This window comes from Cannabis sativa, chromosome 5 (genome assembly GCF_029168945.1).
Source record: "Cannabis sativa cultivar Pink pepper isolate KNU-18-1 chromosome 5, ASM2916894v1, whole genome shotgun sequence".
Lineage (NCBI taxonomy): Eukaryota > Viridiplantae > Streptophyta > Magnoliopsida > Rosales > Cannabaceae > Cannabis > Cannabis sativa.
In genome coordinates this window covers 76,320,196-76,464,374 of record NC_083605.1, presented here as the reverse complement: position 1 = coordinate 76,464,374, position 144,179 = coordinate 76,320,196, and the positions used below count along the sequence as shown (strand labels likewise).

At 29.1% G+C, this 144,179-nt stretch overlaps 12 protein-coding genes and 3 long non-coding RNA genes across 18 annotated transcripts; 7 read left to right on the top strand and 8 right to left on the bottom strand.

The window, feature by feature from the left end:
- Window positions 1-1,594: 1,594 nt before the first annotated feature.
- Window positions 1,595-2,935, bottom strand: LOC133037693 (uncharacterized). The gene is made up of 3 exons (XR_009687740.1): window positions 2,492-2,935; window positions 2,066-2,130; window positions 1,595-1,720 (listed from the first exon to the last, which is right to left on the bottom strand). It is a non-coding gene; the product is annotated as an uncharacterized LOC133037693 (long non-coding RNA).
- A 5,026-nt stretch (window positions 2,936-7,961) lies between these two features.
- On the bottom strand, window positions 7,962-9,466 carry LOC133037692 (uncharacterized). The gene is made up of 3 exons (XR_009687739.1): window positions 9,023-9,466; window positions 8,593-8,657; window positions 7,962-8,248 (listed from the first exon to the last, which is right to left on the bottom strand). It is a non-coding gene; the product is annotated as an uncharacterized LOC133037692 (long non-coding RNA).
- A 3,688-nt stretch (window positions 9,467-13,154) lies between these two features.
- On the top strand, window positions 13,155-14,041 carry LOC115715837 (uncharacterized). Its single transcript, XM_030644504.2, has one exon. The coding sequence runs from the start codon at window positions 13,255-13,257 to the stop codon at window positions 13,945-13,947; it is 693 nt and encodes a 230-aa protein (XP_030500364.1). The 5' UTR covers window positions 13,155-13,254; the 3' UTR covers window positions 13,948-14,041.
- Window positions 14,042-18,123: 4,082 nt separating this feature from the next.
- LOC133038033 (polyadenylate-binding protein 4-like) lies at window positions 18,124-18,581 on the top strand. The gene has a single exon (XM_061116004.1). It carries the CDS (start codon window positions 18,183-18,185, stop codon window positions 18,564-18,566), a length of 384 nt encoding a protein of 127 aa, XP_060971987.1. The 5' UTR covers window positions 18,124-18,182; the 3' UTR covers window positions 18,567-18,581.
- A 17,937-nt stretch (window positions 18,582-36,518) lies between these two features.
- Window positions 36,519-38,612, top strand: LOC115717256 (NAC domain-containing protein 12). Its single transcript, XM_030646226.2, has 3 exons — window positions 36,519-36,874; window positions 36,974-37,254; window positions 37,404-38,612. Exons 1-3 carry the CDS (start codon window positions 36,523-36,525, stop codon window positions 38,412-38,414), a joined length of 1,644 nt encoding a protein of 547 aa, XP_030502086.2. The 5' UTR covers window positions 36,519-36,522; the 3' UTR covers window positions 38,415-38,612.
- An 18,905-nt stretch (window positions 38,613-57,517) lies between these two features.
- On the top strand, window positions 57,518-58,996 carry LOC115717373 (uncharacterized protein At3g28850). Its single transcript, XM_030646341.2, has one exon. It carries the CDS (start codon window positions 57,713-57,715, stop codon window positions 58,709-58,711), a length of 999 nt encoding a protein of 332 aa, XP_030502201.2. The 5' UTR covers window positions 57,518-57,712; the 3' UTR covers window positions 58,712-58,996.
- A 9,105-nt stretch (window positions 58,997-68,101) lies between these two features.
- On the top strand, window positions 68,102-70,903 carry LOC115716002 (protein IQ-DOMAIN 17). The gene is made up of 5 exons (XM_030644690.2): window positions 68,102-68,418; window positions 68,502-68,768; window positions 68,934-69,206; window positions 69,300-69,479; window positions 70,008-70,903. Exons 1-5 carry the CDS (start codon window positions 68,281-68,283, stop codon window positions 70,743-70,745), a joined length of 1,596 nt encoding a protein of 531 aa, XP_030500550.2. The 5' UTR covers window positions 68,102-68,280; the 3' UTR covers window positions 70,746-70,903.
- Window positions 70,904-74,033: 3,130 nt separating this feature from the next.
- LOC115715744 (growth-regulating factor 7) lies at window positions 74,034-76,316 on the bottom strand. Of its 2 annotated transcripts, none has more exons than XM_030644411.2 (4): window positions 75,399-76,316; window positions 75,125-75,313; window positions 74,756-75,047; window positions 74,034-74,678 (listed from the first exon to the last, which is right to left on the bottom strand). In XM_030644411.2, the coding sequence occupies exons 1-4, from the start codon at window positions 75,913-75,915 to the stop codon at window positions 74,225-74,227; spliced, it is 1,452 nt and encodes a 483-aa protein (XP_030500271.2). In that variant the 5' UTR covers window positions 75,916-76,316; the 3' UTR covers window positions 74,034-74,224. The 2 variants fall into 2 exon arrangements, with proteins under 2 accessions (XP_030500271.2, XP_030500272.2); XM_030644412.2 differs by having other exon boundaries at window positions 74,756-75,038; window positions 75,399-76,283.
- An 11,595-nt stretch (window positions 76,317-87,911) lies between these two features.
- On the bottom strand, window positions 87,912-89,480 carry LOC115717378 (protein BRANCHLESS TRICHOME). Its single transcript, XM_030646350.2, has one exon. It carries the CDS (start codon window positions 89,208-89,210, stop codon window positions 88,200-88,202), a length of 1,011 nt encoding a protein of 336 aa, XP_030502210.2. The 5' UTR covers window positions 89,211-89,480; the 3' UTR covers window positions 87,912-88,199.
- A 1,200-nt stretch (window positions 89,481-90,680) lies between these two features.
- LOC133038525 (uncharacterized) lies at window positions 90,681-94,118 on the top strand. Its single transcript, XM_061116694.1, has 3 exons — window positions 90,681-91,036; window positions 91,879-91,920; window positions 93,645-94,118. Exons 1-3 carry the CDS (start codon window positions 90,857-90,859, stop codon window positions 94,116-94,118), a joined length of 696 nt encoding a protein of 231 aa, XP_060972677.1. The 5' UTR covers window positions 90,681-90,856.
- Window positions 94,119-96,685: 2,567 nt separating this feature from the next.
- On the top strand, window positions 96,686-100,188 carry LOC133038032 (uncharacterized). The gene is made up of 2 exons (XR_009688004.1): window positions 96,686-98,830; window positions 99,672-100,188. It is a non-coding gene; the product is annotated as an uncharacterized LOC133038032 (long non-coding RNA).
- Window positions 100,189-107,676: 7,488 nt separating this feature from the next.
- LOC115716200 (protein CANDIDATE G-PROTEIN COUPLED RECEPTOR 7) lies at window positions 107,677-109,810 on the bottom strand. The gene has a single exon (XM_030644939.2). The coding sequence runs from the start codon at window positions 109,298-109,300 to the stop codon at window positions 107,978-107,980; it is 1,323 nt and encodes a 440-aa protein (XP_030500799.1). The 5' UTR covers window positions 109,301-109,810; the 3' UTR covers window positions 107,677-107,977.
- A 549-nt stretch (window positions 109,811-110,359) lies between these two features.
- LOC115716199 (endoglucanase 1) lies at window positions 110,360-112,789 on the bottom strand. Its single transcript, XM_030644938.2, has 6 exons — window positions 112,472-112,789; window positions 112,179-112,388; window positions 111,809-112,102; window positions 111,566-111,727; window positions 111,202-111,313; window positions 110,360-111,115 (listed from the first exon to the last, which is right to left on the bottom strand). Exons 1-6 carry the CDS (start codon window positions 112,697-112,699, stop codon window positions 110,628-110,630), a joined length of 1,494 nt encoding a protein of 497 aa, XP_030500798.2. The 5' UTR covers window positions 112,700-112,789; the 3' UTR covers window positions 110,360-110,627.
- Window positions 112,790-115,561: 2,772 nt separating this feature from the next.
- LOC115715641 (beta-carotene isomerase D27, chloroplastic) lies at window positions 115,562-118,631 on the bottom strand. Its single transcript, XM_030644301.2, has 6 exons — window positions 118,215-118,631; window positions 116,719-116,811; window positions 116,558-116,619; window positions 116,149-116,255; window positions 115,962-116,057; window positions 115,562-115,852 (listed from the first exon to the last, which is right to left on the bottom strand). Exons 1-6 carry the CDS (start codon window positions 118,593-118,595, stop codon window positions 115,803-115,805), a joined length of 789 nt encoding a protein of 262 aa, XP_030500161.2. The 5' UTR covers window positions 118,596-118,631; the 3' UTR covers window positions 115,562-115,802.
- A 3,848-nt stretch (window positions 118,632-122,479) lies between these two features.
- Window positions 122,480-129,215, bottom strand: LOC115718139 (GDSL esterase/lipase At5g41890). 3 transcript variants are annotated; one of them, XM_061116006.1, is made up of 5 exons: window positions 128,950-129,214; window positions 126,778-126,908; window positions 126,399-126,650; window positions 126,053-126,311; window positions 122,480-122,648 (listed from the first exon to the last, which is right to left on the bottom strand). In XM_061116006.1, the coding sequence occupies exons 1-5, from the start codon at window positions 129,200-129,202 to the stop codon at window positions 122,557-122,559; spliced, it is 987 nt and encodes a 328-aa protein (XP_060971989.1). In that variant the 5' UTR covers window positions 129,203-129,214; the 3' UTR covers window positions 122,480-122,556. The 3 variants fall into 3 exon arrangements, with proteins under 3 accessions (XP_060971989.1, XP_030502959.2, XP_060971988.1); XM_030647099.2 differs by lacking the exon at window positions 122,480-122,648 and adding an exon at window positions 125,013-125,366 and having other exon boundaries at window positions 128,950-129,215; XM_061116005.1 differs by lacking the exon at window positions 122,480-122,648 and adding an exon at window positions 125,013-125,366 and having other exon boundaries at window positions 126,053-126,302.
- Between the last annotated feature and the right edge of the window lie 14,964 nt (window positions 129,216-144,179).

Genomic DNA, 144,179 nt, shown 5'->3' with positions numbered 1-144,179 from the left:
TATTTTTTAAAAACATGTTCTATAAAACTGTTTTTACTTTTCAATTTTATAATTAGAAATAAATTTTAAAAACAAAAAAAATCACTTTCAATATTTTTTTAAACAGTTTTTTTTTTCTTAATCAATCTTTTGGATTACGACCAGACTCGGACCTAAATCCCCTCCCAACGGCCCTGGCGTTGAACCCGACTTTTGACTTGAACCCGAATCCGACCCAGACCTAAACCCGACTTAAATAAAATCAAAAAATAAAAATAAAAATGAACTTTACAGAACACACTTTTGTTTTCTGTTTTTAAAATTAAAAAACAAAAGTGGTTACAGAACGCATTTTTGTTTTTTAAAAATAATTTTTTTAAAAACAAAAGTTTTACTTTCATTTTGTGATTAAAAAATTAAAAAACAAAAGTATTACCAAACGGCACCATAATTTTTAATTTATTTTTACTTATTTTGAACCATAAAAGAGCATTTTAATGCTATTATCACGTTGCAACACATTCTCTCTTCTTGCATTATTTATAGGGCTAGCTTGTTCCTTCCTCTTCAAGCATTTATAAAATATTAGTAGTTTAAACGTATCAAATATTGTCATTAAACAAAAACAAAGTGCTAAAAGAGACCAACAAATGGTAGTACAAGTATACTCATTTTTTCACACAACGATGTGGGAGTAAACTACACTACTACATACTTCTTTTAACTTGATGCTTTTAACTTTTACCTTATTTTTAAAATTTATTATGTTTATCTCGTTTTTAATCATTCTATCAATTTTATTCCTATCGATTCACGATAGTTTTCAATTTTCTCTAATCAAAATGTTGCTCCAACTTTTCCACAAACCTACACATCAATCTACAAAGAATACAGATCTATTATATTTGAAATTATGTCTTAATTCTACGAGTATGTGAGGATAATTTAGGTATAATACTCATACAAAGAGGTATATTTGAATTAAATTTTATTTGAATGTAAATTTAGTTATTGTATAAAAAAAGAGGGTATTCTTCAACTTCTCCCATAATTTGGTGTATGAAAGATCCTCGATTACTAAGGTCCAATAAACGCCTTTTTTTTTAAAAAAAAAGGTCCAATAAGGCCAATGTAGGACAGGTGTATGATGTGATTAGAGAAAGGGAATATAGAGGTAAAAAAATGTGGTCCAATTGCAAAAAGTTACTATTTAGACCATTTATTTTGTTAAATAACAAAATAGACCTTGTATTTTTTAAAATAGTACAAATAGGATCTTGAACTGATTTTTTGTCAAAATAAAGTTTAATAATAATCTAATATAAAAGTGTTATGACAAAACTATTTATATTTTCTGTATCCATTCGTGTTAGAAGTTGTATTCAAGTTGGTTATATTAAAAAAAAGTTGTCGAAAATTAAATTCAGGGTCTTATTTTTACAATTTTGAAAAATACATTGTAACGCCCGCATTTTATAATAATAAACTCGGAAATTTATTTTAATAATTTATATATTAATAAACATGCGGATCGGGATCCCGAGTATCAAAATACTAGTTTAAAATATTTTACTAATATGTACATATACATTTTTTTTTTTAAAAAGTTTAGCGGACATGCATTTCCAAAATACAGACTCAAAATAATATAAGATCGAAACCCTCCGGGTTGCACTGCCGCGATATGTACAATCATGCCGAGTTCCACCTCACTGTTCCTCCAGCTTTGCTTTTCCTTTACCTACACAAGGTAGCAAACTGATGAGTCAACAGACTCAGTAAGATATGCAAGAATTAAATAAAAGTAACACGTGACCAGCTTTATGGTTAAGCTGCCCTGAGCTTAACAATGAAGCTCACCAAATGATTAAGAACGTTCTTAAGGGTAGTACGACTACTATACTAAATGCACTAAAGTACCAACTCCGTACTTGTGTTGGTAGAGCCCTGATTGTACTCCCGAGAATTACTAAGTGTTGTACCACGAACACGACGTACCCTGGGTACTCGTGTTGGTAACACCGTACTTAAAATAACATCCAAAACAAGCATAAACATTCGTATATATATTCTTACGCTATCTTACCTCGTTCTTTGCTCAAGTGTGCCGGTCAGCCTGAGTGGAAGTGCAGCTCGACGTTTTACAGGGCCCTAAACCATAATATTCAAAATTCGATGAGAGACTCGCTAAAATACTTAAAAACGGGAAAAATTAGGGTTCGGGAAAAAGCCCCAACCTAAGGCGGTTCCCAACCGAAGTCGGTTCTCGGGACCAACCGGCCGACCAGGTTGACACAGCTCCCAGGAACCGGAATTCCGGTTCTGGTCTGGGAACCAAAATTCCAACCCCACAACCTCAATTCATCCCCAAATTTTCCAAAACTTTCCAGAATACCTGTAAACACTAAAATATACCATTTCAATTCACACAGCCACCTAGAACCTAAATTCACAAGTAAAAACCTAACCTAGACTAGAGAAAACTTAAGAGAGGAGAACAAGAGGAAAATACCTTGAATTGGAACTTCAAACTCAATTAGAATTCAAAGATTTCAGCAAGAAATAATCTCCTTCCTTGCTGGTTGATGGATCGAAAGAGAGAGGGAAAGTGAGATGAAGATAGAAACTTCACTACTAAGCTTCTTCTAACTTATCTTCCTTGATTTCTTTCTTTTCTTAATTAATTAATTTTAAAATCAAAGTCAACAAAATAAAAAGGCAGCCATTAAACACTAAAAGCCAAAACAAGGGTTTTAAAAAGAAAAGACCTAATTACCCTTCTAACTAATAAAGCTAGTCACCAACTCCCAAGGGCAAATTGGTCATTTACCACACCCCGAAAATACCAACTCCGCTAAAACTTAGCAATGATTTCCCGAATAAATTCTAAATTATAAAATGCGACTCTCTATGGCCCAACGTCGCTTTCCACAGCTTCCGAACACAATCACAGAAATTGAGAAATTACATAGACAGCATAATAATAAATATATATGCACTCAAATAAATTTCCATAATCATAATATTATTGATAATAATAAAATCTCATACATAAACCCTAATTATTTAATAATTCAAAATATTAATCATATGCGGTCTTTACAATTATCCCCCCGTTAAAAGGATTTCGCCCCCGAAATTTACCTGAATAACTCAGGATGCTGGGCCCTCATATCAGATTCTAATTCCCAAGTGGCTTCTTCCACTTTACTATTTCTCCAAAGTACCTTGACCAGTGATATGGTTTTGGTTCGGAGAACCTTTTCCTTTTTATCCAGAATTTGCACTGGTTGTTCGTCATATGATAAATCAGGTTGCAACTCCAATGTTTCATATCTCAGAACGTGCATTGGATCAGACACATACTTCCTCAGCATAGAAACATGAAATACATTATGTACTGCTGATAATGCTGGAGGTAAGGCTAACCTATAAGCCACTTGCCCAACTTTTTCCAGAATTTCAAAAGGTCCAACAAACCTAGGGCTCAGTTTACCTTTCTTTCCAAAACGTCTGACTCCCTTCATCGGGGATACACGCAAAAAGACATGATCACCAGATTGGAATGTAACATCCCGTCGCTTGGGATCTGCATAACTTTTCTGCCTGCTTTGAGAAGCAAGCATTCGAGCTTTGATCTTGTCTATTGCTTCATTCGTTTTTTGGACTAATTCAGGGCCCAAGTATTTCTGTTCTCCTGTTTCGTCCCAATGAATTGGGGAACGACATTTCCTTCCATAGAGCAGCTCATAGGGAGCCATTCCTATGGTACTTTGATAGCTATTATTATAGGAGAATTCAATCAGAGGCAAATACTTACTCCATGACCCTCCAAAGTCCATAACACAAGCTCGTAACAAGTCTTCAAGTATCTGGATGGTTCGTTCAGATTGACCATCTGTTTGAGGATGAAAGGCTGTGCTGAACTTTAAATTAGTTCCCATAGCCTTTTGCAAACTCATCCAAAACTTTGAGGTAAATTTAGGGTCCCTATCTGAAACGATTGACTTCGGTACCCCATGAAGACGAACAATTTCTTTTACATACAAATCAGCATACTGATCCACTGAATAAGTTACCTTAACAGGTAAGAAATGTGCTGACTTTGTAAAACGATCCACCACGACCCAAACTGAGTCGTACAATCCTGTGGTTTTAGGCAAGCCAACCACAAAGTCCATCGCAATGTCTTCCCACTTCCATTCCGGAAGTGTTAACGGTTGAAGTAACCCTGCCGGTCGCTGATGCTCGGCTTTGATTTGCTGACAGGTTAGGCATTTAGTGACATAGTCCACTACATCCCTCTTCATCCCGTACCACCAGAAATAGGGCTTCAAATCTTGATACATTTTGGTGGTTCCTGGATGTAATGAGTAAGGGGTAGCATGAGCTTCTTCTAAAATTTCTCTCTTAAGTTCATTAAAATCAGGGACACACACTCGTGTCTTAAACAACAGCATCCCATTGTCAGCAATGGAGAAGTCCTTAGCTTTGCCTGCTAAGACATCTTCTCGAATCTTAGTCAATTCTGAATCTTCTAACTGAGCCATTCTGATTCTTTCCAACAAATCTGACTGAAGTGTCAGATTAAATAATTCCTCAGTCACCAACTCAATGTTTGCTCTAGTCATTTCTGAGGCTAGCTGAGAGGAAATGATAACCATGTTGGATATCCGATCAGGTCCTTTTCTGCTTAAGGCATCAGCCACAACATTTGCCTTTCCAGGATGATACAGGATTTCACAGTCATAGTCTTTCACCAATTCTAACCACCTTCTCTGTCTCATATTCAAATCCTTCTGAGTGAAGAAATACTTGAGACTCTTGTGGTCAGTATAGATCTCACACCTTTCACCATACAAGTAATGTCGCCAAATTTTCAAGGCGAACACCACTGCTGCAAGTTCTAGGTCGTGAGTTGGGTAACGCTGCTCATAATCTTTCGATTCTTGCCGAGAAGCATAAGCTATGACTTTATCTGCTTGCATTAACACACAGCCTAAACCCTGCCTTGAAGCGTCACAATACACCACAAACTTTTCTTGATCAGAAGGCAAGGCTAGAACAGGAGCTGTGATCAATCGTTGCTTCAGCTCTTGAAAACTCTTTTCACACTTATCTGACCATATAAATCGCTGATTCTTCCTAGTTAACTCAGATAACGGCATGGCAATTTTGGAAAATCCTTCCACAAAACGCCGATAATAACCCGCTAAACCGAGAAAACTTCGAATTTCGGATCGTTTTAGGTCTAGGCCAATTCTTCACCGCTTCAATCTTTCCTGGATCAACCATAATTCCATCTTTTCCAACAATATGCCCCAGAAAAGACACTTGTGACAGCCAAAACTCACACTTTTTGAACTTTGCATAGAGTTTATGATCTCTAAGTCGCTGCAGAACCATTCGAAGATGTTGCTCATGCTCTGCCTCTGACCGAGAGTACACAAGAATATCATCGATAAATACAATTACAAAATTATCGAGGAAATCCTTGAATACCCTATTCATGAGATCCATAAAGGCTATAGGAGCATTTGTTAACCCAAAAGACATAACCAGGAATTCATAGTGACCATACCTGGTTCGAAAAGCTGTCTTCGGGATATCCTCTTCTCGAATTCTCAATTGATGATACCCAGACCTCAAGTCAATTTTTGAGAATACACTCTTACCCTGAAGTTGGTCAAACAAATCATCAATTCTGGGCAGAGGATACTTATTCTTAATGGTTAACTTATTCAGCTCCCGATAATCAATACACATACGAAGAGTTCCATCTTTCTTCTTCACGAATAGCACAGGGGCTCCCCAAGGTGACACACTAGGCCGAGTAAACCCTAGATCCAACATCCCTTGGAGTTGTATCTTTAGTTCTTTTAATTCAGCAGGTGCCATTCGGTAAGGTGCCTTTGAAACAGGTTCTGCCTCAGGGATTAAATCAATGATGAAATCTATCTCACGCTGAGGTGGTAATCCCGGCAATTCCTCGGGAAACACATCCAGGAATTCCTTAACCACATTAACTTCTTCTGGCCCAAGTAACACAGGTTTATTGGAATCCACTACCACTGCGAGAAATCCAACACATCCATCTCGTAATAAATCCCTAGTTTTCAGTGCTGAGATTCTAGGGACACGAGAACCTTGAACCGAACCAACAAAAACAAAAGGTTCCTCATTTTCCGGTTCAAAAGTCACCATTTTCCGTCTACAATCAATACTAGCAGAGTATTTAGACAAAAAGTCCATACCAAGTATAATGTCAAATTCGGTCAATGGCAACTCCACGAGATCAGCACTCAATTCTCTATCTTCAATTCTAATTATTACTGATCTAATCCACTTTCTTGAAATAATCAATTCCCCATTAGGCAACAGGGTTCCAAACCCCGTCTCGAGAATCTCACTGGGTCTAACAAACTGATCTAAAAGTCTTGATGATACATAAGACCGAGTAGCACCCGAATCAAATAAGACAGTATAAACAAAACCATTGATTAGAAGCTGACCTGCAACTACTGAAGGGCTGGCAACAGCATCTGCCTGAGTAATAGCAAAGACACGTGCAGGGGCAGGTACAGGTCTGACCTCAGGCTTTGGTTCCTCTTTCTTCAACTGAGGACAGTCTTTCCTGAGATGTCCCACCGAACCACACTGAAAACAGGATCTCCGGTTACAAACCCCGGGATGATGCTTCTTGCAACGCGGGCACTCAGGATAAGAATAAGTCTGACGTCCTCCTCTATTCTGGTTTCCTCGAAACCTTTTACCTTGCCCTGAACTTCCCGAAGATGGAAAAGTTCTTTTCTTCTGTTCAAAGGTAGAACCCCCACTTTCTTTCTCAGGACCCGACATAGGGAGAGTAGTAGCCCCACCAACACCAGAAGACTCTCGGGTTTCTTGTAAAAATCCAACTGCTCCTTCAGCTCGAAGAGCCTTATCAACCATTTCTGCATAGGTTGTAGTATCACTTGTTGTAATAACCAAGTCATGTCTGATTTTGGCATTCAGCCCAGCCAAATATTTTTCTTTCTTGCTGAAATCTGTTGGCACAATTCCGGAGGCCAACTTGGCCAAACGATCAAACTTGGTAGTATACTCGGTCACTGACATACTCTCACCTTGTACCAACTCAATAAATTCCTTCCGCTTTGCACTGCGGACCGCCTCATTGTAATATTTGGCGTTAAACAATTCCCGGAACTCTTCCCAGGTCATTCTAGTCACATCCCTAGTGAGGGATACCATTTCCCACCAAATCAGGGCATCCTCCTGAAATTGGAACGTGGCACATGCCACCCTATCATTTTCGGCTACTCCCATAAAGTTCAATATTTTCTCAATAACAGTCAACCACTGCTCCGCCTTTAAAACATCAGGGCCTCCCAGAAATACTGGAGGCGCTTGTTTTCTGAACCTCTCATACAAAGGCTCCATGCGGTTACCAGCAACATGTTGCTCACCGGCACCGCAGGATCGGCAGTGAACCGCAACGGCCGGTTGCGGAGGCTCAACGTGGGCATCCCGTTGTCCGAGTCGCCGGATCTCTTCTCCTTGTTGCTCAATTCTAGTTTGCATTTCGGCAAACCTTTGTTCCCAATCAACAGGGCCCGAGGTGGATTCTCCCGTCCACCTCTCGGACCCGACCGCGGCCTCTACCGCGTCCACGGGTTTTGGGATTTCTACCACCCCGACCACCTCCAAGCCTCAACCAATTCACCCCCGCCTTCTAACGTTTCGCTGGTCGTCCATTATTTAGGACTTAGCCTGCGAACCCACAAGGCACGTAGGTCAGACAGTGGTCAAATATTTCAGGACCGCAATTAATATTTATTTAATCATATACACAACACCACATATCTTAAAACAATTTGCAAAAAGAAATAAAGCTTACGGAACCGTGAGTTGAACTCGACACTGGCCTTGATTGTACATATCTTGACGGTCATCAGTGAACAACCCGGTGGCTCTGATACCAAACTGTAACGCCCGCATTTTATAATAATAAACTCGGAAATTTATTTTAATAATTTATATATTAATAAACATGCGGATCGGGATCCCGAGTATCAAAATACTAGTTTAAAATATTTTACTAATATGTACACATACATTTTTTTTTTTTTAAAAAGTTTAGCGGACATGCATTTCCAAAATACAGACTCAAAATAATATAAGATCGAAACCCTCCGGGTTGCACTGCCGCGATATGTACAATCATGCCGAGTTCCACCTCACTGTTCCTCCAGCTTTGCTTTTCCTTTACCTACACAAGGTAGCAAACTGATGAGTCAACGTACTCGCAAGATATGCAAGAATTAAATAAAAGTAACACGTGACCAGCTTTATGGTTAAGCTGCCCTGAGCTTAACAATGAAGCTCACCAAATGATTAAGAACGTTCTTAAGGGTAGTACGACTACTATACCAAATGCACTAAAGTACCAACTCCGTACTTGTGTTGGTAGAGCCCTGATTGTACTCCCGAGAATTACTAAGTGTTGTACCACGAACACGACGTACCCTGGGTACTCGTGTTGGTAACACCGTACTTAAAATAACATCCAAAACAAGCATAAACATTCGTATATATATTCTTACGCTATCTTACCTCGTTCTTTGCTCAAGTGTGCCGGTCAGCCTGAGTGGAAGTGCAGCTCGACGTTTTACAGGGCCCTAAACCATAATATTCAAAATTCGATGAGAGACTCGCTAAAATACTTAAAAACGGGAAAAATTAGGGTTCGGGAAAAAGCCCCAACCGGCAGGCCGGTTCCCAACCGGAAGTCCGGTTCCTGGGACCAACCGGTCGACCGGTTGACACAGGCTCCCAGGAACCGGAATTCCGGTTCTGGTCTGGGAACCAAAATTCCAACCCCACAACCTCAATTCATCCCCAAATTTTCCAAAACTTTCCAGAATACCTGTAAACACTAAAATATACCATTTCAATTCACACAGCCACCTAGAACCTAAATTCACAAGTAAAAACCTAACCTAGACTAGAGAAAACTTAAGAGAGGAGAACAAGAGGAAAATACCTTGAATTGGAACTTCAAACTCAATTAGAATTCAAAGATTTCAGCAAGAAATAATCTCCTTCCTTGCTGGTTGATGGATCGAAAGAGAGAGGGAAAGTGAGATGAAGATAGAAACTTCACTACTAAGCTTCTTCTAACTTATCTTCCTTGATTTCTTTCTTTTCTTAATTAATTAATTTTAAAATCAAAGTCAACAAAATAAAAAGGCAGCCATTAAACACTAAAAGCCAAAACAAGGGTTTTAAAAAGAAAAGACCTAATTACCCTTCTAACTAATAAAGCTAGTCACCAACTCCCAAGGGCAAATTGGTCATTTACCACACCCCGAAAATACCAACTCCGCTAAAACTTAGCAATGATTTCCCGAATAAATTCTAAATTATAAAATGCGACTCTCTATGGCCCAACGTCGCTTTCCACAGCTTCCGAACACAATCACAGAAATTGAGAAATTACATAGACAGCATAATAATAAATATATATGCACTCAAATAAATTTCCATAATCATAATATTATTGATAATAATAAAATCTCATACATAAACCCTAATTATTTAATAATTCAAAATATTAATCATATGCGGTCTTTACATACATGGTCTATTTTGTCATTTAACAAAAAGAGAGACCAATCGGTAACTTTTGTAAAATACAGAATACAAAATAGTATTTACCCAAAAAAAATTATAATTGGTTAAAAGTTTAAAAGTGTGTCACGTGAGGTTATTTGGACAACCATTTTTGTTGATCCCATTAAAGATGTCCTAATATCACTTGTTTTTGGTGACTAGTTTCTCGGATCCAACTTTAGTGACATGGTTCTATTCACCAACTTTAAGAAGCCCTAAATTACATCACTAAAGAAGACCTTATCATGCTAAATGTTACATCAAAGTTATTTCATCACTAATTTTATAATCAAGTCTAGTCACTCAAAATAAGGTCGCCACTTATTTAAGACGCAATTCGATACTATAAAGTGAACGTGGATGGTGCTTTAAATGCTAGAAGAAGTATCAGTGGTATTAGTACAATTATTCGAAATGTTCCTAGTTGTGTTGTGGTTGCTCTATAGAAAACTGATTATCGAAAACTTAGAATCGCATGAGATGGAGGCAAATTCCATCTATCATAGTCTAAATTGGATGCTTCAACTACATTTGTCTATTGGACAAATTAATATGGATGCATTGATAGTTTTAAATGCTTTGAATAAGTCACACACTTTAGTTTCATCTTTTCATGATTTAATTGTAGACATTTCAAGTTTTTTATTCTTTTTTCTTAGAGTTACCATTGCTCATATCAAACGTAGTGCCAATATAGATGCACACAGTTTGGCTCAGTATACTCTAGAGTTTGATGAAGAATAATACTCTTGGTTGGGGATTATACCTTCAATATATGCTCTGTTATTGTTATTGTAAATCACTTATAATTTTAATTTAGGATAAATAGCGGCATAAGTACCTAAAGTTTTAAGTTTGTAAGCAGCATAAACTCAATGTTTATTTTTAGCGACATACGCACCAAATGTTTATAAAACTGTAATTTTCTACCAGTTTTGTCAGTACAAATTCTGTTTTGAATTTATTTAAAAAACATTAGAAGTAATTAATACTACATGTTTCTATTTAGATCTAGTAATCTAGAATCTCGATCTTATTTATGTCATGTTTAAGACAATAATTAAGTCTGCAATGACGAGATTAGAGAAAAATTACAGCTTTACAAATATTAGATACTTATGCCGCTAAAAATAAATATTAAATTTATGTCACTTCTAAACTTAAAATTTCAAGTACTTATACCGCTCTTTACACTTTAATTTATGATAACAAAGTATTACCCTTAAAAAAATTAAAGAAAGGAGACGCAATCCGATAATATCACTTATTATTACTTGGGATAATTATACCACATACTGAAATTTTCAATTTTTTTACTTTTATACTGTGGGGCGAGTTTTTTTTCTTCAAAAATACTGAATACTGTGTTAAGTTTTCACTATTATTCTATAGTTGTTTTTTAGTTGTTCCACTGTTGTTTTTTAATTGTTCTGTTTTGTGTTCCACTGCTGTTTTATAAAACACAGTATTTTTGAAAAAAAATTGTGTAAGTATTTTTGTAAAAGTTAACCCAAATTACAATATTTTTGTAAATTTCCCTCTTACTTTGTACATTATTTTTGGGCTAAACCCGATAGTTTAGGCCCAAAATTCAAACGAACCCCTAATTTCACCGATTACTAGAAGTTTTACACTAATGCTACAATGTCACAAAGTGTATTTGTAATTAATGAAAGATTAAATCAATACATTATAATAAGTAACTATCTAGACATAGATATCATAAATGATCGATATCACTATAAAGTTTCTTGTTATTTATTATATATTCCTTTTACTAATTTTCAACATTATTAGATTTAACACTTGAGTGATCACTTCCATAAATTTACACATAATCATTCTTATATCCACTCATTCATATTACGATAAATAACTCTAAAAAAATGTAAATAAGCTTTATTTAGAAAATATTTTCGTTCATATATGTTGTAATAATTACAACGAAGGCATGCCAAGACTACAAATATGCATATATATATATATATGTATATTAATCTCTTCTCTTTTATTTTATTTTTAGAAAAAGGGTAACTGTTAAAGTATGTTATTAAATCAAGGAAATTAAGTGGGGTACACTACACAGCTAGATATAAATATTATAATTAGCACTTTATATTTATATATATTTGTTCTTTGCCAATTCACTTTACTTTGCCAATCTTTATCAAAACACATCTTATACATAAATTATACTTTTGTTATTTTTGAGGACTTACTCTAAAAATGGTCAAAAAGGACGGTTTTATTTTATCTAGCCTTTTATATATTTTATTTATTTCTAAAATAATAAAAGAGAGCAAAATGCTATAAATATAAATATATATACATAATGTTCACACTTGTATAGTTATGGTATTACATATTATTTTCTTTAGTGCTTTAGTCTTTTAATTAGAATAATTTTAAAAGGTGTTCATTAAAATTTTGTTTAGGATGGGGAATACTATATATTTATTTACATAATATATATACACACCGCCAAACCGACATTTTTTAAATTAATGGGGACAATTATTTATGATCATTTGAAGAGAATTTTTCAAAGATTTATATTATGGACTATAACATATATATATATATATATATGCATGCATGTGAAATTAATAATAGTACGTACGTACCCCCTCACTTTAGCCATGCATGCATGTTATTAAAGAGGTACGTATATATATATTTTCTATTTCTTCAAATTAATATAATTGTTTCCTTCAAAAATATAATTGTTAGAATTATATTGTAATTAATTAAAATGAATAACTAAAATTAATATTATGTATATAAATATTATTTTTTATTATAAATATATATAGTAAACTAATTAAAATACATATATATTTTTTTTCTTATTTTTTTTTTCAATAGACGATTAAGTCCCTCGTATATCTATATATGTAGGTCCGCTGATGATAATTTAATTACCCCATATAAATATGTATGGTTCATAACGAAGATCACACTATATACATTATATTTATATATATATATATATAAATCATCCCTATCTGTTGTATCAAAATTAGCAGTGCATGGGACCATTATATATAATTTATGAGATTTTGGTAAAGAGAAAAGGTGTCAAAGACAGAAGCTAAGGGGACCCCAAATAATTGTGGGTAATACTTCCTTTAGACCAATATATATAGATTCCAAAATCAGATATTGACTAAATCATCATGCATGTATTCCTATAATCACACCTATATCTCTTCATTAATTATAACTAATTAATAATGTTAAATTAAATTACATCAAATTTCTTATAAAACCCCACTAAGTAAATATTTATGATTGTTTTTCTCCTTATTATTAATTACATATATCACATAATAATTAATAATGTAGCTATATAACATTTAGTAGTACTAAGTAACGGTCTTTCTTGTTCACATTTTCTTTATATCCGATTAAGAAAGCTCTTAATTACTAATTAATAATAAATTAACATTGATAATCCCACCGACGATTATAAAATTTCCCTCCAAAAAGTGACCCCAACACACATATATATATAGATACAATACATACTCATATTTTTATTTCATTAACAAAAGTATATATTTATATATTTTTATTTACACTAAAAGAAATAAAAAAACCACTATGGGAAATTGCTTATTTGGAGGGTTAGGAGACTCAGACGGAGTAATCAAAGTCACCACCTCAAACGGCGGCGTTATGGAGTTTTTTGCCCCAATAACGGCCGGAAACATTGCCGGAGAGTTTCCCGGTCACGGCATATTCCGAAGCCATGATCTCTTCTGGAAGCCTCTTTCCCACGACGAAGACCTGATCGCCGGAGACTCCTACTACTTACTCCCACTCACCGGCGCCGGCGCCGGTGCCGGAGATATAGTCAGAGAAGGACACGTGAGATCGAACAGCATTCCGGCGACTTCTTCCACTGTGGTTCCGTACAGAATGTCGTTTGACTATCAAGGAATGCTTAAGAGGTCGTACACAGAAATTTTCTCGACGAGATCATGTCCGGCGACTTATTACGGCGGAGCCGGCGCCGGCACCGGCGCCGGGTGGTTTTGGAAAGTGAAGCTGGTCATCTCACCGGAGCAGCTCTTGGAGATTCTTTCACAGGAGGGAAAGACACAGGAGTTGATAGAGAGCGTTAGAACTGTCGCTAAATGTGGCGGCGGTGGTGGTGGGGAGGCGGCCGCCGTGTCGGCTGTTGGGTTTTCCGATGAGTATTGGAGCCTTTCTAGGAGTAGTAGTAGGAACGGTGGTTATTCTTCCTCTAAAGTAGATTCCCATGGTAGGTTAATTAGTTATAGATCATATTAATTAATAACTTAATTAATTAAGGTAATTAAGTGTGATTAGTGCTATGTAATAATTTTTGATATATAATTAATTATAATTATTATATAGTATTACACATATAATAGTTTCATATGATGAAAAAACAAGAAGCTAATAAGAATGAATTTTTGTAAACTGATAATATATAACTTGGTTTTATTAATTGCTAGCTTTTATATTATGATTAGAATATTATTTTTTTTTCCTTGGAAATTTAGGGATAGTAAATGGAAAATATTTAAAGAAAGAAAATGATATAATTAAGAGTGATTTTTGTTGTGTTTGGAATTTATGAAATTAAATTTTAATAATTGTATGAATATATTAGAGATTTAATTGATGAGTTTTCCACAAGTTTTTTGTAGTAATATTATAGCTCATAGTTTTAATATCTCATTTGATATTATTATTAATGTTTCTCACTCTTCTAATTTTGTTCATATAAATAAATCATAATAAAAAAATTTATAAATTTTATGATTATTAGTGAGGTAGCTTGAGTTTTGTTTCGTCTTAAATAAAATATATATTTTTTAAATTCTTATTAAAAAAAATAAATAATTTTTTAAAAATTATTATTAGAAAAATACATTTATTTTCAAATATTTCTTTTTTGAGTTCGTAAACCTAATCCGCCTTAACTGAAATTGAACTTGACACAAAACTTACTATAAAACAGATACCAATAACTAAAATTTATAATATTTTTCTTGATCTCCAAATAGTACTGTTAAATCTCTTTATGCTATTTAGCTCAAAATACTAATTCATCCGTAGTAGTATTTTTAATTTATTGTTACAAGAAATGATAATCCAAAACGTTTTTACATGAAATATGTTCATATATATGCGTTTAAATTATTTAAAATATAATATTTAGTTTTAGTAAATTTTTAAATAATTTATTATCTAAAAATTTAATTATAGTAAAATTAACTTATTTCGATCACATTCAAAATAATATATTTTTATATTTTCAGCACTGTATTTACTCAAAATTTCGGCAAAAATTTATGGGAGATTCAACATACATATATAATTACATATGTCATCATTTACAAAATTTAGAATTATAATTTTTCTACCTGCTAAAAAAATAGAAACACTTTTATTAGTAAAATGCTCAAACCAAATAACAAAAATCCTATATTTTTGTATTGCTATATTTTTAGTGAAGTACATTCTTAACTTTGTGAAGAAAAAAAATTCCATATATCTTTTGATATTATTACCAAAAACTTCTTTGTAGATCTGTCACAATCTAATATTGAGTTGGGTCAATGCAAACCCACATAAAGAAATTATCTGAAATATGTTTTTTTTTTAATTATTTTATAAGTTTGAAAAATATAAAATTGCTAACTAATTAGTACATTTTTTATGGTTCTCTTAGAAATTAATAATAGTAACTGGTTACTATCACATTTTTTTTTTATTATCCCATATATTTTTTTTTTTAAATTTATGGTTTGGGTTTCTAAAGTGGTTGTAGCGCTAGTTACAATAGGAGTTTCTATACGATTTTTTGTTACAATTTAAGTTACAGCGCTAGTTGCAATAAAAGTTTCTATATAGAATTCCATAAAAATGCGAAAAAAAATATTTAGAATTGTAAAAATGAAAAAAAAAAAACCTTTTTTTTTTTCTCTAGTAGTAATCAATTACCAAACCATCAGTTTATAAATAGTTATTTTGATACTATTAATCAATAATTGTAAAATAAAACACGCACACACATAAAAATATAAGAAGAACAGTAAAAATTATAAGGTGCTTCTATAATGCATCCTTTAAAAGCACTACAAAAAATTACTACTATTTTAGTAACAATTTTTTAGTTACAACATAATTTTTTTGTGACTAAATGTGACTTTTAGTTATAATAAAATGATACTTGTGACTAAAACATAGTATTTAGTTACAAGTTATCACTAATTTAATTTTAGTCACAACAAATATTGTGACTAAAAATACATTTAGTCACAACAAATTATAATTTTTGTAACTAATACCTTTAGTCACGGACTTTTTAGTCACAACATAGGAATGGTGATTTATAATTAGTCACAATTTTTTTTATTTTTAGTCCCAAGTTTTGTTGTGACTAAAAGTAAACAAATTTATAGTGAAGAATGTACCGATGCAATTTCTACTTATTTCGGCATACAAAATTTTTTAATTTAATTTTTTTAATATTTTTGTATGTTATAGTTATTTAAGATATCCTATAAAATTTTGAGAAATTTAGAATATTCAATATAAAAAGTAGTATTCAAATATCTTATTTTACACGTGTATAAAATAAAATAGTCACGTGTACAATACACAATTTGAACCCTATTTTCAACGTGTTAATTTTTTTAAAAAAATTTCAAAATTTTATAAAATATCTTAAATAACTGTAACTATGAGAAAAAAAAAATTGACTTTTGTATTCCAGATCCCAAAATAGATAGGGTTTTCCAAAACTGTATTTTGGTGGTATCATATATTTTGGTCTATATATTTATAAAAACTAAATTTAAATTTATGATGTTACTGTACAATGTAAATTACCACAATGAAATGGGCTAATAGTAATTCAGGTCCTTGAAATTTTGCCCATGGGCTATGTTGGGTTGGCCCATGTTACCAAACTGATCATCTTGAATACATAACAGTAAAATATAGAGAAATTTACAAAAATATTGACTGTTGGCTCAATCTCTACAAAAATATTGTCATACAGCAGAAGAAATTACTTGTATACTGTTTTGACCAATTTTTTTTTTCTTTTATACAGTAAACACCAAAAAAATGAGGTTTCTATCTTCTACACTCACTGACAGAACTACCATAGGAACACCAGAACAATTAGAAAATAACCATATATTCTTGTGACATTGAGAAGAAAAATGTGAAATCGACGTCAAATAAATAATCATGGCAAAACAATTGTAAAACAACACTAAAACAAATCAAACAAAAGAAAGTTAAACATGATTAAAAAAAACTAAAAAATGTTCTGTACAACCTCAATACCAATGCAATAGCAGTTATATTTGCAAGCCCAATCTTAAAAAATCAAAACAAAAAAACTATTAAATCAACACAAAAATAAATGTAAAACAATAAACAAATATAACCACTTAGAAAAATATAAAAGAACCACACACCTCAAATTTTTTTCTCGTGAGCTCGCCAAATGTATTTTTAGGAGAACTAAAATAAAAATATAACCACAAAATAACCATAGAGAAAGAAGAAGAAATGTTATAGCGTCCATTTTCTACACTCACGGATAGAACCACCACAGCACTACGAGAACACCTACGAAACAATCATTAATTCTAACAAGATGGAGTATGAACAGTAAAATCGACGTTAGAAAAATAACTGTAAAATAAATAAAAAAATTAATAAAATAAATACAAGATATCCAAAGAGACAGTATTTTTGTAAAAAAATGACAGTAAATAAAAAAATCAAACTGAACGATCGCGTATTTTGTAAATTACACTGAACACGTATTTATTATTATTATGCATAGGCACTTTAATAATTATAGAAAAGATTATTTTATATTTTATAAACAATTATGTATATAAATGTTTTATTCTTCATTTAACAAAGACATACACTTCCCTTATTTTCCTTTTAACTATTAATTAACTTGTCTTAATTATTAATTTACTGCTTTTTAATGGTTTGACAATATATAGTCTTTCTGGTTGGATAGTCTAATTTTATGTAATATTTTTCTATATAATAATAATAATAATAATAAGGGTTATTTGCGGCAAAACCTCCTAAAGTAGACATGTTTTTGCAATTAACCCCCTAATCTAAAATTTTGGTGGTAAAACTACCTAAACCACTAGTCCGTTAGCAATTAGCCCTTTCCATCCATTTTTGGCTGTTAAGTGCCAGGTTGGAATGTCCACGTGTACACAGTGTACACGTGGCACAATTTTATTGGTCCACCTACAAAATTAATTAAAAAAACATAAAAAAATAATTATTTAAAATTAAAAAAAATTATAATAAATAAAAAATTAAATAATTTTTTTTCTATTTTTTTTTTCCTTTCTTTCTTTTTCTTTTTCTTTCTTTCTTTCTTTTCTTTCTTGCAAAGAGTCTTTCTCGATCCCCCTCTCTCTCAGCACTCGATCCCAACAAATGAGGATGACTTGAATAGAATTTTTGGTGAGTTTGGAGAAATTACTAGCGTAGTGGTGATGAGGGATGCAGATGGGAAATCAAGGTGCTTTGGGTTTGTCAACTTTGAGAATGTAGAGGATGCTATGAGGGCTGTTGAGGCTTTGAATGGGAAGAAAATTGATGATAAGGAGTGGTATGTTGGTAAAGTCCAGAAAAAATCTGAAAGGGAAGTTGAATTGAAAGTCAAATTTGAACAGAGTATGAAAGAGGCATCTGACAAATATCAAGGTGCAAACCTGTATGTTAAAAATTTAGATGATACTGTCAGTGATGAAAAACTTAAGGAGCTATTCTCCCAATTCGGTACAATTACCTCATGCAAGGTTGGTCATTGCATCTGTTTTATGAAGCCTTCACATTCTGATTTGTTAAGTAGATTTCATAACACTTTTTCTTCTTGAGATGCAGATTAAAGAGAAATAAAATCGCAACCAACGGAGAAAGAAAATCGCAAGAGCGAGAGAGAGGGCTTACTGAACACGAGGCTCGTGAGGTGTGGGGTTCTGCGATGGGGCTCGTGAGATCGGAGATCTGTCGATCTCCTCCTTGGTGTCAGGCGAGGCTTGTGAGGGTGGAGGACTGTGGTGGCCGCCCAAGGGGGTTTTGAAAACCCTAGATTGAAAACGATAAAGAGAGAGGAGATCGAGAGAGAGTGATGTAGAGAGAGAGAGGGTTTGTGTTTGTTTCAAACGAAAGAAAAAGAAAAAAAATAGAAAAAAAAAACAGAGAGGAGATCGAGAGAGAGTGATGTAAAGAGAGAGGGTTTGTTTCAGACGAGAAAAAGAAAAAACCAGAAAAAAAAAGAAAGAAAAAGAAAAAGAAAGAAAGGAAAAAAAAGAAAAAAAAATTATTTAATTTTTTATTTATAATTTTTTTTTAATTTTAAATAATTATTTTTTTTTAATTTTTTTTTATTTTTTAATTAATTTTTTAGGTGGACCAATAAAATTGTGCCACGTGTACACTGTGTACACGTGGACATTCCAACCTGGCACTTAACAGCCAAAAATGGATGGAAAGGACTAATTGCTAACGGACTAGTGGTTTAGGTAGTTTTACCACCAAAATTTTAGATTAGGGGGTTAGTTGCAAAAACCTATCCACTTTAAGAGGTTTTGCCGCAAATAACCCTAATAATAATAATAATAATAATAATAATAATAGTTACACAAACACATTTCGTGAAAAATGTGCAACAAAATCATCTCAATATTCATGTCTTTATTGTCATTATTAAGTTTTTCGGAAAAAAAAAAAAACTATTTAATTACACTTCCCACAAATTTTGATTTTTTTTGTATTTTGTTTATTATATATTGTAAAGTATTTTTGAAAATATTGATGAAAAATAATCTGTCTTGATTTCTTATATCATTTGATTTTTATTTTTTTTACATTGTAAAAACTTTCCTTAATTATCTTTTTTTTTTCCTAATATATATAGATAAATTAATGCAATAATATTTAGAAGAAAATTCGTAATTAATTTCTTAAATTAAAAAGTTTGTATATTATTACGTGCAATTTTTCATAAACTTATCATTTTATTTTTGAATTCTAAAGGAGTGCTCTTATAAAAAAAATGAGACGATTGATTTAGAATATTGCTATTAAAAAAAGAGGAATTACTTCATGTATATTTTTTTAATTTTTATTTTAAAATTTATGGTTTGAGTTATTTCGGTGGTTTTTACGTGGGTTGCTATACGAATATTGGTTGTGATTTAGGTTGCTCCGTTAGTTGCTATAAGAGTTTCTGTGTGGAATTCTGTAAAAAAAAAAATAAAAAATTAAAGTGTAAAAATATAAAAAAAAAAAAAATTCTAAAAAAATTAGTATATGTTTTTAATATTTTTGATTTGTCAAAAGTTATTTATATAGTCACCAAACACTTTATCATTGCAAGAAAAATGAAAAGTGAAAAAACACTTTCATATTTTTCTCTTCCTAAATAATTGCTTAATTTTATTTACTCATAATACATTCTATCTCTCAACACGTTTTTAATAACAAAATAAATTAATTAATTAATAAACCTCGACCCAATTAGCTGAATATATAATAAAGTGGGTCCTTTTAATAATAGGGTAAGAAAATATATTTTATTTTTTAAAAGGATCTGAAAATATTATTTATTTATTATTACTGCATCACCATTTTTCATGTTAATGTCAACCATAATACAATAAATAAAACGTGCATATTCATGCATATGACCTAATAAATTACAGAGAATTAATCTTGAATTATATGTTTTCGTCTTAGCTATGGGCTTTCGATTGTTGATGTTGATTTTTCACTAGAATTTTTTAAGTAAATTTATATATATATATATATATCTATATATATATATATATATTATGTTCGAAGCTTCGTTGAATAATGAATAATTTTTAAACCCTAATTCAAGTGACTATATTTTTCATTAATTATTTATATATTTGACTAGCTATAATTAATATAATTAATATACATTACAAAAAATAACTGCTTTTAGTGACAACATTTTAGTCACAATTTAAATTTTTTGTGATTAAATGTAACTTTTAGTCACAACAAAAAATTACTTGTGACTAAAATATAGTATTTAGACACAAGTTGTTACTAATTTATTTTTAGTCACAACAAGCATTGTGACTAAAACTACATTTAGTCACAAAAAATTGTAATTTGTTGTGACTAATACATTTAGCTCCGAACCTTTTAATCACAACATAGGAATGATAATTAATAATTAGTCACAATTTTTTTATTTTTAGTCACAAATTTTGTTGTGAATATACACGTATGTATAAAATGCATATATAATCAGGTCTGTCTTGATTAGCTAATTGGAGTTTTTGGCTAAAAATTATGTTCTGTTAGTATATATAGAATATAGTGGTAGATCTAAAATATAGTATTTTGAAAATACAATAAATAATTTTTCATAATAAAATATGGCATTTTAAAAATTAAATTTAAGATCTTTTTGTTAAAAGATTTTTTGGGCCTAAATAGGGCACCCTCTTTGAGTTCAAATAGGCTTTAGAAAAAAAATTTAGACCCTTATTATAATAATAAATTATATTTTAAAAAATTATTAAAAAAGTATTTATATTTTTTAATATATATTTTTTATTAGGGCTTTTAAGATGGGTGGACTCTAATCACGAACCTAACTTACCTCAACCAAAAACCGGCCAATTGTCTTAATTCTTAAGTGTGATTGGTTTATGATTTAAAAACTGTTTTATGTTTCTGAAAATTAAAATGGTAGGGGTCTACATAAGAATTCTTGATTGGTTGATTGTTTTCAAAAACAAAATTTGAATATTATTTTGAGTTTTAGGTTAAAAAATGAAAACACAATTTTTATATTTTTTATGTTTTCAAATCATGGAATCTAAAAACTCTCCAATTATTCTTTTACTTTTTTATTTTGAGATTCTCAACTAATCACATGTTCAATTTTTTAAAACTCAAAAATATTAAATCACACACTATAATCAATCACATATTTAGAAACAATTTTTCACTTATAAAATTTAAATTTTTGTTTCCAAAACACATTTTTAAAAAATACAATTTTTAAATCACAAACCAATCAAATATCGATTTCTATAAATTATAAAAGAAGATTTCATCTTTTAATATATAAATTATATGAAAGAAAGGTGTAACTAATTTTCCCTATAATAGATTGATCATGTTTGAAATATATATGGTTATATTAATCGTGGTTTTTCAATCTATTGAATATTAAAATATGTAAATAATGGTATAATATAATATTAATAATAAAAAAGTGATTTTTGCCCACAAACATGGCCATCCTCTCTAAATAATCGTTGACTATTTAAGGAACCTAACTTAATTATTATACATATATACTATATAGCTCACTTTTTCAAACATATAAATATAAATATAGATATATATATAGCTCACTTTTTCAAACATATAAATATAAATATAGATATATATATATAGCTTGGGGTACGTTGGTAGTATTTAAGAATCAAGATCCTTTAATTATACTAATTATTTTTGTTGACAAGTTAAAAATTTTAATTATTTAATACAAAATTAATTGACGTGTTAAATTTAAATTGGTTTAACAAAATATGAAATACCACTTTTTAATAGAGAATTTTGATTTAAGATTTAAAGTGAGGGACTACGGTTATGCTTTCTATGTTTGGCAAAATTATAAGTGATTGTAAAACCTTGTTGCGTAATGTTTCCTTTCATTTTGTAAAACGATCAGCAAATGTAGTGACTCACTCCTTTGCGAGAGCCTCTATATCCTATCCTGATTGCCTCTTCAACTTAGACACTGTTTCAGTTGTTTTGTTACCTAGTTTGGTAACTGAGTTACTCATTTAATAAAATGATGACTTTCATTTCAAAAAAAGATTTAAAATGAGGGAATATAATTTTTATTGATAAGACATGAGCAAAAATAAACTTAAAAGAAAAAGGGATATATACGATAAAATTTTCTTAATATTTAATTTGTAATTGTTATACATATAGTTCTAATTAAAAAATGGCAGCAAAAATACCTTAATATTTTACGATTTTATTGTAGTACGTTGTGTACTTTTTTTAGCTGTTAAGTATCAATTAAGCTCATTAATTAAGTGTCAACTCAAAAATATTTGTTGACACATTTTTTTTAGCTTATTTAATACGTAGTCTAATAATATGTTGTAACATATTTTTGAGTTGACATTTGATAGCCAAAAAAGAGTACAACTATAACAAAATCGTAAAACAAATTATTTTTGGTACTAATTTTTTATTAAAATTATATATGTAATAATTGTGAGGTTAAAAAAATTTAGCCGTAAATATCTAAAAAAACTTTTGGTGAAATTTACACTTTTAACTTTTATACTATATATTATCTAACTTAAAAGCTAATATTATAATTTATGACAATAAAAATTATATTTTATTACAAATATATATATATCATATATAATTAATTAAAATACACATATAATTTTTTTTTTCAAGAGTCGCTCTATTTTACTTCTATGTGGGTGTGAATGTGCGTGTTAATATAAATATAATATAAATATATAATAGATTATTATATAGATAACCCTAGAGGCTAGAGGCTAATACCTATTGTGAAAAGAAGGTCGAAAGCATATTTAGTATATATATAGCTACTTATATAACTAAATTTAATTACATAAAGAAATTACTCTACACACAAGAACAAAAACCTTTTGGGATAATTTCTTTAGTCATGATGATTTGTCTATGAAAACTCAGATAAAAATCAAACTCTATATCTATCCATAAAAATTAATATATATATATATATATGTATATATTATGTCACCAGCTACTATAGCTAGAAATATATACTTTAATTTGGTGTTTTTTACGTACATGCATATTGTTTGGATATATGAAAACATAAATAAAAAACTACTATAGTTATTATTCCTTTAAGTTTTATAAATATTCCAACTTGAAAATGATTTTCTACAATTAAAAGTGCATATATGGTTCCACTTAAAAATTTAAATAATTAATATTTATCTATATCTACTATCTAGTATTACATACTTTTGTTAAAATTTATATCTTGCCAATATATGTAAATACCAAAATATAATCAAAAGAATAATGCAGAAATATAAATTAAAGTTATACATTTATATATATAAGGTTAATTATTATATATTATTACTTTTCACAAAAATTAACCATCCCTGGCCAAATTAAAAGTGGTCGTAAAATTTAATTGAAAAATAATTTGATTTAATATAATGGAATTGATGTGTTTGATAAAGATCATAACTGACTTGATGCAATGTGAGACCATTTAAAAGTTTTTTTTTTCTCTCTTTAACAACACACCTATATATATATATATGTTATAATAAACTAACTCCCAAATAATTAACATCAAGATAATATATAGAAAAGATTAAAGTAGCAATTATAGAAAGAAAAAGAAAAGGTGACATATAATTCAAAAGACAACAATAAATTTAGGGTTTTAGGAATTGAAAGACATAATGAAATTAATTAATTAATTTGACAAAATAATAAAAAAAAAATCCCAACCACTTGATAATTAATATATATATTTATATAGTGATGATCTTAATTAAAACCTAGAGCAAATACTAGCAAGAAGGGATTGTTGGAATGTTCTCAATTCCAGACAGTACCCTACTTCAAGGGCAAATTGTAATAATGAATTATTATTTAAAAAATATAATGAAATAAATATAGATGAATTAATTGAGTATGATGGAAATATATTTATATATATATATATGATTGAAAAAATAAATCATTCAGCAATAATTTCACTATCATAGCCGTGAACTTTATTAAAGTGGCTTTATAAAGCTAATAATCTGTTTAGATAAATTACTCATTAATTACTATATAGCTAATTCTTTTAGTTAACTTTAATTTTAGGTAAATAAATACTATATTTAAATTTGTTTAGTGGAAAATCAAAAGAAATTAAGTTAATTTTCCCTTTTATTTTTTGGTAAAAAAATGACTTATGTTTGAGAAAAATTAACTTTAAATTGATTTAAGTTTTTTTTAATCTATAGATATTGAAATAATTTTTTCAAACAATATTATATATATATTGTGTAACAATTAATCCTTATTTATTTGTTTTTAACAAAATTAATATCCATATTCTTAATTAATATAACAGTACTACTATATATAAAAGTAATTTATTTAATTTGCCAAAGATATACCATCTATCATTAAATTTTATACACTAATTTAATTAAAATGCATTACTACGACCGATTTCAAAATATAAATGATAGTTCAAACTAAAATTCCTTAATTTTAAAACTTGTTGATATTTGAATATATATATATATATTTATATCTTTTTTTTAAAAAACTTTTTATATTTGAATTGAATAAAATATCTATATGCTTTTAACATGTGATTATATATTTATTTACCTTTGTCTCTCAAAAGCTCAACCTTCTTTAATTTTACCTTTTTTGTTAAAGTATGCACGCTTTTTTTTTTTTTTTTGTATAATTTCTAATTATATATATATATATATATATATATATCTTTGTACACAAAAAATTAATAACATTAAATAAGGGTTAATATAATTTTTGATTCTGTGTTTTGTAAAATTTATACTGATTAGACAATTTATTTTATTATATGATAAATTGAATCCTTTATTTTTTAAAATAGTATAAAATAACTACTACCCTAAATTTAATTTTTTACAATTTATTTTTTAATATAACCAATTTAAAAATAATTTTTAACACGAACTTATGTAAAAAATATAACTAATCTTATCATAATTAACACTTTTAGATAGATTATTATTGTGTTTTATTTTTTTTAAAAAAATTAAATATATTATTTTAGTAAATAAAAAGTTTAATTTATTATTTACCAAAACAATAAGTCCAATAATAATTACCAATTAGCTAGACTAACTGTTTTGTTAAATGACAAAATAGATTTTGTATTTTCAAAAATTTTATAAATAGGACACTGAATTGATTTTTTTATTAAACTAAAACTTAATAATAATCCAATCTAAAGATGTTATGACAAAACTAGAAATATTCTGTGCGCGTTAGAAATTATCTTAAAATTAGTTATATTAATAAGTAAAATTGTTGAAAGTTGAGCTTAGTGTCCTATTTTTACCATTTTGAATAATATAAGGTTCATTTTGTCATTTAATAAAAAAAAATTTAATTGATAATTTTTACAAAATATAGGGTCCAAAATAGTATTTACCATTCTTTAAATAATAATTTCTTTAAGGAAACTTTTTATTATTTAACTTAATCATAATAATTAGCTGTATTGATATAATTATAATATATTAATTACACGAATACTTAATCATTCACCAATAATTAATTCCTTTCAAAAGTACACGATCGATCGAGCAATTTATATAAATATATATAAAATTAAATTAAAGTAGCTTTATGTATCCATAAACTCTGCTTTCGATCGAATTAAAAAAATTCATATATTTTTCTATATCAAAATAAGAAACATCAATAATTATTAATTATATATATAGAGGAGTGATACTTATAACATTCTTTTATAATTTTGTAGTCAATTATTTTTACATCCAAAATGTTAAAATATTTTTTTTCAATTTTTTTATGGTAATATTTTTTTTTTATGGTAATATTCATTATATAGTTATTATAGTTTCATTTTTTAAAAATTTTAGAAAAATTGTAAATAATTTACAATGCCAAAGACAAAAAAAAAAAAAAAAAAAAAGAGAAAAGCCCTAAGAAAATAACTGGGAATAAAAACTTTTCCAAACTTTCTTTCTTGTGAAAAACCTAGATTGTTTATAATGAGACTTAGTAAAACTTAATTATCTTTAACACATTTTTAAAGCCTAAAATGAATATAAAATTCTCCATGTCATTCACTTAATTAATCATTTAATTTCTTAACTTTTCGAATATTTAGTTTCCAAAAAATATACATATATTTTTCGTAAAGGATTACTTTAATTTGATGATAATTTCCAATAAAATAAAAGATTATTATATACATTCATGAATAGATAGCATTTTTTTTCCAAGATGAAGATGAATATCCTTAAAAAAAAAAAATGAAGACGATTTTATTATATAAAGAGTAGTAAAAATTATACAATTAGGTTTATTTTTTGGTCTGACAAAAAATTAAACTATACAATATATATCAAACATTTATAAAAACGAAATTCCATCAAACAGAAGGAATATACTTATGTGAATAATATATTACATCCGACAAAAATGGAAGCAAATTAAACAATATTGGTCTAAATATATATAAATATATTATACTAATAATGCTTAATTCATTTCTATACTAATTATTAAATAATATAACAAGAGAGGAACTAGCTAGCTAATAGCTAGATTCACTAAACCCTATAGTTCTTTGATATTAATAATAATTTTATATATAATGTAATTCTAGAAATAATATATAATATAGCACAACAATATTTATCATGTTGCATGCAAATCATATGTTTATTAAATTTAACAGTGTAATGAGATATATATATATATATATATATTCTTTTTTTTAAAAGTATTGGTAATGAGAGATTTACTCCACTACTTTATTACATGATTGTTTTGGAAGGAATCTTGGAATACTATATATAGTTAAATATATAATCTTGAATCATATGTAAATTAAAAAAAAAACACTTCCAACCCCACAAAAAGAAAAAGTAAAAAGACAAGGTAAGAAAGGTAGTACTACTACTAGTGCTAATTATCTCATCAAGTACTGTATATAATATTTTACTTTCTCCATAATAATTTTCTATGATTTTTTTATTTTTTTTTCAAATGATTATAGCAATATGGACTATGGAGTGTACAAAAATGTCGTCATTGTGACACATGATGCTCACAAAACCCTAAGAAATTAATGAGGTAATTAATGAATTAAAAAATAAATAAGAAAACATAATTTATCAAAAATACCACTTTTCTCTAAATATTGGCAATAATACCACTTTATTATAATACTTATTTAATTTGTAATACATTAAGTTTTTACTTGGTTTAGACATAGTTTACGAGTCACTGTTATTGATTTTGAGTGTTTAAATAATGGAGGTCTGTATATAAGAGTTAACCACGTAAAGCTTTAGAATCAAAATTTCAATATTATTCTTGTATTTTATATTACAATAAAGTTGTAATTTTTCTTCTATTGATAATCATATTATGAAATCTCTAAAAGATACTGGTCTTATTTATAGGCCCATAGAATCGGGTCGGACTAACCAGGCCCAATATAAGTAATCCTTTGATTAATAACTCCACTAATGGAAGAATTTCTACATGTGCTAAGACCAGACTAATTATCCTAATTTAGGCCCAAGGCCCAAGTTGGTGTGTGTAAACATTTGTTAATCTATCTTCTCTAAGATGTACAAATATATTTTTATGTTAAGTGCAATCTATAATAAGTTTTTTTAATTAGGTTTAATTAAGTAATGTTAGATGTAATATATGTATGTTTAATTTTTTTTAATTAAATAATATATTTTTTTAATTTTTAAAATAGAGATTAAAATTTTAATATTTGAAGATTTTTTTAGCTATTGCGACTATATTAATATGTCATTTAGATGTAATTATATATACACGTATTTTATATATATATACAATAAAACTCAAGTGATATCATGATGAATTCTTGTGTGTCCGATTAAGCAGAATTTTCTTTTATTTTAATTTAAAGTTAAATTAATAAAATTAAAAATGTAATAAAAATTATTTATAATATTTTAAATTTAAATTTTCATTATATAAGATATTTACATAATTTTTTTAGTGAATCAGAGAATGATTTACATAATTTTTATTTTTAAATAGATATAATAATATTATAAAATTAATAAAAAAAATATTATATTAAATAATAATATAACATATATTAAAGTTAGCATAAAAATTTCAAAAAATATAATTAAACTAAAAATTCTATTACATAATTATATTTTATATATTTTATATAGAATAAATATATATTTATAACATAAAAAGTATATGTATTGCTGTACTTTATAATAGATATTTGTTTGTGTTAATAACATTTTTCAACAACATCATCGGCTTCCTTAAATGGTTTTCTTCTATAGTTTTCATCAACATCATCATATGGCCCGGTGTGGGCCCACCTTTTATTCTAATCTTTGTTAAATATTTTTATAAAGAGAAATGTTAAAAGAATCATCATACTTATAATTAGTGTAAGAGAAAAAGGGCACTAGTAGTGCATAGCACCTTCCTATGTGTCAGTATCGTTATTAGTCCGACTAAGTATCGAGTCCTATATAATTTAATATAATAGTTTTTAAGAAGTATCGCTAACCAATCACAACGTAACATGTCGAGAAGGTACTAGGCACCGCTGGTAGCTTATAACAATGCTCATATTGTAATTACATTTTAATTAAATAATTATTAAGAACTATAATATTATGAGAAATGCTAAATGGTACCAGCGGTGTTTAGCACCATCCTATGTGTCAATATCGCTATTAGTCAAACTAAGTATCGAGTCCCATGTAATTTAATATAATAGCCTTTAGGAAGTATCGGTAGCCATGCAATCGCAACACGACATGTCAAAAAAGTATTAAGTACTACTGATACCTAATAACAATACTCTAATATTAATTATGTGTGATTATATAGCAATAATGTTTTATAAAAGTTCACACTGAAATTAATATAAATCATACATATCACATTTCAATAATAAGTCATATCAATCTTTCCACCTTTAATTTTCTCTCTCATTATAAATCCCTATAATGTGTTGTAATAAATCACGTCATTAATAAGTTATTAATTCATTATTAACACTAATAATGAACTCAGCTAACTAATAATATAATAATATAGTGAAACAAAATTTGGAATTATTATATACATAATAAATTAAAAGCAACAACACAAAGGTATATTCTCCATATCGACCGTTGGATAACAAAGAATTCTGTTGTTTTTTTTTTTTTGAATAAATAAACAAAACAATATTATTTTCAACTACTTAAAAACCCAACAAGAATTAAAATAAAAAATTAAAAAATAATTAATTAAATGAAAATATATAATAAGGTGATGGGGTTTAGATGAGATGTCTCCAGTGCAGGTTAGTAGAAGTGGTTGCTCCGTCAATTTGTCTCCCAAAAAAATCATGATTAGCCATAGAATTTTGAGTATTAACCATCATCATTAAAGTTCACACACACATATATATATATATATATATTATATAATATATATATTTATTAGATTGGAGATCTCATAACAGAACACACAATTTTTTTATATATGTTTATAATTTTCTTTTTCTTACATTATGTTAAATAATTTTAGTGGTACCGTTAAAATATATATATATGGGGCACTAAAATGAATGGCAAGTGGGCAAAGTAAATATATTTATATAAAATATTATATATATATATATGTATTGAAAACACAATCATAATAATTAATAAGAGATAACGTTGGCCACATGGATCCATGCTATGGAGTTGTAGTGACTAAGGTTGTTAAAACTAATTGGATTGACTTTTAATAATATTAACATTATGTTTTTCTAGACTCTTATATTATTATATACTATCTTAATATTATTTTTATATAATAAAATATGTATTAATTAGTTGTAGTGTTATTAATACGATTCTTAATTTACTATTTAATTACGCAAGTTTAAACTCCAATGATGTCATTATTATATAATCTATATATATATGCATTTTGTTGGTTTCACATTATACGTACGTACTATTATTTTTATTAATAAAAAGATTAATTAATTAATAACGAAAAAAAAAATTATATGGGAACGTTACGTACGTACGTACATGGAGATTTAGCGCCCATGTAAGCGTGCCACTCACACGTGTGTAGTTAGGGTTTTAAATTAATTAATTAATTAATTATTTAATTATTAAATAGTGTGGGGTCACACAAATCAACATCTAACGATCTTAATTCAAAGTTTGAAATAGTATTATTCATAAATGAGGTAGTTTAATTATGAGTACCAATTATCATGTTATTATGTTAATGAAAATAATTGAAAGAATTCAACAACAAAGTGTAAATAAAGTAAAGTTAGGGGGTACTTTTGCAAAATTCTATTGTATATAATATGTGGACAAGGCAAGTAGATGTTATGGATAAAACACTGTCGTTTTGTGATGATGTTTTGGATGACTTTAGTGTATTATATAATTACTTATGTTTTTGTAATAACTCAAGTTCTTTTAGCTATTTGTTATCAAAGTTCGTTTTCTAAGTGGGTTTGTATTAATGAAATTAATACGTACATATATAATATAAATATAAAATATAAAGAGAGATAGAGTCAAAGCTTGTAGTATATATATTCCACACACATTATTATGTCAAATTACTCATTCACATTTTTGGACAAAATTATCTAATTTATAAGGGTTTATTTGTCGAATAATTATTATGTGTGTGCATTTATTAGTTTGGAACAAAATATCTCACACAAATAATTGAAAATAATGTATTTAGAAATTTGTAATGTAATCAATGAAAATAATGCATTTATATAATTAAATAATTCGTGGTGCTGGTTTGTTTGAGTAAAATATTTTATTTTCAAATTACACGTTTCTTATCGCTCTGATAGGGATAGGATTTAAAAGCAATCTTATCGTTTTCTAAAACTTAAAATAGTGGAAACTTAAAATATATTTTTATTTAATTTTAAGCATACAAACTATAATCATAAATTTAATTTTTTAAACTCAAAATTTATAGATAACATTACAACATTAATTATATATACCATATAATAGTTACATTCTTTATAAAACTACAAATAACCAATGTATTAAACCTAACTATTACTCTCAATTTAAATTACAATATATAGCTTTCGAATACACTTTAAAGGTAATAAAAAAAATAATAAATGTGAATATTAAAAAATTAAGAGTAAATACTATTTTGAACTATGTGTTTTACAAAAGTTACTAATTGGACCATCTGTTTTGTTAAATGACAAAATGTACTTTTTATTTTTTAAAATAGTAAAATTAAAACCCTAAACTTATATAAATTTTGACAACTTTTTTTTTTAATATAACCAGTTTGAAAACAATTCCTAACACGAACAGATACAGAAAATATAAATAATTTTTTCATAACATCTTTAAATAGGATAATTATCAAATTTTATTCTGACAAAAAATCAGTTCAGAGTGATATTTGTACTATTTTAGAAAATAGAGGGTTTGTTTTGTCATTTAACAAAACAAAGAGTCTAATTGATAACTTTTACAAAATACAGGATTCAAATTGGTATTTAATTACCCAATAATTAAACTTGGGGTGCAGGAGAGTGTCGCCTTTGATATTTTTTAAGCTACAAGTAAAAAAATTAAATAAATTTTCATTAATTTTTTCTAATATGTATTAATTTGGCTCCTAATATAATTTTTTGGCAGATTCCACCAATGATGCGTCATTGATCAAAAGCTTAAATTTTAGTAAGGAAATTTTTTATGATAAGAATAAAAATAATAGAAAATATTTCAATTTTTAATGTGTATATATATTTGCCTGAATGTTTAAATTTTCATAAACTTTAATTCTTAATTTATATTACACTTAACTACGTTCCAAGCCATAAGTTAACCCTATAATATGTTTTGGTATAATGCTATATTTGGTATGATTTAAATATATTATATATATAGAATATTGATTCAATCAAAATATTAGAAAATAGAATAACTAGAAATTAATTTATTTATTTGATTTCCATCCTAAAATCCATTTAATTAAAGTCAAAACAGCAATACCTTAATAATCTTATAAATGTTTGATTTGTTTTCTTCTATTTACTACTCACAAAATGTAATCTTATTATATTGAGGAGGTTTTAATAATTGCATCAAATATATAATCACGACGGTTATATTTATTTTACTCGTTGGATTATTGTTAACTATTGTGATTAATTTAAAAATTAAATACAAATAATTAATAAATTACCTATAACATGCTACTAACCTGATTTAATTTATTTTCTTATAAATAAAAATAAAAAATATTTATAAACAATAGTTGTGAAAAATGTTTTATTAAATATTTTAATTAAAAAATTAATTTATTTTAAGTATATAACTAATTATAATTATTTTGAGTCTAATAATAAAAATTTTACCAGTTAGTAACCTGTTATAGAAGGTCATAAAAAGATATAAGCATCAAACCCGAGTATGGGCTAAGGTGAATTAGGCCATGCCTAGTTAGGGCCCACCCAACCTAAAGGACCAAAAAATATTTTTTCTTTAAAAATATACATATTTCAATGATTTTTTTAAAAAATAAAAGTCTCATAATTTTTATATTTTTAAGATCTATCCAATCTCAAAACCGGGTAACTATTGTATAATTACATTAAAAATGTAAATATTCAATAATATATAGATATGTATATATGTATGTTTTTTTTTATCAATAACCTTCATTGAATTTATATTGTGTTCCAAATATTATTAGGGTTTATCTAAATTAATTATTGGAGTGAAGTTAACAACAGTTTACTTCCTTTACGCAATTCTCTCTCTCTCTCATCAACCACTTGTTAATGAATTGATAAGTATATATATAAATATTATATATATAAATATTATATATATATATATATATAACTCTAATAAGTGTTCCCCTTTAGGCAATCATACTTTACGAATTTTGATATGATATCCTTGGGCCAAACCCTTTTAAAGGGGACGATATGTTCATCTCATGCAACAAAAAAATCAAACAACTAAATGGTAAACTATACTTTTCATTATATATATATAAATATATTTATAACAATTAGTAGATCTATAGAGGAATATTTATATATATATATATATTACATAAATATAAAATAGAAAAGACTTTGTTGATCTACGAATTTCTTTGTCTAATCTCTCATATCAAATATCAAAAGGTTCAGTAGTTATTGTATAAGAAAATCATTGGACAAAAGAAAAAGTTGAAAAATATAATAAAAAAAGTAAAAAATAAATTTTGAAAATCACTGTTTTATTAGTATATAAGAAAAAAAAAAACTTATTAAAATTTTATTATATTTTTATGCAATAATTAATTTAGCAGCCGCTAGAATATATAAATTGTATTAAACGTGTGCTTAATTAAGTGTACCTATCATTGATCATTTGTATAAATTAATAAAATATTCATCATTAAAGTAAGTAACATTTTTATATTCATTCAAAATTAAAATATATCAAATATTTAGGCCTTGTTTGGATCTTTGATTTTAATAAGAGGGAAAAAGAATGACATACAAAGGATTGAATCAATATGAATTAAGAATTCTATTTTTAGAAAAATTGAAACTTTAATAATTAAAATAGTATAGTTTTATTGAAAAAGGTCTTGTATCAAATTTTATAATATTTTTTTAGGAAACTTACAAAATAACTGAAATTTAAGTTGATTTTTACAAAAATACTGTCACACAGAAATCTTTTTAAAAATACTGTATTTTTATAAAATAATAGTGGAACACAAAACAGAACAATTAAAAACAATAGTAGAACAACTAAAAAACAATTGTAGAACAACAGTGAAAACTTAACACAGTACATTAATTGTATATAACTTACACAGTATTTTTGAAAAAATTCCATCCCCACAGTATAAAAGTAAAATATACTTAAAAATTTCAGTATGTGATGTAATTATCCATTTTTTTTTCCTACTATAAATTGACCAATTAAAATCCAAATTCAAATAAAGCCTTATAGTTTAAATGACCAATTAATTAATTGACTTATTATGACACCAACAATATACTAGGTTGGTGTAAGCTAAGGCGAGTTAGGTACGCGCTTAGGGCTTACACGGGCTCAAATTAATAGAAAAAATCTTTTGAAAATGCACATATTTCATCAATAATTTTTAAGATACCAATATGTATTCTTATAATAAGTAGGGTTGACCATGGGATGCGGTGAGTCAACTGTACGCTTTGGGGTCCCAAACGTTTAGGGCTCCAAAATTGCAAAAAAATAATTATAATTATGTAGATCGATAAAATATTAAATAAAAAAAATATAACGAAATAGTTTTTAGTTTAGTAGTAGAGATTGTTATTTTAGGTTAAGAAGTCATCACATCAATTTCCAACTTTCAACTTTTAAACTTTTTTTCAGAAATATTTAATGTGTAAACATATAAAGGATTGAATCTTAAAACTCGTAAGTTTTAAAAAAATTCACCACTACACAAAAGAAATATTGCAAAAAAAATTTTCTTTAAGCCTTATATATACTTTAAGACCGACCTCGATAATTTGGGCCCAAAAATTATTTTTGGACCCAATACAATTGGTTAGCTATCTAGTTGAATTGCAATTAGAAAAATGAGATGTATAGATGAGTTTCATAGTTATTTATAGACAAGAAGTTGAATTAGAAAATGAAGGTACATATCATGCTATTTAGGAATATATATATATATATATATTTATCATGATATCTTTCTTCGTCGATGGGACCATGAATGATAGCTCAGTATCTCCGACCCCATACAATATATACATATGTTAATGTTTTTGTTGTTGTTGTTGTTGTTGTTGTTGTCGTTGAGGTGGTTGCACAAGTAAAAGTAGTGACGTTCCACAGAGAATTAATTAAATAGATTAGAGGTATATATATATAGTGTCTATAGTGAGAGGTGTGCTTGTTTTGTGGGATAGTGGTGGTTTCACATGTTCTTTTCAAATAGATATTAAGCTCCAAAGTCATAGTTAAGATGTGTCCATCCCCTCTCTCTCCCACTCCATCCATCAAACCTTTTTCCTATTCACAATTCCCATATTATTATGTTTTATGAAACTACGTTAATTTGGTGGGAAGGAATGAAAATACAAAAATTAATAAGAATATATAATAAAATAAAATTTAAAATATATAAAAAAATTCTTATATCACCATATATAACGAACATTCAATGCAGATTACGTTCATTTTCATTACCTTGAATTTAAATGAAACCTAAAAGTATTTTGTGATAATTTTTAAATTAAAATATGTTTATTCTTTTTTTTTTTTTTTGGTAAATCAGAAAAAATTTGTTGATCACAAACAACATTTTTACAAGATAAAGTTACTTACAATACTCTTTATCTTTTCTATTCAAATTCTTAGTATTTAACTAGTTCAATCTAAAATAAATACTATAAGCAATACAATTAAAAGTGACCTTAACAGAATAACACTTTCAGATGCCTATACACAACTATTTTAGCAGTCTAAGAGACCGACGGAAAGCACTAAACCGAACTAAGAGACCATTAAGAAATTGTATCGAATGTTATTCTCCGATCACCCATCGGAGAGAGGAAGTGTCCTAATTGAACTTTATAACTCCTCAATTTAAGAAGAACGAGCTCCTTAATAGGAGAGGTTAGTAAGGTACAAACATTTTCCAAGGCTCACACTTTACCTTTTAGCTTTACTCATATATAATAGGGCTTAACTCTTTTACTACATATACTTACACACAATGGACCCTACTATGGAAAACCCTACATACTCTCTAGTTTTTTCTTTTTCCTTTTTTTTTTTTTTTTTTTGGTGGGGTCCTTTGTCCCTCCTAGCTAGCTATATATATAGTTTTAGGTGGTTGGCTCAACTAGTGGACCCCACCTCTAAGTACACTAATGGCCATGATACCTTAAGCTTTTCATGCAATTTTTTGGACCCTAGCTTCAATCCCATTATAAATTATCATGACCTTCCTTACCCCTTTATGCACATCTATCTTTTTATTATTTTCTCCTTCTTCATTCTCTCTCTCTCTCTCTCTCTACTTGATTATTATGTTCATTTCTTATATAGAAAACTAACTTTAATATTCACAATTGGTGGTGGTGATCATCATCATCATCATCAAAGTATATTAATTCTAATTTCTTTTATGTCTGAAGATATGAATCTATCTATTAATGGCCAGTCTCAAGTGCCTCCTGGCTTCAGATTTCATCCCACTGAGGAAGAGCTTCTTCACTATTATTTGAGAAAAAAAGTTGCTTTTGAAAAAATTGATCTTGATGTAATTCGCGAAGTTGATCTCAACAAACTCGAACCCTGGGATATCCAAGGTACGTACTTAGGTTAAAAGAAATTGAAAGATTTCGTTGAAATTGTTTGTTTTGAAATATTTTTTCTGAATTATTTTTTTGTGATGATAACTTTTTTAGAGAAGTGTAAGATTGGATCTACACCACAAAATGATTGGTATTTCTTTAGTCATAAAGACAAGAAATACCCAACTGGAACCCGAACCAACCGAGCAACTGCGGCCGGGTTCTGGAAGGCCACGGGCCGGGATAAGATCATTTATAGTGGTTTTAAGAGAATTGGACTGAGGAAAACACTTGTGTTCTACAAAGGAAGAGCTCCACATGGTCAAAAATCAGATTGGATCATGCATGAATATAGATTAGATGAGAGTAGTACTACTACTCATGACTCAACTGTTGTAAGTACATTCATATGCCCTAGCTAAGCCCATCTAACATGTTCTTCAATTATGATCATCATCTCAAATTATTGATTGATTCTCCTAACTTTAATTTAATTTATTATGTAAATCTAATTTTTTTTTTCTTTTTTATTTCGAAAAAATAGATTTCAAACAGTCAGTTAGCTGGTGATTCTGTTTCAGAGGATGGTTGGGTGGTATGCAGAGTATTCAAGAAAAAAAATTACCAAAAATCACTAGACAGTCCAAAAGGCACTACATCATCATCCATGTCAGGTGATTCGAATATTATTATGAATAATAATAATAATAATAATAATAACATTCATCACTCGATACATCAGCAACACCAGCACCACCACCACCACCAGATGTCATACCCTAAAAACGACGGCGTTTTGGATCAAATACTTCATTACATGGGAAGAACATGTAAGCTAGAAAATGATTCCTTAACCAACAACATCTCCACCACCGAGCGGTATCATCACATGAGCAAAAACACCGCCATGGGAGGTGGCGGCGGTGAAGCAGTTTTCGGCCACCATCATCAAAACTTCATGCATCTCCCAAGGCTTCAAGAGATAATAACACCAACCAATAATAATAACAACAATACTACTAATACTACTACTCTTCCTTCAATGCCTTTATTAAACGACAACGTTTCACCATACAAAGCTTACAATAATAACAACAACAATAGTACTACTACTACTACTACTAACTATGATGATGAGTCATACGACATGCTTATGGAAACCGAACCCGCCTCCACTTCAAACCACCCGAAACCCGGATCCAACAACAGAGTAAATGACTGGATTGCCCTTGACAGGCTTGTGGCATCTCAGCTAAATGGTCATCATCATAATCGTGAAGAAGAGACAACAACAGCTTCAAAGGCGCAATTGAGTAATTGTTTCGGTGACATTCAAAACGTCATGTCGTTTTGCACTGAACAAGATGAAAACGACGTCGTACAACTGTCTTCGTATCCGTACTTACGTTCTAGAACGACGTCGTCATCGAATATTATTGTTAATAATAATAACAACCAAAACTACAATGAGAACGATCTTATTTGGAGTAGTTTCGGAAGATCATCATCTTCACCTTCTTCTTCCTCAGATCCATTATGCCACTTGTCGGTATAATCCAAGCATTAATTACAAATATTTACATAATATTTTGATGAATTGAAGTTGTACTATATAGGGTTACGTACGCATGTATAAGTTACGTAGAAATATTATATATATATATATATATATATAATTCTATAACTAATAAGATCCTTTTGTTTTGGTGTTACATAAATAAATAAATTAAGAGAGAAATATTATTTTGATTTATATTAATAATATTGTTGTGTAGATAGATAATATCTTTCCTTTTGAATATTAAATATTTATTTAAAATTAGTGTAATTAAGTAAGAGGTAAATAATGAAGTGGTTTATTGATGTGGTCTTTCCATCTGTAATTATGTAGCTTTATGTTATGGTCTTGGCCTTTTTTGTTAACTATATTGAAAGGTCTCACAAAAGTTAATTATAACAGGACGTTGACTTCTTCATCCCATTTGATACCACACACTACACCTAAAATTAATTAATTATATATAATATTTCTAAATATGAAAAATATATTGAATTGAAAATATATATATAAAAATAAATATATTGTTATAATATTGGTGTCAACTAAAGAGAGTGAAATAATCAAACCCTAGCTCGATCTCTCCCACCTAACTTACATAAACCATTAATTAATAATAGATAACAATTAAAAGGCGATCACCTTTTACAATATTTATCTTTTTTCTTTTCTTTTTTGTTGATAAGACAATTTACTAAATTATTGGTGTATATATATATAGAGCACGAGAGAAAAACCATGAACCCTATAATATTATATATGTAAATATAGACTAAAAAATTACATTTTAATTCTAAATAATTTTTTGTTGTAATTTAAAGTCACAGTTACTCATAAAAAAAATATCATTAAAAATATTTTTTTTAATAATAGTATTTATTGTCATCTTCATCTTCATGATCATCATTATCATATAATATAATATCTCTTTGTCACTTTTTTTTTTTTTTTTTCTGTCTTGGCTATCTTGTCTGGGGTGCAAACTGCTTTTTCTTTTTCTTCAAGTTGATAATAAGAGAGAGAAGTTTGCAATAAATATATTTGAGATATAAAAGATATTTAATTTTGAAATTTATTTGTTTGTTAAAATCCGGGCAAGAATAAAGTTTATAATTTTTCTCTCTTTCATTTTGTTTTTTTCACATATATATGTAAAAATATTTTCTAGATATATACTAGATTGGTAGATCTAATGATGATGAACTTACTAAATATATATATACAATGCATTTAATCATGTTACATAGAAAAAAATATCAGTACTATACGTAACTAATCATGAAGGTAATTAAGTGTTTATTATTCGATACCACTACTACTTATAGTTATTATATTTTCACATTATTACTATACACATATACATATATAATATGTACGTGTTTGTACGTATATATATACTTAATTATATATATTCTCTATATATATATAGTGGGGGGACTTAATAATATCGTACTTGCTTGTGCATTTATGGACATGCGAAACTGCGTTGTGGGAAAGAATCTATTCTCTCAAATTGGTAAAAGTAATAATTAAAGATTAATATTCTTTTTTTTTTTTTGAAGGGAAATTAAAGATTAATATTCAATGAACATTAATTATGTAATAATTATTTACATTAGTATTAATTTATAAGGGTAAATATTAACTTGGTGTTTGTGTTTTTTTTTTTTGTAAAAATTATTAATTGAACTATCTGTTTTGTTTAATGATAAATTAGAATTTATTTTGTCTAAAATGATACAAATTTAAATAGAATATTTTTATCAAAATAAAAATTAATAATATAACATGATCTTGAATTGTTATGATAAAATTAGATAAAATATTATCCGTTTTTGTTAGAAAGTCAATTTATATTAAAAAAAAAGTTATTAAAAATTAAATTTAGAGTACTATTTTATAATACAAAGTCATCATTTTATAAATTAGAGAGTCTAATAGTATTTTGCAATATAAAAGTCTTAAATGGTATTAGCTAATTAATTAATTACTTTAGTTTAATTAATTAATTACGCATATAAATCGTCATCTAAACATGGATTTCAGTGTGGAAAGTTCATTGTTTATTTTCCTTTCTTTTTCCCTAATGGGATCAAAAAAGGGAGTCTAGCTAATTAATTTTACCTTTACGTTAATTAATTTTTCCCCATGTCAAAAATATTCACGTGTAACTTTCACGTTAAATCAAACTCGGAGACAAAAAACCAACTGATATGATAATATAATTTAATTATAAATATATAGTTCATGTCCAATTAATAATCCTATAAATAACTATAATAAAGATCAATTAACCCTATATGTTTTTTTCTTTTCATATATAATATATAAGATAACAACATTATTTGAAAAGTCTATAGCTAGCTAGACCTTCATGATATACATATGTCTATAATTCAATATATAGAAATCATATGAGATATATATATATATATACATATATATATATATTAAGGATTGGATTTGATCATTTTTAGTTGCATGGTCTCGATGGGATCTTGTAATAAATTGATGGGGTCATATGCGCTAATTATGGGGGGAAAGCTTATCTTATTATATTATGATTTTTTTTAATTTTTGGCTTATAATAATTTCTTACTTTCTCTTTAGTGATTTTATTTTATTATTATTTTAGTTTTCTCCATTGATGACATTGCAGTTTTACGTGTTTTAATTTTTCTTTTTTTTATTGTTTTTTTAATGTTTAAGTTCAATTCTCCGTTACAGATAAATGCTTAAGTTTAATCTTTAATAATAATAATATTTAAGTTACATTTCTAAAATTTTTATAGTTGAACGTTGTATCAAATTATTATCTTATTGATATAATTAAATTAATTTTTAAATAAAAAATAAATATTTCATAACCTAGATCGACCAATCAAAGACTGTCATGTGGCCTTAACTTAACAGTTATTATTATTGTCAAAATTTAAACTTAAATATTTATTTACAACTAAAAATTAAACTTAAATATATATGTCACATTTCTTTTTATATATTTAATTTTACATAAAGTAAAAATATTTAGGAACTAAATTTATCGGTATAATTTATAATTTCATCAATATTAATAAATTTTAAAAATATATATAAAGAAGAACTACTATTATATTCCTCAACTTATTCTATTAATATAATTATTTTGCGACACATTTCAAAACAATATTATTCACTACAAAAAACTGCTACTTTTAGTGACAATTGTTTAGTCACAACATAATTTTTTTGTGACTAAATGTGATTTTTAGTCACAACAAAATATTACTTGTGACTAAAACATAGTATTTAGTTACAAGTTGTCACTAATTTAATTTTAGTCACAACAAGTATTGTGACTAAAAATATGTTTAGTCACAACAAATTGTAATTTTTGTAACTAATGTATATTTAAAAAAAATTATATTTTAACTAAAAAATTATCACTAAAAAAAATTATTTTTTTTAGTGATTAATTTTATTTTACGCATTATTAGTAATAAACATTTGTGAATTAATAAACATATTATTTACACATTAGTAATAATAAACACGCCAAAATCTATGATATATATAGACATATATATCAAGTCAATTATTATTAATATTAATGTGTGTTTCGTCTGTCTCCCATTATGTATAAATATCTCATGACTATATATACACATATATATTTATATACTATAATTAATCCAAAATTAATTATAATTGAAATCCCAGGTGTCTTAGCAGGGTAAAAAGAAGAAGTTCGATCATGGCAAACAAAAATTGGGTCAAATTTGTCGGAGATCAATTCATGATCGAATATATATAATATGTATTAATATTAATTAGTAAATTAATTAATTAATTATATATATATCATATACATGGATTGTACTATATATATATAAATAAATAAATAGATTAAAAAAATAAAACAATAATACCAATATGAATGACGTAATAATATAGTTAGTCTGACATCTGAAATACATGGTGCTTCTTGGTAAAAAATTGTGACTACTTCACTCTTCACATAATAAGTATATATACTTATTTAGAAAGAAAAAAAAAATATTTGTATTTCTTAGGTGCTGCAGCCTACATTCACTACAAGAAAAATGAGCATTACTGAGGACAAATTTTATTGGTAAAAACCCCTGTTTTCGTCAGTATTGCGCATCAATGAGGACATTCCGTTGGTAAGAAGTCGTTGGGAATACTTCGTTGGGAAAAACCATTATCAACAACGACTTTTTAAGTCGTTGGGAATAAAAATTATCAACAACGACAAAGTCGTTGGGAATAATATTTATTTATTTATTTATTTTTTACATCTGAGTGCATCAACAACGACATTGTCGTTATTGATATTATTATCAATGACGACATTGGCGGCATTTGCGAGGTGGTCATCATCTGAGATTAATTATTTATTGATTCAAAAAAAAAAAGTTATCTATTAAATATTTAATTATTTATTATTATTTTTTAAACAAAATACAAATTTCATTTATGTCATTTTATGAAACCTTTTTTAACTTTTATTTTAAACTATACTTACATTAAATATTATAGTATTTATCAAATTATTTGTTAATTTTTTTTATTACAAGAATTTATTAATTATAAAATTTATCACTTATTCAATTATTAATTATTTATATTCAACTAATTAAAGTTATTTATAATTATTTAATTATTTATTATTATTTTTTTATAAATATACAAAAAATCTTTTAAATTCAATTACTTAATTTTAGGATTTATTTCACTAATTTTGTTAAATAAATATTAATTTAAATAATTGTCCATTTAAAAAATAACTTGTTAACTATTAACTTATTATAAATTATTAAAATAACAAAATTTTTATTATCTCAAAATTTTAACGAAATCCTTTTATTTAAATTATTTTTATTTAATAAAATATTATATTTTTTATTAATATAATTATTTCTTAATATTTTTTATTGTAAGAATTTATTTAATGTTAAATTCATTACTTATTTAATTATTAATTATCTGTTCTCAACTAATAAAAGTTATTTATTGATTCAAAAAATAAATAAAAGTTATTTATTAAATATTTAATTATTTATTATTATTTTTTTAAACAAAATACAAATTTCATTTACTTAAATTACTTAATTTTAACATTAATTTTATTAATTTTTATAAATAATTATTACCTTATAATTTTTCTTTTTAAATACCACTTTAATATTTTTTATAAAAAAAATTACTAATTTATTAAATTAACCTAATTTTTTTTACTATATGAAATTTTTAAAAAAATTGGACAGCATAACATTTATATTTTACACTATACCCAAAAAATTTTAAACCTGATTTATACAATCTTTACAACTTTAAAATACATTACACATTTTTAAATATTACAAAGTTTCAAAGTAAATCAAAAATTTATTACAATACAAAAAATAACAAAAAAACAAATACAAACACACATACTATTTTCAGATTATACACATCTATATTAAAAAGAAAAAAAAATTACAATCACTTAAAACAATACATACATTATTAAAAACACATACATATAACTCAAATACATATATATTTAAACATATATTTAAAATAAATATTACAAACATCTAAACAACAAAATTTATCTACATATTTATAAATACATATATAAATATAAAACAATATATATACATATTACAAATGAGGGTATACCTCAAAAATCGCCGCCGGTGGCGGTGGGCTGACGGAGGTTCAGGCGGAGGAGAGACCCGGTGCTGGGCTGAGCTGACGCGCGACTTCAGGTGGACGATGGTGGTGGCCGGACGTAGCTTCAAGAGGAGGGTTGAATGGGTTAGGGTTAGGGTTGAATGGGTTGAAGGTGGCTGAATAGAGAGGAAAAATGGGTTAGGGTTTTTAGTTTTGGCTGAGAAATGAGGAAGGCTCGCTGCAATTTTTTTTTATATACAAAGAAGTTCCCAACGACATAGACCAACGACATTGTCGTTGGTGACAGACTGATCACTGCAACGTGTCAGTCTGTCACCAACGACAATGTCGTTGGGAGCTGAAATAAGAGGGAGAATTACCGCCCTTTTACAACGGCCATTTTTCAAATTATACAAAACTTTTCCCAACGACAATGTCGTTATTGAAGTATTTTCAATAACGACATTGTCGTTATTGATGATAATTTTTTTTAAAAAAAAAAAATAATAATAGTTGTCCCAACGACAGGTAAGTGTCGTTATTGATAGTACCATTTTTAATGAGGACTTTTTGGCGTTGGTAATAGTGGCGTTGGTATAAACCATTATTGTTGTAGTGATTGTAGCAAAATTTGTTATATATTTAGTAGGACATTAAAATAAAATAAAATATATTAAAAAAGAATTATCAAATATATATTTTTATTTTTTTAAAATTTACAGTTTAAGTTGTTCTGGTAATTTTTACATGAATTGTTACGTAAATTTTAGTTGCGATTTAAGTTAGTCCGTTCGTTACTACATGAATTTGCATAAAAATATATATATATAAAAACAAAACTAAGTTTAAAAATAAAATATCTCTATTTTAAATAATAAATATATATTTTAAAGGAGCTTACTTTATTATTTTTGTTTGAGTAATTTGCGGCATAAATACTTAGTTAAGTTTAACTCTTAGTTACAAATAAATACCTAAATTTAATTTTTGGCGGTAATAATATCTAAGTTATAAGTTAATTATTTTTGTATGACAATATACTTGTTTGTTAATTTTCAAAATTTTTAAATAATTTATAATATATTAAAATACGATTAATTAATTATAAATTACGTGCGTATCTATTTAATTTAATTTATAATTTATACGTGTACAATTAACTATGTTAAAATTTATTTTTTTACCATAAATTATTTCAGTTTCTCAAAAATAAATCATATGCCTACTATAAGTTAATATATAACATCACATAAAAAAAAATTGAAATTTATAATTTCTTATAAATATGCAAACTTATTATCCCATTTTCTAATATCTAGTACATATATTAACATTTTTAAGTGATTTATATCTATATAAATATTGCAACAATATTATTGTAAAATTACTTATATTATATATTACATTCGAACAATATATAAATACACTCACCATTATATTTATATAACTTATTATAATCTTAAAACAATGAATTAGCTACGAATTATTGGAGTGATCACTCTGGTACACTTAATTAATTACGACAAGAAATTAAGTAGAATATAAAAGAAAGGCAATTAATTAATGAAAATGTTTAATTAATTATGTGATGATGGAAGTTTCATCAACGATCGATAATGATTGGACAATGTGGAGTGGATCCCATTCAAATTCTCTTTCTAGGTAAGACGTTGACTATTGTAAAAAAGGTGTCAATTCTATATGCTACTAAATTTTTTTATATGTTATTAATTTTAAACCTTAATTTTAATTTTTTATTATTACTTAGTTATATATATATATATTCTCTATTTTATTTAAAGTAATTTGCGGCATAAATACTTAAGTTTAATTCCCAGTTATAAATAATATACTTAAGTTTAATTTTTAGCAGTAATAATATTTAAGTTATAATTCTAAAACTTTTGTACGTACCTAATTGTTAAGTGTTAAGTAAATTGCCACGTGACCATTTCCTAATTGGTCCAAATCAGTAAAGTTTTATTTTTTTTAAAAAAATAATTTAAATATACCAATAAAAAAATGACACGTGAATAAAGACTTAATATTTAACGGTTTAGTACTTACAGAGTTCAAAAAATATAACTTAGCTATTATTACCGCAAAAAATTAAACTTAAGTATTTATTTGCAACTGGGAGTTAAACTTAAATATTTATACTGCAAATTACTCTTTTATTTATTTTTTATTAAAATTTAAAAATTAATTGCAAATCATAAGCAAATCAAGAATGTTTAATCATAATCTAATTATATTTTATTATATTTATAATTAATTATAATAATTATCCACAATTGTTTTTTCAATATTCAATACATATTTTATTTTCCAGTGATTATTATTAAAACAAAAGGAAAGATCAAATTTTAATTAATGAAAATTTCACGCCCATGCATAAAAGTAGTTCTCTATGTAATTTTCTATTACTTGTAAAAAAATTGATTTAATGATGTATTAAAAAATTGGTGTAAATTTGTCACATACTAAAAGTTAATTTAAATTTAAATTACAATATCATATGATACAAAATTTTCATTAGTAAATACTATTTTTATATTTATTATTATATCATATATAATATTTTATTATTAAATTTAGCTATCACATTAAATTATAAATATTTTTATATTTATTTTTATTATTTTACATATAATGAAATAATAATAAAATTAATGATATAATTATAATTAAATTTTACAATTGTATATTAATATTAATGCAAATATATTATAAAATTACTTTTTATGTTAAATATAACACAATTTTTATACCTTCTATTAAAAATGGTCTAAATAATTTGCTCTATAAATAAAAATTAACAAAGGATATAATTTAAAGTTAATTAATATTCAATTCAATTATATATTAGATTGATTTTTATTTTTTACTTCCAACGTAAATAAAACAAATGAAATGATTGCATGTGTACAATCACATGATAAAGAAAAATTACACAATTTACATGATATAATTAACAAAAAAATGTTTTTAATTCAATGATCAATATTACCTATGTGTCAACCTTGATTCTACAAGAGAAATTTCCAGGAAAGCATCAAAATCTATATCTAACTTTTGAAGAAATTTACCATGAACATGTAAATACATATTTATATATATATATTAATTAAATAACATGTGAATCCTAGAATTTTCCAGGAAAGATGGAGCTTATAATTACTAATCAAACACTAATATTTTATTACACACAAATCATCATTAGCATTGTGGAGATTTTAACTTCATTTCTTGTCAAATAATAAAAGTTATTAAAGTTGAGTTTATTCCAGTTTCATTTGAGTAGACACCAAAAGCTTATACTGAAATAATAAAATTAATTAATTATATTCTGTTATGACTTAATTAGATATCCCTTCTCTCTTGTAATCCAACCCTAAATGTAGTTTTAGGCTTGATTGCCCTAATAACGAATCTCATTATTTATGTTACCCAATTTCAAATGTGTTTGAGGTGAGAGAGTGCTGTAAAAATTAACGTGCAATTGTACATAGTCGTCAAATAAGTAATAAAGTGATAAGTAAATATCGTCTCTACATGAATTGATTAGGAATTAATTATGTAAAAATCAATACTAACTCAATTTAAATAAAACAACCAAAACATGAATTGAACTAGACTAAAAATTCAACAAGAGAATAAACAAAATAAGAAATAAAAATGAGCAAAATGAAGAGCTTTTCCTAAACACTTAGTTGTTTTCTCTAGCGCCTGATTCAATTTGTTTTGAGGAGTATCGTTTCCAATGAATAAAAAGTTTATATATGTTTTCTGAGTTTTTTTTACAAATCTCTCAATGAAAGTACCAAACTGTTAACACAAATTTTTATTAACTAATAAATAAGTCTTTTTTTATAATTAATATACTCAGAAATTAAATGAACAATGATAATAATAGTAGTAATAAATGACAAGAGAGTTTTTGACATATTTTTCAAGCTAACTATTCATAATTTACGAGTTCATCTTATTCTGAGATTAATTAATTTTTTTGAGATGACAATGAATAAATTGTGTACAAAATGAAAGATTAGTATCGTTCTCTTTCTTTCTCCAATTATAGTCGTCCTTTGTTCTCTAGGTTTTGTCTTCATTTATAAGAGTTTAAAGTGACAATTATTCCCTTAGAATCTTATACTTATAATCGTTCATGAAACGTGCACAATCCCTATTTCACATTTACATCACATGGGATAGTGACAAACAATTTCTCATAATCACTCCTTTAACTTTTCTATAAGTAGTTATGCCGACTATGCGTCATTCTTCTTGCAATGCAACTATTTTCCTTTAGATGCTTTATCATAAAAATCAGCATCTAAGTATAAGTCAGGAAGTACTTCTCACGTTCTTCCATTAGTGCTGAGTGAGGCATACACGAGACGCTTATCACAGTATGAAAATTGTGAGGTGAACCATGTTGGGGATGTTGGCTTTAGTCTTTCAACATACTCATGAGTACATGGGTCAATGAGCTGTGAGTTTTTTGAATAATTTATTTTATCTACCCTTTCCAAACATTCGTGTATTCTATGTATCTCGAGATGGACTTTCTCTGTTCTTCGTTCATTTCGCTAGTCTCATCAATTATTCACATCTCATTATTGTCTTTAAAATGATGAGTTTGAATAATTCTACCAACTGTACTTCTTAAGGCAAGTTGTCTGAACGTATTTATTATTTTTTTTTTTAATTCAGGCTGGTTCATAGTCTAATTTTATTACATGTATCAATATTATATTATTGCTCAAAATATAAGTATAATAATATATATCTCAAAGGAAAAGATTAGTGGAGGTATAATTTGTTGCCCAAGCTGGTGTTGGAGAAGATTGGTGAGCACAAAAAATAAGATCAAGCAAGTAGTAGATATGCAACAATTTTGCTCTTGCATGTACAAAATCAACCAAGGCTATTTGGCTCTTAATATTGGTAGAAGGTTTGGAATCATTTATCAGTTCCAAAGCATCGTTTTATACTTTTACTTGCAATTCTAAATAAAGTGAAAACTAAACAGGGACTATTGAAGTTTAAAATATGCCAAGAATCAAGTTGCACGGTATGTGAAATACATACAAAAACTGATTGTTCGCTTTGGGCTTAGTATGGAATGTTAGGCCCCGTTCTTCCATCTTATCAGGCCGCTACTTTACCTTAACTTCCACATTAGTATAATATTGTCCGCTTTGAGCCTAAGTCTTCACGATTTTATTTTTAGGTACCTTCTCCAGGCCTTATACTAATGGAGTAAATGAAACACTTATATCTACGATAACTCTTGCTTATTCTTATTCTAATATGAGACTTGGGTTAATACCACAACAATCCTCTCCTCAAACCAATGATCTGATTCATAAAAATAAAAAAATAAAAAATAAATTGATAGATGAATTCGTCCCATCCCATTGGTTGTTTTGCATAACGTTTTCAAATCATAATATGTATTTATATATATATATATATTCTTTTGTTATTTTACAATATATATTTAGTCAGAAATTAATTAATGTTAAACCTTTTACTAGAGCCAAATGATTATATACTTGAATTCATAATTATTATTATCCGAATATGAAACAAATATTTGATATGACTGAATCTGTCGAATGGCCATGTGTAATATCTATTATCATTGTTTTATTTGCAATATTAAAATTTTCAATAGCTGAGTTGTAAAGAATAATTCTGTCGTTGAATTAACAAAATTGCATTAATTATTATTTTTATGACAACGAATCAAAAGGCCACATTGCCCATCACTAGAAATGTTACATGGGTTTTCTAGAATGGGCCCACAATAAAAGGAAATGATCATTTCGCCCCTTCTAGTAGGCCCAAATAAGTATTCATTTCAGACCTACAAAGGGGCCCAAATGGGTATTTCAATTAGAGAAAATTACCTACAAATACGTATTTTCTAAAAAATTTATAAAAATAGACTTCAATGTTTTAATGTTGTATAAAGTACCGAATTTTTTTAATAAATTGCTTATGCGCGTATACCGAAAACAAATTTTCCTGACATTAACTTCACTCTCCACTTCACTAATTATTTTACTTATTTTTGTCTTTTTGTCAATGTATTACTTCACTCTTTTAGGTTTTTTTTTTTATAATGACATTCAGTTTTTTTTTTTTTTTTGAAATTCGATATAAATTTTTTAAACTTCACGAGCAAGAGCTAAAAATTATATCCTTGTAATTTATTTTTTTTAATTAAATATTGTGATATGCAAATAAAAAAAAATAGTTTTTCTTTTCTTTTTATTCAATTAACCAAATTTTAAAACCAACAAATCATTTGATATTAAGTGATTACTAAAAAGTATTTTATTATGTATATTTAAAAAATTCATTAGTAATTCTAAATAAATCAATTTTATCGAACCATTTAAATAGGTTTTATAAAAAAAAAATGTAACTTTTTAATTATTTTTTATGAACTCAAATAAAATTTAATATACAAATCAATTTTATGAGTTAATAAAAAAGATATTGTAAAATAAGTTACTACTGTTGTCAAAGTCATTTAGGTTTTTTTATAAAAACAAATATTTTGTTAACAAAACGTAACCTAAATTCATAATTAAAAGAAAAAAAAAATACAAACTAGTATCATAGACTAATTAATTTTTTTGTTATTTTATAATAAAGTTACCAAATGATTTACATAAAAAAAAAAGTTACTAAATGATATACTTAAAATAAATTTATTTAATATGAATATAAAAAATTATGAATAATCAAATAGTATCTTAAACATTATATTACATCTATTAATTTTATTAATAAGTTATACAGTAAGTACTTATATTTTGTTGTACCTTATCATTAAATTCGCAACTAAATTTTGGAGGTAATAAAAATGTTATTACTATAAGTAAATGTAACTTAAAATATTTTAAACAATAAGACAACATAATATTAACTAAAATAATATTTTTGTAAGTAACTAATTATGTGGTACTTAAGACACGATTTAGTTTCCTTATATATATTTTTAAAAAATAATTATCGAAATCACATAATAAAATAAACTTATTTAGATACTATCATGCTACATTTAAATATGAAAGAATAAGACACTTATAGTAACCTGTCATAACATTAATAAGAATTAATTATGTATACCAATTTCAATTGCAAATTATATATAAGATTATAAATTATTATAAAATCTTTTATTATATTATATTTAAAAGTTACGATATGATATATTAATAACAAATTTATATAATAAAGCATTTTGATATGTTAATATAAAAATTTAAAAAGTTACCAAAGGGTATCTTAAGTATAATAAAATTAGTTGCTATAAAAATTATTATACATACTAATTTTACTAATAAACTATATAATAAGTTATATATTTTATATATATATATACATATTTAACACTTAAACTTAAATGACTAAATACCAACTATTTTTATAAGTTACTAAAAGTAAATATTTTGTTATGTAATGATTGAAATTAATTAAATTATTGTTAACATTAATTTATTTTAATGAACAATTTTGATAATTTCAAAAATAACTTATAAAGAAACTAGATAGTATTTTAAATATTATAGAACAAATGATAAATTTGACTAAGAAACTATATAATAATTTATTACATTTTAATGTATTATTAATTTTAAATATATTTGAAAGTAACGTAAAAGTTATATATATTTATATATATACTAGATAAAAGTTACGTGCCGAGCCACGTAAAATTAGATTTTTTGATTTTTTTTTAGATTTCAATAACTAAAAATATTTGGTTAGTAATCTTTGTGTAACTAAAAGTATTTTATTTAATGAATAATTTATTTTATTAAAATAATTTTTGTGTCATTGTATTTAGTTAGTAAAATATAGTTATGTATATAAAATTATGTTATGTCAAGAGAATAAAGGTACAAATTTTTATAAGAAAGACAATAAATTAACATTCCATTAAACTTTCTGTTTTACATTGCTTAATACAAATAGTCTTTTGGAGCTTAAGATGTTTCTAAATTAAAAAACAAATATTAATTGGAAGAACTTGGTAAGTAAAAGAAGAACCATAAATTGTTACTCCAAAAATGACAACACACCAGAAAAGGCCAATATGAACGAAAGCTGCTTAATAGTTAAGGTGGCTTAATTTGATCAATATCCTATAAAAATAAACATTATCCAATTAATCTAAGCGAAATTGAATTTAGGAGTCTCTACAATGAAAGTATATGAAAAAGGTAAATAATTTCTCTTTGTATGAATCAATGAAAACTCTAAACGTAAACGACAAATAAAAGAGATATAAGGACAATAATAATAAAAAAAAAAATCAACACCCTCAATTGACTCCTTAGAGAAAAAAAAATGTACATTTATAAATTCTTAATGGATTCTTACATATAATCAACAATCTCCATCTTGTCTCTGAATCCCCAATCACCCACAACACGATGTAGCACCATCTCCTATTTGTGGACACATCTTAACCCCCATAATTATCAAAACAACAAATAGTTCAAATTTTTAACATAAATTAAAATATAGTTTGGAATACAGTACTTGTTAGAATCTGAAGAAAAAACTCCAATTGATTTTATCTCTCCGACCCTTAAATTGTTTGAATCGTACGCCATTTTCTTAAATAGAAGAAGAGTGATTATAGATTAAACAAGCATTTAAAGTAGAGAATGATATGAGATAATTCAGTGTCAAGATGCCTAACCATAGAGCAAAATTTATATGTACAGAGAATGTCAAAACCGTAAGGATCACAATCTACCAAACACAGAATTTGGCTGCTCGGTTCGGTGAATATTGATGCCGTCAAGTAATGCGTTATTGAAATCTCTGAAAGCTGACCCAAAGATATTCACACACAAAAATTAAAATGAAAGCAATGAAGAAAAATACACAAAAATAAAACTGTGCTTGAAACTCACCACCGCCACAATTAGGGTAGAAAAAGCCGCAAATATAACCTGGTCTTTAGAAACCAGCTCTCACATTCGTATAAGTGGCCGAGTCACAGTCATCGGCCTCAGCCAAAATCCTAATTTTGATACATCTTCATCATCCAACCTCCACCAGTTTCCACCAGATTCTGGAAGAGGCCATTATTGTTGCAGTCCGATTTTGATTCCTTCAAAAGAAGAGAGTATCGCTCGATTGGAAGAGGCCATTGTTTTTTTAGAGGCTTCATGGGCATCCACCAATCAATCGCTCGATTGGGATTGGGAGTGCGAATGAAGAGTCGGTTTTTTAAATTTTTTTTTACACAGCCACATTTTGTTGTTAGAGAGATATGTGGCTAAGATGATTTCTTTTAATTTTAAAAAAGATTGTTTGATTTTTTGGATTTAATTATTGGGTTTATTTATTAACGGGAGATCAAACCTATTAAGATCGTTAAACTTAACAGAATATTCTTTTATTTTTAAAGTATATTCTGTTAAACCAAGAAATGCCGTTAGATAGGCACTTTTAATATATAAAGAAATAATATAAATACATCTTGATCAACAGCATAATATAAAGAAAAGTATAGTCTTAAAATTAAAAGTAATTAATTGGTAGGTAAGATGAAACTATAATTTTAAAGTAATTAATTAGTAGATAACAAGGATGTATATAAGATAATATGATTTCGAAATAGAACTTATTAAATAAAAATCAATTAGTATACATCTTAGTGTCTTATTCTTTTTTTTTAATAACATTTAGTAACTCTTAAGTATAAAATTAATTTTATTTTTATAGATTAGTACAATCAAAAATACTTTTAATATATTGTCAAAAAAAAAATACTTTTAATATGTTTCTCAAAAAAAAAATATATATATAGAGATATATACTTTTAGTATGGTATATATATTCATGAATTTGTTTGAGTATAAAGTTTGGTTATTTTTTAAAAATTTATTAAATAAACTAAATAGCTACTTTTAGTTTCAAACATCTTATTTTGTGATGGTGTAAAATTATATGCTTCCCACGTGTTAAAATAATTCATTTAAAGAGTAGGTCATATTAGTACTATTTTTTAATCAAAATAATTAATAGTGTAGTTGTTATTCTAAAGCGAGTGCTAAGCGGATTGGAGTTTTGTTCCTTTGTATTCGTCGAACTCTTTGGTTTGATAAGCCATTTCCTTTATAATTATTTGAATTGAATGAATTCCATTAAAAAAAAAAAGTGAAAAGAAGAAAAAAATAATCAAAAATTAACAAAGGTTAATGGTCATGCATTAAAAAAAAAAAGATGCGCTATTGAATAGTGGCCCAGGCCCAAGGAAATTGCATGCATTTATTTTTATATAGGTATAGCATTAGCGCTTATAATATGATTTAAATTATTATCGTTATATTTGTTAATACTTATAATAATATAACGTATATAAATAAAAAATCCCCTTTCAATTAAGACCTTCAAATGGGCCCATTAGTATTCACTACTCACCACACACTAAATTTCATTACTCAAATTAATTCACACTCCCATCATAAAAAAGTAAGAAGTACATAATTTGACAGCTAAAATATGTATCACATTTTTTTCCCTTATGTAGTTTAATTAGTTCTAGCTATTATGGACTAATTTGTGATTGGTAAATAAAACAAATCTCATGATCTTTTTGCTAAAAGTTTGTCTTTTTCTTTTTATTCTTCTCAAAACATCTCTTTAATTTTATTCTTAGGATAATACTATTTTAATAATCTATTTTCACTAATACCAATTTAGTGAAAATAGATGGTTAAAGATAGTCATTTGAACATTATTTTTGTCAAATATTTTTTACATGGTCATTAAAGACTAATAGTTTGGGGGGGAAAGATGAAAAATACTACAAAATTAAATCATAGAAATACATTTTTTTTTTTGGGGAAAAATAGTTTTGAAAACTCTCATCCAACAAATTTAGATAATGAAATAACAGCATAGGATTATATTAGATTGAATTTGTGCATAAATGGATGTTTCTCTAAAAATGGTAAATAGCATAGCTATTTAGTTAGTTTGACAATTAAAGTTATGCATGTTAAAAAATGAAATGGATAATTATCAACATCACATATACATCTTAGCCTTTATTTAACAATTTAAATCAGTGAATGATTCCACATTTAGTAAACTTTGTAATAGTGATAAAATTAGTATTCATTTTCAAATATGGTGGGCTTACAAATTCCAAAGGGAACATACATCATTGGGCCCAATTACTTAATTGGACTTGAAGCAAAGAAACTACAAATAAGATGTGAAAACATTTTCTTTCATAGCCTTATACCACTATATATATTTGTTTCAATTAAATATCACTTTTTTTTTTTCTTTTAGTAACTAAGAAGAAATTCTACCAAAAAAAGAAAAAAAAAACATAAGAACTAGTGCTTGTAGAATTGAATTATTAACAACTTCACTCACCATTCAAAACCATGTACCCTTTACACTCAAGTTTCTAGTAACACGAATGGCTAAATATGAAATAAAATTTTGAAGGAAAGAAATAAAGATTAAAAATATTAGGAAATTTCTCTCATATATATGTTCGTTTTGGTGGATTTTTTATCTGTTTCGACATTTAGAAGAAATTTTTAATCTAATTTTTATTTTCACAATTGCATACGTTGTAGGTATTTAAGAGAATTTGTAAATTTTTTAGAAAATTTAGAATATTTTACTGTGTCGAAAATAACATTTAAATAATTACTTACTATATAAATTTTATTTTCAGCATGATAAGCTACTCTAAATTTTTTGAAAATTTATAAGTAGTCCTAAATAGCTACAACGCATGCAATCATAAAAAAAAAATCAATAAAATGTCTTAGATGTCGAAACAGATAGGGAGTTTAATAAAACTTAACTTTAGGAGCACATTGTAAAATTACCCAAAAGCTTAGAACATTGCTATGAGGCACTAAGATGCTTAGTATCTACGAGGTGACATCTTATAAGTAGTAATAATTTTTTATAATTTTTATTAAAATAAAATAAGCAGAATCTGATATTTAATTACACTCGTAATAATATTACACTTCCCAATAATCTTAATTCCATGGGTGTGTTTAACATTTCTTATAAAGAGCATTGCTATTAGGCACCAGTGGTGCCTAGCACCTTCGCGACATGTCGCGTTGCGATTGGCTAGCGATACTCCCTAAAAATTATTATATTAAATTATATGGGACCCGATACTTAGCTATACCAATAACGATATTAACACATAGGAAGGTGCTAGGCACCACTGGTGCCCTTTAGCATTTCTCTTCTTATAACTTATCTCAAATTCTTCTTATAAATTTTTGAAAGCAAATTGGAACTTTATAGCTAAAGTCATTATTGCATTAATTAACCTAAAGTAAAAAGAAGAAGATGTGAGTGAGAGTCTTAATTAATTTAAGAGAAGAGAATGTATATGGGAAATTCAAAATTGGGTCCCACAAATTAAATGTTCACTGAGGCTCTCTCAATTCATTTAATGCCACGTGTACTACCACTATAAATTTGAATTAAAACTTAAATTTTAGCGCTCAAAACCCGTTTTCCTTTTGACCCAATGGACCCCATATGTAAAAATATTTAACTTTTAAAAAATAGAATTTTAGGCTAAGTATGCTTCTTAAAAAATTATATCGGTAAATTTTTTATCTATTTTAAATTTTTTTTAATGTATTTATTCAAAAAAAAAAAAAAATTTAATGTATTTTTTTCATGATCTCCTATAATAATGTATATTATATTACTTGAAATAAAAAAAATATAGTTTAAATATTTTATTTACACTCATTTTTTTATAGTCTTAATTGGGTGCTACAATTGCAATTTTCGATTACACATATAAAAACCGATGCATTGCGTGTTTCTTCGGCCCTCAATTCTACATTTGGAAACTTCTCTAGTTTTAATGATTTGATTATTGATATTAGCTGTCTTTTATCCTTCTTCTCAAGAGTAATTATTTTTAATGTTAAGAGAAATGTTATTAAGCTGCACATGGTTGCTCTTGAGTTGGATGAAGATGTCTGTTGTATGGGTAAAATCCTAAATTCTATTTTCTCTTTTATTGTAAACGATTACCAGTTTTAACAACAGTTAAATTTCTCAAAAAAAAAAAATATTTTACACATAATTATTTTGTTCTATACACATGGTTAATAGCTATTTAAACATTATTTTTGTCACTGTTAATTATTTAAAATTTTTAAAAATTTTATCAGTGTCATTAATAACTACAACTTATACTATCATAAAAAAAAAAAAAATAGACTAAAATATCAAAACACTCATTTTAATAGGTGTACGTAGAAATTTCCAAAATTTTAAATTTTAATAAATTAATTATGACTTAATAATATCTTATCCAATTCTTCTTTCTTACACTTCCAAATAAATAAAATAATTAATTTTAATAAATCCAAGAATTAAAGTAATATTGAAATAATGTGTTTCAATTTTTTTTTTTTAAAAAAAAGTCTTCTCATTGTAATTAATAAACCCCTTTTTGTCCTTACTTTATTTGAATCTCACTCTCTCTCTCTTCTTTCTCTCTCTCTTTTTCAAACTCAAACTCAAAAACTGATTCATTTTCTGTGTTATTTTTTTTTTTCAGAGTTTCAAAAATCGAAAAAATGGGTTGTGTTTCTTCGAATCTGTTAAACCATGAAGACGAGTTCACTCAACTCGGAAGCTCTGCACTCAGTCACCACATCGTCTCACTCACTTCCTCAACTTACGGTCTTCTCACTCTGGACCCACCACAACAACCACCGCCACGTCATCATTCCTCTACTCCGACCACCCCACCACTCCGTTTCAAAATGGGTTCCACAACCCACCCCAGCCCACTTCCGCCAGAGCCCAAATCACTCTGGGCCGACCCGAGCCCAATGCGGACCGACCCGGAAGTAATCAACTCCTGGGAACTCATGGCTGGTCTCGACGCCGACAGTTTCCGATTCTCCAATAAGGAAAACTCAAACCCGAACCCGACCCGGTTAAACCGGGTAAACGGATCCGTTACTCTGAAAGCGCGATTCGAAGAAACTGCCGCGGCGGAGAAGAAGAGGAATCTTCTCGATCGGTACGGGAAGGTTTGTCCGCCGAACGGCGAGGGCAAAGTGGTCATTTACACGACAACGCTGCGTGGAGTTAGGAAAACCTTCGAGGCTTGTAATGCGGTGAGGGCTGCGATTGAGGCCACCGGAGTTATAATCTCGGAGCGAGATGTTTCGATGGATCGTGGGTTTAGAGATGAGCTTAGGGATTTGATGAAAGAAGAAGAAAGTAGGGTTGTTGTTCTTCCCCAAATTTTTGTGAAAGGGAGGTATGTGGGTGGAGTTGAAGAGATTTTGAGAATTGCTGAAGAGGGTTTGTTGTTGGAACTTTTTGAAGGGTTACCGAAGAGAAGAGGTGGGGAGGTTTGTGAAGGTTGTGGAAATGTGAGATTTTTGCCATGTTTTCACTGTAATGGGAGTTGTAAAGTGGTTATGGAGGTTAAAGAAGAAATGGGTGGTCAAAAACAGGGGTTTTCTTCTTCTTCTTCTTCTTCTTCTTCTTCTAGCTCTGTAGTTGTGAAATGCCCAGATTGTAATGAGAATGGTTTGGTGCTTTGTCCAATTTGTAGCTGAGAATACTCTCTGATCAATCGAAACGGTTCTGGTTTAATAAGCTAAGTATATTTCTTCTTCTTCTTCTTCTTTGTCTTTTTTTGTTTAGGTTAATGGTAGTAAGGTATATGATGAAATTCCTCAATGAGTTTTTTTTTTTTGTTGCTAAAATGGAAAATGGGAAATGGAAAAGATTCTCTCTTGCTTTTTTGTTTTTTGTTTTGTGTTTATATAATATGGGAATCTTGTAATTTTGTTCAATAATGTAATGGTTAAAAGGAAGTAGAGCATAGTTGTTGGTGATAATGATGATGATGATGATGATCTTTTTGTTGTTTACAACTTTGAATAATGAGTTAACATTTTCATTAAAAACAAATACTTGTTTAGTTTTGAAATTGCATGATTTGGGATTTAATCTTTAACTTATTAGCAGCTAGCAATTGATTTTGAAATACATCTAAGTTGACTACCAATTTGTTGAATTTTCTTTAGGAAATTTTCATTAAAAAAACTACTTGTCCCCTTATGAAAAATGCTTGATTTTGAATTGTCTTAGAGGCACTTTAAGAATCTTAAGTTGTGTTTGGTTAGAGGTAATGGAAAGGAAAATAATCAAATTTTGTTACTAGCAATTGATTTTGAATGCATCTAAGCTGACTACCAATGTGTTGAATTTCTTAAGGTAGTGTTTTATGAATTAGTGAGGGAAATTTTCATCAAAAAACTACATGCCTTTTTGAATTGTGTTGAACTTGTTTAGGAGTGTACTTGTTTTAGGACTCTTAACAATGGTGTTGGCATGATCAAAGATAAAATCTTCAGATAGATATTTATTATTGATTCCTTTATGTAAAGTCTATTGGTGTTATTGTAATGTAGTTATCAGTAAGTATATCATGATTTTTGTTCTTTTCTTTTTCATCTTTTGGTGAATACTGAATAGTGTGGTGTGGTGGGGTTAAAGCCTGTAGTGTAGTGTAGTGTAGAGTAGTACAAATTGAGATGGTGATAGCTGCTAACTGCAAAGCAAAGCATGCAAAGCTGGATCAGCAACATTTCAGGGCCTTTTTCTTTTCTTGTTTTTGACACTAAACGACAATTGAATGTGAAATTACTCACCATTGTTTATAATGTTGCAACTTATATGCAATCATTCACCCTCAATTGGGTTTGCATTTCTAGTGAAAGTGATGATAATTATGACATGACACGATTAAGGTAAGTATAAGTACACGCAGTTAAGTAATACGTACACATGATTATTAAACTTGTTAAGCGTGTTGTAAACCTAAATCAAAGCTCGACTCAATATGATTTTGGTAGGTTTAAGGTTTAACAACCATATGATTATACATTTCAGCATTATGTAACAAAATTCCATCACCCATCAAATTAGGTTTGCATTTTGTGTGAAAGTGGTGATAATTATGATATAGTACACACGGTTAAGTAAATATGTAAACGATTATTGAACTTGTTAAGCGTGTTGTAAACCTAAATCTAAGCTCAACTCAATATTATTTTGATAGGTTTAAAGCAAATTTAAGATTGTCGTACATAATTAAATAACAAATTATAGAATTACTTGGTTCAAGCAAATAACAGATTTAATATATGCAAGTTAACAAAACTGTCACAATGTGATTTTTCAATTGTATCATTGTGTTGTGTTGAAATTGCTGACATTATCTCCAACCAACCTTTCACTTTGTTTTACTTTTTTTAATTTTTAATTCCATTTTTATATTCTTTAAGATATATTCACTTTTATAAATTATGTCTCCATTAGACTCCTTAGGTTGATGTAAATTATATGCTACACTTAAGTAGAGAGTAATGGTATATTAAACAATCCACTCAAAAAAGTGAGTATATTTTAATAAAATATAATATTAGAGTATTTTTAATTAATAGATACAAAAATGGTATTTTTCAACTTGTCCCAATTTTGAGTTCATAATATACTTCAAATTCGAATCCAACCTAGCCTTAGGTTGGATTAGATTGGATTAGACATGACCAATGTGAGAAGCGTAACATGTTTTTCGAGTTGAGGGCCAAAGTGGTGGCTCAAATATAATTCTCACTAGAATATAATGAGAATGGTAAGGTTTTTTCTCCGATTTATTGGAAAGGATGTCGCCCTTGTTAGCAACCTTCTTGTCCAAGAGACAACCATCAATAAGCTAAAGCTAATGGCGGCCTCTTGGGCGCAAGTAAGTGAAGAAAACATGCACAAAGATTGACCTCGACAATGAGAGAATTTTTAGAAAAAATCCTACTTGATCCTTTTTTTAACCCTCAACTATCTTGACGTATTATTCAAGCATACCAAATACATTTATATATATTTATACGAGCATTGTTATTAGACACCAATAGTATCTAGTATCTCTAGACATGCCACCTTGTGATTGATTGACTAGTGATATTCTCCAAAAGTTATTACATTAAACTATATGGGACATGATACTTAATTAGAGCAATAGTGATATTGACACATAAAAATGCGTTGAGCACCACTAATGTCTTTTAGCATTTTTCAGCATTTAAAACACGTCCAAAACTCAAAGTTGAATCTTTATTGTATGTTAAATTGTTTAAAGGCATGGGATGCATGTGTTGGTACTAGACTAAGCCTTGGTAAATAAAACCTTTAAATACGGCCATGGTAGGGGCTTTGTCATTGTTTGGACACGTGTCAATCAAATGGTACATATATACCAGTAACTAAATGGTACAAGTTACAGCACAAAACATTTATTGAATAAAGAAATCTATAAAATGTGTATGATATTAATATATAGTTTTAAGTGTAATGATATGCACATCTAAAATATATAGTGTTTAGTTACATATCTTTTATACACACTTCATTTTTCATAATATTTTAGAAGTCTGAACATCAGTTTGGTGACGTTGATTATAAACAAATTAGAGGTCTAGAATATGATGTTAATATTACTCAAATTAAAGATCAGTTTGCCTCTATATATAAGAGTACACTATTTGGCTTGTCCTGAACAAGAAGGTACATAACTACAGTTGTTATCATAACTCTTATGATCATATTATTATATTAACTTTGTTTTGTAGTGCTATATATGCAGAATAAGCTTATTACTTCCTTCTATCTAATTCTAATTCTAAACCACATAATGTTGCTGTTGGGATGGTTGCCCCGGCCCCGGCCCCGGCCCCTCTGGATTCATTCAAGCTTAATTGCGATGCGGTGGCCGTCGGCAACAATTGCATGACGGCGGCCTGTGTTGTGGCAATGATCCACAATGAGAATGTTCTTTGTTCATCCTCTCTTAATTAAGAGAAACAGAAGCTTTTTTGGCCTTGAAAGTTGGAAGTTGTCGCTGAGAAGAACTAATATTTTATCATCATTGTGAGTGACTCTTAAGTTATTGTTAAAGCTCTAAAGGAGAAATTTTTAGATGGGAAATATCATGACAATATATTTACCTCTTAAGCAAATCTTTTATTCTTGTAATTTTTCTAGATAGAGATTTTATAATGCCACTCATAATTATATGACTAAATTCTATAATATTTTTAGTTTTGTTGAGTGAAGTTCGCTCTAAAATATTTGTATTTTTGGTAGAGATTGTTTAGTCTAACTTTTTAATGTATATACATTAACGTTTGTTTTTTTAAATAAAAATAATAATAAAATAAGAAATATTGTACTTATTTAGTGCATTTTAGTTGAATGTCACAATATATAGTTCTCCACAATATAAACTTGGTTGGATTGGATTAACCTATAATAGATTAGATTCACACTAGCAAATAACTATTTAATTGACTTCATTAGCTAAGTGAATATACTTGAATGAATTTGACTTTTTACAATAATAAATTGTTTGGTCCTAGCTAGTTTAGGGTAAACTAGGTCCACTCGAGTTTTCACGTGTACATAGTTATGCATAAGCATATATAATGGCTCCAATAAATCCAAAATACACAGCAAAAAACAATGCCTCTATTATATTAACTATAATATAATACAAGTACTATTATTGGTCCCCATGCACACAATAGGTTGTTTATTATTTAACCATTCTTATCTTTCAAATATCTACTATAATTAATTTTAATTTCGATCATTATTATACCTCAAACTATAGTCTATACCATTACATTACACATAGAAAACACTAATAATAACAACAACAACAACAATAATTAAGGGTTTTGAAACACTTTTATTTTTGAATTTTTTAAATTACAAAAACAAATTAAGTAGAATTAATATTTTTATAAAACAAAAAATGTATTTCATACTATTTTTCTTTTGAATAAAAAATATTTTTTTTTCCGTAAATTTCAATTCTATATTTGTTTTTTGTTTTATTTAAGTGAGGTTTAGGAAAGTGGGTTGTGGGTCAGGGTCAGGGTTCGGGTTGGGGGCCATGGTATATGTTCAGGTTAGGGTTGGGGACAAGGTTTGGGGTCCATGTTAGGATTTGAGTTACAGCTGGGGTCGGGGTCTGAGTTAGAGATGAGCTTGGGGGCTAGGGTCCAAGCCTGAGGTATGGGGACCAAGTTTGAGTGCCAAGGATAGAGGGTCGGGGTTGGGGGCTGAGTTCAGGCCAATGTTCCAGTTGGGTTCGAGGTTGAGATGAGATTTAGGCTGAGGCCTAGGGCTGTTCGGGTTTAGGGTTGGAATCGAGATCCAAATATTGATTGAAGAGAATACAAATGGATTATTGTGACAGTCAGTAGTCCCGTGATCCGTAAGGGGAAATACCGGGTAAGCTGTGCAATCCCACACCGCCTGGGGAAGGTCAAGTGGGATGATTCTGAGACTGTGTAGGTATGGGACTACATAGTTGAATAGAGCTTAAATGGATTGATTGGTACTACCTATATCAACAAGGTGCATCTTGTTTTTCGGTAGCCCATCTCGAAAGAACTCCACAGTTAAGCGTACTTGGCTTGGAGCAATTTCAAGGATGGGTGACCTCCTGAGAAGTTTTCGCAGGATGCGTGTGAGTGAGGAGAAAGCACGCTAGAAACACTTTTGTTGGTCTGTAGGGTCAGTCATCAATCCAGGAAGCAGCTAGAGTGGCGTACTCGTGTGTAAGAGCCATTCATTCCGTGGGTGTAAGGACCTAATGGAGGCTTGAAGCGGGGACGTTACAATTATAATTAAAAAAAACTTCAACTGAATATTTTTTTTTGAAATAATTTTTACTATTTTAATTATATTTACACCTATTTTTTGAGACTATTAATAAAAAAATAAAATTGTATGCTACATGACATAAATAATGATTCTCGTAAATACATTGCAGGATAGGTCGAATAAACTTATAACTCAACTGTGAGGTAACCTCATCTAAATAAGGATGATAAAGTTTATGAATAAAGGTATTTCGGCGTTGTTGGGATATCATTTCACTAAAACATTCAACATCGATCTCATAGTGCAAAGATCTTGTAGTTGATCGTAATACAATGATCATGAATCACCTCGTATTACATTATAGTGATGCATCATCTTGTAATACACAACCAGTGGGCATCACCTCGAATTACACAACAGTGATGTATCATCTCGTAATATATAGTCAGTGGGCATCACTTCGTATTAGACAACATCACCTCGTAATATACAATTAGTGATGAATCACTCTATATTACACACCAACAATGCATCTCCTCGTAGTACACATTCAGTGATAAATCACCTAGTATTAGATAGTAGTAATGAATTAATCACCTCGTAATACATAGTCAATGACTACACATCAACAATGCATCTCCTCGTAATACACACTCAGTGATGAATCACTTTATATTAGATAGCAGTGATGAATCACCTCGTAATACATAGTCAATGATGAATTACCTTGTATTACATAGCAAGAATGCCTCACAGTAATACACAGTCAATAATGTATTGCCTCGTATTACTCAGTAGCAATGCATCACCTCGTATTATGCACACAGTAATGCATCTACTCCCAAATAACATGGTCTTACCAAGTCAATGACCACTTGAAAGACCATTTTTTTGTATATCAAATATAAACAGTAATTTAATACTTATCAAAATATTCAGTTATATATAAAACATAGGCTTTAACCATCCATCAATTGTAATTTTTTACTAAAATAAAGTTGAGTAACCACCATCCTATTTCTATAAATAGGGGTTCACTCATAGAAAAAAACTAGAACTCAAAATTAAATAGACTCACAAAATATGTAGATTTAAATTACAAAACTATGTAAAAATATTAGGTGTTTATTATTTTTATTTTTTTAAAAAAATTTATTTTTACATTAATAATTTTTATAGATTAAATTGACAAAAAAATCGTAATTGATCAAAAAAACTAGTTACGAAACACACTATAAATAAGTTAAAAATAACAAAGTAAACTTGTTAGATAGATGTAGAGCAACACTTTAACTTAGCTATTCGCTATAGCTATTTTATAAAAAAATAGCTGAGATATTAGAGTTTTAACATAAGTGCTCTTAAATGCATATTTGAATTGGATGACTTTGAATAAGACTCTCCTGATCTTGATCTCATTTAATTAGTTTATCATCATGTCACATCATCACTATAATACTATATATAATTTAGTAATTTTAATAACTGTATTATCAAATTAAAATCAATAAGATCAAAATTGTATCCATTATAATATGACATTAAGGAGAGTACCTTTTAGTAATTCTCATTTAATTAATAAAACATATATAATTGTATAAGAACCAAAGTTAAAGCCTTCTTTTCTAATAGAAAGGATCCAATAAAAGATTTCACTTGTCACAACATATTACAAAATTTGTTGTGATTGAAAACACATTTTGTGACAATTTTGTTACCACATTACACACAAATAACATATTACACAAAAATTAAGATTCTCCAAAGTTTCTTTAGCCATGTTAAATTCTCACCCAATTATTATTTTCTTTTTTTAAAAAAGAAGGGGCCCCTCCATTAATTCTCAAATATGGGTTTGCTTTGAACTTTGAGCACACACGTACACTTGAACACACACCTCAGTACTATTCAATCAACACACTCCTCTTTCTGGTCCAGTCCAAGTCCAGGTGATAATATATATAAAAATATAAAAATATAATTATACATAAAAAAACACACAAACATTTGTTTCATTTAAGCTTTAATGTTTCATGTTGTAACAAGTATCGAAAAGTTAAAAAAAGTGAAAAGAGAATCTAAATAGGTACGTTTGACCAATCTACTAGGAAAATGAAGCCAACTCTCTTAATTAATTCACATACATACATATGTATATGTATGTATGTATAAAATCCCACACCCAAAAATGGGATTCCACTACACTATTCAAGTTTCAACTAGCTTTCCTCATTACTTAGTATAACAATTTGTAGTCTTCGAGGCTATACCCTCTCTTATAAACAAGTCTACATACATTTATACTAGCCTATTGGACACACTTTACCATTCAATTTTTTTTTTTTTTTTATATAAGATGCGATGTTTAATTATATTAATATCGGTATGATACTAAAAATAATACTAAACACCAATAATATCTTTTAACAATTCTATTTTTGTATAAATATAATGAAATGATGAAACACACACAACTAGTACTCAACACCACTTAAAGGTATTATATCGATTTTTGAGTGATTTAATATAAGATCTCGTAATTTAATTTAATAACTATTATAAAATATTGTAAACTATTTACACCACGCTACCTATAAATGTTAAGAATTATGGAGTTTCATCTCAAAACTAATTGGTGATGAGTGGAGTAGCCCATGTTATATGTGGCTCAATAGTACTCTACCACTTAGATGGTGATTATTTTTTGCTCACCAATCTTGAACCATATCAGAGTGGACATGGTCACTATTTGATATCATGTTGAGAATCATAGAGTTTCATCTCAAAACTAATTGATGATGAGTGAAGTAGATGTTATTATATATGAGTCAAATATTCTACCATTTATTCTATGTGGGACAATGTCCATAATAGGTACCAATATTAATGTTGATTTATATAAACATTTTTATATGATAGAGAAATGTTAAAGGGCACTTTAAAAATTCAAGCACCACAAGACGTATCATACTATTATTGGTAAAATTTAATATCGGGTCTCACACATTTTGATTTAATAAATAGAGAAATGTTAAAAGTCACCAGTGTACCTTGCACACTCCTATGTGTAAATATCAATATTGGTCCAATTAAGTATCAGATCTCATATACTTTAATATAATATTTTTTAAGAAGTATCGTTAGTCAATCGCAAAGTGACATGTCTAGAAGTGCTAGCCACAAGTACCCAATAACAATGCTTTAATAAATAATATAGAAAAACACTAAACACTCACAACACGTCACATTGGTGTAATGTTGGCACCTTAAAGTACCAAATAAATAGAGAAAATGCTAAAAAGTGCCTATCAACCTTCATAGTGTCATATCGTTATTAGTGCAATTAAGAATCGAGTCTCATATAATTAAATGTAATAATTTTTATAAAATATCGCTAACCAATCACAAGACACCATCTCTAATTGATGCTATACCTAATACCAATGCTTTAATAAATAATATAGAATTGAGAAAAGATAATACATATTTTAATTTAATAATTATTATAAAATATCATTAACCAATCATAAAACAACATCTCGAAACAGTACTAGCCACCGCTAATTAATAATTGAGAATTGCTAAAAAGCACCACTGGTGCCTAGCACCCTCCTTAATGTCATACCGCTATTGGTGTAATTATGTATCAGTTCCCATATAACGTAAGAAAATAACTTTTAGGCAATATCGCTAACTAATAATCATAAGACGCCACCTATAAAAAATACTAGGCGCCACTGATACCCAATAACAATGCCGTTAATAATTACTTATTACAATGATCTAAATAATATCTATATATATAAATGTTTGCTTAAACTTTAATCTTTTTCTCTCACACACAAAAACACATATAAGAAAGGCATGCATTTCTCAAACAATAAAGCTCTGTCTCTTTCCTCGTCCTTTGCAGTTTATATAACACGTGAAACCAGTAAAACTGGTCAGTAAGTAGTGATAATCAATAAAGAGAAACTATACATACATATATATATAAATATATATAACCCAGATTAATCCAAAAACCCCTCTCTCTCTCTGCCCTATTCAATTCACTGCTTTCCTTGGATTCTTGTGATATACATTAAGTCTCTCTATCTCTGTTCATGTTGTGTCCATTATTGCAACATTATTATTCACATAGTTTTTCACAATGGGATGGAACTGACACAATCCCATTACTTGTAATTTATTTTCATCCCACAAAAACACATCTTTCCTTCGCACTTATATTGGAGCTACTACTCTTCTCTCTTTCAATTCTCTCAATCAATTCCAAAGATCATTAATTACAAAAAGTTAAAAAAAAATACAGTCTTTTCTTTCTTTCTTTTTTCATTACTAGTCTTACACTAGTTAGTTATATATTATACCATAGTGAAAAAACACAACACTAACATAATAATAATAATAATAAGTAAGAAAAAAAAAGTTGTCTTTTTTCTCAATCATGGCAAAAAAGACCAGTTCTTCTACTTCTTGGTTGACTGTTGTTAAAAGGGTTTTCAGATCTCCAACTAAAGATGACAATGGTAAAAAGAGTTGCAGAAGAAGAGAAGAGAATCATCATAATGAAGAAGAAGAAAAGGTAACATTTTTATTCTTAATGTATATTTTACATATTTATTATAAAAAAACAAAGTTTGAATTTTTATTCTCTTTTTTTAACAGAAGAGAGATAAAAGAAGGTGGCTTTTTCGAAAACCAATTCTTCTTCCTCAAGTTGATGAAGTTTCAGAACAAAGTAATCATGCAATGGCTGTAGCTGCAGCCACTGCGGCTGAAGCCGTGGCTGCCACTGCTCAAGCCGCAGTAGAAATTGTTAAGCTCACTACTACAACTACTACTAGTAATAGTAGGTGTTGGAGTAGTTTCAATACTAGTAAAGAACATTATTACGCGGCTATAGTGATTCAAACCGCTTTCAGAGGCTACTTGGTAAGTATTAGAAAATCTCACATTGATAATGTGTAAAATTTTAATACTATATATAACACTTTGATTTGTATTTTTTATAAAGTGTAAAAATTTAACACTAAATATCATCTTATATGTAAATTCATTTTTGTTGATTTTGTTTTTGAATTATATAAATATGTAAAGGCAAGGAGAGCTTTATGTGCACTTAAAGGACTTGTAAAGCTTCAAGCATTAATAAGAGGGCAAAATGTGAGAAAACAAGCGAAATTGACACTGAAATGCATGCAAGCGCTCGTTAGGGTTCAAGATCAAGTGCGCCATCAACGAGCAAGGCTCTCACTCGAGGGACTTCCTACGAGTACTACTCGTAGGAAATCAATGTTCGATGAAATTAATAATAATAGTTTGTTGTGGAATTCAAACTACCTCGAACATATTCGAAATAGGGTTTCATTGGTAAGTAAATTAGTAATATATCATAATTGGATTGTTTATATTGCATTATATTATAATAATTTTATATACTAATTATGATTATGATTATAATAGTCAAGAGAAAGAAGTGGTGGTGTGGAAAATGATGATGATTGGGATGATTATTATTACTACCCTCAAACTCAAATTCAAATTCAAAGGAAGGATGATATTGAAGAAGCTAATAAGCTACAAAATCGAAAGGAAGCTTCTTTCAAACGTGAAAAGGCTCTTGCTTATGCTTTCTCTCATCAGGTTTATTCATTATTTATTTTTATTTTGAGTTAACTAACTTAATTTTAATTGTTTTAAAAATATAATATGAATATGTAAAAGAAAGAAATATTAAAATTTAAGACATTTTTATTTTATATTTAATATGAATTAAAGCTAACAAATAGGAATAGAGGGCATTGTGACTTTAATGATATATAATCTTATGATATCATGTCCAAAATTCTTAACAACTTCTTTGTTTTTATGATCTATTTTTAAGCTATGTTTTATAGGGATTATTTCAAAATTCACAAAGAGAACAAAAAACAAATTACAAAAATTCGATTATATAAAATTTTAATGTTTTATGTTTTTTTTTATATATAAAATATGATTTTTTGATATATTTGCCTTGTTGTATTGTTCTCCTATTACCTAAATATGCTTTCTCTCTCCATTTTCATGCATTTTGAAGTATAAGGTATTCGGAAAATTAGCCCACATTTTGATAATTTTGCAAAAATACCATTTCTTACAAAGTGAAATATCTTTTGTTGGCTAATTTAGATATGGAGAAATAGGAGAAACCCATCTTCAGGGAACGAAGAAGAGTTAGAAGAGAGAAGTAAATGGCTTGACCGTTGGATGGCCACAAAACAATGGGAAAACACAACTGAACAACAACAGAGAAGAGACACTAATATCATAAGAACAACACTTGAACTGGACACTTATGGCCCAAACATTAGAAAACAACAACAACTTCATAAAGCCCAACAACCAGGCCCACTTCTAAGCCCAAATATTCCTAGCCCAGCAGTCACTCCCTCTCCCTCCAAACTCAAACTACTACGTCCCTCAAGCCCAAGGTACTCGTCTTCAAAAGAAGAGAGATGTTACTCTGCGGCGCACACACCAAACTTCGGTGTGGTCGCCACGTGTCGTTACGGGAGTGTACCAAATTACATGGCGTCAACTGAGTCAGCAATTGCCAAGTCACGTGCTCGCACACTCAGCGCACCAAAACAAAGAGAACAAATAAGAGGAAGTAGTGGGTGTGGTACTAATGGTTCGGTAAGGAAAAGACTATATTACCCTTCAGTTATGGATCAACAAAACGACGTCGTTAGTGACCAGTTGAGGAGCCCTAGCTTCAAGAGTTTGCAGAATGGGTTTTGTTACTATAATGGAATGGATCAGAACAACTTGAATAATTCTTCTTCTTGTTATGCTGAGAGCCTTATTGGTAGGGAAAGGGATAATGTTTCTGCATGTTCTACTACTGACCTAAGGTGGTTAAAATGAAAGAAAAAATAAATATGAGGGGGTAAATTGTGAACTTTTTTTTTTATGTTTTGGTAAATTGTGTTTTAAGATTTTGTATTTTGCTAAGTAGGAAAAATTTGTATTTTTCTATTGATTTTAGTCATCATAATTTTAAATATAATTTTTTATTTTTCTTATTCTTGGCTACCTATAGTTTTTACTTTTATTTTTAGATAAAAAAAAAACATTTTGATTCTAATGTTAAATGGATATGTAGTCCTATATGTCAAGCAAAACTCATATGAAGGGTGTTTGTTATATGAAACTAGTATTGGAGTGAGTTAATATTATGTTAGAATTTGAAACTGTAGGCAAAGGTAGATTGAATGTGTGTATAGTAATACTACTAGGGGGTGGGCAACATCCAATTCAATTAAATCGCATCGATCCAATCTAATTTAATTATAAAAAAATTGGATAACTAATTATAATAGGATTGGATTGGATGCTAAAAGTTGGACTCTAATTGGATTAGATCGGTTATTGGATGTTAATCTCAAAATTTAATTAAAAACGAATCCAATCCAATTACATTTATATATGTCAAAAAGTTATATATATTTATTTATATAATAAAAAATATAAAAAAAATATAATATATATTAATTATATTTTTATTGGATTTTCTGTGTCAAATTTGCAACACTTGATTGTTTTGTGTATTTATTTTCATGATATTTTGTCCTATTTTATTACTCAAAAAATGTTGTTTTAAGTATTTGAAACTTTTAGTTGGATTACATTGTAACGATGATATGTTTATGGAGTATTAAACTTATATAAAGGGTGATATTTAATTTTTACATATTTTTCTTTATATTTTTATGTTAATATTAAAATCTAAGTGTGTAATTGGATATCCAATTAGCAATTAGATTAGATTAGATTGGATCAGATGATGAATTTCTAAATCCAATTACTAATTGGATTGGATCGAATGCCCACCCCTAGTAATATGGACAGGTTTCCATCTCCAAACTAATTAGTCATCAGAGTAGTGGTTTACCAATTTTAGATTATTCGATCACAAGCGACTTTTCATAGCTTACCATACCTAAATCACAAGTGGCTCTTTTGACTCTACTTTCTGGATCAATTTTCAAATTTTCGGTAACTCTTTTTGGACTTTACTTTTTTATTTTCAATCAACTTTTTTTTATCGAATATAAAAGGGGTAATTCATGTATCACATTTATGATAGTTGTACCCATTTGTGAAATGTAATCCGAACCCATCTCGGAATATTTTTTGCCACTACTCACAATGAGTTCGTGCTCCTAAGACGTGAATATGAAGATTTAATTCGCGTTGAATTTGGTTAAAATGGCCCATAATTCAAGAATTGAAAATATTCTTCTTTTCAAGGTAAATTTTAACAAGTTTTTTTTCTTACTCTTACACTCGTTAGTATTCTATTAAAATCTCACCCTACACATCTCAAAAAATTATGAAATTTCACAGAGACGAAGTCAAGACCGTTATGCATCAATTTTCTATTGGATAAGTTGACAAATAAAGTAGTTTTCATGCACTAACAATCATTTTAATCGAAATATTGAAAATCTCACATTTCTAATAGTGGTACCGCTTTGTGAAATGTGGTCCGGACCCATCTCGGAATATTTTTTACCACTAGTCACAATGAATTCGTACTATTAAGAATTGAATATGAACATTGGATTCATGTTAAATTTGGTTAAAATGGCCCCTTAATTAAAAAATTGAAAAATATTCTTCTTCTCAAGGTAAATTTTAAGAAGTTTGTTCCCTACTCTTACACTTGTTAGTGTTTTGTTAAAATCTTACCGTACACATCTCCAAAACTTATGAAATTTCACAAGGATGAAGCCAAGACCGTTGTGCATCACTTTTTTATTGGACACGTTGAGAGAAAAAATAATGTTCATGCACTAACATTCATTTTAATCGAAATAGTGAAAATGTCACATTTTTGATAGTAGTATCCTTTTGTGAAATGTGGTCCAGACCCATCTCAAAATATTTTTTGTCACTAGTCACAATGAATTCGTACTACTAAGTCGTAATTTTGATACAAAATCTGAGAAGTGAGTGTCAATTATGCTATAGTGAAATAGAACTAAATTTCGATATAAGACAAGAGTACCGATATGGTTTGGATAGCTTTTAGAGTTTATGTGTTTAATGCTTTGTACATATTTAATTTATACGAGAGTAGAAAATTTACATGTAATCAAGGTATATATATATTTGAGAAGACTATAAATTATATAAGTAAACCTGCTATTGCATAGAATTTGGTAATAGTAATAGAATCTTATTAAATCATAATCAATAGATGCAAATTAAATCGAAAGCCCTAACTTTTATTCATCGTTAATTTCCTTCTTAATTTACTGTTTTTATTATTTTCTAGTTTAATTTTCTATTAAATTTTATATAACCAAATAGAAGTAAAAATTTAATTTTAAAGTACTTAACTACAATCCTTGTGGGATCGACCTCACTCTTTGTGAGTCTATAACTTGTTAACGATATGTATACTTGCGTGTTGAAAATACTACAAGAGCACCACTGGTGCCCAATAACAATGTTCTTTTTTTTTTAATATATTAAATTTTATATTAAGATTTACAATTATTTATTGGAGTACAATAGTAATAATTAATGTAAAAATCAAAACTATTTTTTATACTAAATATAACTTAATTTTTACATTTTCTATTGAATATAATCTTACCCTATCATATTTGGTCTTTCAAACTTTTTATTTCTATTTTTTGATTGGAAAGTGATTTTACATGGTGACCCTTTTTTGGAGTATGCTTGTATTTTCAAGCAACATAATTCTTGGTTTACGTTATTTGTAATCAATGTGGTAATATGTAGGGTAGGCACTAGGCAGTAGTAGTATTAACTAGTAGGGTTAACAAAGCTAGTACTACTACTAGTAGTGGTAGGTGTCATAAAATAGAGTGTTTAAACTTTGCATTTATTTACTCTTTTAGAATAATAAGAAAAATGCTATAGCCATTGCTTCTTTATGAAGTAGTTAAAATCTCTTTTGGATTTAAATTTTTGAAGCATTAATTACACCATTTCAACTGAAAGTGAAAGCTGTAAATAGAATAGGGCATTTGGAACATTGCTTAAAACAATTTATGTGTTGTTGTTGTTGTGTGACTATGCATAAAAATTTAAACTTTGAATCTTTGTTTGTTATAATATATAATATATACCGTACCTATTATATTACCTTTTCTATATATATACACACACAAAAACTGATTTTTGGGAATATATTTGAGACATTTTAAACTAACAAAGCAAAGCACTATGTATCATCATCATGAGTAACATTATTTCTTTAGATAATTAAGCTTAAAAAAAGGAATGAAAATACAAAAGCAAACAAACTGCAAAGAACAGATCAACATTGGGATTTTGATTAAGATTAAAAAAAAAAAGGAAAAGTTGAATCATTTTGAGGAGTTTTGATGAGGCATTCCAAGGCATAAGGCTTCAGCTAAAGGTCCACCATGTGGTACTGAACCACTCCATGAAACTTGGTTGTTGTTGTTGTTGTTGTTGTTGTTGATCATCATCATTCCTGAACCCAAAATAGGATTATAACTCATTTGGGCATTTTGGCTCACTACAACTTCATTATTGTTGTTACTATTATGAATTGATAGAGCAAGTGATGATGATGATGAAGATGATGATGATGAAGAGTTGGAAAATCTCAATTGATCTCTCTCATCTGCAATTGACCAAGCATCAATGAAATGCCTTGTTTTACTTGACTGATTATCAGTAGAAGATGAATCAAGCAATAAGCTGAATTGGTCATTTAGGCCTTGTTTGGTCTGTTGTTGTTGGTGAATCATATGCTGCCATTCTTGATTTGAATTCATGAACCACTCCACACTCCTTTCACATGTCAAAAACACACACATCAGTATTCAAAGACAGAACAAAACAAAGCATAAAATTCAACTAACACACACCTTGGTTGGTTGTCATGAGACTGGTGCTGGTGTTGGTGGGTTTTTCTCTGTTGGTCTAAAGATTCAGGCTTTGAATATGGATTTTTAGTGTTGTTGTTGTTGTTGTTAAGGAAGTGGGATTGAAGTTCCACATGCTTTCTTGAACGAGGACGACTTTTGTGAGAGTGTCTTTCACAGTATTTTTGATCTGGTATAACATTTCTTGAACACCTCCATTTCTTACCATCTGTTCTTCTACATCTCCATGGTTCTTGATCCGAGTTATTATTTGACATACCAAGCTCTAAACCACCTAACAAAACCCCAAGTCATTTAATGCAACAAACAAAACAAAGGGGTGGGAACAAAAATCAACAATGAACAACATACGATTTGATGAGTGGAAATAAGCAAAATTTGATGGTGGAATGGTCTTGGGTGAAGAGGAAGGGAGTAATTGATGTGGAATAGGAATAGAGGCCATCATGTACTTGAAAATCATGGTTTGTCTTTCAAGTTCTTGTCTTTGATCAGCTGTGAATGGAAATCTCATATTTCCATGCACCATTATTCCTCCTCCTTAAACAAAACAAAAACAAAACCCAACATTCAATTTCAGTTGAAACACCAAGTACAAAACAGATAATAAAGATTGAAACTTTACCAGAAGAAGGGTTGTTGTAGAAGGATTCAGAGTTAGGAATGAGCAGAGTTTTGGGGAGAGAATCTGAAGAACCAAGACCAACTATGTTGTTGTATATATTAGCCATTGAAACAACTTGGTTGCTTGTGTTGCAAAACAACTTGGGTCCAGTAGTACTGTCATTTTCACCACCACCACCACCACAACCAGAGGCAGAGCCACCAGTACCACCACCACCACCACCACTACCAAGGTTACAACTTTCTTCAACAAAAGCTCTATTGTTGTAAAGAGAAGATTCATCATCAACAACAATATCATCATCACCACCATCTTCATCTTCATTACTATTATGGTTATGATGATTTTGATGAGTATGGTGATGGGGTATGGTAGTAGTGGTGGTCATCATCATCATCATCTTCCTACGACTACTAAATGATTTAGTGTCATTTGTTTGCATCCTCAAACCCAACCCAACATCACATTCTTTTTCTGCTCCCTTCTCTGAAGCCACAAATCCAATTCTTGTCCCCATTAAATCAAACCCACCAAACAAAATTAAAGTTCACAACTTTCTCACTATTCAATCAAACCCCAAAACTCCAAAAGCTCAAAAAGTGAAAGAAAGAAAAGAAAAAAACACTAACTACCCTTAATTACAACCCAAGTGAGCTAAACAAAGCTCACTTCTTTATCACTCAAAAACAACTTACTTGGCTTAAAGTTTAAACCTTTAAGGCTCTTTCACTCTCTGTGTTGAAGTAAATGGGGTTTTAGAGTTGAGGAAGAAGAAACGTTGGCCGCCATTTTCAACCATGCGTTTTAGCTTTTTTGCTTCCTAAGCTTCCAACATTCGTTCCTCCTTAAGAATACAGACAAAACCAGTATTAGTATTTAGTTCTTAAACTTTAGGTCCACTCTTTTTTCTCTCTCTCTAACGTCAAAGAAAATCTTAACAGTGTTAATAATAAGAGTGTAAGTATTATTTTGTCAAGTGGGTTTGACTTATTTTTTCAACAGAAAGAGAGAATGTGATTGGATGTGAGTTTAGGTAGGGTGGACTAGTTTTAGCATAGGCTTGGGTATGTTTGACTAAATTGACCGACACTCTTTTTTATTTTTGTTTTTGTTTCTCCGTTAAAAAAAAAAGACAATGGTGGTGCATTGGGAAACGTAATTGGGGCCCACTTTGGTTTCGTGTGTAAAGATGTGGGGGACCAAGGTTTTGTTACCAAAGGTCCTCTCTTATTAAGAGAGAGAGAGAGAGAGAGAGAGAGAGAAAGAGAACTCTTCTCTAGATTGTGATGATGACAACCAACTTGGATATGTTTATGCTTAGACCATTGTTATTTGGCAACATATCTCTTTAGCACGTTTAAATATATTGTCTTGTTATTAATTAGTGATACATTTTAAAATATAGGATTATGATTTTGTCCTGTGATGTATTTTTACGGAATGTATTTTGTGGTACATTAAATGGGTCTCATGGTACATTAAATGAGTGTCCGTGTACGTTTCTACTTTTTAACCCTAATTATCCCTAGATCAATCTCAGCCGTCAGATCAAATAACTCCTTCATCTGACGGCTGCCGTACATCACGGATTATAATTCGTAAAAGTACAATAACGGGAGAAAATCATATCCCTTAAATTATATTATATTAAATTATTTAAAATTTAATATTTAGTTAAATTAATAATAATATTAAAACATACGAAGATGTTAAACACTAATAATACATTTTAGCATTTTTCGTTATGTTTAATGTTTGGTTAAGTAACTCTTTTTTATAATTATTAATAGATTATTGTTACTAGGTATTTATTATGGAAATTATTAGTAGAACATTACTATTTAAATAGATTTGGATTAATTTTGTGTTGACAATTAACATCGTTATTTTTTTATTAAACGGATTATTTTTCAGATTAATAAAAAATTTAATCAGAATAACATAATAATAATTTATGTAAAAGTATATACTTTTAAATTTATTATGTTTATAAAATTATATTTTTTAGTTAAATAAGACATAAACATATTAAATTGTCTATAATATGTCAAAACAAGATTAACATATTATAATCATGTTAATGAGTTGATAATTTAACTAAAATTATGCATGTTTCTTTATATAAATAAGTTAAATAGGTCATACCAGATGATCAATTTATTTATAAACGAGTTAGGTTTATGTTTTAATTTTTAATACGATTAATAAAATGATTTGGTTTGGATTCGATCGGCATTTGCTTGAAATATTTAAGTCTCAACACAATACGAAAAAGACTCATGAACACAAATTTTCATTCTTATTGTGAGCTTAACTCTTATTTTTTTAAAATGTTATCGGTCAATTTATTCGAATTAGCACCTAACTTTTGAGAATACTCTCGAAGATAACAAAATATTTAAATCTTATTTTTTTTGAATAGTAAACTATTTTAAATTTTTTTAAAAAAATACAAATAATTTTAAATAAATATAACCTATATAATCATTAAAAAAAATAGAATACTAGAAACCTTTTTGAATAAAAAGATGGAATTGAATCCCCTTTATAATAAACTTAAGATCTTTCATATTGTCACTTTAGTAATACTAATGCCATGCAATTTTATCAATAATTAATAAAAAACAAACAATTTTGTTAGAAACCATTAGAAAGAATTTTTTGATAGTGTAATACAAATGATATGTTGGTAATAATTGGATTATCGTGATCTGTTATATCTAGGTGGATCCCAAGCATAAATATATATTATTATTTATACATATTTCTATATTAATATGACTAATTTTATGTCAATGATTTTGACCAATAGAATTGTATTGGAATTAATAATCTAGGCATGGTCATATATTGGTTGCCAGCTGAGCAAGGGAGGTAAATTGAAACTTACACTACTCACTAAATGAATGGGACCATATACCATCAAATTTATAATAATATAAGTAATTTATAGTATAAATATTTAAATTTAATTTTAGGTTATAAATAAATAATTAAATTAAATTTTTAATAATAATAATAATTAAATTATATGTTTAGAATTTTCACAAGTAGCTGATCATTTAGTGTCAAATCAATAATTATGTGACAGTTTTTAATTAGTTTATATTATTAAATTTTTATTTTTTATTTTAAAAATTGATTTAAATATAATAATAAAAAATAACACATAAATAAAAATGACACTTAATAGCTAAATAACTACGAAAATTTTAAAAATATAATTTAAGTTTTACACGATAAATTACTCTAATAATAATAAGAATAATAAAACAACTAAAAGAACTAATTAACTACTAAATTAAATTTCTAGTACTGAGAGAGATATAAAATTGGAAAATGTTTCAAGGGTTTTGTTTCTTACCACACAATCCCTATCCATTTTGAATCTAACATAAATAGTTAGTTAAAATAAATAAATATAATTTTAAAAAATAGTAATTTAGCCCCACACAAATACATCCTAGTAGTCCTACTACTTTTACTTCTTTAAGAAAAGTTGGTGCTTTTAAAAGGTAGGTGAAAATGGTAATGTTTATCATGAGTTTACACTAAATTAATATATAAAGCTGGCTAAGGTAGACATCACAAGGACTTAGGGGTGAACATGATGCTTAATTTTTTTTACAAATCTAACTTGGATTCGAGATTGTTGAATCTAAAAAATAACAAAATAAATTGCGACATGTTTTTGTTCCGATCAGATATTAAGTATAATTTTTCGCTAAAAAAGATGCATCTTGTTCATTTTCATAACAAGTAATGTTTATTTTACAAGATGTGACAAAACCAATTACTCTAAAAATGTATCTTCAATAGAATGTTAAAAAAAAATATTGTATTGTTAAATTTAACACATGTTAAAAATTATACTAAATTTAACACAAGATATAGTATTGTGTTAAATTTAACCTCCAATAAATACTACCATTTTATTTATTATAATATTATTATTTATTATGATTAACTTTTACTAAATTTTATATTCTTTATTTAGTATATTAACATTATTTATTCAATGAAAAGATAAAAAATAATAATTTTAATATATTTTCAACAAAATATTATATAACTATCAATATAATTAATTATTTTACATCTTATGCACTGAAATACAATTGTAGTAAACTAAATATCATATAAATTTATCTTTTATACTAAATTTAACACAAATTTTAAATCTTACAATAAAAGTGATCGAATATTAATACCAAATTAAACAAACAATATACAATAACCCTTCTCTAAGGAAATGTTAGAGAAAACAAGACTATTATGGGGTTTCTATTTCACATTAACATATTTGAACTTCACCAAAAGTAATATTGGAAAGAACATTTTCAAATATATGTTGCAATTATAAGATTTTCTTTGATAACAAATTAAGAAATGCTTTTGAGAGATTAGATAGTGGTAGTGGTAGTAGTAGTAGTGGTGGCATGGTGTACCATAAAGGTGAGTTATAATTATAAATATTATAGATTTACTCACTTACACTCCATGCATGTCTCATTCATTCATTCATTTCAATATCTAAATAACCAAAAAAAAGTGATATTCATTTTTGTACAAATTTGAACAAGTATATCAAAAATGGCAAAAAGGGGTAGCTGGTAAAGTATAGAATAAGAAGATGGGATTATTACTTGTTACCACTTTACAGCTATGCCTACCTATTACTAATACTATACTATAGCTTACAGTACTCTACACTCATCTATACTGTTTAGCTAGCTTCTTGTTTTTCTTTTGGAACTTGTGGAAGTAATAACTCTTAATTTATTATACTAAAACACATTAATAGTGTGTTATTTGAATGAGTACTGCTATTAGTCATTAGTAGTGTCTAGTACTTTTTCGACATATCACATCAGTGATACTCCCTAAAAGCTATTATATTAAATTATATTAGACCTGATATTTAGTTGGATCAATAATAATATTGACACATAAGAGGGTGCTAGACACCACTGGTACCATTTATCATTTCTCTATTTGAATAGTGTAATTAAGTATTCACTTATATATAAAAAGTATTAAAAGTATTTAATATTTTTTTTAGCATTATATACTATTGATATAATCAAGTATCAGGTTCCATATAACTTAAGAAAATATTTTTTTAGGAAATATCGCTAATTAATCATGGAACGCCATATATAGAAGGTGTTGTGTACCACTAGCTAGTGTCCAATAATAATGCTCTATATTTTAATAAAAAATTTACACTTTTACATTTATATATTTTTTTTTTTACATTTTACAGTATTTTATAAAAATAATAAAAAACCACATAAAAAGTAATATTAAAAAATACAGAAAAAACAAAACACTAACAACAAAATAATAACAAGAATATAACATAAAAATAACATGAAAATAATAAAAAGCCATATTTTTTATAAATAAAATCTTAAAGACTATATATAGTATTTAAAATTTGTTAACAGTATCTAAAAGTTAAAACTTAATAAATGGCCACCTTTACGAATTAAAACTGAAGAAAATGGTATGGATTGGGTACCACTCTGTAAATTGATGACAAGTTATTGTTTGATATATATTGTTTTAGATTTTGGCATATTAGTAACTAATAACCCAATCTAAAAACTTCAGAAAAGTAACCAAAGTATAAGAGCACCACTTTGAACACATATAAGAAAACAAGACAATATTTATAAATATGAACACAATACGACACAATTTATAATATTTTATAGTAACATAACACAATTTATATTTATGACAAGAGAGGTTTTTACAACACAATCTCTTATTATAAGGCATGATTATGTTTTTATATGATACAATACAATTACACTATTTACAATATCTTAATAAGTAAATAATTGTAGTCTTTCCACTTTAGGTATATGTCAAATGAGTAATTTTCAACTACAAAAAGAAAACTCTTATTTATATACTTGCTTGTCATGATCATGATGATCATAAATATTATTATTACATGGTTTATTATTTATAAATTTTACTCCAAATTAATAATATTAATTCTGACCCTTATTATTGTTGGTAAATAATCTCACAAAGATTTTTGGTTTTTACAAGTGTATAGAGTTTATTATTAATGGACCATATTATGTGGTCCATTATATTAAATACAAAACAATTACTACAAAAACAACTACTTTTAGTGATAATTTTTTAATCACAATATAAATTTTTTGTGACTAAATGTAACTGTTAGTCACAACAAAGAATTATCTGTGACTAAAATATAGTATTTAGATACAAGTTGTCACTAATTTAGTTTTAGTCACAACAAGTACTAAAATCACATTTAGTCACAACAAATTGTAATTTTTGTTACTAATACTTTTAACCATGGAATTTTTAGTCACAACATAAGAATGTTCATTTATAATTAGTTACAACTTTTTTACTTTTAGTTACAAATTTTATTGTGACTAAAAGTAAGATTTTTCGTAGTGAATATAAGGTAACAATACTTAGATTCATGATTTTTGTGGAAAGTTCCATCAATATATATAGTTGGGATTATTTATAAAATACACACAAAAAAAAAAAAAGACAAAATTCAATTGCATAAACTTTTAAATATTTTTATGATTTTTAAGATTTTATTTACAGAAAATACGATCTATTAATATTTTTCATATTATTTTTATATCGTACTTTTATAATTTTGTTATTATTTGTATATTATTTTTATATTGTTTGAATATTATTTTCTTGTTATTTTATGTGATTTTTTTATTGTCTTTATATTATTTTTATAGAATACAATAAAATATATAAAAAAAAAAAAAACAAACGTAAAACTGTAATTTTTTTACTGGTACATACTTTATATAAAGATTCCCTATATAGTTTCTATTAAATCTATTAATACACACACCAATAAATACTACTATAGTTTTTATTTTCCATAAAATAATTTTAGTTTTCACTAGATTATGATCGTTTCAAAGTTTTATTTTCTATTTTTTTTATTCTTTTTTGTGTGTGAAAAATCCTCCGAAATATAAAATTTATTGCAAATGTGTTATTTTAATTGTATTTTATTTTATTTTTTATAAAAAAAATAATTTATTAATGATGTCACAGTTATCTATAAATACATGTATGCCATGTAGCTCAAGCCCATATTTTGAAACCCCATAAAATATGTTATATTCTCATTTTAATGTATATATATATATTTGAATGTTCAAAAAAAAAAAAAAGGGAAAAAAACAAAAAAATACAAAAAAGGAAAAAAAATTACAAAAATACTTTGGGCCGGCCCATTAAACATTTATACAGTCCACATACAAATATTTACAAAAATACCACATGCACTAAGCCTTCAGCTGTACAGAGCGAACCATAAAGATGAAAATACGCGCTCGTTTCAAAACTGCAAAACAACCAAAATGAAACCAAAACGAGAAAAATACAACTATTAATTCAATTGATCTGATTCAAATAAAACTGATGAAAAAGCACAATGACCACAACTATATTAAATTGAATTAAGTGTTGTGGCTTTTCAAGTTGATTTACAGTTGCATCATTATTTTATATTAGTTTAATTCAATTGTTTGCAAGAATTTATTTTGGAAATAAGAAAAGGAGAAAACACTTTGAGAAATAGTTAGTTTCTGAAATAAATTTAAACGTTTCTTAATAGTTTCATTTTAGTTTTATTATAGTTTATTAACAGCAATAAATATAAATTGTAAATAAACAAGTATACAAACTATAATAAAACTATAAAAAAACTAAAAACAAACTGACAAGCAGAAACAACTCTACGAATATAAACTACAAACATCTAAATCGAATTGTTACTTAAAAAAGAACAGCAAACAACTATACCTAATAATATTCCCAAAACACATCATACATAAACATATTAAACTATTAAAAAACTAGAAAAAAAAAACTAAAACCCACTGATTAGAGACACTAAAACAAAAACAAATGTTTCAAAATATCTAAAAAAAACTAGAAACACAAACAGAACATAAAACACAACAAAAATGAAACGAAACTAATAAGAAACAAACTAAAATGCCAAACCCAAGAACAAAATAAAATTGATTAAAGAAAATTAAAGTCCTAAAAATCCAAAGAAAACCAAACGAAATTTTAAAATGAAAAACCTAAAATATCACAAACCAGAAAAAACCAAAACGATGAAATGGAAATACAAGAAAATGTTTAAACTGGGGGGAAACGAAAATGAAACCGAAAACAAACCTCGGTTCGAATAGCAACACCAACATTATTGTTTTTCCCATAAACATCTTCAGCCATTTTTTCTTGCACACGGACCTTTGTTTTCTTCTTAGGAGGAGCTCTCCCACGCTTCGTTAATGGAGGAGCAAAATCAGAGTCTTCCTCCTCAATAAAAGGACGTTTTCCCTTAGCTTTATTAGCTAGTGATTTCAAACCCATTTTGAATTTTTTTTTTGAACAGGAGAAGGAGATGAAGAAGAACGGGTCACATCCATTTTATATAAAGATTGAGAAACAAAAAGAAAGAGAGAAAAATGTTATGGGATGGTTTAGAGGGAGTTGAAAAAATTTTGAAGAACAAAAATGAGAGGGAAAATGGTTGAGGAATCGTGGGGAGTTAAGGTTCAACAATGGAGGTTATTTGTTATTTCAAAAAAAAAAAAAACTGAAATGAAATAAAAAAATCAAAGGAAAACAAAAGAAAAAGAGAGAGGGAAGTGATTGAGGGATGCATGATGGTTGATAGGTGAGTTGACGTGACTGGTGCATAGATGTGATGTGTATGTGGTATATGTGTAATAAAATATTGAGAAAAGGTAAAAAAGTTGATTTGACCGTGTGTAGGTTTATATGTAATAAAGTGTGTAATTTGTATTTTTGGTGTAAAAATTTCAAAAAAAAATTATGTATATTTGACAAATAAATAAGTATTTATTATAATAAATGTTATTATTAAATTATTGAGCTTTCTAAGGTGTGGTACATTTGGACTTGTACTATAAGAAAAATTATCTTTAGTGATAATTTTTAGCACAATATAAATTTTTTGTGACTAAATATAATTTTTAATCACAACAAAAAATTACTTGTAATTAAAATATGGTATTTGAATACAAGTTATTACTAATTTAATTTTAACCACAACAAGTATTATAACTAAAAATACATTTAATTACAACAAATTATAATTTTTGTGACTAATAGCTTTACCCATAAATATTTTAGTCATAAAATAATAATGATAATTTATAATTAGTTATAAACTTTTTTTTTTATTTTTAATCACAAATTTGCGGATCGAAATAAATTTGGGTACGGTTGAGTTCTCCGTGATTCTGGGGACCACGTCTTGCAGTCAAGAACGGGGTTTTGGAATGGTAGTGTTAATCCGACTCTTGCTGAGTCTTTTGGTGTGAAAGAGGTACTAAATTGGATAAAGGAGTCAAAGCTTTCTCATGTCACTGTGGAATCGAATAGCCTCATAGCAGTTCAAGCTTTCCGGAGCTCGGTGAATACTAATTCTCTTTTCGGTTGTTGTATTGCAGAATGCAAGAGAATAATTTCAGATTTGAATCATGTTTGTTTACGTTTTGTTAAACGTTCTGCTAATCGTGTGGCTCATGGTCTTACTCGAGTCTCATGGTTATATGCTGAGCGTAGTTATTCGGTGGACACTTCCAAATAACATTAATAATGTAATTACGCAAGAATTGTTTTAAATAAAGTTATCAGCTTTTATTCAAAAAAAAAATAATAATAAATAATTTTTTTTAATATTATTGTGTTATATATTTATATATGCAACATCATGTTATATCTGCTTTTAAATTTTATATTTTTTAATGTTGTATCGTGTCAATTTTTGTGTTTCTCGAACTCATATCAATTTAGTGTGAAGACAAAAAATTCAGCCGTATTTATAGTATTAGAGCCACATGTATATAATTGGAGTGTTTATTAACTAACTTAGATCACTAAGCATAAATTGTATTTAATATAAACTTAATAGTAGTTTAATGCAATATAAATGCTTGCCACTACGCATTCTTCAATTTTTCCTTTGCCAACAAAGCAACGTCTCAAGCTCTTCTAAATTATTATTAGAGAAATGCTAAAGGGCACCAGTGGTGCCTAGTACCTTCCTATGTGTCAATATCGCTATTGGTACAACTAAGTATCGGGTCCCATATAATTTAATATAATAGTTTTTAGGGAGTATCGCTAGCCAATCGCAACGCGACATGTCGCAAAGGTGCTAGGCACCACTGGTGCCTAATAGCAATGCTCTTATTATTATTATTACTTAAAGTGAGATCATATAGTGCCCATCTTATTTCTAGCTCCTTTAATTTAATAGTAGTTTTGGAGACCATTGAAAGATAAATTAAAGCTTATACACAATTTTTAAGATCATTACCAACTGAAACTCTCTCAGAAGAAAGCTATGGCCTACCCAAAAGACACACATACACCTAGTGTTAGAGATTTTATAACAATGGAAGAAAATCAAGATTTATTACAACTCTATTGTAAAATAATACAAGGACTAAAATAAGAGATTGATTAAATATATGTTACAATACATATATATACACTATATATTATATATATATATGAAAGGTAGAAGAGAAGATTACAACACATGTAATATAATATATGTATATATATAACAAGAGAATAATATATATATATAAACACTCACTCACAACCTTGAGTGTAGATTAGTGGGGATCACCATGGCTTGAACAAGGTATTACACCTTTGTCCAAAAGCTTATTTCCCCCTATCTCTAAGCACTAAGGGAACTCTCATGGAAATAGCTTTAGGAATTATCAAGCCTTAGGGTTTTCTAGCAATGTGCTTTTTTGATAGAAAACTTCATCTCAATGAGCACATTAGACTCCTTTATATAGTGTTTAGATGATCACTCTAAGGATTCAAAATACCACCTCATTTCTCTCCCATAAATGAGTATTACATTTTGTAACAACTATATCATCATAATTTTGAAATCCTTAAACCAAATTGTGTAACAACCCTTTTATTACACTAATAATATGTGATCAACACAAGAATTACAAATGACAACAAATTGTAACTCCTCTCCAAGTTACTATGTAGGTTACAAAAGTGTAGGTTAAGTTATAGGTTACACATTTATTTACCATACACACTTAATATATATTATTCACATAATATTATATATTACCACATTTTAATCTACATATTATTATATTAACAATAATATAACACCTAGTTATTCACAAATGAGCATCACTTTTAAGGCTTAGGATTAATGTCACTACGAGAACTCGAACTCTAAAAAAAAACTAAATTAGGGACCCTAATTAACCGTATGTAAATTTACATTTGTATCAGGCTTTTTTGCACAACACAATACTAACACAAGTACCAGTGGCATGTAACGTCCCCGCTTCAAGCTTCCATTACACCCACGAAATGAATGACTCTTATACACGAGTACGCCACTCTGGCTGCTTTCTGGACTAATGACTGACCCTACAGACCAACACGAGTGTTTTCAGCGTGCTTTGTCCTCACTCGCACGCTTCCTGGGAAAACTTCCCAGGAGGTCACCCATCCTTGAAATTGCTCCAGGCCAAGCACGCTTAACTGTGGAGTTCTTTCGAGATGGGCTACCGGAAAACAAGATGCCCCTTGTTGACATAGGTAGTACCAATCAATCCATTTAAGCTCTCTTCAACTGTGTAGTCCCATACCTACACAGTCTCTGAATCATCCCACTTGACCTTTCCCAAGCGGTGTGGGATTGCACAGCTTACCCGGTATATCCCCTTACGGATCACGGGACTACTGACTGTCACAATCACCCCCCCTTACGGGGTCCGACGTCCTCGTCGACCACACTTCCGGCTGGGTCAAGGCTCTGATACCATTTGTAACGTCCCCGCTTCAAGCCTCCATTTGTAACATCCCATATCTACACAGTGTCAGAATCATCCCACTTGACCTTCTCCAGGCGGTGTGGGATTGCACAGCTTACCCGGTATTTCCCCTTACGGATCACGGGACTACTGACTTTCACAATCACCCCCCCTTACGGGGTCCGACGTCCTCGTCGACCACACTTCCGGCTGGGTCAAGGCTCTGATACCATTTGAACGTCCCCGCTTCAAGCCTCCATTTGGTCCTTACACCCACGGAATGAATGGCTCTTATACACGAGTACGTCACTCTGGCTTCTTCATGGACTGACGACTGGCCCTACAGACCAACACGAGTGTTTCCAGCGTGCTTTGTCCTCACTCGCACGCTTCCTGGGAAAACTTCCCAAGATGTCACCCATCCTAAAATTGCTCCAAGCCAAGCACGCTTAACTGTGGAGTTCTTTCGTGATGGGCTACCTGGTACTAAATTATATTTTGATGATTTGTATTTGCAACAAAAATAATAATAATAATAATAATAATAATAATAATGTATTCATATATATATATATGCACACACATGTTCATGTTTAGTGAAATTTACACTACAAAACTTTAATAATTTTGGTCTCAATATAGAAAATATTTATTAAAATTCAAACCTTTTAAAAAAGAACACACTATAGCCCAGATCCACAGCAACATGATCTAACAAAATCATATACAATAATGATACAAACTTAAACAACATATGTATCTACTACACCATAATTCTAGTAATTATTTTATCAAGAACAACAATAATCCAGACTTATCACACATACATTTGTGTCCTAAAAACAAAAAAGATTACAACTTTAATCAAAAAAGAAGGAAAAGTAAAATAAAAACAACAATAAAAATGTTATCTTTAACTAATAACAAGATTATTATTAGATGAAGAAATGGGATTTTTTTGGTTAAGAAAAATCCTTAACTGAGCTTTTTGACACTCCAATTTTGTACCCCAATAATGCCTATGATGTTTCGATCCAATTGCTCTAACCACTCTTGGAAATTCAACAAACCCTTTAATTCCTCTCTTTATATGAGGATTTTCACTTTCTGAGGAAGCTGATTTTCTCGGGAAAATCTGTAAAGATGAAGAAGAAGAAGAAAAACCAGTTGAATTACCAAAATCATTTTGATCAATATGATGACCAAGATATGATTTTGATGAGACAATTGAATTATCATTATTATTATTATTACCCAATACCAAATTTCTAAATTTTCCCGAGAAACAAACAGAATCATTATTATTATTAACTTTAGAAGCTTTAGAAGAAGAAGAGTTTTCAAACTCCAAAAGCTTCTCTTCAAGAAAAATCTTAGCTTCAGCTAACTTCATCTGAACTCTTTCTTCTCTCAAAACCTCAGAAACTCTCATCATCTTTCTCTCTTCATCAAATTCTTTCTTCATCCTAAAAATCTCACCTTTATCAAAAGAAATCTCTTTAGCCATTTCTTCACACATTTTCTCCATTTCTTCTTTTCCCTTTCTCACCTCGGTCAACTCTTTGACCAGCCTCTTGTTCATAGCTTCAAGCTTCCTTCTTGCTCTGCGTTCGCATTCCAGCTCTGTTTTCAAATCGGCCATTTGGGTTTTAACCTGATCGAGCTCTGATTCCATTACTGGTCTGAAAAAGGTCAGATCCCAAAAAGAAGCAGCTAATTTTCTGGCTGAGATAGGAATGTGAAGACACTGAAGGTTCTTGCTCTGTTTTTGAAGCTTTTGGCTATGGTGATGATGATGATTATGATTTTGATGAGAATCGTAAAATGGGTTGTCATAAAGTTTCCAACTTTGGCTTTCTGGGATAGTTGGATTGGTTGTTGTAGCCATCATCATCATCGTCATCTTCTTCTTCTCTTCCTCCATTTTTGCTTATACTATGATCTGTTAATTTCTTTACAGGAAAGCAATTTTATTTTATGGTAGGGGCAATTTGGTCTTTTCACTCACTATAGATGATTATATTTGTTTGTGGATTTGTAAAGGGAGAAAAGAAAAAAGAGGAAATGAAGATAATAAACTCACATGGCACCTCATCCTTATTAATACTATTATAAAGAAGAGAGAGAGAGAGTGGAGGTGACAATTGGTTATTGTGTTTTCCTTTTCTTTGTTTGGTTTCTTTATGATTCTTCTGTCCCTTTGTTTTTTTTTTTCTTTTATTTAAGTTTATTTCTTAATAATAATTAGTCAAGGAAAGAAAGAAAGAAAGTTGTGAGTTGTTTTGAGGCCCCCTATTATGTCACCCTATTTCATTGTCTTTACTATTAAGATCAAATTTAAGTCACTTAGGGCTCGTTTGGAACGCCGTATTAGGTCGTATTGTATTGTATTGTATTATATTGAATTGTATTTTATGCAATATTTTTATATAAAACTATATGTGATATTAACTTTTATAGACACCTAAATATATAATATTTTAGTATAAATTAAAGTTTATCATAGTATTATATAAAAATATGATATATAATCCAATTCAATATAATATAATACAATACAATACAATACGACCTAATACGACGTTCCAAACGAGCCCTTAATAGTTAATAGAATGAATTGTGTTCTAGATTATGTAAAAAAAAAAAGAGTTTGTTCTTGCAAGTTTGATTCAAATTATTTATTTTTTATTTGTTAAATTATAATTATCTTTTTAGATAATTATTAATTGTGGAAAAAAAAAATTTGGTGTCTAAGTTTTGATGAGTCTTCTTAAGAAAACTTTAAAATGTCTTGGTTCTTAAGTTGTCTTGATACTGAAGTTTTGTAACTTTATATATATATTTTGTGTGTGTGAGGAGAAAAATAATAAGTTGTGAAAAGAAAAGTGTGCGTGAGTTTGTTGTGTGGTAAGAGTGAGGAAGAAACAAATAGTCTATTAGAATTTAGGTGGAGAGATTGAGATAGAAAGCTTATGTAATTTTGAAGTGATAAGTGAAATATATCTCTCTCTTTGTGGATTTAGTAATTTTACCAAACTGAGTAAATTGTTTTGCTTCGTTTTTTTGTTATTTGGTTGCGTTTGAAGTTTATTATTTTTTCAACAATTCTAAAGTAATGCATTCCATTCATCTTTATAATCGCTACATTATAATTGAGTTGATGTACTCTATATTTAAAAAAAAAATTATCAAAAGTTAAGGTACATCAAATCGAGCTAAAGCTAAAACAAATTTAGGGTATAAGAAAATGAATTTTGTTCTATATAATTGTAATATCCAGTTTATTTTTATTATTATTATTATTATCATTATTATTATTATTATTATTATTGTTGTTGTTGTTGTTGTTGTTGTTGTTGTTGTTGTTGTTGTTGTTGTTGTTGTTGTTGTTGTTGTTGTGCGTGTGTGATTAGAAAAAAATGATATATATATATATTAAATAGTGAGATAAATAAATAGTGAAGCATTAGATTAGTTAGTTAGTTTAAAATTTAAAATTTAAATTTAAATCAGCATAATTTTATCTGATTAGTTAGATATTTATTTTTAAATTTAAACCTATTATACGATATGTTATATACGTATATACTCTATAACCCTAGCAGCCAGATAGTATCGTATTCCCTTATTCTCACCATCTCTCAATTTCTTTTTTTATTCTCTCTATTGAACCAAATCAATTGTTTTAATCTTAAGAGCTTCGGGGTTAGCAATCAACCGATCATCGTTCCGTGTCTTCGAAATCTTCAGGTAAAATTCGTACTTTTTTTTATTTTCGTTTTCAGAGAAATAGACTTTCATAAAACTATCATATCTCTCTCCCCATAGGTCCGTTTTCAGTGATCTAGGTACCGTTTTAAAGATAATTTAATGATCTATATTTTCTATGAAGAAACTCTTTCCTAATTCTGAATATTTCGATGTCAAAAAATTCATGTTTTACAGACTGTCGATTTACAGTTTTTTTTTAAAATTTCTTTTCGATATTGCCTTAGTAAAAGTGTCATATCTCTCTCGATATCTATTATTTTCAAGCGATTCTTGTACTGTTAGAAAGATAATTCAATAATCCATATTTTCTTTGAAGAAACCTTTCCCTAGTTCGGAGTTCTTACCAGTCAAAAGTTAGGATCTTTACTCGGTTATGGTATTTCGTTTTAAGTTTCGTTTCAGAAAAAGTGTCTTCAGTAAAAATTCAATATCTCTCTCAATTTCGATCCATTTTAAAAGATCTTTATCTCGTTTTAAAGCTTAGGAAAATAGCTACATTTTTTATGAAGAAAGTATTGTCTAGATCAGGGTGTAACTATTTTTAAAACATTTATTTTTAGGCTGTATTCAGAAATCGGCGTGATCCAAGATTTTAAAGAAACTGTTTTGAGAAAACATGCATAACTCCTAGATTATAGCTCCGATTTTGATGATCTTTATACCGTTAGAAAGGTCTTTCAATTAACTAAAAACTTTGTGAACAGTAGGACTTCTAATTCAAACGTTTTATATGTCAAATTCTAGGTTAAACTTGCTGTACAGTAAGAGTAATAAATATATTGAGTTTATCGGTGGACTAAGGGTTTCACTAATTGTTATAGGGCCTAGAAGGTATCGTAAGAGTTAATTACAGCGGAGTTGAGGTAAGGAAAAATAATGATACTTTATACTTGCTTTTTATATGGTTTGAGTATCTAGTATGACTGCTTGAATAAATTGTATTGAAACTGTGGAATGTGATAGTTTCGGTGAAATAGTGTTTTATCGATGAATTGTATATGGTTGTTTAATCATGTTCCAGGTACTTGGAAGTGGTTGGAAACCACACATGTATGGTGATGTGGTAAGTGAGGCAGTGTACGTAAGGGTGCACTGGTTATTGGTACTGCGTTCTGGTTAAGAACGTAAGACACTCCAGATTTGTATGGAAGCTGGAGTGTGATTGTGAGTGTGAGTGTGTGGTATTTCAGTATTTGTGTGGCTGCCTCTATTTATACTTATGATTAGGTTGTTGTATGTTTGATGTATATGTTTGTGCTATGATGTGTGAATGCTGGTACATAGTATTGTGTTTTTCCTTACTGGGCTTTGCAGCTCACCCCTTATTTACCCCCTATGTGCAGATAAGTAAGCCTGTAAGCTTTCGGTGACAAGTTGAGTCTGGGCAGCATGGGGTGTATCTCGTGTGATCATGTAACTGCGTGTGGTCTTGGCCATCTTCCGTGAAAGTTTTTTTTTTTTTTAATTTATTAAACTTATCGAGGATGTTGTCGTTTAAATTTTCTATTACTTTTCTCTAAGTGGTAATACTTTATTTTCAACTGGGTACCCATGTTTTGAAAAGTGTTTTTTTTTTTTAAATAAAGGCAACATTAGTATCTTAACGCCAGTTTATTTATGGCATCTTATTTTACGTAAGTAAGGGCGTTACAAATGGTATCAGAGCCTTGACCCAGCCGGAAGTGTGGTCGACGAGGACGTCAGACCCTGTAAGGGGGGGTGATTGTGACAGTCAGTAGTCCCGTGATCCGTAAGGAGAAATACCGGGTAAGCTGTGCAATCCCACACCGCCTGGGGAAGGTCAAGTGGGATGATTCGGAGACTGTGTAGGTATGGGACTACACAGTTGAAAATGGCTTAAATGGATTGATTGGTACTACCTATATCAACAAGGTGCATCTTGTTTTTCGGTAGCCCATCACGAAAGAACTCCACAGTTAAGCGTGCTTGACCTGGGAGCAATTTCAGGATGGGTGACCTCCTGGGAAGTTTTCCCAAGAAGCGTGTGAGTGAGGACAAAGCACGCTGGAAACACTTGTGTTGGTCTGTAGGGTCAGTCATCAGTCCATGAAGCATCCAGAGTGGCGTACTCGTGTATAAGAGCCATTATTCCGTGGGTGGAAGGACCCAATGGAGGCTTGAAGCGGGGATGTTACAAATGGTACCAGAGCCACAGTTACATTGATCTTGAATTCACGCGACATACACACCATCGCTGCAAAGGATCAACTTGTCATCAAGTATGTATGCTTTATATATGTTATGTCTTATATGTTAAATTTGGTTTAGTCTTTATCTTTTAATTTTCCTTTAGTTAGCTAGAAGTTTAGGGTATGGTTAATCGAAACAATTAACTGATTCTTCGGAGTTAGAATTTTAGTATAACTCAAACAATTTTCTTATTAGTGTAATTTTTTTTTTATGAGTGAAGATTATTTATTTATTTATTTATTTTACATGGTGAATTGTTGCTTGATGATTTACGTTTTTTTTTAGTTTATATAATTTAGTGTATAGATATTTCCTTTTTGAGCGAGATACATCTTTGGTTATTTTTCTTATCGATACCATCTCCTTTCTTTTGAAGAACAAGTTAAGGGATTTGATGGAAAACGGTGAACCCAGAAGATCAACCCGCTTGAATGAAAGAGCGGCTGTAAGAGACCGAGCTAGAGGTCGAGGGCGAGGATGTGCTCGCGGTCGAGGCAGGGGAAACCAGCATGTCCCTGCCGAGGCGGTGATCCAGGAGAATCAAAATGCCCCTGTAAATGGACAGCAACCAGGTCAAGGTGGGGGTAACCACGAAGTCCCTGCTGGGGTAGTTGGTCAAGAACACCAAAATGCCCCTGTAGTGGTGCCACCACAACAAGAAGATTTGGCGCAAGAAGTTGCTCGTCTCAAGGAAGAAATTAGGAAGCGAGATGAAGAGGCTCTCAACCGTCAGGAACAACCCAATCAAGGACAACATCAATTTTTGCCGGTGCAATACATGCCTGTGCCGGAGGGTCGATGGGAACCAATATATGAAAGGTTCCGCAAGCAACACCCACCAAATTTTTAAGGGGGCTCGAATCCAATGGAAGCTGAGGAATGGTTAAGAACAGTGGAAGGTATTGTTGAGTACATGCGGCTCGGTAACAGAGATAGTGTAGCTTGGCCGCTAGTTTATTGAAAAAGGATGCCCGCATACGGTGGGATGTTATTAAACAAACACGGGATGTGGCCGCAATGACTTTGGGCCGACTTTGTACAAGTTTTTAACAAAAAATACTACGGTGAAGCAATACGCTCGGCTAGAGTTAATGAGTTCACAAACTTGAGGCGGGGTAAGTCTACGATTACGAGTATGCTCGCCAATTTGACGGATTAGCAAAGTTTGCCACGGATCCGGTTCCTGCCGAGTTTCGAGGATTCATCGTTTCTTGAAGGGCTCGACTCCCGAATAAGTCGGGACATAGCGATGTCAGGAGTAAGGGCAACCACGTATGCTGAGGTACTAGAAAAAGCCCTAGAAGTCGAGTTGTGTGAAAGTCGTATACGTAAAGACAATACGGAAGGTGGGAGGCCGAAAGGCCGTAATGGAGGTGGTGATAACAAAAGAAAACGCCAACTAACCAACACAACGAAGCCGACAAGAGAAACAAGATAGGGTCCAATAACTACAAAGGGAAGAAGCCATATGTGGAGTACCCGCTATGCCCAACATGTGGTCGTAAGCATCCGGGAGAATGTCGACTGAAAGGCAAGACTTGTTACAAGTGTGGGCAACCAGGCCACTATAAGAAGGATCGTCCACAAAAAGGTGATCAACTCAAGGATGACAAACTTGTCCCGGCTCGAGTATTTGCACTAACCGGAGGGGAGGCCGAGACTAGTAACACCGTGGTTGCGGAGTCGATTTCTATCTCTGAAAAACTATGTACTGTTTTATTTGATTCTGGAGCTACGCACTCATTTATTGCTTTAAAGATGATAGATAAGTTAGAACTACCGTATGTAAACTTTAGTTATAAGTTCATGACGGAGTTGCCCTCGGGCGAGGTTATGATATCATCTAGAGGAGTGCGGGATGCGCCAATAAGGATTGCAGACAAGGAACTTAGTGGAGATCTGATAGAGCTGGAGATGAGGGATTACGATCTTATCTTGGGTATGGATTGGCTATCACGACATGGAGCAACAATAGATCGCCGAAAGAGGACAGTGACTTTCACCCCAGAATCTGGAGAGGCATTCATATTTGAAGGAATCAAAGTCAAGTCAAGCTTACCGCTAGTTACAGCCCTAAAGGCACAAAAGATGATACGTGCGGGATGTCAAGCATACTTGGCCAGCATAGTAGACAAGTCCAGAGAAACCACCCTCAAGCCAGAGAATGTCCACATAGTATGTGAATTCCAAGAAGTTTTTCCGGAAGACCTACCAGGGCTACCCCCAGATAGAGAGATAGAATTTGTGATTGAGTTAGCGCCAGGCACAGCACCAATCTCGAGGGCTCCATACCGCATGGCTCCCAATGAATTGAAGGAATTGAAGGCTCAACTACAAGATCTTTTAGACAAGGGATTCATTAGACCAAGTTACTCACCTTGGGGTGCGCCAGTGTTGTTCGTCAAGAAGAAGGACGGTAGTATGCGGATGTGTATAGACTATCGAGAGCTGAACAAAGTGACTATAAAGAACAAGTATCCCTTGCCTCGCATCGATGATTTGTTTGATCAGTTACAAGGGGCGATCGTCTTTTCAAAGATCGACTTGAGATCTGGGTACCACCAATTGAAAGTCCGAGAGGAAGATATAGCAAAGACGGCATTTCGAACACGGTATGGGCATTATGAATTTCTAGTGATGTCATTTGGGTTAACCAATGCCCCAAGCGGCCTTCATGGATTTAATGAATAGAGTATTCAAGGAATATCTTGACAAGTTTGTGGTGGTATTCATTGATGACATACTCATTTATTCAAGGACAATGGAAGAGCATGAGGAGCACTTAAGGCTAACTCTAAGTAGACTCAAAGAGCACCAATTGTACGCCAAATTCAAAAAGTGTGAGTTACGGTTGGAGAAAGTGGCGTTTCTAGGCCATATAGTGTCCAAAGATGGGGTAGAGGTGGACCTGCGAAAATTGAAGCGAGTGAAGAGTGGCCAAAACCAAAAACCGCAAGTGAGGTTCGGAGTTTTCTCGGACTAATTTGGATATTATAGGAGATTCGTTGAAGGGTTCTCAAAAATAGCCACACCATTGACGAATTTGACTCGAAAGCAACAAAAATTTGCATGGACGGATAAATGTGAGGAAAGCTTCCGGACATTGAAAGATAAACTCATAACGCACACATCTGTGTGTTCCAACTAACAAAGACAAATTTGTAGTATATTGCGACGCATCAAAGCAAGGGCTCTACTGTGTGTTGATGCGAGAATGAGAAGGTGGTAGCCTATGCCTCTAGGCGGCTAAAGGAGTATGAGACAAGGTACCCAACTCATGACTTAGAGTTGGCGGCAGTGGTCTTTGCATTGAAAATGCGGAGGCACTACCTCTATGGAGAGAAGTGTGAAATATACACATCACAAAAGCCTAAAATACTTCTTTACGCGAAAGAGCTCAACATGAGACGAGGCGGTGGTTGGAACTGGTAAAAGATTACGATTGTGAGATACTGTACCATCCTGGAAAGGCTAATGTAGTGGCGGATGCACTTAGCAGACGCAACTATGCAAGCTTATCAATGTTAAGGGCATTAAAAGTGCCGTTGCAACAGGAAATCGAGAGATCTGGAATAGAGTTAGTAACAGGAAAGCTAGCTAACCTCACAATTGAATCAAATTTATTAGAGAATATCAAAGAAGAACAAGCCCAAGATGAGTTTTTAATCAAGAAGCGGGTCGAACTACAAAATGGGAAACCCGGGGACTTCTCAGTTAATGAAGAGGGTATTCTACTATACAAGACAAGGGTGTGTGTACCTAAGGAAGCGGAGTTGCAATCAAAAATCTTACAAGAGGCGCACACTACACCCTATTCTTTACACCCAGGATCAACCAAAATGTACAATGATCTGAAAGGTAGGTATTGGTGGCGGGAATGAAAAATGATATAGCAGAATTTGTAGCAAAATGTCTTACCGCCAGCAAGTTAAGGCCGAACACCGAGAGACTGCAGGGGCTGTTGCAATCTCTTGATATTCCTGAGTGGAAATGGGAAGATATTGCTATGGATTTTGTGACAGGGTTACCGAAGAACAGCAAACAACAGGATTCCATCTGGGTGATTATCGACAGACTCACTAAATCAGCACATTTTCTGCCTGTGCGCACTAATTACAACGCAGAGCAATATGCTGAACTGTATGTAAAAGAAATTGTAAGGCTACACGGAGTCCCAAAGACCATTGTATCTGATAGAGGTTCAGTTTTTACTTCTAAGTTTTGGGAAAGTGTGCAAAGTGCTTTGGGCACAAAGCGAAGTTGAGTACAGCATTCCACCCTCAAACTGATGGACAATCAGAACGAACTATTCAAATACTAGAAGACATGCTACGAGCTTGTGCGTTGGATTTCCCAAGTAACTGGAGCAACTATTTGCCACTAATGGAGTTCTCGTACAACAATAGCTATCAATCTACAATAGGGATGGCACCCTATGAAATGTTGTATGGGAGGAAGTGTCGATCACCACTACACTGGGATGAGGTTGGCGAAAAGCGATACTTAGGCCCAGACCTAGTAAGAGAGGCCACTGAAGCGGTAGAAAAGATTCGAAATAGAATGGTAACTGCACAAAGCCGCCAGAAAAGTTATGCCGACGCAAAGAGACGTAATGTGGAATTTGCAGTGGGTGATAAAGTGTTCCTTCGAGTGTCACCTATGAAAGGGGTTATGCGTTTTGGAAAGCGAGGAAAGCTAAGTCCAAGATTTATAGGTCCTTTTGAGATATTGGACAGAGTGGGACAGGTAGCTTATCGACTGGCATTGCCACCAGTATTAGCTGAGACGCATAATGTGTTCCATATTTCTATGCTATGAAAATACGTGTCGGATCCATCACACGTGCTGAACTATGAAAGAATGGAGCTAAAGCAGGACTTGAGTTATGAAGTGCGACCAGTTCGCATTATAGAGAGAGGAACGAAGGAGTTAAGGTCCAAAAGTATTCCTCTAGTAAAAGTTCTGTGGAGCAACCGTTCAGAAAGGGAGGCAACGTGGGAAATGGAGGGAGACATGAAAGAACAGTACCCCGAACTTTTTGGTAAGTCTAATTTCGAGGACGAAATTTCCTTTAAGGAGGGTAGAATGTAATATCCAGTTTATTTTTATTATTATTATTATTATCATTATTATTATTATTATTATTATTATTATTGTTGTTGTTGTTGTTGTTGTTGTTGTTGTTGTTGTTGTTGTTGTTGTTGTTGTTGTGCGTGTGTGATTAGAAAAAAATGATATATATATATATTAAATAGTGAGATAAATAAATAGTGAAGCATTAGATTAGTTAGTTAGTTTAAAATTTAAAATTTAAATTTAAATCAGCATAATTTTATCTGATTAGTTAGATATTTATTTTTAAATTTAAACCTATTATACGATATGTTATATACGTATATACTCTATAACCCTAGCAGCCAGATAGTATCGTATTCCCTTATTCTCACAATCTCTCAATTTCTTTTTTTATTCTCTCTATTGAACCAAATCAATTGTTTTAATCTTAAGAGCTTCGGGGTTAGCAATCAACCGATCATCGTTCCGTGTCTTCGAAATCTTCAGGTAAAATTCGTACTTTTTTTATTTTCGTTTTCAGAGAAATAGGCTTTCATAAAACTATCATATCTCTCTCCCCATAGGTCCGTTTTCAGTGATCTAGGTACCGTTTTAAAGATAATTTAATGATCTATATTTTCTATGAAGAAACTCTTTCCTAATTCTGAATATTTCGATGTCAAAAAATTCATGTTTTACAGACTGTCGATTTACAGTTTTTTTTTAAAATTTCTTTTCGATATTGCCTTAGTAAAAGTGTCATATCTCTCTCGATATCTATTATTTTCAAGCGATTCTTGTACTGTTAGAAAGATAATTCAATAATCCATATTTTCTTTGAAGAAACCTTTCCCTAGTTCGGAGTTCTTACCAGTCAAAAGTTAGGATCTTTACTCGGTTATGGTATTTCGTTTTAAGTTTCGTTTCAGAAAAAGTGTCTTCAGTAAAAATTCAATATCTCTCTCAATTTCGATCCATTTTAAAAGATCTTTATCTCGTTTTAAAGCTTAGGAAAATAGCTACATTTTTTATGAAGAAAGTATTGTCTAGATCAGGGTGTAACTATTTTTAAAACATTTATTTTTAGGCTGTATTCAGAAATCGGCGTGATCCAAGATTTTAAAGAAACTGTTTTGAGAAAACATGCATAACTCCTAGATTATAGCTCCGATTTTGATGATCTTTATACCGTTAGAAAGGTCTTTCAATTAACTAAAAACTTTGTGAACAGTAGGACTTCTAATTCAAACGTTTTATATGTCAAATTCTAGGTTAAACTTGCTGTACAGTAAGAGTAATAAATATATTGAGTTTATCGGTGGACTAAGGGTTTCACTAATTGTTATAGGGCCTAGAAGGTATCGTAAGAGTTAATTACAGCGGAGTTGAGGTAAGGAAAAATAATGATACTTTATACTTGCTTTTTATATGGTTTGAGTATCTAGTATGACTGCTTGAATAAATTGTATTGAAACTGTGGAATGTGATAGTTTCGGTGAAATAGTGTTTTATCGATGAATTGTATATGGTTGTTTAATCATGTTCCAGGTACTTGGAAGTGGTTGGAAACCACACATGTATGGTGATGTGGTAAGTGAGGCAGTGTACGTACGGGTGCACTGGTTATTGGTACTGCGTTCTGGTTAAGAACGTAAGACACTCCAGATTTGTATGGAAGCTGGAGTGTGATTGTGAGTGTGAGTGTGTGGTATTTCAGTATTTGTGTGGCTGCCTCTATTTATACTTATGATTAGGTTGTTGTATGTTTGATGTATATGTTTGTGCTATGATGTGTGAATGCTGGTACATAGTATTGTGTTTTTCCTTACTGGGCTTTGCAGCTCACCCCTTATTTACCCCCTATGTGCAGATAAGTAAGCCTGTAAGCTTTCGGTGACAAGTTGAGTCTGGGCAGCATGGGGTGTATCTCGTGTGATCATGTAACTGCGTGTGGTCTTGGCCATCTTCCGCTGAAAGTTTCTTTTTTTTTATTATTTTATTAAACTTATCGAGGATGTTGTCGTTTAAATTTTCTATTACTTTTCTCTAAGTGGTAATACTTTATTTTCAACTGGGTACCCATGTTTTGAAAAGTGTTTTTTTTTTCTAAATAAAGGCAACATTAGTATCTTAACGCCAGTTTATTTATGGCATCTTATTTTACGTAAGTAAGGGCGTTACAATAATATGGGGGATAAAATTATACCATTTTAGTAAAATCAATAAAGATTGTTCTTCACCATATGTTAAATAATTTTAGGATGATGTAATCTATAGCAAAACTCATCCACTTTTTCTTTCTTCTCTAATCTTTCAAAGATAAGATATTTGGGTGACAAAAATTGAGTCAAAAGCTACCAATCTTATTTTAGAGCATCTAATCATGAACTTTTAAACTCTAATTGCTTTAAAGAATAAAAACTACCAATAATATCATATGATTACTTTCTATTTAGAAAAACTACTTTTTACCCTTCTAAGAATTTTCCCTTAAAAGTTCTTAAGGATTTTAGATATAAATAAATGGTCTCCATATGCTTAAAAAAATGGTCTCCATACTTCTTTACTTCTACCAACTCAGCTAACAGTCTTAATCTAATTATAAATAAAAATTTGGTCCACCACAACACTAACTGTCTCAAGTTCTAATTTTTGCCCAAACAAAGGAACCTCCCTCTTAATGACTAATAAAATAAATAATGAGTTAATAACATTTTTAATTTTCTCTCATTTCTTTTAAAAAATATATATTATTTAGTTTTTTTTTATTTCTATTTATATTTATTTTCAATGACTCGCTCAATGAAAAAAAAACAACAACAAAAAAAATGTTATATCGATATATATATAATATTTTGATACATATTTTGAGTGCACTTACTATTACTCGGATAATATTATTAATAACTTATTAAACAATAAATTAGTATTGAAATTGACCAAACTAAAAATAAATAATCTAAATTTAAACAAGTTTGTATGTTTTAGTTAATTTTTGACAACCAAATAACTAATCGTGTGAAATATTATTATTCATCGTGAAAATTAACTCAATTGCACTTGAATTTGTCATTTAGGATGATGGTTCATCATCAAGATAATCATAATTGACATATATTCTAAGATTAATTGTAATAAAACACGAATTGTACTTGGATTTATCATTTATACATGAAAGTTTTGATTGTATCGGTTTCAAAGAAAGCTCGTTCGTTTTCATTCTTTTATCAACACCATTAAACAAAGTGACAATGAGTAATATCAAATACCTCACTAATCAATTTCCTATTATTTTTTGTAAATTTGAAGATGAATAAATTTGTAAGGTTGCATTAATTAATAATTAGAGGTACACATTCATGGTCCTTAATTTAATGGTAAAAGCCGATATTATATAGTTTTATCCCGGATAATGAAATAGAATGGAATGGAAAGAAAATAATTTTCATTCCATTCCTTTGTTTGGTTGCATTTTAAAGTATTAGAATGGCATTCCAATGGAATGCTCTTTCCACCATTTTGGTGGAATGACTATTCCATTTTAAAAAGAAAGGAATGACCATTCCAATGTAATAAGAAAAAAAATTTAATTATTTTTTTATCAATTTTTTGTATGCATTTTAAATTTTGTTCCATTCCATTCCTATTCTTATTCCCATTCTCATTCCTATTCCTATATTTTTATTCCTCTCAACCAAACGCCTAGTTAACAAGAAAGAGATAGGAAAAGAAATCAATATGGGCTTTGAAAAGATTCAAAACAATTTCATGACTCATTTAAACATGATTTTCTTTCTAGGGTTTTGACTAATTGGGATGGCTAGTTGATCACTTTTGATGGGATATCTTTTGCAAAAACAAAATTCAATAGATTAAGATGGATGCATTTAAATAAATTAAAAGAGGGTCCTCTTTATTCAACTTGGCCTATCCAAACCTTGAAAATGTCAAGATGGGATAGACACCAAATGACCAAAATGTGGGGTACTTTGCTTTTCATTTCCTCTCATATAATTATAAGAGTATTGGCTAGTAGTGGTGTCCATCACCTTCCATAAGCGGCGTCTTATAATTGATTAACGATATTGTCTAAAAATTATTTTTCTTTAAGTTATATAAAATTCAATACTTAATTACATTAATAGTGACATGATAGTAAAAAAAGTATTAAACACCATCATACCTATTAGCAATATTGTAATTATAATCACTCTTCAATTGGTTTTGGAAGATGACCATTTATTAAAGCTGACATCCACATTACTACACCAATTTCCAAGCTTCTACTCTCAAATTATAGTAGTTGAGACACTTGAGAGATTTAGAGATGATAGTAATTACAAATAAGAAGTCATATGTAGATATGATATATCTATTTCGATATTTATAAAAGTTTTTTCAGTCAATTTTTGTTATAGTGTATATGTTATAGTTATTTATAAAATAAATTTAAATAATTAATTATCACACGTATAAAAAAGATAATTACGCTAAGATCTTGATCAATTCTAAACTTTAAGTTTTTGAAGTGAGAGGTGTATTTTTTTTATAGGGGCATTTTGGTTTTTTAATAATAATTAATATTTTTTTATATAAAAGTTATTGACTAGACTCTATATTTTACAAAAATTAATATTAGATTCTCTATTTTGTTAAATAATAAATCAGGCTTTATATTTTCAAAATAATACTAAATAATACCATGAACTATTTTTTTTGTTAAAATAAAATTTAATAATAATCTGATTTTGATGTGTTATTACAAAATTGGTTACAATTTGTACTAGGAATTGTCTTCAAATTAGTTATATTTTTTAAAAAAAAAATTATTAAAAATTGAGTTAAGGGTCATTTATACTAATTTAAGAAACATAGAGTCTATTTTATCATTTAATAAAATAAAAAATCGAATTAATAACTTTTACAAAATTTAATATACAAAATATTATATTTTACCCCTTTTCTTATACATCCAAAAAAGGTGCAGCACCGACTAAAACTAAACAACTGTCTTATTAATGTTCCAATATTTTTCAATACAAAGTGGAAGTATGTGTGTATTTTTCTCTTGAAGAAAAGAAAAGAAAAGAAAAAGAAGATGTGATTAACACATGTGCATATAAAGAATGTTAGAAAAGACTTTTACTATAGACATAGATGGATAAGAGAAGAGAACTACTTTACTTGGCTCTCCAACTTGTAAACAAACCCATGTTCTTTCTATTTTATGATTATTGGTTTCTTTGTTTGGGATGAAAATGCCACATTTCTTTGCTCTATTATTACTCTTCCATTAATTAATGCATATATAGTATATAATATAGGATAAGTCCACATTGCACTTTTTTAAAATGATAGTTTAGTAAAAAAAAATTTTGTTAGGAAAACTTTTTAATTTTTTTTTTTTATAACTGTTTATGTTATAATTATTTAAGATTATTTGTAAAATTTTAAAAAATTTCAAGCAATTTATAATATCGTAAATAAAATTTACATATCTTGTTGCACACGTGACTGTTTTTTTTAACTGTTTAAACTTTTTTTTTTCAACAAAACTATTCGGATTGCATAAAAAAATTAAACTATTTTTTTTTGGTGCTGAAATAGATAAAAAGTCTATTAGAACGACTCTTACTCTCTAAAATTGACCACCGTTAGCCAATAAATTAAACACCTTATAGCATTTTCAAGACCTGAATGACCTGAGATGATAAAGGGGTTATCATTATCAGGTAACTAAGGCTCCCCCGACACATTGATATTTCTTCCATCCCCAATACTCCAACGTACCCTTTTACCGTTTTACGCACCACTTTTTGAGCTTTCAAGACACTCCGCCATACTAAATTTGGGTTATTACCCAATTGAGCGGTAAGGTAATTATCTTTAGCAAAATATCTTGCACGAAAAATCTTATATACCAAAGAGTGTCCGAGTGAACAACTGCCAGCCTTGCTTGTCTAAAAGGGCGAGATTAAAATCTCTTAAGTTACGAAAGTCCATATTTCCCACACTTTTGTGATGAGTCATCTTATCCCAAGATAGCCAATGAATCCTGAACTCTTTTCTTTCGATGTTTTTCACTAAAACTTGGTCATATGTTGCTCCATATCTCGGCTTAAGTTAAGGGGAAGTAGAAAAACGCTCATAGCATAATTGGGAAGTGCTTGTGTAACAGTTTTAATCAAAATCTCCTTTCTTGCCTTTGAGAGGTACTTGGAAGCTTTGAACCTTTGTGTGCCTCTCCTTCAAGTAGCCAAGAAGTGTTGTTTTGTTTCTTCCCATGGTACTCGATAAGCCTTAGTGCTTACTGTTGTCATCTGCAACATTCATTTGGAGCAATCCACATATCTGATCTCTCCTTTGAACATCTGTGTTACAACTAAAAAAAATTGACGACTTATCTAAGTTTATTTTTTTTTTTTAAATTAAATTCCATCAAAAATAAAACATTACAACAAAAATTGAGTCACACAAAATGACGAAAGTGTTTATTATTGACAGCTAACCCGTTTATATAATTCTTTATCTATTCTTTTAAATATATATTATAAAAATAAAAAGAAAAAAGAAAGGTGGGCTCTTTACTAATTATTCAAAAAACCACAAACAAAAATTCCAACCAAAATATTATTAGTAATAAAATAATTAGACTTTAGCACTATATTTTTTTAAAATAAAATAAAATATTCTTTTTATAATCTGTCCTATCACTAAATTATGACATGTATTAATAAAAATATTAGTATTATTATTAGATATTATATATTGTTCTATTTGAGGTGATGTTTGTTGTCCCCCTCTATGTTGGTGTATTTGGTCTATCTTTGGAAGTGTTTTTAAAGGTTTTTTTATATATATAATTATTATTTAAGTAAAATAAATAAAATCAATATTTAATTACATTAATAGTGATAATGACTCAATCTTAAGATATGTTAACTAAGTAATTAAATATAAGTTCTACATAATTTAATATAATATCGCCTTTATAAAATATTACTAACTATTCATAAGATACTACCTTATAATGATGCTAAACTCTATTAATGCCTGAAGTCTCTCTAATAATAAATAATGTAATTGGTTTTAGAATTAATGTTGTGAAACTAATATCCATCTATATATATATAAATCTTATATTAAATGTAATTATTTAACGAAAATTATTGGTTTAACCGTTTTTTTTTTTTTGTTAAAATTAACGATTAAAACTAACACCGTTAGATGTGACAGTCAGTAGTCCTGTGATCCGTAAAGAGAAATACCGGTAAGCTGTGCAATCCCACATCGCCTGGGAAGGTCAAGTGGGATGATTCGGAGACTGTGTAGGTATGGGACTACACAGTTGAAGAGAGCTTAAATGGATTGATTGGTACTACCTATATCAACAAGGTGCATCTTGTTTTTCGGTAGCCCATCACGAAAGAACTCCACAGTTAAGCGTGCTTGACCTGGAGCAATTTTAGGATGGGTGTCCATGAAGCAGCCAGAGTGGCGTACCCGTGTATAAGAGCCATGAGTCCATGGGTGGAAGGACCCAATGGAGGCTTGAAGCGGGGACGTTACATTAGATCAATTAATTAAATTTTTTTTTCAAATAATTTTAAATATTTAAATTCAATTTCAAAATATTAACAAAATTATATAATTATTTTTTTTTACATAAAATCTTAATTTAAATTTGAATTAGATGTTAATTCAATTAATTAATCATACTTTATGTCAAATTTTTGTTATATTATTTATATTATAATAGAGACATCATCTATAAAAGTGAGTATATTTTAAATAATATAGAAATAAAAATTAAAATTAAAATAACAAAGTAAAGTGGGTATATAATGTAATTTTTTCATTTTAATCTAACTCTGTTATTGAATATATAAATGACAGAGCTAGAAGGCTGAGAGTGTCATGGCCCTAGATATTTTATTATTTTTGATAAATAATTTTTTTTTAGACTAATGAGGATTTTTATCCTTAAACTTTAACATGTACTATTGAAATTGTTAGATTTAAGGACTTTTGTTTAATTTCATTCAATTTTACTCTTTCAGTGATTGTTTATGTATTAAACGATGCTCCCTAAACCTTGATATCTATCAAATAATGTCTCTCGAACTTTGACATATACTAAATCATATCCCTTGAATTTTCATCCATTAGCCATTTCATTATACTTTTACGTGTGTTTTAAATTTCGATTTAACTCTACAATTGAGCATATTAGTATTCTTTATTTTCATTACTATTTTTACAAAGGAGTCTAATTTGGCTTTAGCTACTTACCACTTATGCTCTAAAATCTAAATACGGATTAATCATATCATCACATTAGCTTAAAATATATATAGATCCTTATATCATTACTAAAAATCCATACAACTAAAAATATTAGTTGTAAAAAAGCATTAAAAAAAACACTAAAATTTAATCACTTAATGATAATGTTTTCAGTGTCTTGGTGGTTCAGGTTGCTTTGCTCTTCAGTCTTCACCTCATATTGCTGTTAAAATTAGAAAAGCAGCACCTTTACGAAAAAATGGCCAAAGTTTCAGTGACAAGAATCATCGAAACCCGGACTGATTTTAAGTTCTAATACTCTAAAACCATTCTAGATTTGTTGGTGGAGAAGGTACTAGCACAGAAGGCTGCAAATCAAACCATAAAGTATGAACTAATACTTCTCATTTATAGATTGTGTTTCATATTTCTTCTTTCTGAACTAACTGTTCTCTGTCATGACAGCATGAAAATCAAGCTGAATATGAAATGGTAAAAACAGCTAACAAAAGTTACTGATGGGTAAGAAAATGTGCTTTGATTACCCCTACAAGAAGACAAAACTTGCCTCAAAATGAAAGCTGTTTTCTTTAACACTGACATGAATGTTGATTGCAAAAGACAGAAAATGAAAAGAGAGACAAATTGAATGCAAACCTTTTGAAGAGAGAATCCTCCAAAGATAAGTTGAAGCAGTTTCAGAATATAAATTTTATACAATATTCATAATTTCTACTTGTTAAAGTTAAAACTAAAGTATTGATTGTAAGAATAAAGTGGATATTTAAATGAATCTGTTAGTTTCAATTAGATTAGATATTGGATTGAATTAGATTAAGTGGGGATTAGATTAGATTGAATTGAATGGATTTTCAACACCCCTTTAAAACAGTCACAACTTTAACAAAGAGCCTAAATGAACCGCAATGATTTCTCATAACTCATAAGCTGAGAAATCCCAATTTTATATGACAGAATAACTAACTATGCACTTTAATTGTTCAATCAACCTGATCTCTTACCAAAAATTGAAAAAAGATCCAAATTTCCCTGTTATGTAAATAAAATTCAGGTGAAAAAAAGCATATATTTATCACAAAAATGAATTCCAATTATTCAGTATCTCACTACTTCTACTTGTACATACTATCCAATTCACAAACATAAGCACAGCACTATCCAATTCACAGAGTTTCACAAGAGTATGAAGGCTATCCTATTAACTCAAAATTAAAGACAAGATATAGTCAACAACAACATAGAACGGAGAAAAAAACATAGTACCAGTTGTATCTCAATAATGCCTATAATAATCTGATAGAGCAAGACCCATCTGCGATTGATCGAAAATTCTATCTTGGAGGCGAGTTACAATTCAAATTCATCCTCAAGCTTCAAAGCTTCGGCGGCAGCCTCTTCTTCATCATCATCAATCACAAAGTAAGGATTGTGAGCCTCAGGCTTGAACTTGTAACCAGTAAAAACATAGAAACCTAGAGTGGCCAGCTCCGAAGCCACTACACTAGTCCAAAGATACCGGTAAGAGGTGATAGTTTCCAAAGCAAAGAACACAACACGAGTGAAGTAAATGTAACAGATAACCACAATGTAATACTGTCTGAAAAGGGTCAACTTCATCAAATTAACAGCAGCTTTGCCATCAGTTTTAGCAGCTTCGCGCAAGTTCTTAATCGACCAAACGATAGGGAACAACACCGCGCAACAACAAACAACATCGACGAGCAAAAATACCTGTCTCCAAGTGAACCAATCCTGCCCAAATGGCCCTGTCTCATCAATTACAACTTGCGCAATATTAGCTACAACCTGAAGTGGAATCACAATCATCAAAACCTTCTTTTCCTTGTCTTGCAAGTAAGGTTTCAAGAAAGACCAACCAGTCCCAATCAAAACAATCAATGTAAAGAGTGTGATACCCTTTAAGAAACTGAATATATAAAACAACACATCCCAACCATGAGCACTACCAGTACGCTTAATATACTTCTTGTCTTCAGCCTCACAAAGAAGATTCAAAGCTTTGAGAATTACAACAGCGAGCATAAAGAAATGGATTCTAAAAACAGTGAGCCGTTTCTTGTACAACACATAAATCCAAAGACCAGCGATAATAAAGTAAGACAGCGAGAATAGGAAGTAAACCCTAGGAAGAACAGTTTTACCAGCGGAGAGGTAATCTCGGACATTGCCCTTTCCGTCAAGATTGTACATCGCCGACCTTACATTCATCGTGACCGTCGATCCAGAATTGCAATTAGCGAAAAGAAGCGTGTACTGATCCGCATCGGTCTCATTATACAAAATATCGAGATTTCCATCATTTAGGGTTTTGAGAGAAGTGAAAGTGAGAACCTTTTTCACCATATCAGATCTGAGAGGACAATCGATCTCACCATCTTCAAGCTGCTGGAAGACATGATTCCACGATTCCCGTGTACAGAGGAAGAAACCGACATTAGCGAGATTAGGCTCAGAATTCTTACCGGAAATCGAGATCTTCGAAACATTGAGCTCGAGACGACCCTTGTGTGTGAATCCAAATTCGTCTAAAGGGACAATTGACCGTACCTCGTTTCGCATCTCGGAGAATCGAATTTCAGCGAAACAGAGTGACAAAAAAGCCATTGTAATCGTAAGAAAGAAGGCGAATTGAGTCCAATTAGTCGCCATGATTGTCTGATTGAGCTCTGATCTTCTCAGATCTGATGATTTTAGGGTTTCTGAGAAAGAAACTTCACCAATCTCAGATCTGAATTTGTATGAAATTCTTTGGTCTTTATGAATGGGGTTTATTGAAGAGTTTAGTAAAAATTTGATCTTTAACGAAATCGACTCAATTCCATTTCTGGTTTTTTTTTAAAAGGAAAATGTTATACACTTCTTGTGAAATTATGGATTTGGGGCTTGGGTATTGTAATTTGGTAAGTGATTAATGGGTTTGTATTGTGAGGGTGGAATTGTAATTTCGTACATTTGAACTATTCGATTAAGTCAAAGGGTTATTGACTGAGTCGGAGACTTAAATTAATTCCGGTAAGTCAAACATTTTACCTTCTCTCCTTCTCTTTGTGTAGTACCCATATGATTTGCGTATTAAAGGTTTTTATTTTTAATGTCTTTTATACGTTCAACATAAACACCATGATCTTTTACAACTCTAGCTTTAATAGCAAATTGGATTATAGTGGGTCAACGTGAACACGACACAATTATTTACAGGTCGAATTAGGGTTAAAAAAATTAGACACGAGTTAAAAGACAAGTCGACACGTCTGACACGAAATATAGAAATAAATCATGTAAAATATGACACGAATACAACATGATAATACGTTTTTCCATCTCCACGTAGTATTATTTGTTACTTAATACAATACAACTCTTATACAAATGACTAGAAGTGAACAACTTTTATTTTCACGAAAACTTTCCCATCTTGCTAATACTCATCTACTTATATAAATTATTGACCTTACAATTTTGAGTAAGTTAAGGAACTCATGTTTTTGTACTCCTTTCGGCTTTAATTTAAACTTTTACTCTACAATTTTTAATGATGTGATTTCACTATTTTCAATTTTGATCAAATTCTGAATTTCTTTTAAAAATGGTCCATACCATCTTATTGATTGTAGTTGTTTTAACCTGAAGTAGTTAGTGAGTCATACACATAGTATGGGTATGTATTTGTTATTTATCAGAAAAAGAAAATAGATAAACAGAATCCAATGCAATTGAAATGTGATGTTCATTAAATATAGAGTCATAACATTTCAATTTTCTTTGGTATTTTCTTGGCTTCCAAACAACATTCTTGATCTTGACATATAAAGTTATTTTGGCTTCATTGTCATATATGGAAATTGATAGAATATTCATTTTAATTTTGGGAAAGAGGAAATATTCATATATTTTCACTTCAACCCCATACACACACTAATTTTTGGTAACTTTTTTGTTACTAAAAATGCTAAGTTTGGTAACTTAGCTAGAATCACTAATTTTTGGCTGAGAAATAAGCAAGAGCACCAACAAAAGGTGCATTAATGTAAGTAGCAGGCTCAGATTGTTGATAATTATTCCGATCATCCGAGAAGTTATCTCGGTTATCAGGGCCACCGACGACAGCACCAACAAGTACATTAGGGTTCGGGGATCCAGAATTCAAGTATTGAAAGCCGTCATTGCAAGAAATGCGAGAGGGGTGTGAATGAATTGACGGGAGAGAAGAGCCTCTATGGTGAACATGTTGAGGATATTTTTCACCAAATCCAACCATATAAGACATTTTTGCTGGATTATCTCCTAATATGTAATCAACTTGTTTCTTTGCATGTGAAACAAGGTTTTCAACTGTGATTGTTGAGCCTCCACAAGTGGTAACTCCACCATTTAAATTAAGGTACTTTGCATATGTTAAGAGTAAGAAAGCTGAGGTTGTAACATATTGAAGATTACTTTCACTTCCTTTATAGAAAAGTCCTCCTGTAATTTAACAAAACCAAATAATATTGTTGGTTAGAAATGACAAAAGGGAAATTGATGATTTTTTAGTGTAATTTTTTTTTTACCTGGTGTGTATTGAGCTTGAAAACTTGATGTGCCAGGAATTAGAGAACATATGTAGTTATCTGAGTGTGCTTTGAATGGTTGGAATTCGCCAACTTTTTTGTCAAAGAAATCCTATTGAAAAGAGTAAATACAAAGAATAAATTTTTACGTCGTATTAGGTTGTATTGTATTGTATTAAATTAGATTATATATCATATTTTTATATAATACTATTTTAAATTTTAATTTATACTAAAATATTATATATTTATGTGCTCACACATATAATTTTACATAAAATATAATATTATACAATACAATACAGTAACGAACTCTAAAATTTTACACAAGATTGAGAAGGTGAATTTATATTTATATATATACCTTTGAAAGGAGAATTTTGGTTCCTGGTCTCTTGTCATCCCAGCTAAATGAGTAGCTATCATCATCTGAGCCCATTGTATGGCCATTGGATTTAATGTAATCTAAGTATAAACTATCCCCAGAGGCTCTATGAATCCAAGAAGCACCCCAAAGAAGCTCATCCTAATAACAAGTAATATGGTGAGAAAAAAAATAATAAAAAGAAAGATCAAACCAAAAAATCTTGTAGTGTTGTTAGCATACATGGTATCCTGAATAGGAGCAGTAAAATGGGCAAACAACCGAATTAAGCGAATCGCTATAAGAACCGCGATGCTTATCGGCGAAATCAAACACTTTTTTCGCAGTTTGAAGCAATTTGTTCGAGTAAGAAGAGTCAGAACTCTTGAACACAATCGAAGCTGCAGCCAATGCAGCTGCAGTTTCGGCTGCAACATCTGATCCCGGATGTTGAGTAGTAACTTTGTATACATTTCGCGGTGTGTCCATATCTTCAGGCCTTTCCCAACACCGGTGATCCATGTTAGGATCACCTACCTAAAAAACGAGTAGAGTAACTCATATTCTTATAAATGAGCCTTAACCTCACGATAGAGTTTTGGTAATTACTCACCTGAACGTATAATGTTTCGGGTGTGGATGTAGCCGCTTTAAGAAGATAATCCGTCCCCCAACGAATGGCGTCTCTAGCATGCTCAATTTGGTTCCCCATTTCGTCCCCGAACTCGATGACACTCCATGACAATAATGTGGTTGTAAAAGCCATTGGCAAACCAAATTTAACATTGTCTCCAGCATCATAGTATCCACCACTAAGATCAACCTATACCAAAACAAAAACATGTCATTTATTAACCATAACATGTTTGATTTGGTGATGATGATAAGTACTAATTAAGTACATACATGATAAGAAGAGCCATCGGACAAGGCAGAGTCTCCTCTCCAAGTGAGCCTTTGGTTTGAGCCACCGGATAACTTCCCGGACCGCTGTCCTTCGAAAAACAGAATGGATTTCTCAAGTGCTGAAGTGTAGTCTTTCGATGTAAATGCATAGGAATGTAGTGAAAGCAATGAAGTTAAGTATAAAGTTAGAATCTGAATCTTTAGGGAGAATTTGAAAGAGGGTGTCATTTTGTTTCTTTGTTTATTCTGTTATTAGTTGCAATGAAGCTAAAGGGCTTAGAACTTAGAAGAAAGGATGTTAAGCTCTGTGTTGTAGTACTCTGCCTTTTATAGAGAGAGAGAGAGGTGATGATATTCACGAGATCAGTTGCGGCAAACCAGAGATTTAGTGGGGACAAGAAGAAGCAAAGTTTATCCATTTTATTGGATATGAGATTGAGAAGGTGACAATCATAAGAGAGAGTGAAAAGTGTGAAAATAATTTAAATGTGTCTCTTGTAATTGGTTAACAATACTCCCTAAAATTATTATATTAAATTATATAGAACTCGATATTTAATTACATTAATAGTAATATTAATACGTAAGGAAGTCTTAGACACTACTAATACCTTTTAACATTCTCAAATATTGATACTCAATATTTAGTATAAGTCTCTATTTCAAATTAACGCCACGAGATATGATATTGTTACAATTATTTATTAGTACCATATTATACATATTGCTAAATATTCCTAGAGGTGTCACCAAGATTGGTCCCCACACTAATTGAGTCTTAAGTTGTAACAAATTATTTACTCATTTTCAAAAATAAATTTGGTATCTAAATCGCAGGGTTGAGTGGGCTCTAACCATATTTTTAGTTCGTCTTAATTTAGCCTAATTTTAAATTTCACGCATTAATAATATTAAATTAATAGTGAATATTGAATACTAGTGATGCCTAATAATACTATTATTAAGTTAAATTAAGCTTATTATTAACAATATTATTACTTTTTTTTGATAAGTGATCATATAATAATCATGCTACATTGTTGTTAAAGTCTTAATCAATGAATTCTTTAACCAACCTAACCATACCATACAATTGGTGCTTCTTCTGCAGTTGGATAATACTAATAGTATATCTATCAAATATGTCATAATCTCTAATATTCTCTAATTTCATGGGCTTTCACTAATCAAAAAAAGTCATAAAAAAAAAGCGTAATTTACGTGGGTGAAAATGAGATTATCAGGCAAGTGTTTTTTTTTTAATAATAGTTTTGAATTTGATAGCATAATTCATGGCACATAGAAATGTATCTAATTTGTACCTATAAGGAACAAATTAGTCACGGACACATTTATAGTAAAGTGTCACATGTCAAAACAATAAATAAAATAAATAAATTAGTAAAGTTTCAACTTTCAAAGGCTATTATTATTATTATGTCTATGAATTTATTACACGAGGAGGTGGGAGTGACTATAAAGAAAAGAAAAGAAAAGAAAATAAAAATACCTAAAAAATTTCTAACTATAATCACTATTGTTTCATGTGATTTTTGGGTCATGTAATAGTGTAATATGAGCTTCACATGGTTGGTCAAGGATTTCTAGCCGTTTTTCGGTGGGAAAGGCTGAAAGATTTGATTTTTAGAACAGACTTTTTCAGAACCAAACAAGACATTAAATATATGAAAATTCTATTAGTGCACTTTTTTTGAAAAAAAAAAATTGTCAATTTTATTTTATAATTATGTATATTGTAGTTAGTTAAGACATCATGTAAAATTTTAAAAAATAAAAAATAAATTAATACATTAAAAATAAAAATTTAACAATTTATTAGATGTATGTATGATTTGTTTTATATATATTGTATATTATTCTTAATGTATATGAGTATAAAAAAATATTTCGACTAAATTTTTTTCTTAAATATCGAAACAAATATACCCATAAAAAGGCACTATTTTTTTTTTGAGAGAAAAAGCGTTTCATACATTAAATCAAATAGTTAGACCTCACGGTCGTTACACAAGATATTGTTTGGTAAATCCGAAACCGGGATAGACCCAAAAACCTGATGAGCAAACGCCCATTTAGCCACATTATGAGCGGCGAAATTACAAGTTCTACTGACATAAATAAAATTACAACTAATGAAAGCAGGAGAATTCTTAGTACAAAATGAGACATAGTTATCAAGAGCCCAGCTAGAGACCTTCCCGTTGAGAGCATTGATAACCACACTCGAGTCATTCTCCACAATCACAAATTTAGCACCAATCTCTAAGGCTACGGAGACCGCCAGGCAGCAGGCCGCAGTGTAGAAATACCCTTAAATATATATAATGATGACATGAATATATGATCCTTTGTTAAGTATTTGAAGTAAGAAACAGAACAACACATGGTTTTGTTTTCACATAGTAAAATCTTGGTTACCGAATTTAGTCAGTGGTCTTTTTTTTTGATTGAAATAATTCAACCACCAAAGAATATTCCCTTTTATTTTTTCTCAGTTAGACCCTTTTCCACTTTTAGATATCCCATAACAAAAATTAATCCATAGAAAATGATAGATTTTTCAAACTTAATTTTGTAGTTTAGTTCATTTCACTTTCAAAACAAACTCATTTAATTTCTTATCCAAAAGGGTCTTCTTGTTAGTTCACCTTAGAATTGACTAAAAGCTCTGTTAGGCAAAACTCAAATTAAAGGTCTATTTGGCATTTTAAACTTCTATACTTTATTTAAATTTATTGATTTTTATTATTTTCTTCATTTCATAACATTTTTTCAACTTCTTTTTTATTTTCTTGTAATGAAAATCCTAAACATGATTTCATATCTTCCTTAATATGATATCCTTGTTAAAAGGACTTTTTTTTTTCTTTTTTTTTTGAAAAAAACAATTAAAATAAAAAACCAACCAATTTCCACAAAATCCTTCATGATCAACTCCATGTTTTTTGGGATATAAAGTCAATGGTATAATTTATAAGCTTAATTAATCAATGAAGCACAACACAAATTATTCATCAAAATTAGACATCACTAAAGTGCTTAACACTACTAAAAGATAACGCCTTATAATTAGTTAACAGTTTTCTATAAAACTAAATAAGATTTGATATTAAATTACACCAATAGTGTTGTATTAGGCACTATAGATGCTCTTTAATATTTCTCTATATATACAAAATAATAGAATTTAAAACTGCATGGACTTATTTAATTGACATGTACATATTGTTAAGATATATTTTGTGTTGGTATTATGATTCAACCAAAAAATAGTTTATGTGTGTATATATAAATAATATATGATATATTCTCATGCTTGTAACTTGTGACAAATGCTAGAGCTGGGATTAGCCATTGAACCTGCAGATAATGACATAACAAAGTAATGAGAAAAATTCATTTACTATTTGGGGGTTGAATTTTAGTATAATAATTTCAAAGTGATATATATATATATATTTTAACTTACATATTTCAGAAAAACATGGCTGTTTTGACACTGGATCTTCCTCAAATGGGGGTGGAACTTTACCATAAGCCATCTCACAACTCATATCTTCAAAATCTGTGTGGAAAACCAGAGAAAAATTAATCAAATTAAATTTAAAAAAATTTGGGGACATAATTAGAAAATTTGAGGTGTAACAAACACATACTTGGTGTCATGGTCAATGGAAGGCCAAATTCATTAGTGAAGAAATCTTGGGTTGGAATTTTGCACATATTCACACACATTCCAACACATCCACTATTCTCCAAGTACCTATTTTGATCATCAATGATGTGAAAAAAAGGTTACATTCTTAAAAATTGTTAATGTATATACGAGATCAGGGCCGTCTCTAACTTTTACGGGGTCTAGGATAAAAATTTAAGCCGCTTTTAGTAAGAAAAATTTGGAGGGCTTTACGGCCTAATGTTAAAAAAATATTCTTGAAAGAGAAAAAAATCGAAAAATCTGTCTCTTGGACTGAGGGGCCTTGAGCAATAGCCCTGACTATTCTATTCTAAAGACGGCCTTGTGTGTATTTATATACAAAACGCAAAAGACACAAAATCCTATACCTGCATTTCTTTATAAGTACTCCACTTTTTTGCTTCACCCCATTGACTTCAATTTCTATAACCTAATTTTAGAAGAGGAAATAGAAAATAAAAGTCCTTTTTAGTTACCAGTTAGCAGACAAAAAATGTGTTTTATATATGAGGATATAAGTTAATATCACCTCAGAAGGTCCAACTAGCCAATGAAAGAAAGGAACAGTCAATGCTGCATTGAACTCTGCAGCCCATTTGGTTGGTGGAAATAATTTCCTGAACTGCAAACATAAATAAAAACAAGAACTAGTTTATATATAACAAACATTTTTAGTTACCAAAGCAAACATTTTATCAGTTTTGTTAGTTTGGCTTAAATGGAATGGAAGAGAAGATAGTTTATTTAGTTTCATTCCATTCTTTTATTCGGTTGTAAATTATTACATTAGCATTTTCGTTGTAAGATTGTCTACACACAGTGATATAACACTAAATTATAAAATAGTAAAAGAGAGAAATCTACCACAACAAAAATCTATTTCTATCAATGATACACTATAATACATTAACTTTATTGCAATATTATTAGGTTGGGTAGCTATTGCTATAATTATGTTTGTACTCAAATTCTTAACTAAGTTAGAATAGAAATAATGTCAATATTCACTTTCCCTGTTCATTTCATATATAGCATTTGAAAAAGCAAAGAATGTGAACAGAGAGAATGTGTATGAGAGTTTGAGATTGAATTCTCAGTATAATGAGGTTTGAATATTATTATTGTTGTTGGAGTAATCTAAAGATTATATGCATTCATTTACAAACAAAATATATGGGTGAACATTCACCAAATAAATGCATATAAATTCATTAAACTTTATAGCATGTCTTGCCAAAGTATAAATAATTTTGTTTGCATTTATCCTAATATGAGAAAATGTAGTTATCCTATATGTTTCATTGTCAATTATATTTTTGAATAGAACATTATTTGATATCTAGACAACAATTTAATTTATCAGTTTCTTATATTACTTATTAAATTATTAACGAGTATAGATTATATATTATCATATATTCGTATAAGCAAGTATTAAATATTTTGTAATTATTATAATATAAGCATTGTTATTATCCAATAACATACTCAAATGACATGTAATTGAATTTTCACAACACCAATCGTAAAACTCTACCCTTAGGAGGTGTTAGGCGGTGTCCAATAACTAGTTATTTTGACTGATACATGCACTTGCGTGTTGAATTTTCACAACGCCAATGCATCGCCTCTAGGTGGTGCTAGTGCCTAATAGCAATGTTCTTTCTCATATCATTTATTTAACCAAAATGTTTAAAACCTAATAATAAATTGCATCAATAATAAGAGTATAACACTTCTTCATTCATATGCTAATCCCTCTTAGTATTATATGGCTATGATGCATTGCAAATGATATTGTTAGGATATCAGACACCATAAACTCTCACGGTTTTATTCTTAGGCACCTTTTTAAAAGACTCGTACCAATAAAGATAGTGTCCCTTTCTAGTTTCCAGCCAATGACTTTGATTGCACACCGAAGAGATATTGAGCGGTGTTACGCATTACTAGTGTTTTCTAACCACTGATACCTAATAACAATGCTCTTATCCATAAATATAAGATGAATTAATTAAAACAGACCTGAGCAGGTGCACCAGGTGGAAGCATAGACAAGAGAACCTCACGAACAACTTCCTGTTGTTGAAGACGAGACCTTCCTTGCATTACTCTCTTAGAAACATCAACAAAAGAATCATAGTCATAATCCCAAAACCCTTTTGATGATTCTCTCTCTGTTTTCTTCTCCTTAGCCGCGAATTTACCCATTTTCCTAGCGAACAGACTCATGAAACCCTTCTCAAACAACCCATCTTTGTATTTCGTTTTCTCACCGAACGGAGCCGGCTTCCCCGACGGCTCGGCTATCCCACACCGCGCCACTCCCAAGCCGTAATGGGTTTTGGTTTTGGGAAGCTGAGGGGAATGAAAGTGAAGGGGTTGGAAGCTTAGAACAACCACCATACTGGAAAATGGGTATGGTGAATAGTGAACAATGAATGAATGGTGATGATGATATCATATCATACAAATATGACACGTGGCTGAACTACATAAGTTCTTTTTTGGTCTTCCATGGAATGTTTATGACCATACATTTGTTTGTGAGTTAAAGCTGACTAATTGGTCTTTTGTCTTTTACCTTGTTATAATGACAAATATACCCTTTGTTGTATGTTTGTTTTTTTCACTAAAACAAAAACAAACTAGTTTTAGAATGGGTATTGTTATTGGACACATTTTATAAATGATGTCTTACAATTAAGATTCAATTATTATTTACACTAAGTGCTAAGCAAGTAATTCTCTTTTAGAATTATGATTATAAAATTAAACAATTAGTTTATGATGAAGACATAGCTACACATAAGAGATAGTTCATTTCAATTTAGTCACTTGTATTTTTGTTAGACAAGTAGAGTGTAGAGAAGAATGTATGTAAATTACAAGAAAACAAATAAATAGTAAAAAAAAAAATAGAGAACATTGAACCTTCTTCTAATCACTAGGGGCAAAATCAAAAATAAAATTTAAGTAGGACGATTATCTATTTTTATAATAAATTTATGGTGCTTAACACCCTTTATAAAAGTGTTATAAGCAATTGTGCAATATAATATCGAATCTTAGTTATTTTACTTTCAATAATGAATATAAAAAATTAATAACTATTCATAGGGCGCCACTTATGGTGGTACTAAAAATCACAGTATTATTCTTATATTATGTGGACTTGAACATTTGGTAAAAATTATAGAATTGACTAAATAATGTTAAAATAAATTTTAATATAATGCCATTTTAAATTTATTGTTAGCTAGGTTCAAATCCTCCATAATGCATAAAGTAAAGTAAAAGTGTGAAGTTTTGCACTTATGATCTCCTTAAACTTTACATATAAATTTACCACTATACTATACAATACAATTTGATAATATTTGTATAAAGGTCAAAAAAATTATTTAAGTTTAAGCCCTTAATAACATAAAATCGAATCAAATTTCTCATGGGACAACCGCCCCCAGTTAGTCTTAGCTTTGCTTATGAGTATAAATTTTTAATCTTATGAAAGTCTATATTTATATAACTTTTGGAGTATAATTTTTTTATTCCTAGTCAATATGGGACAAACCACAAAATTATTTTATTCACATCTCAACGAACTCACACATGAATAAAATTGATCAAATTTCAAGACTCGACGCAATAAAGTGACAGAATGTTAACATTTAAATCTTCTTTCGTGAAAATATATTTATTTTACTAGCGAATCAGTAAATACAATATTTTTGAACTATTTTATTATTCGTGCAAATGAATAAACGATGATATATCTCGCATATATATCTTTTTAGTTTGGTTTTGATTCTCATGGTTATATTCATTTTGTGGCCACGAAGATATGTCTCATTCTACGTGAGAGAGATTTAAGAGAACTAAGCCCCCATAATTCTCCTTCGAATCGATCACATTTCTGGTGATTTTTTAATTAAGACTAAACTTGCATTAATTTGCTCAAGTTTCATTGTATCATTAGAATGAGTAGAGGCTAACTCACACATTGATCCTAGAAGGTCTTTATAATTAGGTTGTCCTATTAAGCCTAAATCTTGAGATCTTCAACCAGCTAGGTTGTGTTTTTTTGTTTATATTGACTGTAAATTTTCTTGAGTTTAAGTCTCGTTCTTTTAGATGTCTTTTCAACTTAATCTTTGTTTAACTCCTTGGATAGTATATCTGTTTTTTGTCTTCACATAATCAATCGAGATAATTGAATTAAGATTAGTTGTCTAACGATATTATGTCATTAACTTATATGTATTGACTTACCGTTATATGACACATTATATGTGCTCTGCCAATTATAGTTTAATTATCACACAACATACTATTTTGGATCATGCGTTTTGCAAAAATTATTGATTGAACTATTTGTTTTGATAAATAACAGATTTGACCCTATATTTCCAAAATAGTACTAAATAGTACCCTAGACTAATTTTCTGTCAAACTAAAACTTAAAAATAACCCAATCTAGAAGTTTTATGATAAAACTGATTATGTTTAATGTATATATTTGTGTTAGGAAGTATCTTTAAATTGGTTATAAATTTTTAGAAAAAATTATCGAACATTGAGCTTAAATAAGTCCTATTTATATAATTTTAGAAAATACATAGTCAATTTTATCATTTAATAAAACAAAAAGTCCAATCAATAATTACAAAATATTTTAAAATTGAAATATATTTTCCAAAATATGATCATATATCACTAGCTAGTTTCTCAAAAATTATATAAAAGTATAATGTGGTTTTTGGACTTGAAGGGTTTAAATGGTCATTTTGCGAATTTGAATCACGAACGACAATAGAAATGAAATTGAGGCTCACATATGTGCCACGCTTTGTAGTGGATTTACTACACATTCATTACAAAAATATGAACCCAACAAATGCATTTAGTTTATAGTCCCAATTAATTTGTTCATGTATATCATGTATTTGAGAAAATGCCTCATTTGAGTAATTAAATAGATCTATATTCTATTCACCATTAAATATATATTTTGGTATAAGACACTAGTCTGAAATTGTATTTTGATAATTTGGATATGTAATGACGTTGTTTTGCATAATTGAATTTATTTGTTTTTACTTTGGTAATTGTTAGTAGAAAGATTTGATTTAAAAATTTAAAAGTTGTTCGGTTTATTAATTTACTTGAAAGAAAAAATGGTAAATATTAAATTTTAATTCAAAAAGTGGTATTTTTGAAATTTGATGTGTAAGGTCGACATTAGGCCCAATATAAACCCGATCCGTACAACAGAATCTTAAACCTGCTAAAAATACGATAATTTAATTCTGGAATTATTAATTAATTAAGTACGTATGATTATTATTAATTTGTTCTAATTGTGAAAATTAGTTGTAGTTGATTAGTAACCATGCAAAGTCGACTTTAAATTAATATATAATTTAAACTGTTATATAATTTCTCCCTTCCAAAACTAAAATAATATAAGAATATATGTATAGTACTAATTAATTATGACAAGATTAATAGTATTGAAATATATATTGTCCTGCATACGATGATATCATATCTCTCTATATTATATTAATATATATATATACACTAATACTCACAATAAGATCGTACACCCATTTCTCAAAAAAAAAAAAAAAAGATCGTACACCCATTGTTTATAATTTTACTGGTAACCAAACTCAAAGCACCTCATATATTAATACATATTAATTTCAATATTATTTTAATTAAATAGAAAATCTTTCCAGGTAGATTAAAAAAAAACTACTTATATATTCAATATTACTGATTTGGATGGAGTACTGTTCCATGACTTGAATGATTCACAAACACATCTAAATTATACACACTTTTAGATTTTACTGACAATAATAATAATAATAATAATAATAATAATAATAATAATAATAATAATAATAATAATAATAATAATGACTAATTTTAACATAACGTACGTGGAGTAATTAGTCGACACATGCATAATTAAATACAAATTAATAAAAGAAAAAGAGACTAAGAGATCTCTTGTGCTAAGACTAAGAGGGTGTAAGAGGATTTGGGCAACGGCTTATAAGACCACCTCGACCATAACTTATATATCATATTAATTTATACATTAACATCTTTTTCAGTGTCATGTTGTAACGTCCTCGCTTGAATCAAAGAGTGTTTCCAGCGTGCTTTGTCCTCACTCACACGCATCCTGCGAAAACTTCCCAGGAGGTCACCCATCCTTGAAATTGCTCCAAGCCAAGCACGCTTAACTGTGGAGTTCTTTCGAGATGGGCTACCGATAATTAAGATGCACCTTGTTGACATAGGTAGTACCAATCAATCCATTTAAGCTCTCTTCAACTATGTAGTCCCATACCTACACAGTCTCAGAATCATCCCACTTGACCTTCTCCAAGCGGTGTGGGATTGCACAACTTACCCGATGTTTCCCCTTACGGGAACTACTGACTGTCACACATATTATAATTAGTATAATTAAATATTAAATTTTATATAACTTAAAGAAAATAAATTTTAATAAATATGATGTGTTGAAACCGTTGGTCCAATATTATTTAATTTTTCCTTAATTAGAATCCATGGGCATCCCATACCATATTATACCATATATATGTATGTAGAGAAAGTCAAAGTTGTCAACGTTAATTAATGTGTACATGCACATACATATATTATACATATACGCGTTGAAATAATAATTAAGTATATATATAGTAGTAATAATAAGCATTGGGAACCACAGAAAATTAACTTCAAAGTTCGTTCGACTGTAAAAATATATTATTGCCCTAACTACAATTGGAGACTTTAGTCTATAGAAATTAAGGTTTAGGGTTAATAGTTCTTGTTGGAAGTTGGAGAAGAAAACTATTAGAATATCCGCCGTTGTATAATTAATAATAATTTATATATATATATATATATCATTGGAGTTAATTACTATGTTGTCAGAAACTATATATACATATATATTTTTCTTACTAGGGTTGACATTTTAAGACTCTATTCATTTGCTATTGGACTTTGGAATAATTTCTTTCTGTATTTCAGTTGAGTGTTAATTGATAATAATGAATACAGGCTTTTAATTATTTAATTTGTAAAATATTATTTATAATGGAAGAGGTTTCAATGGTTACATTTTTATTGTATCCATCATGGTTACATTTTTTTTAAACCATTGGATTACTATTAAATGGTTGTGATTAATTTGGAAATTAAATAAAAATAAATAATAAATAACTTGTAACCTAAAAGTGACCTACTCATTTATTTCCTTATAAAACTTTAATTAAGATTAATTATATTTTAAAATTAAATTAATTATAATTATTAATTAATTTTTTGCAATTTATTACTATATAAGGATCTTTTAGCAATTTATTTTTTTATACTTAAATTATTTAAAATTTTATAGCAAAAATTTTTATAATTTAAAATTATACACATATAATTTCATAATTTAAATTATTACACTTAATTATTTAATTTTTTTTATTTAAATATTTAAAAAGTAAAAAATGAAATAAGTTGAAGGATTTTTTAGAAAAAAAAAATGGCTGCACTTGTTATCGATTGATTAACTTGAGGCCTCATACTTAGTTCATATAATTGTAAGAAAATAATTAAATATCATTTACAAATAAATAATTATTTGAAAATTTATTATAAGAAGATAATTTTAATTTGTGTCAAAAGAAGTTTAATTTTTGTAAAAAAAATAAATTTTATTGTAAATATTATAATCAAATGGCTTAATTATTAAAATAATTCAAGTAAGGATTTAAATATAAATATAAATTGCTAAAAGAGGTCTTGTTAAATATTTAATTAATTATTTTAAGAAAATAGTTAATTATAATTAAATAATTCTAAAAAAGGAATGTCTACTATTTAATTAATTATTTTAAGAAAATAGTTAATTATAATTAATTAAATCTAAAAAAGGAAAGTTTACCTATTAATCTGCTATTACAGGTTAAAGAAAAATGTAACCATATGGTTACAATAAAAATGTAACCATTGAATAGTTACCCATTTATAATATATATTTTCAAATAAATTATAAAAAACAAAAAAAAAAAAAAAAGAAAAGAAAAACAGATTGAACGTTTTCTTAGTTTGTCGGCTAAGGTCTTTATCATAATTTAAAGTTATTAAAAATAAAGATCACCAACTTTTGTTGCTCAACTATATAATCATATATGTATATGCACTAACTTTCTAAAATCATATAATTATAATAATAATAATAATAATATTATGTATGTGGTTTTCAGTGAACTATAATATATATATAAATATATTATATATATAATATTTATTGAATGGGTCACTTTGTTATGGTATGTTTCCTTGACCTCTATATATTATAATAAATATTTTTTATATATTGATTTTGAAATATAAGGGTTGTTGGTGTTATTTGTAGTTCGTAATTAATTAGCACTACAATATAGTTAAGATCATTTTCAATATAATTGATTATAATTATCTTATATATTTTGCCATTAAAAAATTGCTCATTAATATTTCATTAATTATTCTTTTAAAAAATATATATAAGTTATTAAAATCTAATGCATGTGAATATATATCCATACTTTTAAGTGTTTTTTGTTATATTTAATTAATTAGAAATAAAATGATTACTATAAAGAAAAAGTATTGTTTTTATTTATTTAAAATAAAGAGGATTCTATTACAATCATATTAATTATATTATATATAAATACATGAAAATGAAGTCAAGTACTATTATATATATGAAATTAATAAATTAAACACAATATTATATCATAAGAAATGAATGGTGGTGATGACAGGAGACAACTAATTAATTATAAATATAATTAGGATATAATAATGATGATTTTATTACATTAAAAATGGTTGTAATTAATATTAATTATTATATATAATAAAGGTGGCGAATATTGATGGGGAAAGTAGTGGAATTATCTCCATCGAGTAATTGATTAGCAATGATAATATTTGCAGCCTCAGTTGGATGATATGCATCCCAAAACACATACTTACTTCGATCATCACACATTACATTATTATTATTATTATTATTATTATTATTATTATTATTATTACTCATGAAGCAAATCAAAGGTGGAATCGATCCTCCACAACATGGATCATTTCTGTTCTCAAATCCTACACAAAATAACAATATTAATTAATATATATTAATAATTACATAGCACTCTTCAAAAATGGGGTATATCGGTAATTTCAATAATTATAAGTGTATATCTCATTTTAATAATTTTTATTTTATAAAAAAATATATATTTAATTATATTAGTTTTATTTTTATTTTTTATTGCGTATTATTATAATTTAAATATTATAATAAAAAAATTATATGAAATTTTATTAGAAAAAAAATTATACAAGGTTTAAAACAAAATAATGAAAATTAAATTGAATAAGTTTTGAAATTAACACTAAATAATGTGAGAAAAAAATACTTAAAAAAGTATTGAGAGAGATTTTTAAAAATTATTTTAAGCTTAATTTTTTTAAAATATTGTGGTGTTTTTATCATTTAATTTGTGGAGTGCAATTTTTTTTTTTTCATTTTTATATATATATATGATAGTTTCAAAATATTTTACAATACTCTTTCACACTATTTAAATAATAATATTTTGGCAACGGTAAAGTATTTTGAACTTATACAAAATTTATAAAATATCTTCAATAATTACTATATAAACTATCACATAAAAAATGAAAATAAAAATAGAGCATAGATGTACATTCATTTTTTTTTTTTTGATCACTTCCCATAATTTATTTATATAAGTAAATTAATGATAACAAGAATAATTAATTACCGTAATGTTGATGATTTTGAATAATATTGAGGAAGATATCATAGGAATTTGCATAGACAAAGATAGTTTGTGGAGCCAAATCCTTGTTAAGCTGATCAAGTACTCCATTTAGTTTATTATTGTACCCTTTAATCAATTCATTCACTTCTTCAGAACATTTTCCACTTGGCAATAAATTAAGGGCTCGAATAAATGGTATACATCCTAATGGTCCAATTCCAACCACTACAAATTTTCTACCTCCCAACTCCTGCAATCTCTATACATAAAAATTTAATTTGACTCAGTTTAGTGCCACGTAACTCGAAAAACTGTAGGTAAATAATTAATAATAAAGATATTGTACCTTTAATTGTAGAGTCAAGTTAGATAACATGAAATCTTGGAAGATGAGTGAAGTGATGTTGTTATGGTGATGATGACCAAAAAATGGTATTGATGGTTGGAAATAATTGAGTACATCATTGGACCCAATTGTTATTGAAAATATTGCCTTTTTCAATAAATTATTGGTACGATTGTCTCCTATTTTATTCACCATTTGCATTTTAGTTTCCTCAAAATACTTCACTTGTTCACGCAATGGAACTCTTCCAATCTATATACATATATATAGTTATTATGTAATAAGTGAAAAAATATATGAGATATATATTATAATAAAAAATAAAATAAAATGGTATAATATAATTAAATTTTTTTAGGAATTAAAATGGGTGGCTTACAAATAATTGTCCAGTTTGGTCGAGTATTCCTGAGGCTCCAGATGCATAATTAATTCCCCTCTTAACTGCTTCATCTTCTGAATTTGGAGCTAAATAGGGTGGAGGAAATGACTTACCTCCAAGAACTTCACCTATATATTAATCAATTTATCATATTATAATTCATCCATAAATAATAAGGGTAAATACTATTTTGGATTTTGTGTTTTGCAAAAATTATTAAATGGATTTTTTATTTTGTTAAATGACAAAATAAATTATGTATTTTCTAAAATTGTACAAATTATTATAAGTACTTGAACTGATTTTTTGTTAAAATAAAACTTAATAATAATCTGATCTAGAGATACTATGATAAAACTGGTTATATTTTCTGTATTTGTTCGTGTTACAAATTGTCTTAAAATTGGTTATATTAAAAAAATAAAATTATTAAAAATTAAGTTCAAGATCTTATTTTTATCATTTTAAAAAATATAAAATTTATTTTATTATTAAAAAAAAAAGTCTAATTAGTAATTTTTATAAAATGAAATATTAATAGTAATAATAATAATAATAATAATAATAATAATAATAATAATAATAATAATAAGTGGATGACACGTTATTTATTTCTATGGTTGAGAAATTCCATTTCAAATGTATATATTACATAGACTTGACTAGCTAGTGGATATTAATAAGCTGTATAGTCTCAAATTAATCAACAAAATTCTAACCAAATTAATAATAGAATAGGACAATATATATTGTATAAAAATCAAGAAGTCCACCAGGCTTGACCTACTAATCAATGCTATTTATTATTTAAAAAAAAAAAAAAGATGAAAAAAATGTATATATATGTGTCTTTTTGAAGTAGAAATAGTGTTACATGTGTCAAAAAATCAGATCAAAGTTCATTAAATGGCCTCATCAAAAAAAAATTTTGGCAAGTGATACTAATGATGACAATGACCCTATACATAGCTATATAGCTTTTTGCATCAGAAAATGAGACCCATATATTATACAACATTGATATAGAAAATGGTGTCTATAATAATTTCTAAAGAGATTATTTTGTGACCAGATTTAATATTTAACTATATTAATATTGATATTAATACATAAAAGAATAATAAGGACCAGACTCAATCTTGAGAATAAGTAGTATTTAGGGCCCACCTACGCCAAAAAAAATAATCCCATCTTTTAAAAATATACATTTTTCATTAATTTGAATAATACTACATTTTTTTACAAAATTATATTATATACCTTTTTTTATTACTCTTTTATTTATACCTACTTTTATAAATTATATTCCAATTATGTAGATTAGAGACTCTAATTTAAATAAATTATGTGGGGTTATATTTGATACTTTAATTATAAAAGAGGACCTTTATCAATTAGAATTATTTCACAGTTATATTTAGTGACCCTGAAAAACACCAGTGATGCTTATTATTTTTCTACGTGTCAATTAATATTACTATTAGTATAATTAAATATTGAGTTTTATATAACTAATTAAATGTAATAATTTTAATTAGGAAGTATCGCTAACCAATCGTAAAGTTAGACACTACTGATACTCAATAACAACACTTTTATATATATATATATATACGAGCATTGCTATTGAACACCTAGGGGTGCCTAACACCTTCTAGTCATGTCGCTTTGTGATTGGTTAGCAATACTTTCTAAAAGTTATTACATTAAATTAAATGAAATTCAATACTTAGTTAAACCAATAACGATATATTAACACGTAAAAGAGTGATATGAACATCGAATGCCTTTTATCATTTCTCGTATACATATATATAGATACATTTTAAATTACTACAAAAAAATCTTACTTTTAGTCACAACAAAACTTGTGAGTAAAAGTAAAAAAGTTGTGACTAATTATAAATTATTATTCCTATGTTGTGACTAAAATGTCCGTAGCAAAAAGTATTAATCACAAAAATTACAATTTGTTGTGACTAAAATGTATTTTTAGTTACAATACTTATTGTGACTAAAACTAAATTAGTAACAACTTGTATCTAAATGCTATGTTTTTGTCACAAGTAATATTTTATTGTGACTAAAAGTCACATTTAGTCACAAAAAAATTGTATTGTGACTAAAAAGTTGTCATTAAAAGTAACAGTTTTTGTAGTGAATACATACCTACAATGTCGGATATGGTTCTACCATTGGTGAATCTTCCAGTGGGTTTTCCCCCAGATGGTTTAAAGTCAATACCATAAGGAGGTAAATTTGCTTTCGAAAGGGTAAAAAGGTAATCATTGTTTCCAGCATCAACAAGTGAATCCCCAAACACAAATGAAGTAAAATAACCATTCACACTTTTATTATTATTACAACAAATCAACACTACTACTAATAAAACTATCACAATAAACCTAGTAGTACTCTCCATTACACATATATATATATATATAATTATTACTACACATACAACAATATTACTCAACCTCATATATATATATATACATAAGTAAATTAAAAATTGATATTATTGATCATACAATTTTTGTGTTCTTCAATAGCAGGTGAACAAATCTTTGAATAGGTCTATAAAAGGACTTGGTCTATATATGCATGTAATCTTTTACGTACTCCTATATCATATATTTGAACATTTCAAGTGAATATATATAGATATATATTTATATGATATGATATAAATTGGTGTGTATGTTTCCGTGACCCATGACATAATAAATATTACCACTACTATAGTTACAAATATTTAAAACTAGGGTTGTTGGTGTCGTAATTATTAGCTTCTTCAATGAAATAATAATTATATTCAGTAGTATATATAACTATATAGCTATATATATATAGCTCGTACAAATTTTTTATTTTTTTCAAATTTCTCTCTGAATATCTGTATCTATCTATTATGGTAAGTGAATCCAATATAACTTGAACCCCACACGAACAGATTTATTAATTATTTTACAACCAATAATAATTGATGTACATATTATTTTTGGATAATGCACATTGAGATCCAAAAAAAAAAATTGTAGTTTGATCCTTTTTTTGTCAAATTTTCAAAATATATAAGATCTTTTTTTTTTTTTTGATTTTTCGTATAATTATCAATCAAATTTTGCTTAATTATAGATAAAGCACATGCATGCATGTATTAATTAATTCGAGTACACTTAATGCAATATATAAGCTTAATTTTGTGCAAGTGTTATAACGAGATCGCCAAGATCGATGTTGAGAAAAGTACGATAGAAAATGTGAGTAGATGAACTAAACTGCATGCTCTCATATATATATATATATATATATATATATATTATATATATATAGCATTCATTGAAATGAAATTAATCACCAAGAATAATTTTTATAAACTATACAAAAAACTAGATAGGGACAGAAAGACTGATTGCTTGTATACTTGAACAAAAAGACATAAAATACCTAAATATAAAACTAGTGATGTGAAATGTTTGAAGTTTGCAGTAATGAGTAATAAAAGTTGAGAAAGTCTGTAAAATAGATTGTCATTCCAAAATCATTTAAATTAAGTTCTTTAACTTAAAAAAATAATGAATGTTAAGCTCTGTTATGAGAAGGAAAAATCAAAATTTTATATAAAATAAAACTAGTTGGTCGACCAACTAGAGAATGTCTCAAAACAACATTACTACAAAAATAGTTTTTCCCGACGTTTTTAAACAATCATTTAAAATATTCCTGTCGGTTTCTATAACCGTTGCCTATACGAGTGTTGCAAAATGGTTTAAAACTGTCGCCTATAACATGGTATAGGCGACGGTTTTAAATCGTGGCCTATACTAAAGGCGACGAGTTTAAAATGTCACCTATGGCACGGTTTAAAACCGTCGCCTATACTCTGTTATAGGCGACGGTTTTAAACTGTCGGGAATGTAAAAAGAGAGAAAAAAATACAGATTTTTCTGCCATTAGTTTTATAATTTTACCTAAATTAAAATAAAACAACTAATTAATTTTATTATAATAACAACTAACTTTAAAACACATTAAATTTATACAATAACAAAATAAATATATACAATAAATAAAAAAGTATATAAATAAATAAATGTATTTATACTGAACTTGGAGAGAGAGGGAGACGGACGGGAGGTGGTGGTGGTCTGACGTATGAGACAGAGATGAGAGGGGCACCGACAGGAGGTAGTGGTGGTCCGACGTATGCATTGGAGAGGAGAGGGGAGACCGACAGGAGGTGGTGGTGGTCTGACGTATGTGATGGAGAGGAGAGGGACACCGACGGGAGGAGGGGTGGGTAGAGATCGATGGACGAGAGAGACAAGAAGAAAGGGAGATCGAGAGAGGGAGGAAAACAGCGAGAGAGGAGGGCGATGGTGTGGAGGCGTGGGTGGAATTTTAGAGAGTTAAGATTTTGGTTATTAGGGTGTGAGAAATGGAGAAGAAATAGGTGGGCATGTGGGAAATAGAATAAAAGTACGTAGACAGGTGAAAAATGTGGCGAGAAGTAGGTGTCGATTTTTTAACAGGCCCTTATACCCGACAGTTTAAAACTGCGCCTATACTATAGGCGACGGTTTTAAACTGTCGGGTATAAGGCTCTCCTAAAAATTCACATTTTATTAAAAAAATATTGCCTATTTTGTTTACTACGATTTTAAACCATCGGGAATACTAAATTTTTCCTGACAGTTTTAAATAATTACTTGATTTTTTTAGTGACGGTCCCCGAAAAAAATCATTTTGAGGACCGTCGCGAATTATGATATTTATATTAGGGCAAGTAAATAAAAAACTTGTGAAAATTAAATTGTCTCGGCCTTATGGCCCTTAGATAAAATAATAAAAATTATGGGAAAGGAGAGAATAAAACTAAGCCTTCATCTCAAGAGAGACTTAGACGTAATCTATTCGTCTTCGTATCCCTATGAAGACGTCGAGGCTCCCTCTAAGTAAAATAAGGCTTCAAGGAAAAAGACGAGAAAGAAGATAAAAAACGAGTTTAGATGTTGAGTTTCTTAGGGGATTAAAACTGCCGAAATTATCATTACACACTTGGAAAAATTACGCTTCTATTCTTTTCTTCTTAAAAAGTCCTTTAACTCTTATAAATACTTTTTTAGGAGCAATTATTGTATTCATATATTGAACAACAATATGATCATGGCACGTGTATAAGAGCTAAAAATCAACCATCTCAGATATCAAAAAATCAAATACGTTATTCATATCGCCTCAAAAATACTAGTCAGGTATGGTTATAAATTGAAGTTTTTAAGTGATTAAGGATAAGTCGGTATAATAGCTCACTAGGAGACTAGCGAAACCAATAACAACTATCTCGGGAACAACACAGAGTACAAGAAAAACAAGACAAAGGACTTTGTTGGTCGAATAAGATAGAATAATGAGTTCGACCTAAGAAGCATAAATGATACAATTTATAGAGCTTCCTTAAAAGTTTATATAAGAATTATCCAAAATTTCATCATGAATGATCAATGCGAGAAGAATTTCCAAACATGTATCTCGCATGTGTCGTCTCGCCACCATAACAGCGCAAGGCAATATAGGATAAATGCGTTCTAAATAAGAAATACAAAGATATGTGAAGACGAGACTAATCATTACAAAGAACATGTATACTGGGAGATAGATAGAGACAAATCTGCATATAAGTTTATTGCGAGCAGCACTTTACAAATGGATATCTCGGTAAAATAACTGTGTCTATAGGATAAGGCCAAATAAGCGGTTATTTGATAGTTATACATATTAGCCATTGAATGAAATATGAAAATTATTCACGTTTCATGAACGGTTATAAGGATAAGAACAAATAGAATAACTACCATTCTTGAATCTTTATAAATAGTGGTAGAAACCACTAGACAAGAGAATGAATGGCGGTGAATACAAAGATCCTTATGATCAATACTTATGTGATATTTGTACTTTGTATAAACAAAAACCCTAAAAATAAGATAGACTCGTAAACTATGAAGATATAACTTCAAAACCACGTAAAACTTCATGGTCTATTACTTACAGTCATCTTTCATGTAGGGATTTTTCCCAATTTGCCCTACACTTTACAAAGCAGCAATCAAGTTTTATAAAGGTTTAACTGACCTTTTACCCCAATCAAACACAAGTTGACCCTTAAGAGTTGAGAACCCCAAACGACAGTCTATCTTTCAAGACTACAAGTCGTTTTGAACCTAAACCCTAATAACAATCAGAACATTCACTCTTCTCTTTATTCACTCATACACATAAACAACCCTAAATAAAAAAACCTAGCAGAGCCTTCTTCGTGGTTCTTCTCTGAAGAACACGAAGGTAGCAACAATAACCCATAAATCAAATCCCTTCCCAGATCGATTTAATACCCAAAAAAACCACATACACACACAACAAACACAATGTTAAAAATGCAGAAAAGGAAAAACAAAGAAAGAATGCACTTGATTTTATAGAGGTTCCCTAAAAATAATGCTGGATACGTCCTCTTCGAGCTCGCCTCGTTTCCTCTATTGGATCTTCAAAGATCAAGAGTACAAAGTCAGATTCCAAATCCCAACAGGTAAGATTTTTGGTAATCCTTAATAGTTTACAGTGTTTAGTTCTCTCTTTTTCTCTCTAAATCAGAACTGATATAATTCTTTTCTTCTTCTCTGTGTATGATCTTCCTTTCTCTTGTTTTGATGTTGGATCTCCGAGCCCTAATCCTAGGGCTCCAAGACTTACCCCACTATAAGTCTCCTCCACTCCCTAATCTGTTATGTGTTATATTTCTCTACTTTGTTCTGATTTTGTGATGGTATGTATATGTTAGATAAAACCAAAGAGAGCTAAAAGTTAGTTACAGAGTTTTAACAAACTCTGTAACTAACTTAAAATCTGCCTGTAGGATGATAGAGGTCGAAGGCCACCTAGGCTTTTTTTTTTTGGCTTGTATTCTTTGTTGTTTATTTGAAGAGTGTAGAGGGCATGTGAGGATTTATTTTAACATTTCAGTATTATTTAATCGCCAATTAAGGCTCATTTATTAGTTAACGAAAAATTGCATTAACATATACATATATGCACGATATCAATTTTTTTTTTTGTAAAAGATATATGATATCAAATTCTCAACACAAATTATTTGGCCATCTCCATTCATTTTAATTAAAATTTGTGTCGTAAATACATAAGTTAAATTTTTGATTGCAAAAAATATCTAAATTTAAATTTTTACGATAATAATATATAAGTTATATTTTTAAAATTTTTATAGGTATCTAATCGTTAAATGTCAAGTTATTATTAACGTGTCATAAATATATATTGTTGAAAACTTTTTTTTTTTTAACAAAATCATAGTTTGACAAGTCTTAACAAAGTTTTTTTTGGACCAATTAAAACTTTTTCATTTTGTGTGATTGTGATAAGATCGTTCTATTTCATTATTTTAATAAAAAATATAATTTATTAAGATAAATTCACTATAGAAGAATTTAAAACTTATGAACAAGTATTTATCTATAAACACTCTAGTAAAAGAAATTACCAATATGCGAGCAATATCATTCACAAATCGTAGAATAATACTACAAGAACTACCACCACTACCAATTAATAAAAAATTAATGTTTAACATGAATAGAATGAAAAATATAATTTGAGTGAGGATTATTAATCCAATCAATAACCATAATAAAATTATTGTTAATAATAAAGAAACTCAAATCGAATTAATGTGCAAGAATCAAAACTAAGCTATATATACACTTAACAAAAAAAAAAAAGCTATATATATATTCTGAGGGATTAATTAGAATCAATTAAATATATAAAATTGTACAATAATGGAATTATATATGTCACATCATGCACGAGACTCTCAATTAGTCTTAAAACACAATGAAAATGATATATATCATTATGTGTTAATTAATAATAATAATAATAGTTAGAGCTGTGATGCAAAATTCTGATCTCAACTACTTCTTCACACTCATAATTATGTGTTAATTATCCATTTATATACATATATATATATAAAAATATAAATGTAAACTATATATTGATATGAATTTAATCGGTGAAAAAGACGAGAAGATGATCAAGTCATATCAAACCAAAAAAATTAATAGAGAGATTGATTGATTGGGAAATACAAAGGAGAGGATTAATTACTATTAATATTATTAGCTAATAATATTCTCTTTTTCTTTTTTTGAAAGAATAATATTCTCTTGTTAATAATTATATTTCATATAAGTATCTATATATTGATGTAATTAACAAATAATATCCTTTTCAAAAAAAAAAAAATATTGATGTCACCATTTTCTTTTTGGTAATTAAGGACCAAATATGTCACCAATTAAATTTTAATTATATATGTAAGAAGGTATGTGAAAATAACAACACATTTAATGCTTAGCTAACAAAATCAGGTAGCTTATAATTTAGTTGTTAATATATATATATAGTTATATTCATATATATATACATATAATATACTCGCATATTATAATTAGATTATTAATATTAGTTGATTATTATGAAATATTTTATTGAATGTATTTTACGTTCCACTCATTTTTTTGTTATTATTAATTAATAAATTAAGCTTTTCTTGGATCAAACAGTACTCACACCCCTAAAAAAAAGAAATTAATATAGTTGAGTTGAATGATTTACTAATGAGTCGTAATTAATTAATATAGTTCTTCATATAATTGAATTAAAAATATAGGACAGTTACCTTTCTTCCAAGCAAATTAATAATCATATATATATTTAGTATATCAGCAAACTAATTAATAATAATGTAAATGAAGCAATATAGAAAAGAAGAAGAAAACATGCATGGTCAATTAATTTCAAATGAGTTATAAAGATTAATTGTGGCAGTTAATTAAATATATTATATTAAATAATCTTCTATTTATATATATATGAGGGAACAATTAATTAATTAAAAGTTCATGATAATCACTAATGTCACTATAGCTAACGTCTTACGTGCATGTGCCTATATAATGACCATGATATATATATATATTTATATATACATAAATTTCAGCAATATTTTTTAATAGCTCATTGTCATTATTTAATTCATCATAAAAAAAAAATAAAAAAAAATATTAATTTGTTATTTATTCATTCTATAGCTATCAATTAATGTCTATCGTTATTCAAAAAAAAAAAAAAAATTAATGTCTATCGAATATTCAAATTAAGTTTGTTTATATATTAATGCCTTATTCAATCAAGAGGTTCGAATTTAATATATATATACGTACGTCTTAATCATTTTATTATATCAACCATCGAATTAAAGATTTTATATGCATGTTTCACACAACAAATATAAAGCTCGATCAAATTATTATTATTATTATTATTATTATTATTATTATTATTAATCAAATTAGGAATTGATGAATGTAGGTAAAAAAAATTTGAAAACATGCATGTATTAGTGTTGTTGTGTTAAGTATCACTTAAATGATGTAATATATTGTGATTAATGATAAATATTTTTCAAAAAAATTATATTAATATTTAAAATACTATATTGCAATAAAGTTTTTTTCTTTTATATTTTTTTAATAAATTTAGTAATTTTATTAATAGCAATCAGCCAAAATAATAGCATGCAATTCAATTGGGACAACTCCAATCCATTGGTTTTGGAGCTGATAATTGGTTAGAGTTAGTTAAACGTTAACTCGAGTTGTCCTAGTCAGCATGTATGTTAGTAGAGTTAATAGTGTCTAATGTATATAAACTCTACTGTTATATATTGAATGGATTGAGATATTTTTGTTGTCTTCATTCTTTCTCCTTCTTTACCTCTTCTTCTTCTTTCCTTTCTGTTTTGTTCTTGATGTTCATCAATGGCTAGAAGGTTTAACATGGTATCAGAGTATTTTTCGCTCCCTTGTAGCTAACATGGCGATCGTGAGAAACAATGCTGCTAGCATAGAGGCCAATGGATCACAAGCTCTCAATAAAGAACGTGTGAATCGAGATCTAGTGTTCTTCAATCACAATATCTCGATCCGTTTGAACGATATTTACAACTTCTTGTTGTGAAAATAACAAATCTTGGCAATAATTAAGGGAAATTTAATTAATGAGATGCATCAAAGAATCCCCTCCTGGTGAGTTCTAGAATGAAGGAGATGCTGCAACTAATAGAGTCAATGCTGCCTATGTTGAATGGGAAGTGCAAAATTAGCTCTTGGGTTTGTGGTTGCTGTCATCCATGACACAAAGCTTGATAACCAGAATGGTTGGATGCAACACTTCACACCAAAGCTGGAATACCTTGGAAAAATACTTCACTTTAAAAGTTTCCTCCAAGATCTTCGAATTTTGCACCAAGTTGCAAAATCTGAAGAAATGTTCATTGAGCTTAAATGATTATTTACTAAAATTCAAACAAATAGTCGATCTTCTAGCTTCAGTTTGGCGAAGTACTGAGCAATTGAGATCATGTTGCTATAATTTTTAAAAGATTTCCTAGTAAGTACGATAAATTTGTCATCTCCTCAAACACCAGGATCGAGAATTATACAATTGGGGAAATAGAAGCTCTGCTCTTGGCCTTTGAATCAAGAATCAAGAAGTCGAACAAAGAAATCAATCTCAGTGCTAATTTTACCACTTCAGATCTTGATCCAGTTGTAGAAGCTAATCTGGCCGGCCTTCAGAAGATTCAAGCAGCACCAATATGCAAGAAGAGGAAATCTGTAATTCACAAATACTAGACAAAGGTCATTACAGCAATAGAAATTACATGCGTGCTAATGACTCAGCTTTGAATAGTAATCAGAACTTTGGAGGCAGAGGTAATTTCAATATGAATAGAGGTGGTAGATTTGGTATAAATCCTAATAACAGGCCTCAATGTCAACTTTTCTTACGATTTGGACATATTGTTCAATATTGTTTCTCTATCATTTTGACGAGGCTTTCTTAGGACCCTCTCTAGGCTCAACTAGTTGCAGCACTCAACCTTCTACTCAAGCACAGACATAAGCTAATCTTGTTACATCCAACAACACTGTTGATTCTAGTTGGTACCCAGATTCAAGAGCCACAAACCATTGTACTCCACAAACTCAGAATCTGGCAAGTTATTATGACTATGATGGCTAAGATCATATGTATGTTGGTGATAGCTCAGTTTTGTCTCTAAAATATATTTGTCAATCCTTTCTCTTTTCCAAATTATCTTCTCAGCCTCTTGCCTTTAACAACTTATTGCATGATCCTGAAATAACCAAAAAATTAATTAGTGTCTTAAAATTTGCTCATGACAATAATGTATTTTTTGAATTCTATAATGACACGTGTTATGTTAAGGACAAGTTGACTCACTCTACTTTGCTGATAGGGAGGCACAAGAATGGACTGTATTATTTTGAACCATCTCAATTCAGCATTGGATCCTTAAAAACTAAGCAATCTGTGTCACACAAGCAACTCAAGCCTAGTAATAGCTACACCTCTGCATCAAAAAACACCTTTGTTGTCACTCTCAATAACTCTAGAGCCACTATATCTAGTTGTATCAAGTGTAATTCTGATGTTGAATATGATTTCACTCTATGGCATAATATGTTAGGACATTCATCTAAGAAAATTGAACAAAAAGTCTTGCAATCTTCTAATATTCCTTTAAGCAATAAAATTTTCCAGTTTTCAATATGTTCTACTTGTTGTCTTGGAAAAATTTACAAATTTCCCTTTCTAAAAGCTTCAAACACTGTTATTTCAAAACCATTGCAGCTAGTGGTTTCTGATTTATGGGGGCCCTCTCACACAACCTCTTTCAATGGCTACAAATATTACATCTATTTTGTTGATGTGTTCTCTAGGTTTACATGGTTATATCTGCTAAAAACCAAATCAGATGCATTCAAAGTTTTCTAAACTTTAAATCTGAAGCAGAAATCCGAATTGGTAAACCCCTAAAAGCCTTACAAACTAATTGGAGATGAATTTAGATCATTTTCTAACTACCTTTGTAGAGAATGGAATACACCATAGACATCCTTGCCCCAACACACACACCAACAAAATGGTCTAGCTGAGCGCAAACATAGACAGATAGTTGAGAGTGGTCCTGCTTTGTTAGCTCAAGCTTCTCTACCCCTCAAGTCTTGGGATGAAGCTTTCAGAATTGTTGTGTATATTCACAACAAGTTGCCTACACCAGTGTTAGGCAATAAATCTCCCTTTAAAACCATGTTCAAGATTCAACCAGATTACACATCCTTTAAAACATTTGGATGCAAGTGTTTTCTCAATATAAGGCCATACAATAAATATAAACTCGAATTTAGGTCTGCTCCATGCACTTTTTTAGGTTATAACCTCAATCGCAAAGGCTACAAATTCCTTGACAAAAATGAAGACTCTACATTTTTGAAGAATTCTCTTTTCCTTATGAAGAGTCTAGTGCTCAAACAAGTCTTAATTCCTCTCAGCAAACAAAGACTTCCTATGTGTCAGGTATTATCCATGTTTGTCCTCACTTTAAACCATCTTACACCATGACAGATTTGCTAAACAACAATTCAGAGATTGAACAACATGTTTTAACTGATATTATTGAACCATATGTATAGCCAAACAACAATACTTTTGATCTTATGACTAACATTTGGCACCTAAGTCAACCATCTGTGTTGGATGTAGGTGAATCTTCAGGACAATGTGTTGATATGAATCATGAGCATCATGTGCTTGATAGTCAACCTATGCCTAATGAGTAGCCTATTTTACATGATCTCACAACAGATGTTCCACCAGAGTTACCTTCAGTTCCCTATAGCACTTCACTGCAAGCTAATCTTGCAACAGACCTGTCATCTCCCTCAATTCCACCTGAAACTAATCACTCAATACCAGCATCTCTTCCTGACATTGAAGGGTGTCAAAATGCTCCTGAACAACACAATAAACACATCATGAAAACTAGGTCAAAGTCAAGTATTCACAAGACAAAAACCTACTTAGTCTCCAGCGTTCCCATAACACTTTAAGAAGCATTGCAACAAATACAATGGAATAATGCAACGACTGATGAAGTTTTAGCCCTCACAGGAAATAGAATCTATACCCTTGTAAAACTTCCACCAAGAAGGAAGGTCATTAGATGCAAATGGATTTACATATTTAAAGAAAATATTGATGTCACTATCAACAAGCACAAGGCAAGATTGGTTGCCAAAGGCTTTCATCAATAGCCTGGGTTCGATTTCACTGAAACATTCAGTCCAGTGGTCAAACCAGTCACTATTAAAGTGCTCTTAACCCTTGTATTATCCAAAGGATGGACAATGAGACAACTAGATGTCAACAATACTTTTCTCAATGGAGAATTGCAGGAAGATGTGTACATGGTGCAGCCTTATGGATTTGAAATTCCTGGTAAAATAGATCTAGTTTACAAGCTTCATAAAAGCTCTTTATGGCCTCAAAGAAGCTCATACAGCATGGTTTGACACGCTCCAAAATAACCTTTTATCTCTTGGTTATGTTTCATCCAACTCAGATCACTCTCTATTTATTAATCGTACTGTCACTTTGGTAATTGTGTGTGTAGATGACATTATCATCACAGGTAATGACCATAATGTTGTTGTTAAACTAATCTCAACTCTCAATAATCATTTCTCTCTCTCAAAGATCTGGGTCCTCTTCACTATTTTTTGGGTATTGAAGTTTAGCACACTGAATAGGGTTTTTAGAGCAAAATATGCTTGGGACTTACTTGCCAAGGCATAAATGACTGATGCAAAACCTTCTCCTACTCCCATGATCAGTAGCATTCCTTTGTGATCTCAACAGGGGGAACTAGTGGCAGATGTCCAACTTTATCGATCTATAGTATGAGCATTGCGGTACCTCACAATCACAAGGCCTGAACTTTCATTCAGTGTGAACAAGGTTTGCTAATTTATGAAAAAACCTTTAACCACACATTGGATGGCTGTCAAATGAATTCTCAGATACATAAGTGGCACCTTGGACTTCGGTCTTCATCTAAAAAGACCTAATTCTTATGATCTTGTGGCCTTCTGTGATGCTGATTGGGCCTCAAATCCAAATGATAGGCGCTCCACTATTGGTTTTCCTATCTTTTTTGGATCAAACTTAATAACTTGGAAGAGCAAGAAGTTGTCAATTGTATCTCCCTCAAGCACTGAAATTGAGTACAAAAGTGTGGCTAATGTACTGCTGAGTTATCATGGCTGCATTATTTGTTCTTAAAACTTAGAATTCAGCTGCCTCAGCCACCTACGATTTGGTGTGAGAACTTAAGTACTATCTTGCTAACTCAGAATCTTGTTTTACATGCTCGAACAAAGCATATCGAACTTGACTTGTACTTTGATCGAGAGAATGTTCTTAACAAAATGGTCCAAATCAAACATGTTCCAGCCTATGACCAATTAGCAGATGCTTTAACCAAGGAAATCTCGTGCCAAATATTCTCTACATTCTGGAACAAACTCAAAATTGAGAATGTTTCAATTATGAGTTTGAGAGGAGGTGTTAGAGCTAATAGTTAGTTAGAGTTAGTTAACGGGTAGCTCTACTTATCCTAGTCAGCATGTATGTTAGTAGAGTTAGTTAGATTCTGTTATGGTTAATGTCCAATGTTTATAAACTCTACAATTACATTGAATGGATTGAGATATCTTTGATGTCTTCATTCTTTCTCTTTCTTTCCTATTCTTATTCTTTTCTTTCTGTTTTGTTCTTGATGTTCATCAATGAGCAGAAGGTTTAACAATTGGAGACACGACCTGCAGAATTAGAATTAGAAAGATGAGCCAAATAATCCAAACGTCTTATTCCCAAATCGTTTAATCAAAAAAATAATAAAAATAAAAAATAAAATCAGATAAAAAAGATTACAGCATCACAATTAACTTTAAGAATACCTATATTTAGTTTTATCTACCGCTCAAAAGACACAATAATAAAAACTGTTGCAGGTTCATTCAACCTTGTAGCTTGAGCACTCAACTATTGTGTAAAGTACGTACCTACACTACTAACAACCCCCACTACAAAAAAAATCACATTTAGTGACAACTTTTTAGTCACTATTATTTTTTTGTGACTAAATGTGACTTTTAGTCACAACAAAATGTTACTTGTGAAAAAAACATAGTATTTAGATTCAAGTTGTCACTAATTTAGTTTTAGTCACAACAAGTGTTGTGGCTAAAAACACATTCAGTCACAACAAATTGTGATTTTTGTGACTAATACTTTTAGCCAAAGACCTTATAGTCACAACGTAGAAATGATAATTTATAATTAGTCACAATTTTTTTTTTATTTTTAGTCACAAATTTTGTTGTAACTAAAAGTAAAATTATTTATAGTACCCTTCATTCGTAGAGAACTGGTTATTCCTAACCACTAAACACTATGTCATACCGACAACAAAACAAAACTATGTCATACGTACAGACAAGACTAAACACTCAAAGCCATGTCACGTACACAATATTAATCACAGAGTAACAAAAAACAAATAACAAAACACAACCCTCGATGGGCCTGATCAGAGAAAAAAGACAACCCCATATAACTCTAAATTTTGAAACAACCTTTTTCTTTATATTCTAAAGCAATAAATAAATAAAAATGAAAGTATCTTATTTATTTAATATTGTACTTTTCAATTTTTATTTTTTATACATTATTTTTTTATTATAATTTCTGTCATTTTTACACAAATGATCACTTCAGAAAAAATAAAATTAATTGATGAAGATGATGGACAGATATTATGATAAATTAATATACATAGAAATAAATATTTATATATAGCAAAAAAAATTGTTCACCAGTCACCAATGATCCCTAGATTATGATTTTTAACTATAGAAGAGAGCCAATTACAAATCATATCTGTTTACAATATCGATCTAATTAAAAATTTGAATATATATTGGTGTGATAATATTTATGGATAACTTGTCAAGGTGTGTAATATATTTAGTTAGTTAAGAAAATTAGTAGATGATATTATATATTATTGTATACATTTAATAATCATACATTAATTGAGGCACTAAATTTGGATGATGAGGATTTAAATTCTTATTAAAAAATATGTACTTATTGAAAATAGAGAAATCTATCAAAAGTTGCTAGTTCATTCATGTGCAAAATATTATAGATAATTCTAAAATAGAAATTTAATAATAACAAATAAATACAAGTATACCTAACAAAGTTGTACCATTAGTAATATATATCTATAGATAAATGTTAAATAGTATATGTATAGTCTACTATTATATTATTCTTTGTGTAATTAAATATTAGTGAGATTTTATATATTTTAATTTAATAAATATTATAAAATATCACTAACGATTTTTAAGACGACATCTTATATCGTGCTGAATAATAATATTGTCTAATACTAAATTGTAACGTCTCCGCTTCAAGTCTCTATTGGGTTGAGTACGTCACTTTGATTGCTTTATGGAATGACGACTGATCCTACAAACCAACATTAGTATTTCTTATGTGCTTTGTACTCACTCGCACAGTTCTTGAAAAAACTTCTCAGGAAGTCACTCATCCTAAAATTACCTCAAGTCAAACACGCTTAACAAGTTCTTTTGTGATGGACTACTGAAAAATAAGATGCACCTTGTTGATATATGTAGTATCATCAATCAATCTATTTAAGTATTCTTTAATTATGTAGTCTCATACCAATACAGTCTTAAAATTATCACACTTGACATTTCTCAGGCAGTATGAAATTACACAACTTATCAAATATGTATCTTTACGAATCACAGAACTACTAACTGTCACAATCACTTTCCTTATTGGGTCCGGGTCCGAGTCCTTGTCCACCACATTTTGTGACAGTTATACATATATATGTGTATATATAGTCTATAGATATAGGTGGAATGGAAGTTAATGAAAGACTTTGTTGTAAATCTTGTAGTGGTGCATTGATTGGTGATTAGTATTAAAAGACGGTGGTAGTATGACTATACATATTATGGGGATCATGTGGATGGTTAGCTAAGACAAAAAAAATGCAATAAATATCTCAAGAGAAGAGATCATCCATTTAATAATCATACTTATATTATTAATTTGTTTTAGAATAAACTATATATATATATTTTAAAAAAATAAATAGTACATTAATAGGTTAGCTAGGCAGCTTTTGAATAACAAAAAATAAAATATGAAAAATTGTAAACATAACATATGGTGGATGAGAAAAAAAAGAAGAAGAAGAACTTAATTTGACAAGAAATGAAGAAACTTTTGCCCATATTTTCTCTTTTGGGTTACTTAAATTGTTAATAAAAATAAAA

Bases quoted from the DNA above. Each gene is read 5' to 3' on its own strand.
- LOC115715837 (XM_030644504.2), top strand. From the start codon at position 13,255: ATGGGAAATTGCTTATTTGGAGGGTTAGGAGACTCAGACGGAGTAATC.
- LOC133038033 (XM_061116004.1), top strand. From the start codon at position 18,183: ATGAGGGATGCAGATGGGAAATCAAGGTGCTTTGGGTTTGTCAACTTT.
- LOC115717256 (XM_030646226.2), top strand. From the start codon at position 36,523: ATGCACATCTATCTTTTTATTATTTTCTCCTTCTTCATTCTCTCTCTC. The intron at 36,875-36,973 runs GTACGTACTTAG...TAACTTTTTTAG, and splicing joins CGAACCCTGGGATATCCAAG to AGAAGTGTAAGATTGGATCT. The intron at 37,255-37,403 runs GTAAGTACATTC...TCGAAAAAATAG, and splicing joins CTACTCATGACTCAACTGTT to ATTTCAAACAGTCAGTTAGC.
- LOC115717373 (XM_030646341.2), top strand. From the start codon at position 57,713: ATGGGTTGTGTTTCTTCGAATCTGTTAAACCATGAAGACGAGTTCACT.
- LOC115716002 (XM_030644690.2), top strand. From the start codon at position 68,281: ATGGCAAAAAAGACCAGTTCTTCTACTTCTTGGTTGACTGTTGTTAAA. The intron at 68,419-68,501 runs GTAACATTTTTA...TTTTTTTAACAG, and splicing joins ATAATGAAGAAGAAGAAAAG to AAGAGAGATAAAAGAAGGTG. The intron at 69,207-69,299 runs GTAAGTAAATTA...TGATTATAATAG, and splicing joins TTCGAAATAGGGTTTCATTG to TCAAGAGAAAGAAGTGGTGG.
- LOC115715744 (XM_030644411.2), bottom strand. From the start codon at position 75,915: ATGGGGACAAGAATTGGATTTGTGGCTTCAGAGAAGGGAGCAGAAAAA. The intron at 75,314-75,398 runs GTAAAGTTTCAA...GTTTTGTTTAAG, and splicing joins CTACAACAACCCTTCTTCTG to GAGGAGGAATAATGGTGCAT. The intron at 74,679-74,755 runs GTGTGTGTTAGT...GACATGTGAAAG, and splicing joins TCTCATGACAACCAACCAAG to GAGTGTGGAGTGGTTCATGA.
- LOC115717378 (XM_030646350.2), bottom strand. From the start codon at position 89,210: ATGGAGGAAGAGAAGAAGAAGATGACGATGATGATGATGGCTACAACA.
- LOC133038525 (XM_061116694.1), top strand. From the start codon at position 90,857: ATGTTATATACGTATATACTCTATAACCCTAGCAGCCAGATAGTATCG. The intron at 91,037-91,878 runs GTAAAATTCGTA...TAATTGTTATAG, and splicing joins CGTGTCTTCGAAATCTTCAG to GGCCTAGAAGGTATCGTAAG. The intron at 91,921-93,644 runs GTAAGGAAAAAT...TTTCTTTTGAAG, and splicing joins TTAATTACAGCGGAGTTGAG to AACAAGTTAAGGGATTTGAT.
- LOC115716200 (XM_030644939.2), bottom strand. From the start codon at position 109,300: ATGGCGACTAATTGGACTCAATTCGCCTTCTTTCTTACGATTACAATG.
- LOC115716199 (XM_030644938.2), bottom strand. From the start codon at position 112,699: ATGACACCCTCTTTCAAATTCTCCCTAAAGATTCAGATTCTAACTTTA. The intron at 111,728-111,808 runs GTATGCTAACAA...ACTTGTTATTAG, and splicing joins GCTCCTATTCAGGATACCAT to GATGAGCTTCTTTGGGGTGC. The intron at 111,314-111,565 runs GTATATATATAA...TCTTTTCAATAG, and splicing joins CCAAAATTCTCCTTTCAAAG to GATTTCTTTGACAAAAAAGT.
- LOC115715641 (XM_030644301.2), bottom strand. From the start codon at position 118,595: ATGGTGGTTGTTCTAAGCTTCCAACCCCTTCACTTTCATTCCCCTCAG. The intron at 116,620-116,718 runs GTGATATTAACT...TTCTAAAATTAG, and splicing joins GGCTAGTTGGACCTTCTGAG to GTTATAGAAATTGAAGTCAA. The intron at 115,853-115,961 runs GTAAGTTAAAAT...CATTATCTGCAG, and splicing joins GCCATGTTTTTCTGAAATAT to GTTCAATGGCTAATCCCAGC.
- LOC115718139 (XM_030647099.2), bottom strand. From the start codon at position 129,202: ATGGAGAGTACTACTAGGTTTATTGTGATAGTTTTATTAGTAGTAGTG. The intron at 126,909-128,949 runs GTATGTATTCAC...ATTAATATATAG, and splicing joins AACCATATCCGACATTGTAG to GTGAAGTTCTTGGAGGTAAG. The intron at 125,367-126,052 runs GTAATTAATTAT...TATTTTGTGTAG, and splicing joins TCAAAATCATCAACATTACG to GATTTGAGAACAGAAATGAT.